The 144,179-nt window shown below is 39.3% G+C and overlaps 2 protein-coding genes across 8 annotated transcripts; both read right to left on the bottom strand.

The window, feature by feature from the left end:
* Positions 1-23,000: 23,000 nt before the first annotated feature.
* LOC134355420 (5'-3' exonuclease PLD3) lies at positions 23,001-70,551 on the bottom strand. 3 transcript variants are annotated; one of them, XM_063065309.1, is made up of 11 exons: positions 70,417-70,551; positions 46,847-46,924; positions 40,985-41,136; positions 37,387-37,570; positions 33,611-33,734; positions 32,619-32,746; positions 30,945-31,145; positions 27,903-28,042; positions 27,641-27,803; positions 25,743-25,839; positions 23,001-24,472 (listed from the first exon to the last, which is right to left on the bottom strand). In XM_063065309.1, the coding sequence occupies exons 1-11, from the start codon at positions 70,453-70,455 to the stop codon at positions 24,282-24,284; spliced, it is 1,497 nt and encodes a 498-aa protein (XP_062921379.1). In that variant the 5' UTR covers positions 70,456-70,551; the 3' UTR covers positions 23,001-24,281. The 3 variants fall into 3 exon arrangements, with proteins under 3 accessions (XP_062921379.1, XP_062921464.1, XP_062921537.1); XM_063065394.1 differs by lacking the exon at positions 70,417-70,551 and adding an exon at positions 69,647-69,716; XM_063065467.1 differs by lacking the exon at positions 30,945-31,145.
* A 219-nt stretch (positions 70,552-70,770) lies between these two features.
* On the bottom strand, positions 70,771-135,675 carry cep170ba (centrosomal protein 170Ba). 5 transcript variants are annotated; one of them, XM_063048318.1, is made up of 21 exons: positions 134,353-135,675; positions 133,280-133,408; positions 132,827-132,970; positions 126,130-126,219; positions 125,739-125,817; positions 119,373-119,431; positions 119,149-119,290; positions 110,053-110,166; positions 101,329-101,811; positions 100,204-101,000; positions 97,194-97,394; positions 96,024-96,144; positions 94,026-95,930; positions 86,926-87,037; positions 85,425-85,557; positions 84,707-84,745; positions 84,449-84,589; positions 79,525-79,613; positions 78,547-78,640; positions 76,971-77,022; positions 70,771-76,763 (listed from the first exon to the last, which is right to left on the bottom strand). In XM_063048318.1, exons 3-21 carry the CDS (start codon positions 132,929-132,931, stop codon positions 76,474-76,476), a joined length of 5,046 nt encoding a protein of 1,681 aa, XP_062904388.1. In that variant the 5' UTR covers positions 132,932-132,970; positions 133,280-133,408; positions 134,353-135,675; the 3' UTR covers positions 70,771-76,473. The 5 variants fall into 5 exon arrangements, with proteins under 5 accessions (XP_062904388.1, XP_062904361.1, XP_062904370.1 ...); XM_063048291.1 differs by having other exon boundaries at positions 86,926-87,142; positions 134,353-135,669; XM_063048300.1 differs by having other exon boundaries at positions 86,926-87,142; positions 134,599-135,669.
* Between the last annotated feature and the right edge of the window lie 8,504 nt (positions 135,676-144,179).

Here is a 144,179-nt window from a genome sequence, read left to right as displayed (position 1 = left end):
TCCATTAAGGGAATAACCACTTGGGAGAAAATCATACTCAAGTGATTACACAACTACTACTGCATGTGATTAATAAATTAATATGAATCTGAAAGCTGATACCCTTTCATAAATTCTGAAGGAAATCCATCAATATACAATAATAATTGTTCCCCTCTCCACAAAAGCTGACTGACCTGCTGAGTATTTCCACTGTTTTCTACTTTTCTATAGCTTTTTGATTAAACAGAGACAAAGCTGGATCAAGAAACTATTTTTTTTAAATATAGCAGCCAATTTCAATACAGAAAACTTTCACAAGAGGCAACATGATAATCTTTGCTTTTGCACATATTGGTTAGGAGAAGGAACTTTCTACCAATCTAATCTTTCCTTAAAACTGTTGTGTGGGGATGTATAACTCCCCGAGACACTAGATGGGCCTAGGTTTAGCATCTCTGAAAGTGCAGTTAGTTGTCAATGGGAAGGAGCATGAAGGAAGTGAAAAGACAAGAAGGAGGAAGGAGGACTTCAGAAGAGGGAGAGAAAGAGGAAGAAAATGTGAAAGGGGATAGGAAAACGAAAGAGGAAAGTGGAGTAAAAAAAAGGATTTGGAGATGACAGTGAAGAGGATGGAGTGACACAGACTATGGTAACTGGGGGGAACCAGAAGAGCGAGATGAAGGTGGAGAGAAAGATACAGATGTCCCAATTCACACTTGCCAGATGGAGGGAGGTACACCACAGAAAGAGGGGGAAAGAAGAAGGGAGGGTTTGCCAGTGGAGGAAAGGGGAGGCATTGGGACAAGGGAGGAGAGGAATGGGTGCAAGGACATCAAGGATGACAAGGGATGAGAAGGAAAGGGTAGAGGGGAATGGAGGTGGACACTACAGGATGGGAGTGCAGGGTGAGACACCATAGCAAGGGAGAACAGAACGAGAGTAGGAATAAAGATAAGAACATAGAAGATTGATCATGAGAGGAGCAGAGATGGAGGAAGAAAAACACCAAAAGGGGAAGGATGGAGACCACTTAAGAATGGAGACTGGGAAGGCAGGAGACAGAAGGGGAGGGAGACCAGGATGTGAATAAAATCAGGAGGGAAAAAAATGGTTGGCGCAGAAATGAGAGGGAGAAATGAGAAGGGATATCACACAAGGGGAAGAAGGTGCATTCATTAAACAGGTAAGCAGGCAACTGCGGAGTTGTCTGACCAGCGAGAAGGGAGGTGTGACGAAAGGCGAATGTAAAGATTTGGGGAGAAAAGTCAATACTAGCTTGTGACTGGGGGTGGGAAAGGATGGAGTGAGATCAGGAAAAGAGGGAAGGAGACTGTATGAGGGGAAGGAAAAGGAGAATAGAATGAGACCAGAAGAGGGAACAGTGGATGGAAGGAAGGGAAAGGGATGGCGAGGGAATGAGTTAGTGAAGGAGGAAAATAAATAGACTGATGCCAGGAGTGCAGAAAATATAGAAAATAGGTGCAGGAGTAGGCCATTCGGCCCTTCGAACCTGCACCGCCATTCAGTATGATCATGGCTGATCATCCAACTCAGAACCCTATACCTGCCTTCTCTCCATACCCCCTGATCCCTTCACCCACAAGGGCTATATCTAACTCCCTCTTAAATATAGCCAATGAACTGGCCTCAACTGTTTCCTGTGGCAGACAATTCCACAGATTCACCACTCTCTGTGTGAAGAAGTTTTTCCTCATCTCGGTCCTAAAAGGCTTCCCCTTTATCCTCAAACTGTGACCCCTCGTTCTGGACTTCCCCAACATCGGGAACAATCTTCCTGCATCTAGCCTGTCCAATCCCTTTAGGATTTTATACTTTTCAATAAGATCCCCCCTCAATCTTCTAAATTCCAGCGAGTATAAGCCTAGTCGATCCAGTCTTTCATCATATGAAAGTCCTGCCACCCAAGGAATCAATCTGGTGAACCTTCTTTGTACTCCCTCTATGGCAAGAATGTCTCTCCTCAGATTAGGGGATCAAAACTGCACACAATACTCCAGGTGTGGTCTCACCAAGGCCTTGTACAACTGCAGTAGTACCTCCCTGCTCCTGTACTCGAATCCTCTTGCTATGAATGCCAGCATACCATTTGCCTTTTTCACTGCCTGCTGTACCTGCATGCCCACTTTCAATGACTGGCGTATAATGACACCCAGGTCTCGTCGCACCTCCCCTTTTCCTAATCGGCCACCATTCAGATAATAATCTGTTTTCCTGTTTTTGCCACCAAAGTGGATAACCTCACATTTATCCACATTAAATTGCATCTGCCATGAATTTGCCCACTCACCTAACCTATCCAAGTCACCCTGCATCCTCCTCATAGCTAACACTGCCGCCCAGCTTCATGTCATCCGCAAACTTGGAGATGCTGCATTTAATTCCCTTGTCTAAGTCATTTATATTGCAAACAACTGGGGTCCCAGCACTGAGCCTTGCAGTACCCCACTAGTCACTGCGTGCCATTCTGACAAGGTCCCGTTTATTCCCACTCTTTGCTTCCTGTCTGCCAACCAACTCTCTATCCACATCAATACCATACCCCCAATACCGTGTGCTTTAAGTTTGCACACTAATCTCCTGTGTGGGATCTTATCAAAAGCCTTTTGAAAATCCAAATATACCATATCCACTGGTTCTCCCTTATCCACTTTACTAGTTACATCCTCAAAAAATTCTATGAGATTCGTCAGACATGATTTTCCTTTCACAAGTCCATGCTGACTTGGTCCGATGATTTCACCGCTTTCCAAATGTGTTGTTATCACATCTTTGATAACTGACTCTAGCATTTTCCCCACCACCAATGTTAGGCTAACTGGTCTATAATGCCCCCGTTTCTCTCTCTCTCCTTTTTCAAAAAGCGGGGTTACATTAGCCACCCTCCAATCCTCAGGAACTAGTCCAGAATCTAAAGAGTTTTGAAAAAATTATCACTAATGCATTCACTATTTCTTGGGCTACTTCCTTAAGCGCTCTGGGATGCAGACCATCTGGCCCTGGGGATTTATCTGCCTTTAATCCCTTCAATTTACCTAACACCACTTCCCTACTAACATGTATTTCCCTCAGTTCCTCCATCTCATCTGTCCCCGACTATTTCCGGAAGATTATTTATATCCTCCTTAATGAAGACAGAACCAAAGTAGTTATTCAATTGGTCTGCCATGTCCTTGTTCCCCATGATCAATTCACCTGTTTCTGACTGTAAGGGACCTACATTTGTCTTAACCAATCTTTTTTTCACATATCTATGAAAGCTTTTAGTTAGTTTTTATGTTCCCTGTCAGTTTTCTCTCATAATCTTTTTACCCTTTCCTAATTAAGCCCTTTGTCCTCCTCTGCTGGACTCTGAATTTCTCCCAGTCCTCAGGTGAGCCGCCTTTTCTAGCTAATTTATATGTTTCTTCTTTGGAATTGATATTATCCCTAATTTCCCTTGTCAGCCACGGGTGCACTACCTTCCCTGGTTTATTCTTTTGCTAAACTGGGATGAACAATTGTTATAGTTCATCCATGCGATCTTTAAATGCTTGCCATTGCATATCCACTGTCAACCCTTTAAGTATCATTTGCCAGTCTATCTTAGCTAATTCACATCTCATACCTTCAAAGTTACCCTTCTTTAAGTTCAAGACCTTTGTTTCTGAATTACCTATGTCACTCTCCATCTTAATGAAGAACTCCACCATATTATGGTCACTCTTACTCAAAGGGCCTCTCACAACAAGATTGCTAATTAACCCTTCCTCATTGCTCAATACCCAGTCTAGAATGGCCTGCTCTCTAGTTGGTTCCTCGACATGTTGGTCCAGAAAACCATCCCGCATACATTCCAAGAAATCCTCTTCCTCAGCACCCTTACCAATCTGGTTCACCCAGTCGATATGTAGATTGAAGTCACCCATTATAACTGCTGTTCCTTTATTGCACGCATTTCTAATTTCCTGTTTAATGCCATCCCCAACCTCACTACTACTGTTAGGTGGCCTGTACACAACTCCCACCAGTGTTTTCTGCCCCTTGGTGTTATGCAGCTCGACCCATATCGATTCCACATCCTCCTGGCTAATGTCCTTCCTTTCTATTGTGTTAATCTCCTCTCTAACCAGCAATGCTACCCCACCTCCTTTTCTTTCATGTCTATCCCTCCTGAATTTTGAATATCCCTGAATGTTGAGCTCCCATCCTTGGTCACTCTGGAGCCATGTCTCTGTGATCCCAACTATATCATATTCGTTAATAACAATCTGCACTTTTAATTCATCCACCTTGTTACCAATGCTCCTTGCATTGACACACAAAACCTTCAGGCTTGCTTTTACAACACTCTTAGCCCTTATACAATAATGCTGAAAAGTGGCCCTTGTTGATTTTTGCCCTGCATTTGCCGGCCTGCCACCTTTACTTTTCACCTTACTACTTTTTGCTTCTACCCTCATTTTACACCGCTCTGTCTCTCTGCACTTGTTCCTATCCCACTGTTGTGAACTAACCTTCTCTCTCCTAGTCTCTTTAGTTTGATTCCCACCCCTCAACCATTCTAGTTTAAAGTCACCTCAGTAACCCTCGCAAATCTCCCCACCAGGATATTGGTCCCCCTAAGATTCAAGTGTAACCCATCCTTTTTGTACAGGTCACACCTGTGCCAAAAGAGGTCCCAATGATGCCAAAAGAACATTCGGAGGGAAAGGAGGAAATGAGGGAGGAAAAGGGAAGTGGAAAGTAGAGAGAGTTGCCAACTATTCCATACTGACCAGGATATATTTAACCTATTGAATCATTATCAGTGCGGCATGCTCAATTTCTTACATAATGTTTAGAAATTGCCCGTCCATACATGGTGAATCAAATCTCCCTCTGCCAGAGATGAGAATGGTGGAGGATGAGTTGTGGCTAATTTCTGGCACTCGATGTCTATTTTTTCTCTCTGCTCTTCTGGTACTTAACTATTCCCTCGTCTCCTATTAACATTTTCCCCACACAGTCTCATCAGGCATTACGCATATCAATCTCTTCAGCCCCGCACTCAGGCTCCCCTCCCCCCCGTTTCATTTCCAACTTTTAGCAATTTGATGAAAAGTCCTCTAACCGTCGCTCTTTCAATCCCACAGACATTGTCTGACCCGCTGAAAGTTCCCACCATTTCGTTTTCCTTTCAGATTATTCAATATATATTATCTTGCTTTACAGTACCAGAATATTCTAGAAACACATCCTAATCCGCAACCTACCCTGCACCGAATGATTTAAATACTCGGCAACTAAATGCATTTGGCGTAATTATTGTGCCCCCGAAAGTGAGGTGTTTTTCTTCTGTTAGGCTAATGGCCGATCAAGATATTTTACAAGACAACACATCTCAGCGCGCGGCAGGGGCAGCGCATCCCTGCGTTACGTAATGACGTCACCGCGTACTCCCACGCTCCACGGTCAGAGGAGACTGGCGACTCTGCAGATGCTGGGATCTGGAGCGACGCGCAATTATCGGGGCGAGCAATATCTGTGGGAGCAAAGGAGTTGTAGGGCTGCACGGTTTGACCCGATATATTGGCATTTCCTTTCCTCCCTACAGGTGCAGCACGACGCGCCGAATTCCTCCATCAGACTGTCGCTATGGATCTCCTGTTGGTAACGGAATTGCTGTTCAACGATTGGGAAGCTGGGCGTGGAATAATTTTGCGCAGAGCATCCCGGCAAGGTGCTTTGCTGCAGTCTTGTATTGTGAAAAACACGAGAAAATCTACAGATGCTGGAAATCCAAGCAACGCACACAAGTTACTGGAGGAACTCAGCGGGTCAGGCAGCATCTATGGAAAAGAGTACAGTCGACGTTTCGGGTCGAGTGTCATAAGGAGCGGGGTGGGTTTATGGTGGACCCAAATGCAAGACACAGACACTTAAGTACTAGGAACAGGACAGGACTAGAGACTAGAGTTAGGAACGTGACTGAATACAGACTGGAGAGCCGGGTCAAGAACATGGACTTGGCCTAGGACATTGGCTAGGCAAGCGGGACCAGGACTAGGAACTGAGAACTAGGAGCCTGGGCTTGGACTCCGAGCCGGAAACCGGACAAGGACCCAGAACCTGGGTCTTGGGTCTTGACTCGGGCTCGAACACCGGAACTAGGCGAAGACATGACGTGGCTACAGGACTGGACATGGCTTGGGTTCCTTGAGGCAAGGACAGGATGAGGCTTGGGTTGCTCGCGGCGGGGACATGACGAGGCTTGGGTTCGGACTCCGAGCCAGAGACTGGACAAGGACCCAGAACCTGGGTCTTGACTCGGGCTCGGACTCTGGAACTAGGCGAAGACATGACATGGTCTTGGGAGACAGGAACCTTGGAACACAAAGCCAATAGCCTTGACTTGGTCTTGGGGAGGACAGGAACACAGAGCCTTGGTCTAGAGCACGGGAACACGGAGCATTGGACTTGAGAGACGGGAACATGGAACACAGAGCCGGCACCCCTCCTTGGGAACAGAACGTAGGGCTGGGACTCATACACAGAATACTGAACATGACGAGATGGTTCCCAACACTAGGTGGCGGCAAATGGCCGGACCTACCCAGCGAAGGCGTGGACACAGAGACAGTTCCAACTCAACGAAAGACAGTTCCTTATCTTGACACAGCAAGGCTCCGGTCTCTCTCCGCTGGGAGAACTTAACTAGTTTGGAGGCCGAGGCTCCAGACACTGGTTGCAGGGCAAGGGCTTCAGAAGGAAGGGGAAGGGAACAGTCCAGCCTCAGGGTAACCGCAAAGATGGCCTGGCTTACCCAACGAAGGCAAGGACAGGAAGGGACAGATCCAACTGCAGGGCAATGGCAAAGACGGCCTGACTTACCCCACAGAGGTAAAGACAGGATACTAACGAGACAAACCAACAACCACACTCGAACCCAGGGCCACTTGTATTCCCAGTCCCAAGACGAGCATCAGGTGCCTATGAATAAGCCTAACTTGAACAAAGGACAGCTGGAAGACCTGGAGTGCGGAGTCCACAGACCGGACCGTGAACCGGAACGCGGAGTTCACGGACCGGACCATTACACCGAGACTCTTCCGGGTTCTTATATTGTTATTGGTTTCATGCCTGAGACAGTCTGCTCACATATTTCCAGTATTTTATGGTTTGATTTCAAATGTTTAGCATCTGCTATATTTTGACTTTGTATTACAGAAGGACCAGCTGTTTAATAAAACATAATTTCCCATTGAGGGTAAGGTGAAAAAAAGCAAAGATGAATTTTAACCAACAGTGTAAAAGAGATAGCTTCTGATTACGAAGCCACAAAATTATGTTATTCCTCAACACCTTAACTTAGGCAAATACAAAAACAATTTGCTAGCAGTAGTTAACGTTCAATAATTCATTCTACATTTAAAATTTTAAGTTACATGAAGAGATTAAATAAACTCTGGTTATTTTCTCTGGAACTGAATAGAGTAAAGGGATAGTTAATAGAGGCAGATAAAAATATGAGGGGCTAAATGGAGTCACTAGGAAAAATTTATTTTCTATAGGTCACACTTGGAGTACTGTGTCCAATTCTGATCGCCTCACTATGGGAAGGATGTGGAAGCATTGGAAAAGGTACAGAGGAGATTTACCAGGATGCTGCCTGGTTTAGAGAGCGTGCATTATGATCAGAGACTAAGGGAGCTAGGGTTTTACTCTCTTTAGAGAAGGAGGATGAGAGGAGACATGATGGAGGTATATAAGATATTAAGAGAAATAGACAGAGTGGATAGCCAGCGCCTCTTCCCCAGGGCACCACTGCTCAATACAAGAGGACATGGCTTTAAGGTAAGGGGTGGGAAGTTCAAGGGGGATATTAGAGGCTTTTTTACTCATAGAGAGTGGTTTGTGCGTGGAATGCACTGCCTGAGTCAGTGGTGGAGGCAGATATACTAGTGAAATTTAAGTGACTACTAGAGTATCCATCTTATGGAGGAATTTAAGGTGGGGGGTTATATATAGGAGGCAGAGTTTAAGGGTCAGCACAACATTGTGGGCCGAAGGGCCTGTACTGTGCTGTACTGTTCTATGTTCTACAACAGAAGGGTTAATACCTGGGAAGCATGGGTTTAAAGTGATTGTTAGAAAGATTACAGGAAGATGAATTTGTTTCTACACATATAAACTCCTAAGGGTAGTAGGGGCAAAAATTCTCATCACATTTAATTGGTATGCACACAGTATGTATTTTGTCCATAGACAATTCTCTGAGGATTGAGGATGTGTCTTCAAGTGAGTGGATGGCTATGTATTTTAATTTTCACAAGATGTTGCCATTGTACTCCAGCTACCATGAGGACTTGACAGGTCTTGGACAAGTGACAAGAACGTCCAAGACAATTGGTTAGATTACACAGACTTAATACAGACATGCACGTGTAGGTTTTCACAAATAAAACTATGTGAGGCATAGAAAAACCATAACAACTCATTTATTGTACTCCAAACACTGAACACAAAGTGCGGTAACAGTACGTTACGTGATTATGTCATCATGTCAGACCAGCATCTTAGAGAGAAACCCCAACTCCAAATTGGTGGTTGTGAATTATGTACGTTTCCACCAATTACATTACCCTATACAGCAACCCACCCCACCCAGAATTCACTGAAACTAGCATTGTGAGCCTGTTCAGAGCTCGGACTAAGTTCCATGGGTGAAGGAACAGCAGATGCCTCTGAAATACATTCAGGTTTACCCTTCCTATCTATTATAAAAGTCTTTTCTCTCCATTCCAAACCACGGAATTGGCCATCATAAGAGGTCCTAAGGGGATGCTGGTGTACATCGTGGCAGACAAAAACAAACAAGGCAAAATGTAAGTCAACAGGAACCCAAGAGTGCTGTATACCATGATGAGAGGTAGGAATAAGTGAAAAGGAATTGAATTTACTGAGGAGGGTGGAATGCTGTTGAGAGGTCAACCAGGTGGTCGTGGCATCACGAAGAAAGTCACCTGGCACTCAGAACAGCTGCCTGTATACCAACTTAGCCACGGATGATGGCAGATCCTCTTTTGGAGCTGTTCTGAGCCCCAGCAGGACCACAGAAGATGATCATGCCAACACTCATCCATGAGGGAAGCCCTCATAACGGCCTTTAAGGAGTGGTGAAACTGCTCACATAGGCCATTGGACTGCGGGTGATGTATGTAGCCTTACACTGAGGTTCTGGGCTACCGCAGCCCAGAGGTCTGATTGAACTAGAGACCACAGTCAGAGAAGATATCAGATGGGATGCTAAACCGAGCAATCCAGTGACCAATGAATGCCCGAGTCACGTCTGGAGCTGTTGTTGTTGATGTTAGAGGGATAACACTGGCCACCTAGTGGTATAGTACACCACGGTAAGGGTTATGCTTGAAACTGTGGTGGTGGGAGGTGGGGGAGATGTCCAACAAGGTCCATATTGACATAGTCAAATTGCCATTCAGGTACCTCAATAGTACATGAACAATGGTACATGAACACAACGGTCAATTTTTTTCCCACTGGCACTTCATACAGGCTGAAGTCCAATCACATAATCCCTTCTAAGGCTATGCCACACAAACTTTAGTGCAACCAGTGTCTGTGAGGTCTTCCAGCCTGTATGCGAGAAGCCATGTGCGGAGTCAGAAGGAGTCCACCTCCGGTCTGTGGGCACTATGGGGTGAGAGTAACCGGTTGAGACATCACACAGGAGAGAAATCCCAGCTTTCCTGAACTTAATGTCAACCAACCACGAGCTCTGAACAGGCTCATAATGCTAGTTTAAGTGAATTCTGGTGGTGGGGGGTGGGGGTTGCTGTTTGGTAAGCCTGGACCTCTAAGTAGCTTGGTGGGCTGCCATGCTGACAAAGTCTATTGCAATGTGAAAGGTCTCAGTGGCTGGTTGTGAGAGGCAATCGGCCATGGCATTATTTTTCCCCTTCATATGCTGTATATCAGTTGTGAATTCTGATATGTGGGCCAGTTGACATTGCTGCTGTGCAGACCAAGGGTCTGATGTTTTGGCCATCACGTGCATGAGGAGTTTATAGTCAATGAACACTGTGAAATGGTGACCCTCCAGAAGAAAATGAAAATGGTGGACAGTCAGATAGAGACCAAGAAGCTTATGATCAAACATGCTGTATTTCCTTTCAGGGGGGAATGGAGCTGCCGGCTCAAGAAGGCAAGTGGCTGCCAAACGCTTCTGACCAACTGTTTGCGCACAACACCCACAACACAGATTGAAGCGTCAGTAGTAGAGGCTGTAGGTGTGTGGGTAGCAGGTGTGCCAGTATGGGAGGTGAGGACCTCAGTAAAATCACTGTCACTGAAGAGATCGTGATGAGAAAGCTGGAGGGCCTGAAGGTAGATGGGATGCATCCCAGGGTGCTGAGGGAACTGGCGGAGGTTATAGTATATGTGTTGGTAATTATTTACCAAAATTCTCTAGACTCTGGGCAGGTCCTGGCGAATTGGAAGACAGCAAATGTCACGCCACTTTTTAAAAAAGGATGTAGGCAAAAGACGGGCAACTATAGGCCAGTTAGTTTAACATCTGTAGTCAGAGAAATTGCTTGAAGCTGTCATTAAGGAAGAAATAGCGAAACATTTAGAAAGGAGTGGTTCCATTAGACAGACGCAGCGTGGATTCAGAAAGGGCAAGTCCTGTTTGAGAAACTTACTGGAGTTCTTTGAGGACATGATGAGTGCAGTGGATAGAGGGGAACAAGTGGATGTCTTGTACTTGGATTTCCAGAAGGTGTTTGATAAGGTGCCGCCCAAGAGACTTATAAATAAGATACGAATGCATAGAGTCAGAGGAGGTGTATTGGCATGGATAGTGGATTGGTTAACCGAAAGAAGGCAGAGAGTTGGTATAAATGGGTGTTTCTCCGGTTGGCAGTCTGTGGTAAGTGGGGTGCCGCAGGGGTCAGTACTGGGCCTGCAGCTGTTTACCATTTACATTGATGATTTGGAAGAGGGGACTGAGTGTAGCGTAGCAAAATTTGCTGACGACACGAAACTGAGTGGAAAAGCAAATTGTACAGAGGATGTGGAGAGTCTGCAGAGGGATATAGGTAGGTTAAGTGAGCAGGCCAAGGTCTGGCAGATGGAATACAAAGTTGGTACATATGAGATCATCCACTGTAGAAGGAATAATAGAAGAGCAAATTATTATTTAAAGATTGCAGCATGCTGTTGTGCAGAGGAACTTGGGAGTGCTTGCTCATGAATCGCAAAAAGTTGGTTTGCAGGTACAACAGGTTATTAAGAAGGCAAATGGAATGTTGGCCTTCATTGCTAGAGGGATTGAATTCAAGAGCAGGCAGGTCATGCTGCAACTATACAGGGTACTGGTGAGGCCGCACCTGGAGTACTGTGTGCAGTTCTGGTCTCCATACTTGTGGAAGGATATACTGGCTTTGGAGGCAGTGCAGAGGAGGTTCACCAGGTTGATTCCAGAGATGAAGGGGTTAACCTATGAGGAGAAATTGAGTCGCCTGGGACTATACTGTCTGGAATTCAGAAGAATGAGAGGGGATCTTATAGAAACATACAAAATTTTGAATGGAATAGGATAAGATAGACAACAGGAATTCTGCAGATGCTGGAAATTCAAGCAACACACATAAAAGTTGCTGGTGAACGCAGCAGGCCAGGCAGCATCTGTAGGAAGAGGTGCAGACGACGTTTCAGGCCGAGACCCTTCGTCAGGACTAACTGAAGGAAGAGTGAGTAAGGGATTTGAAAGTTGGAGGGGGAGGGGAGATCCAAAATGATAGGAGAAGACAAGAGGGGGAGGGATAGAGCCAAGAGCTGGACAGGTGATAGGCAAAAGGGGATACGAGAGGATCATGGGACAGGAGGTCCGGGAAGAAAGACAAGGGGGGGGGAACCCAGAGGATGGGCAAGAGGTATATTCAGAGGGACAGAGGGAGAAAAAGGAGAGTGAGAGAAAGAATGTGTGCATAAAAAAAAAGTAAGGGTACGAGGGGGAGGTGGGGCCTTAGCGGAAGTTAGAGAAGTCGATGTTCATGCCATCAGGTTGGAGGCTACCCAGACGGAGTATAAGGTGTTGTCCCTCCAACCTGAGTGTGGCTTCATCTTTACAGTAGAGGAGGCCGTGGATAGACATGTCAGAATGGGAATGGGATGTGGAATTAAAATGTGTGGCCACTGGGAGATCCCGCCTTCTCTGGCGGACAGAGCGCAGATGTTCAGCAAAGCGGTCTCCCAGTCTGCGTCGGGTCTCGCCAATATATAAAAGGCCACATCGGGAGCACCGGACGCAGTATATCACCCCAGTCGACTCACAGGTGAAGTGTTGCCTCACCTGGAAGGACTGTTTGGGGCCCTGAATGGTGGTAAGGGAGGAAGTGTAAGGGCATGTGTAGCACTTGTTCCGCTTACACGGATAAGTGCCAGGAGGGAGATCAGTGGGGAGGGATGGGGGGGGCGCGAATGGACAAGGGAGTTACGTAGGGAGCGATCCCTGTGGAATGCAGAGAGAGGGGGGGAGGGAAAGATGTGTTTAGTGGTGGGATCCCTTTGGAGGTGGCGGAAGTTATGGAGAATAATATGTTGGACCCGAAGGCTGGTGGGGTGGTAGGTGAGGACCAGGGGAACCCTATTCCTAGTGGGGTGGCGGGAGGATGGAGTGAGAGCAGATGTACGTGAAATGGGGGAGATGCATTTAAGAGCAGAGTTGATAGTGGAGGAAGGGAAGCCCCTTTCTTTAAAAAAGGAAGACATCTCCCTCGTCCTAGAATGAAAAGCCTCATCCTGAGAGCAGATGCGGCGGAGACGGAGGAATTGCGAGAAGGGGATGGCGTTTTTGCAAGAGACAGGGTGAGAAGAGGAATAGTCCAGATAGCTGTGAGAGTCAGAAGGCTTATAGTAGACATCAGTGGATAAGCTGTCTCCAGAGACAGAGACAGAAAGATCTAGAAAGGGGAGGGAGGTGTCGGAAATGGACCAGGTAAACTTGAGGGCAGGGTGAAATGAGGAGGCAAAGTTAATAAAGTCAACAAGTTCTGCATGCGTGCAGGAAGCAGCGCCAATGCAGTCGTCGATGTAGCGAAGGAAAAGTGGGGGACAGATACCAGAATAGGCACGGAACATAGATTGTTCCACAAACCCAACAAAAAGGCAGGCATAGCTAGGACCCATACGGGTGCCCATAGCTACACCTTTAGTTTGGAGGAAGTGGGAGGAGCCAAAGGAGAAATTATTAAGAGTAAGGACTAATTCCACTAGACGGAGCAGAGTGGTGGTAGAGGGGAACTGATTAGGTCTGGAATCCAAAAAGAAGTGTAGAGCTTTGAGACCTTCCTGATGGGGGATGGAAGTATATAAGGACTGGACATCCATGGTGAAAATAAAGCGGTGGGGGCCAGGGAACTTAAAATCATCGAAAAGTTTAAGAGCGTGAGAAGTAGGAAAGTTGTTTCGGTTGGTAGGTGAGACTAGAACTAGGGGACATTGCCTCGAGATTCAGTGGAGAAGATTTAGGATGGAGGTGAGGAGAAACTGTTTTTCCCCAGAGTGTGGTGAATCTGTGGAATTCTCTGCCCAGGGAAGCAGTTGAGGCTTCTTCACTAAATATATTTAAGATACAGTTAGATAGATTTTTACATAGTAGGGGAATTAAGAGTTATGGGGAAAAGGCAGGTAAATGGAGCTGAGTTTATGGACAGATCAGCCAAGATCTCATTGAATGGCGGGGCAGGCTCGATGGGTCAGATGACCTATTCCAGCTCCTATTCTTATGTAGTAGTGTCATGTTAGAAAGAGCTCATTTGGCATCATCAAATGCCCTGGTCACGTTCGTTGACCAGTCAAGCATATGATTAGGAGCATTGCCTTTAAGCACACTATACAGGAGAAGCATAAGTTCAGCAGCTCGCAGAATGAAGCTGTGATCGGAGTTCACCATACCCAAAAGCTCCAGCAGTTTTTCAGTAGTGTGGGATGGTGGGAAATCTATAATAGTGGCTATCTTTGATGGGAGGGATTTCGCACCTTCTGCGGAGATGTGATGACCGAGAAAGTCAACAGTTGACAACCCAAACTGGCATTTAGTGGGGTTAGTAATCAACCTGTGTTGCCTTAAGCACTTAAACACCTGAAAAGTGTGCGGAGATGAAATATGTGTTCGGCGTTGGAAGCACCGGTGACAAGTATGTCATCCAGGTAAACAAAAAGAAAATCTGAGTCTTTTTATGACAAAGGCCATCAGCAGTGCTGCATTTGTCAGCCCAAACAGAATGCGCAGAAACTTAAAAAGGTCAAACAGGGTTATCACAGCCATCTTGGGAATGTTTTCTGAGCACACAGGCACCTGATGGTAGCCCCTAACTGGACCGACTTTGGAAAACATTAAGTTTCCAGCTAAACATAGCAAAAAGGACTTGGATGTGTGAGACCAGGTAACGATCAGAGATGGTGACCTCATTAAGGCGTCGGTAATCACCACATGGGCGGGATCCAGCATCGGACTTAGGAACCAAATGTAGGGCCGAAGCCCAGGGGCTATTTGACCTACACACAATGCCAAGTCTTTCCATGTTGGCAAACTCAGTCTGCATGGTTGCCAGATTTTATGAGTCAGTCTACATACATGGGCATGGACTGGTGGGCCAGTTGTAGAAATGTGGTGCTCGACCTCATGTTTTGTGACTATAGTGGAGAATGCGGGCTTGGTGAGGTTTGGGAATTCAATAAGAGCATTCAAGTAAACTCACGTGCGGTGATGCATGTGCTTGACAGAGTTGTTGTGGGAAACTTACTGGGGGAGCAGGGTAACGACCCAAAGTCCTTAACATCCATAAGCCAGCAGTTCCTAAGATCAACTAATAGTCCTTGGGCAATCAGCAAAACTGTACCGAGCAGAGGTCTAGCCACTTTATCCGGGACAAAGTCCCATGTATAACAGCACCCACTGAAACAGAGCATCACCTGTCATGTCCTGCAAGTGTGGATCTTGCTGCTGTTGGTGGCCTCCAGCAAGGTTATGTTGCTCTTTGCCTTCTCATCAATAGGCGATATGGCAGCAGACTCACTTGAGCACCCGTGTCACACAGGAAGCATCGCCCTGGAAGGGTGTCTGTAATTAACAGTAGACAACCCTGGCAGCTGGAACCCATGATGTTCACAGACCGCTGATGTCCCGATGTGCTGGCATTGTTGAAGCTGCAAGGCAGTTGGCACTTCCTGGCATTCATACCAAAGCAAATGTGGTAAAAACACAGGCTCTGAGTCATCTGTTTCATGGTCACAGGCATCCTTATGTTGGGGGCCTTACTGACCAGGGTTATTGAGGAATGATGCCCCACTGCCTTGCTGAGTATAGACTATCAGCCATTTTAGCAAACTGCCCTTAGCCTTGCACGGACACATTAATGAGAACTATGCAAACTTGATCAGGCTTTTGCTGCATGAAGAGTTCTTTAAAAATAAAACAAGGATGGTGATTTCCCAGGAGAGATAGCATATGGTCCATTTGCTTAGCGTTGCTGAGGCCAGGCAAGGAGAGCAACTGTTTTACATGCTCTGACTCCGATGGTCCAAAAGTCTGTAAAAGGTGAGTTTTCAGTGATCGGTATTATTGTGCTCCAGCAGGTGTTCTAGTAGATTCACCACTCTTGCAGCCATGGAGTTGCCAAGTGACACTTCCATGTAGTAGAGTTCAGTGTTGTTGTCATTGATTTCCCGCAGCACAATTTGGGTCTTTGCTTATACAAACCAAGCTCGGTATTTTGCTCCCAGAACTCTGGCAGTTTCAAAGCGACTGCATTGGCTGACATCTGACCATAAGATATAGGAGCAGAATTAGGCCATTTGGCCCATTGAGTCTGCTCCACCATTTCATCATGGTTGATCCAATTTTCCTCTCAGTACTCAATTTGCTGCCTTCTCCCTGTATCGTTTCATGCCCTGACCAATCAAGAATCTACTGGGGATTCTCCAGGAGGCACTCATGGAGTGAGGTTGTCTTTGGCTTCACTCCATTACCGTTCCTTTTTTTTAAACTTATGATCTCCCTTACTTAATTAATTTTTACCTACACTAGAAGATTTATTTTATACTACTGATTTTTCCTTGAACTGTAACTGTGAAATCTGAAGAAATGAGCAAAGAAATAAGTACAAGATCCAAAGTGTGTGAAACTAAAGATGGGAAGGATTCCGACGGGAACGAAGGAAAAAGAAAAGGTGAACCTAAGCAAACGGAACTATCTTATGATATTTTGTTGAAGCTTTTAGATGAAAAATTTGAAGAACAACGTCAAAGTTTAACTGAAAAATTTGAACAACAATGTCAAAGATTTAAAGAAGACAAAGTCAATCACGGACTCTCTGAAATTGCTTGATTGTGAAGTTAAGCAACATCAAAGTAAAATTACTGAATTAGACATTGAATCTCAGAAGAGAGATTTGAAAATCGAGAATTTGGAGCAGAAATGATCTTCGACCACCAAACAACTGGAACATTTTAAATCCAAGATTATTGATCTTGAAAACCGATCTAGAAAACAGAACTTGCGTATAATTGGTCTCCCTGAGGATGTCGAGGAAGGAGACCCTTCAAAATTCTTCTCTCAAGTTCTAAAGGATGCGTTTAGTTCTGTATTCCCCGATGATCCTCCATTGCTCGACTGTGCCCACTACACATTGTGTCCGAAATCGTTGTCCTCCAAATTCGGACCGAGGCCAGTGATTCTCCGGTTCTATTATGTTAGTGTTAAAGAGCACCTTATCCGAATTGCCCACCAGCAAGGTATGATTAAATTTTGACAACATCAGTTTCGTTTAGTGGAATACTACAGTCCCGAAGTGATGAAGGCGCGGCTGGCTTTTAAACCTCTGATGTCGGAATGCTACCAAAAAGATCTCAGACCAGCCCTATTGTACCCTGCCTGTTTAAGAATTTCTCCTCCGGAGGGACTACGTCATGTCTTCCACTCCACAAGTGCGGCTCGAAGTTTTTTGGATGAACACCATCCAACTGCTATGGATACCATGCTTTAATTAATGTTCAGTGCTTGCAGCATTGGCTCTGTTTTCAGGTGCTTTTTTTTTAAAGCCTTCAATTACCGTATGAAGAAGGTCTTTTATAAGTTCAAGACTTTCGTCCTCGGTTAGTAGTATAGGTAGTTTTCACATCTCAATTAAAGTTCATTTTTCCTGCAGATGATTTTACTTTTCTTTAATTTGTTAATTTTTAATTATTTGATTTCTGACATCGTCATCAATGATTTGATGTAAATTTCGACTGTATGGAGGAACATTTTCTTTATTTTTGGCTTTGTATAATTAAAATGGCGGTCTGTTTCCTTTTTCTCATCATTTCTTTTGTTCTTTCTGACTACGCCATCTTCTTAGGTTTCTTCTTCCCATAATTCCTTTCTTTTTTTGAAGTGCCATTTTCAATTATTTATGTTTGTAATTGATTAATAATATGAATTGGCGCTTACTTTTTTTCGTTCATTTTAGAAATCACAATATGTAGATTATTATAGTACAGTGTTTAATTTTTTTTATTGGATTTCGGGGGGTTTTCTTTTTAACATATATCTTTGGAGTTGCCTTCTGGAGAAATGGGGTTAAATTTAGTATTAGTTCTTAGTTCTTTCTCTAGCCTTCTCTGGCTTAGTTTTGAGATTTCAGGGGTGGAAGGCGGGGCGTTCTTTTCTTTCTTTATTAATTTTTTCTACTGGGCTGATTCAGTACTACAATGATGTCTGCAGTGTCATGATTTCCGGTTCCACTCTGAATATTTATTCCTCTTCCAATTTCATGAGTTTACATTATGGTTAACTCTTCATATACCAAAGGGTTAACATTAAGTTATGGCTCAGATTATTAATTTTGTCTCTTGGAATACAAATGGTTCAAACCATCCAATAAAACGGAACAGGATTTTTGAAGTATTTCGAAGACTGAATGCTCACAATATTTTTGCACAAGAAACTCATGTGAGGAAAGAGGATAATCAACGTTTCTTTAGGTTTTGGAAAGAATAGCGGTACCAGTCAAACTACCAAGCCAAAGTGAAAGGAGTTTCAAATTTTATAGATTCCTCAATTACATTTACTCATCAAGATTATTTCAGATCCTAGTGGTAGATTTTTGTTCATTACTGGGTTACTTTTTAATAAAAAAATAGTTGCTATGGTTAATGTTTATGCGCCAAATGGGGATTATCCCAAATTTTTTAAGCACTTATTCACTCCTTTTCCTAACTTAAACAAGTATATGTTGATAATGGGGGATGATTTTAACTGCTGTTTAAATCCCCTGATGGATAGATCCATATCTAGTCAGGCTTTACCGAATAAGTTGGCTACTCTTATTAACTCTTTTATGATTGACTCTGGAATTTCAGAAATTTGGAGATTTCTACACCCTAAGGAGAAAGAGTTTTCATTCTTCTCACATGTTTATCATTCTTATTCTCGAATTGACTACTTTTTTATTGACTCTCATTTAATTCCATCTGTAATTGACTGCAATTATGACATTATCGCCATTTCTGATCATGCTTCATTGAAACTTTCTATTAAGTTAATGGATACTACTTCTACTAATAGGCAATGGCGATTTAACTCTAATTTGCTTCAAGACCCGGACTTTGTTAAGTTTATGAAGGAACAGATTGATTTCTTCTTTTCAACTAATATTATGGAAGAAATCTCCAATGGTAAAGTATGGCACGCTTTTAAAGCTTATATCCGCAGACAGATTATTTCTTATTCTAAACACAAAATAATCTGCAGATGCTGTGATCAAAGCAACACTTTCAGTACACTGGATGAACTCAGCAGGTCAGGCAGCATCAGTTAGAAATGATGAGTCGACGTTTCGGGTCAGAACCCTTCATCAGGACTGAAGAATGAAAGATGGGGAAGGATTTGAAGAATGCTTGTAGCTTCAGTTGAAAGACCAGTAATTTGAAAGACAAAGGGGTGGGGGAGGGGAAGCATTAACGTCATAGCCCTGAAAACAATGGGTAGACCTGACGCAGATTGGGGGACCGCTTTGTCGAGCACCTCCACTCCATCCGCCACAACAGACAGGATCTCCCAGTAGCCACCCACTTCAACTCTGCTTCCCATTCCCCTTCAGATATGTCCATACATGGCCTCCTCTACTGCCATGAGGAGGCTAAACTCAGGTTGGAGGAGCAACACCTCATATACTGTCTAGGTAGTCTCCAGCCCCTTGGTATGAACATAGAATTCTCCAACTTCCGGTAATTCCCTCCCCCTCCCTTCCTGTATCCCTATTTCACTCTGCCCCCTCCCCCATCTCCCTCATGGTTCCACCTCCTTCTTCTACTACCCATTGTTTTCAGGGCTATGACGTTAATGCTTCCCCTCCCCCACCCCTTTGTCTTTCAAATTACTGGTGTTTCAACTGAAGCTACAATCACTCTTCAAATCGTTCCCCATCTTTCTTTCTTCAGTCCTGACAAAGGGTTCCGGCCCGAAATGTTGACTCATCATTTCTGACTGATGCTGCCCAACCTGCTGAGTTCATCCTGTGTACTGAAAGTGTTCCTTATTCCTTATTCTGTTGGTTTGAAAAAACGTATTAAGAATGAAACACTTTTGTTGGTTGACAAAATTAAAGAAATATTCTATTGCTCCTAGTAAGGAGCTTTATAAACAGAGAATCGAACTTCAAATGGAACACAGCTTATTATTAACATCCTTGATTGAAAATCAATTAATGAAAACTAAAAGTGAGTTTTATATTCATAGGTGATAAATCGGGTAAATTATTAGCCAATCAATTGAAAACTACTTCGGTTAAATGTCAAATTATCAAAAGCTGCAAACATGATGACACTTTGACAGTTGATCATGATGAGATAAACAAAACTTTTCAAGAATTTTATACCTCTTTATACCATTCTGATTTTCCTCATGATCCCAACACCATGCATGACTTTTTAAGGAAATTGAACTTTCCGAAATTATCACCCAAAGATTGTTTAACATTAGAAACTCCTATTACAGATGAAGAAATAACAGCTGTTATTTCTTCAATGAATTCCGGCAAAGCACCTGGTCCAGATGGTTTTACAGGGGAATTTTTAAAGTTTCTTTCCTCTATTCTCTCTCCTTGGTTGTCTATAATATTTAAAGAAGCAATCAGATTAGGTAAGTTACCACAATCGTTTCATGGAGTTTCTATTTCTTTAATTCTTAAAAAGAATAAAGATCCAACTGATTGTGCATCATACGGACCGATATCTCTTTTTGAAAGTAGATTCAAAAATTTTTTCTAAAATATTACCAACTTGGTTAGATAAGGTACTACCTCAAATTATCTCTGTGGGCCAAACAGGATTTGTTAAAAATCGTTATTCATCTTTTAATATTAGGAGGTTAATGAATATTGTTTATACTCCTTTACTTCGCACTCAGAAATGTGTTATTCCATTAGATGCTGTGAAAGCTTTTAACAGAGTTGAATGGCCATATTTATTTAGTGTGTTTGAGAAATTTAATTTTAGTCCGATATTTATATCTTGGATTAAATTGATATATCAAACCCCTATAGCTTCGGTTTGTACTAACAATCAAAGATCTCCCTTTTTTCGTTTATCTTGGGGTACTAGGCAGGGATGCCCTCTTAGTCCATTATTATTTGATATTGCCCTTGAACCTTTAGCAATTGCTATCAAAGACTCACCTAACATTTTTGGTATTACCCATGGAAATGAAATACGCAAGTTATTATATGCAGATGATTTGTTATTATATATCTCTAATCCTGGGAAATCTATTCTCATTATTTTATCTTTGCTGGCTCAGTTTAGCAATTTTTCTGGTTATAAATTGAACCTTAATAAGAGTGAACTATTTCCCCTAAATATGCAGATTCCTATTTATGGATGTTTACCATTTAAAATGGTTACTGACTCTTTTACATATTTAGGGGTTAAAATTATGAAAAAAGCATAAAGATTTATTCAAGGCTAATTTTTTACCTTTAATTGATCAGATTAAACTTTTGTTTACTAAATGGTCACCAGTGTCTCTGTCGTTGATCGGTCGGATCAATGCTATCAAGATGATTATTTTGCCTAAATTTTTATATGTATTTCAAGCGGTGCCAATTTTCATTCAAAATCCTTTTTTGATAATGTTGATTCCAAAATTTCCTCATATATATGGCAGAACAAAAATCCTAGGTGAGGTAAAAAAACATTTACAGAAATCTAAAAAGGAGGGGGCTGGCTTTAGCTTTGCTGAATTTTAGATTTTACTATTGGCAATTAACATTTGATATTTAAAATTTTGGTTATGGGACTTGAACGTAACTTCAAGTCCACATTGGGTAAATCTTGAATGTAATTCTTTACAAGGGTTTTCATTGGGTTCTATTTTAGGGACTTTGCTTCCCTTTACTCTTTCTAAATTGTATAAATAAATGGATAACCCAATAATTAAACATACTTTACGTATGTGGTTTCAATTTTGAAAATGTTTTGGGTTGAATCAATTTATTTTAGCAAGTCCTATTATATCTAATTTCTTTTTTCAACCCTCTATCGATCAAGCATATCTGGCTTGGAAACTTAAAGGTATAGTACGATTTTGTGATCTATTTTTGAATAATTGTTTCATGTCCTTTGAACAATTATCTAATAAATATAATTTGCCTAGATCTCACTTTTTTAGATATTTACAGGTTAGAAATTTTTAAAATACTGTTTCTCCTACCTTCCTGAATTTATATTCAATGGATATTTTGGAAAAAAATTTTAGATTTAAATCCCTTTCAGAAAGGTGTAATAACAATTATTTATAATACAATTATGAAAATATGTCCAGACGTCTCTAATAAAGTTAAGACTGATTGGGAAAGGGAACTTAAGATTATTGTACAATTGAAAAATGGGAACAAATCCCTCAATTAGTTAATTCATCCTCTATATGTGCTAAACATACATTGACACAGTTTAAAGTAGTGCAAAGGGCTCATATGTCTGAGGATAAACTATCTCGTTATTATTCTCATATAAATCCTATATGCGATAGATGTCACTCCGAGATAGCTTCTTTAACTCATGTTTTGGTCATGTCCTTTGTTGAAAAGATATTTTCGATACTATCTCAACTGTTTTGAATATTGATTTACAACCTCACCTATTACTGCCATTTTTGGGTTACCAATCATAGAATCAAGTCATTTAACCTCTTCAGCTCGTCGGATGATTACATTTCTTACATTAATGGCCGGAAGATCCATTTTGCTGAATTGGAAAGAGATTAATCCTTCCACCACATTTCATTGGTTCTCTCAAACTATGTTGTGTTTAAATTTGGAAAACATTAGAAATGTTGTTCATGATCCCTCTATTAAATTCGAAAAGACGGAGGCCATTTATTCAATATTTTCATATGATGTAATTTGACCTTTTCCAAACTTATTCTATTTCTTTGTAATATATGTTGAGAGGAACGGAGTCAATGACACTAATGGTTCTTTTTTTTATGATTTTACATAACAGCCCATGTCTTTTTTTTCTTAGTTTAGTTGATTAACACTGTATAGGTTAGTTTTTTTGGGGGGGGGGGCGCAATATATATATATTTTTTCCTTTTTCATGATTTTTAAAGATTTTTTTTGTTTTATATTGTTCTTCTGTATCCTGTATGATTGGGAGATTTAACGCTCATGTGTCAACTGGGCTGATATTTAACTATGTTAACTACAACAATGTATTCCCAATAACTTTGTATCAATATTATAGTACGTTTATTATTATGAAACTAATAAAAAGATTGAAAAAGAAAGAAAGAAGAATCTGTCAACCTCTGCCTTACATACACACAAAAATTTGGCCCCACAGCTGCCTGTGGCATGTTTAATAACTCTGGAATGGTCCTAGACCATCTGGGTCACCAATGTAGGTTTCCCCAAATAAAACAAAGTGAGATGTTTTAAGAAAACATGTAACAACTTATTTATTGTACTCCAACACTGAATACAAAGCACAGTAACAGTACTTTATGTAACTAGGTCATCACATCAGACCAGCATCTTAAAGTGAACACCAACTCAATGTCGGTGGTTGTGAAATATGTACATTTCCACCAATTACATTACCCTACACATGCGCGTGTACATACACACACACACACACACAAATATAAGATCACAATCTGCTCTACCACTGATCACATACATACATACATACACAAACAAGAGAAAATCTGCAGATGCTGGAAATCAATCAACACACATAAAATGCTGGAGGAACTCAGCAGGCCAGGCAGCGTCTATGGAAAAAGGTACAGTCGATGTTTTGAGCTGAGACCCTTTGGCAGTGCTGGAGAAAAAAAGAGCGCAAGATCCTTAGATGCTGTCTGGCCTGCTGTGTTTCTCCAGCATTTTGTGTGTGTTACATACATGCATACACAGCAGGATACACATTCACACTTCACGCCTTCACCACCACACCTTGATGATAGAAACACACACATGGACTCAATCTTGTCCACGTCCATTTCATCAGCACATTTTCCTTGTACTTCCTCTAATCCCCACCTACTTCAGTCCTCCTTCCTTCAGTTCTCCCCTACAGTCTCACTAGATGTCACCTAGATGTTCCATGTCTTAGCAGTCCTCCTTATGCACTCATCTTTCCTCTTGATCTACCACTCTTTTACTCAACTCCAATTGCAATTCCTCCTCACCATTGCCTGTCCAAACTCTCCAAATGTAAGCAACTTCCTCTTTCAAAGTATGGAACTACCCACCAACTACTGCCACACACCTGTTCTGCAGATCATTCCCCAACTATCCAATTACCTTTCCCCAAACTGCAACCCCATCCCACCCCTTCATCTCAGCAGTCTCATCACACAGACTGGTCCCTAAGCTGGAAACTCCAGATCAAGCCCAGAAAGCCTTGAAAGTTACCCACCCAATCCTGGCCAAGATTGGCAGATCTTTCTTTCCCAGGGTCCAACATGTAATTTCTTCACACGTAAAAGTAGATGTATCCTGCAATGGAATGAAAGAATCCCACTCAGCTCACATAATTATTTACCATTTACCAAGAGCCCAATGATTCAGGAAGCCTCTATCTCTTTCACTACTCTTCGACAGAGTGAGCGTTTGCCTCTTACTCTCCTTCAGTTCACAACCTCTGAATTGAAGGGGAGCATAGAAAACAAAAGCCTTCTGAGTTTAAAAGATCCTGTTTGTGTTTTACCCCAAATGTACAGTACCCACAAACCATAATTTTAATCCATTAGTTTAATACAAAAGATCATCTTCCAAATCATCCAAGGTGATGGAATAGTTGGAATTCCAGTCTCTTTGAAATAGGCTCTTTAACTGATAATGAATTGTATTATCAGCCTCTTCTTCGTATCCTGAAGTCTGATTTATCAGCAGACCAACTCCAGTTGTAGTATTGAAGTAGTCATAAGACCAATTTGAAGTACCTGGAAGACAATACTTTTGATGAAAACAATATATTTGCAGCAAAGCAGAAATACCCTCCCTCCAAAATCTGAGCAATATGTCTGAAAATGATTTGGTGTAGAATCTTCATTTGCAAACCTAAAAATATTCTTTTATTTTATACTATTTAATATGTTTGACAATAATTTCTATAACATATCAAGGAACCCAACAGCAAGTCTCAGTTCTGACCTGCAATCAGTCAAATGGTCCAATTTCACTAGTACTCAATTAACTAACTGGATGTCGGATGTAGTGCTATATAGTAATTAGATCAAATGGATACAGTTGATAACAAATAAAATATTCTTGCACAGATTAAAATGCAGACAATATGAACATATTTTAGGGAAGAAGCATATCAGATAAAAGGAGTATAAAAGATGTCATTAAAACATCAATGACAATATATGCACTCTTGGTTATTTGATAATTAGAAAGTGTATTAATGGGAATAGTCAAGGTGTTAAAGGAATACAAAATAATACAGAAAAGAAGTATTTATTGAGCTGCCTCAGCCATCTGAAAGCAAGGCAGTTCAGCAATGAGTGGCATATTTCTTGATCTCTGAAAACCTCTGTCTACAAGTCCAAAACCAGGAACATAATTAAGTATCCATACTTTACCTGGCTGGGTGCAACTACAGCACTCAAGGTGCACTGTTCTATTTCCCTTACCGTCACTAGTAGAGTCTGCACTTTTTCTATCACTGGCACACTTTGTCTGCAATGTTTCCCTCTGTAAGATTTATTCCAGCAAGTCACCCAGCCTATCACAGCTGCACTTTCCTCTTCTATCGCCTCCATCACCAGGTTCAAAGCATCAATGTTAAAGAAACACCATCAACTCCAAAACAGATATGGTGCATTTTTATTGGACATACACCACCATCTAATACATAGTGATATCCATTAAGAGTGCCCTTTTATTATCCTAATTATAGTGATTTGAGGAGAGGCTGAATGTTTACTTTTGTAGTTGTGTTTCTTGGGGAGACTTAAAGTATCTGTTGAATTTGAAGTGTTACTGAATGTTTAGTGTCATAGTTTTTGTAACTTAGGGTGGTTTAGCTGAGTACTTCTTTGACTTAGATGTTGGTGGAATGTTTTGCTGCTTGTCTGTAAATAAATGTTAGTGTACTTACTTGTAATCAGTGTCTTCTGCTCCACTGACTGGATCCTCAAATCTGTTTCCACATTACAATTGTTGACTTAGAACACTAATGCATTGAAACAATGATAAACCTCTTACCTATATATGCAATATTTTCTGTTACAAAGTACTTGGCATGGCTCACTCTTGCATAAGGAATCTTGCTAAACTTCCCCAAAGGAACAATGAAGATTTTCTACAAAATAGTAATGTTTATATTACTACTAATCAACAAGAATTCACATTATGTATAAGAAAAATCAAAGCCTAGTATAATACACACAAAAAGCTGGAGGAACTCAGCAGGTCAGACAGCATCTATGGAAATAAATAAAGTCGATGTTTTGGGCTGAGATCTTCATCAGCACTGGAAAGGAAGGGGGAAGATGCCAGAAGAAGAAAGTGAGGGCAAAGGGAAGGAGGACAAGCTAGAAGGTGATAGGTGAAGCCAGATGGGAGAGGGGAATGAGGTAAGAAGCTGGGAAGTGATATGTGGAAAAGGCAAAGGGCTGGAGAAGAAGGAATCTGATAGGAGAGGAAAGGAGAAGGGGCACCCGGGGGGGGGGGTGATAGACAGACAAGGAGAAGAGGTAAGATACTAGAGTGGAGAATTGAAAAAGATGGAAGGGGAGGGAAAAATTGCTGGAGGTTGGAGTCATCCATGTTCATACCATCTGGTTGGAGACTACCTAGGTGGAATATGAGGCGTTTCTCTTCCACCCGGAGAGCGGCTTCATCATGGCAGAAGAGGAAACCATGGACTGACATGTTGGAACAAGAATGGAGATAGGAATTTAAATGGTTGGCCGCTGGGAAATTCTGTTTTTTGCAGATAGAGCAGAGGTACTCATCAAATTGGTCCCCCAATCTATGTTGGGTCTCACCAGTGTAGAGGGAGCTGCTCCGGGAGCACCAGACGCATTAGACAATCCCAAAAGATTCACAGGTGAAGTGTTGCCTCACCTGGAAGGACTGTCTGGGGCCTTGAATGGAGGTGAGGGAGAAAGTGAATGTGCCGCTCTGCTTGTTCGGTAAGTGCCAGCAGGGAGAACAGTGGGGAGGGACAAGTGGACAAGGGAGTCATAGAGGAGCAATCCCTGCAGAAAGCGGTGAGTTGGGTGGAGGTAAAGATGTATTTGATGGTAGGGTGCTGTTGAAGATGGCAGATGTTGAGGAGAATGATGTGTTGGACGTGGAGGCTCATGGGGTGGTAGGTGAGAACAAGAGGAACTCTATCACTGTTAAGGGGCAGAAAGAAGGGATGAGCATGGCTGTCCAGGAAACTGAGGAGATGCAGGAGACAGCAGAATTAATTGCGCAGAAAGGAAACCCTGTTCTTTGAAGGAGGAGGACTTCTCAGATGTCCTGAAAAGAAAAGCCTCATCCTGGGAGCAGATGTGGTGGAGATGAAGGAACTGAGAAAGGGGTATGGCAGTTTTACAGGAGACAGGGACAGGGTGGAAAGAGGTATAGTCAAGTTAGCCATGGGAATTGGTAGATATATAAAGATTTTGGTAGGCAGTTTGTTTCCAGAGATAGAGTCAGAGAGATCGAAAAAGGGAGAAAGTTGTCAGAAATGGAGCAATAAATTTATGGGCAGGGTGGAAGTTGGTGGGAAGGTTGATGAAATTGATGAGCTCAGCATGGGTGCCAATGAAGCACCAATGCAGTCATCAATGTAGTGCAGAAAGAGCCTGGGAGCATTATCAGGGAAGGCTTGGAACATGGAATAGTTAAAGCCCAGTATACCTTTAGGAACTCCATAGAATTTAAAGACCCTAAGAATGATGAGAAATTAATTCTAAATATTCCTCACAGCAACATGCTAAATATTTTACTGACTGTTTCAAAGTATGAGTAATTTATACAAACTGAGATTACTCCACATACATTTCTGTATTTATCCTTACATTAATAAATTAACCTAGAATTAATAAAATCCAGATAGTCTTTGATGCAACTAGTAACTTTTTAAAGGAAAGAAATAAGTTAGTCACCACATCAAAATGGACTTTCTTGACGTTCCTTAGAGCCTGCAGAGACTGAAGGTAAGCCAGCATGGATTTATCTGAATGTTTCCAGTAACCAACCAACAACTGGATGTGAACACGACGTTCAATTGCTGCTTTCCTCAGTGAGTCATCAATAAGTGGCCAGTATCTAGGCAACAAAATGAGATTTACAATCATATATAGGACTGTAATTATGTAAATACCATAATCACGTATTCCTGATGTATTAGTAATCCATTTCACTTACAACACATGTCGCAGAAAACGTGATGTTGGAAAATATTCCATGACGGAAATATACAGAAACTTCCTTGCAGCATTAATGCCACTGAGTATAGCATCAATGTCAGTAGTCCGGCCTTTTGGACACAGCCTTGGAGGAGAACTCTAGATAAATCAATAAGTTAGTACTTGAAATGTTTTCTTTAATGCCAGTTCTTATGCAGTGACTGATAATTTGTACTTAGAAATAACATCTCTGCTTTCTTGACAATATGAACATATGCAGCTCCAGTAGTGGTAGTAATATAAATAACCATCCTTGACATGTTTTAAGTACAGCTCCTTGAATGAACCAATCCAAATGAGAAACATTAAATTGCTTCACCTAATTCATCTGCAGGATGACACTAATATTACCATTGTCCTCCATATTTCTCAACTCCACAAATGATGTCTGAGTTGCTGAGTAGTTCCAACATTTTCTGTTGTTTCTGCAATAGCTCCAGGTTGTAAAACCTCAAACTACTACAACTAATTGATTTTATCTAATTTAAATTAGCCACTCAACAAATTGAGGCCTCCATATCAAAATATCACAAAGAATTGCAAAGAATTTGCAGCACAGAACAACAATAAAATCCAACCAAATCTGTGCTTGCTTAGGCTGACTCTCTCTATAATTGCCTCTTCTCTCTGTTCCTAGGTTCCTGGGTATAGATTCAGCCTATTTGGCAAGAAGGTTGACTCTGTGGTTAAGAAGGCATACGGTGCATTGGCCTTCATCAACCATGGGATGGAGTTTAAGAGCTGAGAGGTAATGTTACAGCTATTTAGGACCCTGGTTAGACCCCACTTGGAGTACTGCACTCAGTTCTGGTCACCTCACTACAGGAAGGATGTGGAAACTATAAAAAGCTTGCAGAGGAGACTTACAAGGATGTTGCCTGGATTGGGGAGCATGCCTTATGAGAACAGGTTGAGTGAACTCAGCCTTTTCTCCTTAGAGTGATGGAGGACGAGGGGTGAAATGATAGAGGTGTATAAGATGGGAGGCATTGATCATGTGGATAGTCAGAGCCTTTTTCCCAGGGCTGAAATGGCCAACACAAGAGGACACAGTTTTAAGGTTCTTTGAAGTAGGTACAGAGGAGATGTCAGGGGTAAGTTTTTTTTAAGTAGAGAGTGGTAAGTGTGTGGAATGGGCTGCCAGCAACGGTGCTGGAGGTGGATACGATAGGGTCTTTTAAGAGACACCTGGATAGGTATATGGAGCTTAGAAAAATAGAGGGCTATGGGTAACCCTAGATAATTCCTAAAGTAAGTATATGTTCGGCACAGCATTATGGGCCGAAGGGCCTGTATTGTGTTGTAGGTTTTCTATGTTTCTATGTTTTCTAAGTCACTGACTGAATTTATGGATCTCAAATCTATTGCTTGGAAACATATCTCCTTGGGATATCTGTGAAGATGTAAACAAGGGAAGTATCCAGCTTTCTAATTGTTTCTTCTGATTTTGAATCTAAAGTTTGTGCTCAATTCTTTTTCCAAAGATTTCACTGACAGAAAGATTCACTAAATTATTTTCAGTTTAAGTCTTAATAGTTTTCTCCTACAATTTAAAAAAGTGAGTAAACTTAACAGGTCTAAGAAGGTTTAAGCATTTGTGAGAAGCTTGACACAGTGTGTCCACGTTTCTTACTTGTCTAAATCACCAATTCTAATTCGTCAGCATTATTTCTCAATTTGAAGGAAAGTCCTGCTCTTTACAACAGAAGCTGCAAGAACAAAATTCTATATAGATAAAATTCTATATAGATAAAATTTCTACCATGTCCCTATCAGAGCATCCCAAAGCATTCTGTAGTCAATAAAGTACTTCGAAAATGTGGGAAATGCAGTCAGTGTTTTCGGCAAGTTCCCACAAAAAAATGTTCTTAATCAAGTTTTTTTTCAAGCAATATTGAAGGAAGGGTTAATTTTGGCCAGAACAGTTAGAAAGTTCTGTCCTTTATATAAAAAAAAATTCTATGGGACTGATAAATCTACTTCTAAGAGCAGATACAGGTGTTACATATTATCCAAAAGGCTAAGGTGCAATACTCCCTCAGTACTCGGCTGGAGTAACACCCTAGTTTTTGGTCCTCGCCAAACTAGGGATATTTCAAATCCTATCCATGCAATCCTCTAATCACAGATAATATGGAAAAGTAACATACATCAAAGTTGCTGGTGAACGCAGCAGGCCAAGCAGCATCTATAGGAAGAGGCGCAGTCGATGTTTCAGGCCGAGACCCTTCGTCAGATAATCGACAGATAATATGGAAAAGTATCTGTTTTCCTTGTTTCTGTCTGCTCCAGTCACTCATATGCATACTTTGAAACAAAACCCTGCACAAACAGTATGCTTGCTACATTTTTCCATTGATGCCTTTCAGTCTCAGAAGCAACACTTTACTCCCTTCCTTCCATTAGTACTTCTATTTATAACTTCTCAGCTGCAGCAGGCAGGATAGCACTGAAGCTATTATTAAGCACGATTTCTGAACTGAGCAATACTCACAAGATGAAGCCCAGAGAAGTGAAAGGAGAAAAAGCATTGAGGTAGTCTTAGCTGCACAGTAGTCATGAGACTCCATGAGCCTGTATTTTAAAACTGACGTAATCCAAACACCAACTGAGAAAAGGGAGTGACAATTTTACAGGGGACAGGGTAGCAAGAGATATAGTCAAGATAGCCATGGGAATCAGTAGGTTTATAAAAAATATCAGAAGACAGTTTGCCTGCAGAGATGGAGAGAGGAAGATCAAGAAAGGGGAGAGAGGTGTTAGGAATGGAACAAGTGAACCTAAGGGTAGGGGATGTTGGAGGCAAATATTTACTGCATTCATCATAAATGTGCACTAAGGTCTGAGCCTCGTAAATCTCTGACCAGATGAAAAATCTGCCTTCAAATATTTTGGCAAGACCAATACCAGATCACCATGAGTGTTGAGCTTCCACTTTACAGGCTGTTTTGCCCATCACCTCATATGTCCTTTTAGAAAAGTAATATTTATTTCAACTCACTGAGAAGTACGCCTTTGCAGTAGTTCCATTTAGTTTTACATCAAGAGGTGTTTCCTTGTTAAAGTTTGTGGAATAAGAAGATGGCCATGGCATGGGGATAGTGGCATTTGGCAGTCCAAGACTCCAATAAGCTTCAAATATTTTGGCGAAATCATTGGCAAGGCAACTGCAATTGTAAATCACAGCACCCAGCTCCTTAACCTGGAAAAAGTACATCAAATCAAAAGATGGATTTCCCATATAATTGTAGATTTAATTTTTTGGAAATATCGTAGTAATGTGTACATGATGTTCTAAGCCTGTGATCTGCTTTACATTAGAAGTCCAGAATGAATGTCAGTCAGATTGAGGGATTTCCTTAAGTTTTGAAATCTTATGTGATATACTGTGCCACTAGTAAAATGAACTGCTAATACACAGTACTAACACAATTGTGTACCTGCTGTATATTACTGAGAACAAGTTCACTAGTTTGGCATAACCAAATAAATCAATTGCCAAGGCTATTAAAAACAATTTCAAAATGCTTTCAAAACACTGAAGATTACATTTCATTACTACTTATCATTGAAAAATTCTAAGTGATGTCTTATAGGTACCGAACAATTTAAATAATTTATTGAATCTGGGCCAGTTTCAATTGAAATTCATTTTGATCCAGTGGACTTTTCCTATGAAGTCTTTAGCAGGATATGAGGATGTTCGACTGGTCGTTTTCAACTAAGCATACAGTTGGAAAACGACCAGTTGAATATCCTCATACCCTGCTAAATACTTCATAGAAAAAGTCCACTGGATCAAAATGAATTTCAACTGAAACTAATTTTCAATCCTACAAGAACTCTACAAGAGATCCTACAAGGAGGACTACTTAACTTTGTTCACAATATGGATTCCACTAGATAACATCAGAGCTTGACCGAATTGTACTACAATCAAAATTGCTGCTAAATTGTAATAGAACCACTTGGTTTAAATTGTTTTAACAATAATTCTGTATATGACACCAGAAATATTTTAATAATTAATGGAATTAATGATATTGGACATTTCCAGAGGCAAGAAATTGAATTTCACCCTCTTTTTGGTACACTTAACATGTATTATGCATTGTGCTAGAGACTAGTTTGATTCCCTTCAAAAGTTTGGGAAATTGGCCGATAAAAAGAGATGCTTCAGTGCTTTGTACTCAGGAGTACTCAAACACTGTAGTACTGATCACAGGCACAGTCGTTATTTTGTAAAGGAACTCACTCCACAACAGCCACAGACAACTCCATAAAAGGCTGCCATGGAGCTGAGGGAAAACATGGGTAGGAGTGGTCTATAGCACCCACGCATGGATTAAGTATCAAGATGTAGGAGGCTCCACAACATGGAGAGCTGCTGGACAATCAAAGGAATGATCTGCACCATGTAATGCAGATAGTGTAAACAGTATGTGAACAGCTAGGAAGGAATGAGAGATGAGGACTGAATCCTGCACATCTCTAGTTAAAATATTTTAGTCAAATGTAATCATGTCTACCTCAAGATAATTAACTTTTACACAGCACATGCTCAGGTATACAAGTAACAGAATCTGTTAAAGAGCTTAAGTACCAATTATTCTCAGAGAATGTTGTTGGAGACAATTATCAGTGGGAGGGCTTTACAATGAATAATTATGTTTACCTGAGTTAATGCTCTCCAATCCATATTAGCACTCCCAATATATAGATGTTTCTTATCAACAATCCAGAGCTTTGAATGAAGAACACCATGCATTATTTTTTGAAAATTCACATTCCTGATTTGAATTCCTGTAATTGAAAATACCTTTCTCAAATGTGGAGCATTATATTTAATGTGATTTTATTTAAACAGTACCAAACAGAAACAGGACCATAAGATATAGTAAAAAAAAAGATACAGTAAAATGTGTCTTTAAGTTAAGCTTCTGTTTTAGTTACAAACAGAAAAGACTCAGCAAGTTAAGTAGTGCAGAAAAAGAATCAGAAGTTGCATTTCATTCATCTGTCAGTTTATTGTTGTTCTTTATTTACGAGGGGTGATTGATAAGTTCATGGCCTAAGGTAGAAGGAGTCAATTTTAGAAAACCTAGCGCATTCATTTTTCAACATAGTCCCCTCCTACATGTACACACCTAGTCAAGCGGTCGTGGAGCATATGGATCCCTTCTTTGTAGAAGTGGTCCACAGCAGGTGTGATTGATAAGTTTGTGGCCTAAGGTAGAAGGAGATGAGTTATACGACTCTCGTTACATGCATGTGCAGTTCAATGCTTTGAGTGAAAATGCAGAAAGTTTGAAGTTAATAACTTCAATCTTGTATTGCTCTATATGACTCTAAGCAAATTGCCTAAATTTTCTAGCATATTATACTGCGAAGTATGTTTTCTAAGAATCATCTGCTAAAATCCAGTGTTGCAAACCAGGACTTCCACCCGAAAACATGGGTCGGACCCAGCAACACACTGATACAAGAATTAAGGACCTAAGTTATGGTTCCTTTTTCCTCTTTGGCCAATGTCTGTTTCTATGCCGGATTCCAGTATTCTTCTGCACGGATTCTAAGAGTGCTGTCTTCTCTACCACATCTCTAATAAGCCTTCATTGACAGATCCCGTTGAGGTGACACAGGATGACAAGCGTTCATGGTCCTCACCTTTCTCTTTCAAGATTTTAAGGTCACTTGACTCTTGATGTGGGAATTTCAATATGCTCGATGCCACACGCACATTGACTCTCCTTAAAGGCAATTTCCCCAGCTCATCAAGTATGATTTCACCCTATGGCAGTATATGTTTAAAAACAAAAGAGGACAATAAGGATTAGTCATTCATTTCCTTTCTTTTAACAGATTACACGTGCAAGAATACAAATCAGAAATGTGGCAGAGAAGAACATGGCATAGAGACGTAATTAATTGCATTAGGTCAGGATCAAGCGACAGAAATTCATCTCATTAATGGAACACCTCAGAGTGTCTTTGACATTTCTTCCATAATAACCCTCAATTTCATCTACAGCAAATGAGGGTTATAGAACACACAGCTAATGCTACCTAGTGGTGGAATTATCTTACTGTCATTTGTAGAATTTTTAGCATATTAATATGAAAACACATTGGACAAAAAATTCTTCTGTGATATGCAATTTTTTGTGATCTCCATAAAGGAATTTCATCTAAAGCCCATTTACTATGAACAATAGGGCTTTCAGTGAGTTCAAAGGTTAAAACATTTACCCAGCATCCTTCACATATATGATGCATATACAATGAGAGGCTGCCAACATGTCTAGGGAAGACAAACAACATGCGACACAAGCTTTCACATCACAAGTGCAAAACTCATTTGTGCACCTGAGGCTTGGTAGTTTAATGGGACCAACATAGAACATAGAAACTTATGGCACCTTACAGGCCCTTCATCTCACAATGTTGTGCCGACCATGTAACCTACTCTAGAGACTGCCTAGAGTTTCCCTAGCACATCGCCCTTTATTTTCCTGAGCTCCATGGACCTATCTAAGAGGCTCTTAAAAGACCCTATTGCACCCGCTTCCACCACCGGCAGTGTATTCCACACACCCACCAATCATTGTGTGTAAAACTTCCCCTGACATCCTCTCAGTGCCTATTTCCAAGCACCTTAAAAATATGCCCCCTCATGTTAACCATTACAGCCCTGGGAAAAAAGTCCCTGACTATCCACGTGATCAATGCTCCTCATTGTCTTATACACCTCTATCAGGTCACTTCTCATCCTCCATCACTCGAAGGAGAAAGGGCAAAGTACATTCAACCTACTCTCATAAAGTATGCCCTCCAATCCAGGCAACATCCTTGCAAATATCCTCTGCACTCTCTCTACAGTATCCACATCCTTCCTGTAGTGAGGTGACCAGAACTGAACACAGTATTCCAAGTGGGGCCTAACTAAGGTCTTATACAGTTGTAACATTACCTCAGGGTTCCTGAACTCAAACCCATGGTTGTTGAATACCAACACACCATACGCCTTCTTAACAACACTGTCAACCTGCGCAGCAGTTTTGCGTGTCCTAACAACATGGACCACAAGATCTCTCAGATCCTCCACACTGCCAAGAGTCTTAACATTTATATTATATTCTGTCTTCAAACTGCACCTACCAAAGTAAACCACTTCACACTTATCTGAGTTGAAGTCCATCTGCCACTTCTCAGCCCAGTTCTGCATCCTATCAATGTCTCGCTGTAACCTCTGACAACCCTCCAGACTATCCACAACACCCCCAACCTTTGTGTCATCAGAAAACTTACTAACCCACCCTTCTACTTCCTCATCCAGGTCATTTATAAAAATCACAAAGAGGAGGGGTCCCAGAACAGATCCCTGCGAACACCACCGGTCACTGACCTCCATGCAGAATATGAACCATCTACAGCCAGCCTTGCTTTGAATGAGGCATGAGAAATCTAAGACATCAATTGTCTGCCAGATGGGTTATCTTTAATAACTTTTCTCTTTAGAATTTTTCAGCCTATTTTGCACATTCATCTCGCTGCTGATGTCATTTGGGACCCTTCTTCAAAAACCTGACTGCTCTTCACAACACTTTATGTTTCTCAGGCCATGGTCTGATCATGATGGACCCATCTCACTACTCATTCCCTGATGCAAAATATACTTGATGCAGTCAGCTCATTAATTTCCCTCCAATGTGCTTGGTCTTGACACCCATTGTCCTTTTATTAATGTCCTGGCCTCAAGGCTTCTTAACATCTTTACACTCATTACCCCAAAATTCTAATCCCAGCAACTCAATCAATGTCCTCACACTTGATACTACTTACCTCAACTCTCGGCCGTTTATGTCCTTTCCTCAGGTTCCTAATTCTCCCCTTGATGCCCTACACCCATTCCACTCCTGAAATTTTGATAGCTGCCTCCCCGTTGCCTCCCACGATCCACAGCCTGGCCAAATTGTTCTGCCAGCTTTGTAATGGGGAATCTTTTACCCACTTCTCGATTAGAGAGGAAAAAGAAACACTTGCTGCCTTTATCAAGATTATACCCAAGTCATCTTTGCACCTTTAACACCATGGCCTAGAAATTAGACTGCACGGTGCAATAATTTTGTGCACTGCATGCTCAGATTCAACTCTAATCACAAAAATATTGTGAACTTACTGCAGGTCTCATGAAGTTCACAGCTTAAGGCATAGAGAAGCCTAGATTTATCCAGCAGTTGGAAACCTTCATCTGGATATTGCAGCCCTTTCATGCAGAAGCAGGACCTCACAGCATCACCATTATGGAAAGTGTTCTATCTGATCAGATCCTCAGCTCTGGAACTAGTAATAGGTAGGCTTGATATAATACTCAACCGTTATAGAAGCGCTTTCTCATTGTTTCCAAACCCAACCACCATCAGGATCCTCACCCCTCCCAGCCAATCGTGAGCTAACACATCCTTTCGCTTCCCTCCCAACCAACTGCAGATCAGATGCTTGATCTAAACCAGCATCCAGTCTGATTCTTCACCAATCAGACACTCAAACTGCTTCTCACATCAGTGTGATTCTTTCAATCTTTGCAAATTCACAGCATCCTATTGCAACCTCCCCTCCCAAACTTCAAGATCTAGACCACCACTGGTCCTTTCTGCCCCATGATCCAAACTCCCTAGCTCCATCTCCCTACTTCCCAGATGGAGAATTTAACTATGTCCTTGTCCATATATCACCTACGATCCTACTTGCAATAACCTCTGTTAGTTTATCAGAGTGCTCAGTAAAGTTAGAATTTAACAACTCCATGCAAGCTGATTTTCATGAACTCATGTTTCCCCAACTGAATTGATTTTTCTCCCTGAAAATAGTCTCCATTTGCCCCACCACTGAAGTTAAGATTGCCCGTATTGTAATTTATTATTTTTTCCTCGTAATCCATTTTAAGCAGGGTCCTCCATTTCTTTAGTGCCATTGACACATCCAAGGATCATTGTGAGATTATGGTCAGAGTTCACATTATCTCTGATTTTTCTCTGACATGTTGAGTTTGAGTAAAAGCCAATCTGATGCTAGCTTAACATAATATTACATTTTAACAGTCAAACACTAGAGGACATATTTTAAAGTAGCAGGTGGAGTTTAGAGGAAATTTATGATATAATGTTTTAACATAGAATTGTAGGTATCTAGATTGCATTGCCAGGGGAAATGATGGAAGCAGATATGATTGTAACATTTAAGAGACATTTAGACAGGCACATGAACTGGCAGGGGAATGGAGGGATATAGGCCACATGCAAGACAATGGGATTAGTTTCAATTGAAATCAGGACAAAGGGTGTATTCCTGTGCTGTACTGCTCCAGAATCCAAAGCACAAAAACACAATGTCATACAGTGAATACAGTCAAGCACAAGGAAAACACGGACAGTTTTACTTACATATTTGGAGGTAGGATCAGTCACATTTATATCACTCCCAGTAAGCGTCCAATAGAAAGAGGCAATGTCAAGGCTACTGTTTGCCATATTTATCAGGTTCATCCAGGAGTTGTATATTGATTGATATCCTGTAGCATTTTCAGCATAGACCAACCCATCAGGGACTGTCTCAATAAGAACAAACCTAAAAGAATGATGAGATTTGCAGATTAATTCTCTGTGCCATTGAATGGCGTCATCTAGAACTGGAGTTACCAAGCAGTGGGAAGGTGGAAGTGAGGCACCACTGAATGGTGCACAAGAAAAAGTAACTGAAGATGGATTTTACTTTTATATTTCACTTTGACCACTTAAACAAATCTTCAAACACCAATAGAAATTGGTTATGCAAGATAGTAAAGGTGAATGAACAAAATATATGCAGAGACTACATTATACAAAGCCTCAATCCCTATAGCATACACTACTGTGTGGTTTCAGTGCCCAGCAACCACCCAATCTGAGCTCTGATGTTTTCTCCAATTGTAGATATCACCACCCAACTGTATCTACGAGGGTAGACATCCAATCAAGGACAGATAATGTGGAGAACACATCAACTATCAGCGATAAGCAGCAAAGGACTGCTTAGCAGTAATGTGACCCACTATGATGTTGCACAGAAATGAGACTGGAGTCAGTGAGTCTGCCAGTCACAGGCATTTGGAATCTACAGCACGAACAAGTGGAGTTAGGCACCTTCAATGCTGGACAAATTTTGATCCGCTGCTTATGGTGAGAATAACATTTAAGCCCCCAGAGATGTGAATGTTGAGAAAGCCTTACACTACAGCAGAGGAATCGTAGTTTAAGACATAGTAAGCAAGATGCTTCAAGGAAACCTATGTCCTATAGATTTGTGGTTCAAGACTGTAAGCATGCACCATGTCGACGGCCCACATAACTTTATAAACCTCTAAGGTTACCCTTCAGTTTCCGATGAATCAATAAATAAGGTCCTAGCCTACATGTTCCTTAAATGGTTTGGACTTCTTAGAAATTGACAGATTTCTATACTTGCATGATGGAGAGCATTCAGACTGGTTGCATCACAGCCTGCTATAGAGGCACCAATGCACAGGATTAAAGATGCTGCTAAGGTTTGTAGGTGCATCCAGCTCCATAATGGGCACAACCCTCCCCATCAATGAGGACATCTTCACGACACGGTGCCTTGAGAAGGTGACATCCATCACTAACGCTCCTTCCCATGTGGGGCACACCATCTTCTCATTACTACCGTCAGAGAGAAGGTAGACTGAACATCCACATTTAATGATTCAGCAACTGCTTCTTACTCTCCACTGTCTGACATCTGAACAGTCTACAAACCCATGAACACTACCTTAAAACTCTTTTTGCTTTGCAATATTTATTTATTTTTGTAATTTGTACAGATTTTATCTCTACACTGTACTGGTCCCACAGAAGAACAAATTTCACATCATATAAGTTAGTAATAATAAGTCTGATTCTGAAATAATCAGAGTAGCTTTAAGGGATTTTCAGAGATCTGTTTTTTCTGTATTAGCCCAATGTTGTCAGAAACTAAGTTCATCTAACTTGGGATGTTTGTTTAAAGTTTACAGGTGTATGACGCCCAACGTACGAATGTTCCAAATCTGCTGATTGTTGGGTGTGGCAAACTCATACAGATTAAAAATAGAACACACAATAATTAAGTGACATGGACAAATATGTGTCAGATACAAACAATAGGAAGTTGCATGATTTCAGGCAGGAAATAATGAAATATTAAAAAAATTTGCAGGTGCAGATTTGAAAACTTTTAAGACCATAAGACAAAGGAACAGAAGTTAGCCATTCAGCCCATATTTTATCATGAGCTGATCCATTCTCCCATTTAGTCCCACTCCCCTGCCCTCTCACAATAACCTTTGATGCCCTGGCTACTCAGATACCTATCAATCTCTGCCTTAAATGCACCCAATGACTTGGCCTCCACTGCTGCCCGTGGCAACAAATTCCATAGGTTCACCACCCTCTGACTAAAAAAATTCTTCGCATTTCTGTTCTGAATGGGCACCCTTCAATCCTTAAGTCATGCCCTCTCGTACTAGACTCCCCCATCATGGGAAACAACTTTGCCACATCCATGCTGTCCATGCCTTTCAACATCCGAAATGCTTCTATAAGGTCTCCCCTCATTCTTCTAAACTCCAAGGAATACAGTCCAAGAGCGGACAAACGTTCCTCATATGTTAAACCTCTCATTCTCTGAATCATTCTAGTGAATCTTCTCTGTACCCTCTCCAACGTCAGCACATCCTTTCTTAAATAAGGAGACCAAAACTGCCCACAGTACTCCAAGTGAGGTCTCACCAGTGCCTTATAGAGCCTCAACATCACATCCCTGCTCTTATACTCTATTCCTCTAGAAATGAATGCCAACATTGCATTCGCCTTCTTCACCACCACTCAACATAGAACATAGAACATAGAATAGTACAGCACAGTACAGGCCCTTCAGCCCACAATGTTGTGCTGACCCTCAAACCCTGCCTCCCATGTAAACCCCCACCTTAAATTCCTCCTGGAGGTTAACCTTAAGGGTATCCTGTACGAGGACTCCCAAGTCCTGTTGCATCTCAGAACTCTGAATTCTTTCCCCATTGAAACAATAGTCTGAAAATTCAAAAGAGAAAGAGTCATAAAAAGTAAAAGCAATTCCAGGCTTCTGGGATGATATTAGGTGAAAAATCTGCAGGTGAATGTCATAAAAAAGTTTTGAAAAATTAGTATTTCTTCAGTACAGCAGGAACATTCAAGGTAAGATATACTGGAGATTTCAAAATGATAAGATAAACAGTATATACTTGTTTTCATTGACTGTAGAATCTCGAAAGAATTAGAAAAGATATAACTCATTTAGAAATGAATGATAAAACTATATATATTTTCACATGGTTAACTAAATAATATTTGTGGGTGTTTAAAAAAGGCGAACACAGAGATCAATTTCTCTGATACTTGTCTCTGCAGCTGACTTAAACAATGGGCTGAAGATTTGCTTGGTGACCTAATATGGCAAGAATATGTTTATTTTCCTCCCAGGATCCTTGAGGGGAGGGAGTGTGGAGTACAATTCAAACAGTCACATAACAACAATGTCACAAGAATGGGGCACAGTAGTGAGTAAGAGTTATGGAGTGGGGAGAATATGAGCTCTCCTGTCTTGAGTTGTCATTCAGCAGACTCTGAGAACATGCGACGAGGCATGTTCCTGTTCAGACTCACTGACTTCCAAAATTAGCCACACCTTTCTGCACTGTGTCCTAATTGGAAAAGGACTCGAAAAAGTGGTCACTTCAACAATATTTAAAGGACAATTGGATATATCTGAATAAATAAGGAAAACAACAAGGAAGGAGCAGTAATGAAATTAGAGTTGATGGAACAAGTTGAGGTATTTTAATCTAAAAAAAACACTTGACCCAATTTTTTTTTAAATCACTGGAATTTCAGTGATAAGTAATAAAATTAAATTCACAACTGATCATTGAAGTGTCAGACAGGATTGGTTATATAAGCATCTCACCTGCAAGGATCATCACAGGTTGTGGTATGCTGATTTTTCCAATATTTGTCTTTATTGGAAGGAAGCTCTGCTGATTTGCACACCATTTGGACAACTGCAAAGTTCAGCAAGCAAAGGATCATAAGCAACAGGAAGGCAACAAACCCAAGCTCCTGAAAATACAATTGAGCACAAAGAAGTATATTTTAAAATCAAGTAGATCTATGCAAAAAAACAGCAAATCACAATACATATTTTTTGTGCTTTCCCTTGTTTATTTGCCTTCTAATATTGATCTTAATATTAATGTCAATCTCTAATTTAAATATAATTGCAGCCAAATATTTATAAATGTCATTAAGTTGGTTTATTTGTGAGATGGAATGAGAATAAATGCAAAAAGAAAATTCAAACAAATATATTTGTTGATTGAAAATCATAGTTATTACTAAATTTGTCCTCATAATTTTCATACACTAAACTATTATGGGATATAATTAGTATTCCCAATTTTTAATGTTTATCCTTTTTTGAAGCAGATATTTGAGAGAGCTCACCAGAGGTATCATAATTACAGATGACTAAATCAGTATAAATCAACTTTAATATCAAATTAGTTTCCAAAACATTTACGGATATTATTAATCAAAGTTATCTATTTGCTCATGTTTTCCAAAAAGTGTATCACTGAAAACAATTATCAGCATGAAGAAGAATGGCCATGATTCTCTGAGCCATTTATTAAAAGGTTTTTACTGTAATAACATCATTCCGAAGGGGTGTAAAATATAGAGCGAAGGCAGATGTGCTAGAAGGTATTTCTATTACAGACAATTGGAAACTGACCAATGTGCTACTCTCAACCAATGGCATTTTTAAAAAAATCCTGTTTGCAATTTTGGATTGTTGGAGCTTGCTAATCACAAATTTTCTAGTGTATTTCCTTCCATTGTCATAATAGCTACTTTTTAAACTAGCTTTAAAGTGTGCAAATAATTTTATTGTAAGCTTGTGAAAAATGCTGTACAAATACAAACTTATGATATTTTACTTTATGTGGTCAAAATGTAAAATGGCAAACTTGAACACTAAGCAATTCTTCACAGAATAAGACATTCCATTTCCTCAAGGAATATTAGATCTGATTCTGTGATCTTTTCCAAGAACCATAGGGTATTTGAGCTTTGAATGAAATTACAAGACCAGGTCATAAATCTTCATTGTCGTGGCTATCCCTCGAGGTCGAGGATGATGGTCTTCGTTCTGTTGATCTACTTATGGGCTCTCAAGTGGCTTATGAGTCCAATCTTGGCTTTGAAAGTTCTTCCACATTCAGGACAGGTAGTTCCAGATGGCAGATCGGGCTTTGATTGTTGCTGCCTCTCTTTCCATTTTCTTCTCTTTTCTTCTAATTCTGCACATCTGTTGGCTTCGAAAGTTGCTGTTCCTTCTCGGATGATGGCTTGCCAGAGTTTCCTGTCCTTGGCATTGGTTTCCCAATTGTTGATGTCAATGTGACATTTCTTCATGTTGGCTTTGAAGACGTCTTTGAATCTCTTCTGTTGCCCGCCTCTTTTACGTTTGCCACCTTTAAACTGGGAGTAGAAGATTTGTTTCGGCAGACGTATTTTTATTAGCACACAATAAAAATACTGGTTATTGTGAAATGTTTAATCTGGTCTGTTCTAAAAATCTTACATTTAATTGAGTCTTCCAGGTACCAGTAAAATAGGCGTGCTTTTAATTAACAGCAGCACCATATTTTAGAATGATAATTCCAATACAGCTGAGGAACTCAAGTTTGTAAATACATTCTTTCAAATGATATTTATGACCTGGTAGACGGCAGATACCAGGTCATAAATATCATTTCAAGGAATATATTTACAAACTTGAGTTCCTCAGCTGTATTGGAATTATCATTCTAAAATATGGTGCTGCTGCCAATTAAAAGCACACCTACTTTACTGGTACCTGGAAGACTCGATTAAATGTGAGATTTTTAGAACAGATCAGATTAAACACTTCACAATAGCCAGTATTTTTATTGTGTGCTAATCTTCCGAGGAGTCCTAAATACAAACTTGAGTAAAATAATGAAACCAGTTGCCCAATTTTTATTATGTTCTAAAATCATAAATATTTTACTAAAGGCAGGTGCAAAAACCCCCCATAGCAAACAGTAATCAACTATTGCAAAGCTAATTACTGGGAAATAAAATTAAAACATTGGCTGCACTTAGCACAAACAATCAGTATTATTACAACTCTCAAACAAAAAGATAGCTTGAGAAAAATATCAGAAGTTAAATTACAGAGAATCTGAAAGAGGAAGCAAGGCCTTCTCAAACCAGTTCATTTCTAATTACTGTTGTCATGAGATACACTTAGTCCAATCAATACTATTGTATGAAGATACGCTGTAAAGGACATGCCACAGTTCTCATGTCTCCTCCTCTGCACTTTGTTCCTCCCTTATCTTTTGTCTATGTTCTCTCAACTGCTAACATTCGTTTTACCCTATTATCCCTCTCCTTCACGCTCCCTGCATCTTTACAAGCTTCTTTCACCTCCTTTTCAGTTCTGTTTCTGATTTCAAATATACTTCCAATTTTGTATGGCAAAATAGTGAAATCTGTGAGAAAAATAGAGACAAGTTAAAAGGAAAGAATCAAATCTGATTTAAAATAGGGTTGAAATATTTGTGACATTTTTGCCATGAAATAGTTAAGGTCATAAGATATAGAAACAGAATTAGGCCAGTTGGCCCATTGAGTATGCTCTGTCCCTCTCAATCGAATTCTTCTACCTTCTCCCCTTTGATGCCCTTACTAATCAAGAACTATATAACCAATGATTTGGCCTCCACAGATTTGCTATCCTCTGGTCAAGGAAATTCTTCCTTTTCTTCGTTCTAGAGGGATGCCCTTAGATTCTGAGGCTGTGCCCTCTGGCCTTATACTCTTCCACTATTGAAAACATATTCTCCACGTTCACTCTATTTATGCCTTTGAGTATTTGGTAGGTTTTAATGAGAACCCCCTTCATTCTTCTAACTTCCACCGAGTACAGGCCCAGAGCCATTAAAAGCTACTCATACATTAACTTCTTCATTCCTGGGATCATTCTTGTAAACTTCCTCTGGACCATCTCCAATGCCAGCACATCTTTTCTTCGGTATGAGACCCAAAACTGCTCACAATACTCCAATTATGGTCTGACCAATGCCTTATAAAGCATTACATCCTTGCTTTTATATTCTTGTCCTTTTGGACTAATGTTTGCCTTTCTTATCACTGACTCAATCTGCATATAAACCTTTCAGGAATCCAGCACTAGGACTGCCAAGTTCCTTTACACCTCTGGTTTTCGAAATTGGTCCACCAAGATAATAGTCTACACTTTTATCCCTTGTACCACAATGCATAACCATACACTTCCCTACACTACATTCCATCCCTAACACTTCTTTTCCCATTCTTGTAAATTGTCCAAGTCCTTCTGCAGACTCTCTGCTTCCCCAACACTCTCTGCCTCTCACCTATCTTTGTATCATCTGCAAAACTTAGCCACAAAGCCATCAATCACGTCATCCAAATCGTTAATATATAAACTGAAAGCCTGATTTTCCTAATCTACCTGTATATTGAAATCCCCCAAGACCACTTTCACATTTCTTCCCTTCCATTGTAACTTGTATGCCACATCCAGGCTAGTATTCCAAGTCCTGTATATAATTCCCATTTTTTAAAAATCAGACGAGCCACTCAAGCCCACTGCCCACCTGTCTGTCTTTGCAATAGGATGTGTAGCTCCCAGCTGTGATGCCCTCAATATCATTCCTGTCAATGTCTAGCTGTGCTATATGCTCATCTACCTTATTTTGCATTCGATGTGCATTCAAATATATTGTAACACCTTCAGTCCTGTATTTACCACCCTTTTCAATTTTGCCTTCATGTTATCTGAAGGTAAATTTTTATTCCTTTCAGATCTTTTTGTCTTTTTTTTAAAATTCTGGAGACTTCCATAACCACTCCAGCCCTCTCCTTCCCTTTTACTTAATTCATACTTTTCTAATCTGTTGAACCCACCACCTTTACTACTTAGTTTAAAGCCCTATCCATAGCCTTAGTTATGCAATTTGCCATGGCCCTGGTCCTAGCTAGGCTCAGGTAGAGCCTGCCCCATTGGAACAGCTCCCTTCTTCCCCTGTACTGGTGCCAATCTCTCACCAATTCAAACCCACTTCATCCACATCAATCCTTGAGACATGCATTTAGTGCTCTGATCTTATTAAACATGTACTAGTTTGTACATGGCTCAAGTAACAATCCAGAGATTAATACCTTTTTGATTTCATTTTATTTTAGTCCCTATCTGCTCAAATACTCTCAGCAGAACTTCTTCCTCTGGCCTTCCTACATCATTGGTACCCACATGGACCATGCCAACTAGGTTTTTCATCTCCCACTCCAAATTCCTCTGCAGGTCAGGTGAAATGTCCTGAACCTGGGCACCAGGCAGGAGACATAGCCTTTGGATTTCTAGATTCTTGTGACTATTCCCCTAACTATGTTATGCCTAATTACGTTTCTCTTTTGTCCTCCCTCTTGAATGTGCGCCCCCCCCCCACCGAATGACGTTGCTACAGTTTGGTTGCTCATCCTTCCTACAGTCTCTATTCCCATCTGCACAGGAAGCAAGAAACCCATCCCTATTGGACAAGCTGAAGGGCTGAGGCTCCTCCAGCACTACTTCTTAGATTCCCTCTACCTGCCCCACTTACAGGCAAACTCTCTTGTACCTGGGCACAGACCAAATCTGAAATAGATGTGACTTCCTCTTGAAACATAGAGCCTAGATAGCTCTCCCCCTCTCTGATGCATCGCAGGGTTTGAAGCTCGGATTCCAAGCCGCTAGCTTTGAGCCTGAATCCCTCAAGCAACTAACACTTGCTGCAGACGTGGTCACCAGGAACCACATTTGAAGTTCACTAGCTCCCACATCATGCAGCTGCAACACATCACCTAATCCTGCATCTCTACGTCATTCAATTGGTTGCAATTTGGTGTCCCTTTATTTTACTCAGGGGTTCCGAGCTTGGGGGCCACGGACCCCTCAGTTAATGGTAAGGCTCCATGGCATAAAAAGGTTGGGAAGCCCTGAATTAACTACTATAAAAATAACTTTACCTGTTCTTACCTGCTTCTCAACTTTGCCTCCTTGCTGGAGACTCTCAAGCCAAAGCCTCAGATTCCCATTCCTACACTCGCCCACTTCCACAATGGCCGCTCTGCTGTACCCCACCTTCCTTTTATTGGCTGAGTTGCCACACACTTAGAAAATCACACTCATTAAAAAGAACCACTATCTCCTCCCCTTTGCTGCTCTAAATGGAGAAAAAAACAAGCTCCCAAACGTAGATTCAGCATCCTTATCACAGCCCTTTCCAATGACTATAAAACCTATCAAAAGTTAGTCATTGTTCTAAGCTGACTGAAGAAATTATATCACATAAGTATATACAATTATACAAAAAACATTAATACACCTTCTAGAATTGCTTTGTGAAGAATGATGCTGTAAAAAAGCATGTTTTTAAAAATTTTACTGAATCCTTTTTTAGCCAAAGTAGTTAATAAAAGATAGAATGACCATCTTCAAATTTTGCTGTTGCAAATAAGAAAGAAATATCCCTAGGGGATGATGCCAAGTGAAATAAATTTCTGTAGTTCTGATGCTCAGGTACAAGCTTCACCTAAAGGATGTGTCATATAATTTGCAAACTAACACATGCCAAGTATATTTAATTCTTGAATTATTTCATTTGCCAGGCTCTTACACGACTAAGAGCACCTTTGACTTTGCATTGTTATTTACCCATTTGTTGATGTCTTTCCTGTGGCATTTGTCTTTCAACATATGCTGCAGTTGATATAGGTTTCCGAAAGGCTTCATCTGTGGGGAGATAAAAGGGACACATACTTTGACACTGCACTGTTGTGTTATGTTTACAGCTTTCCAAGATGATTGAGGTCAGAGTAAACTGCTGTCATCATAAGTAAAGAATTAGATATATCACAACTCAAGTTATTCACTGATGTTTTGTCAGGTGGCCATATGGAAGGACACTACACTTCTGTAACACTAGGTGGCAGATGCTAACAATAAAATAAATCAAACATTAAACAACCGGCAATTTCCATTATATGAAGATCAACATGTGATACATGAATTAGTCAGCTGATATTTCCACAACTGGTAAAACTAGTATGTATCCTTTTGCCTGTTAGTTCAAAGTCACAATTAAAGATATTGTTAATTTGTTATAAACATAATTTTGTTGATTGGAAAAAAAGTTACTGAAAAAGGTAATTTGTTTAAAAGGCTTTTTGTAAAGCTTTTCAATCTTTTTGTTTTAAATGTCTCAAAGAGCAGAACTTGGTGTAAAACAGTGAAATATATTTAGAGGGAAGGAATTATTCCCTGATCTCCCGCACCTTTGCCTCCTGAGGACAAAATATTAGCGGGAACAGGGGATATAGAGGTATGTCCTGCATGAGTGACACCCTAATTTTGTTAGAAAAGTAGGGATGGAGACGGTGGAAGATATGCCTTAATCTTCCAATTCTTCCTAGATACAGGGAAAGTGCCATATGATTGGAAAATGTCATATGAAACACACCTGCTTCAGAAAACATACAAGAACATGTGAAAACTATAAGATGTCAACTTAAAACTGGAGGTGAGTAAGGACTGAGAAACAATAATCTGGAACAAATTAACAGGCACTTAGAGAGGTCTGAGTTAATTACAGAGAGCTGGCATGGATTTCTGCTTGATCATCCCAGATCTGCAGCTACTAGAAATCTGAAATAAACACAGAACATGCAGGATCTCAGGTAACATGGGAGGAGAAAAGTGGTAATGATTCAAGTAGAAACTGCTCCTCAGAAGTAGGAAAGAGGGAGAACAAGTTGGTCTTAAGCTGTAGAGACGGTGGGAAGGGGCAGACAGGGGAAAGAAATTGAAATGACTTCATTTCTTATACCTTTCACATACATGAGGAGTAAAAATCTTTATGTTACGTCTCCATCTAAATGTGCAATGTGCAATCATAATCATTTATAATAATTTATAATAAATAGAACAGTCAATTTAGTATAGAGTACACTCAAATCAGCATGAGTTCATCAGTCTGATGGCCTGGTGGAAGAAGCTGTCCCAGAGCCTGTTGGTCCTGGCTTTTATGCTGCGGTACCGATTCCTGGATGGTAGCAGCTGGAATAGATTGCATTTAGGATGGCTTGAGTCCCCAGTGATCCTACGGGCCCTTTTTACACACATGTCCTTGTAAATATTCTGAATCATGGGAAGTTCACAACTACAGATGCGCTGGGCTGTCCGCACCATTCTCTGCAGAGTCCTATGGTTAAGGGAGGTACAGTTCCCATACCAGGCAGTGATGCAGCCAGTCAGTATGCTCTCAATTGCACCCCTGTAGAAAGTCCTCAGGATTTGGGGGAGATCAGGATTGCCCAGTTTGCAGAGCTGTCTCATTAAGGGTTAAAAAAAAGGGCAGTTACAGAAAGAACACAGAGTGAGAAAACACTATCCACCTTACAGGGGAGATTCTGAGATATTACATTGAAATTAGTAAACTGGTTTAAAATTGTCACATCTACTGAGGTACAGTGCAAAGCTTGCCTTGCATATTGTCCATACAGATCATCTCACTACGATAGTGAATTGAGGTAGTACTATGGGGGGTGATTGATAGGTTCGTGGCCTAAGGTAGAAGGAGATGAGTTATTAACTTCCAACTTTCTGCATAATCACTCAAAGAGTTGAACTGCACGTGCATGTGACGAGAGCTGTAGAACTCATTTCCTTCTACCCTAGGCCACAAACTTATCAATTACCGCTGCTGTGGACCACTTCTGGAGGTCCAAGACGCCGATTTCTACAAAGAAGGGATCTGTATGCTCCATGACCGCTGGACTAAGTGTGTACATGTAGGAGGGGACTATGTTGAAAAATTAATGTGCTATGTTTTCTAAAATTGACTCCTTCTACCTTCCAGTCAGAGGGCCAGAGAAAGAGGACAACTGAATGTAATTTTGTTCCTGTTTAGTGCATGGATTAATAAATACAAACTTCAATAAATTCAAGAGCATTAAATAGCAAAAGTAACACCATTTTGAAGGCAGTGAGTGGAGTGGTTTTGTGCATTAGACTTCCTTGAAAGTTCAAGCTGAGTGCATGGCAAGCCTACAGTCAATTTTCATTCTGAATATTGACACAGAAACTTATATTGATTAAGTTCAGGAGAACTCAGAAAATTCAGCTTTATTAGGATGGAAATGAGTGTAGAATATCCTTGCGTATTACTGGTTGATTATAAGGGCGAGTCACAGCTGAGTCCGGACAGCACTCAAATAGGAGCCATTAAATTTTGAATTTAATGCTGCAATTTAAAAGAACATTGTTCAGCAATTTAATAAGCCTGGCAGGCGGCTGAAAGTTTTAATCAGTAGGCCCCCCATAAATGGCTGTAAAGGTCCACACAGGGGTGGAGGAGATTGTGGCAAGTTTAGAGGCAGATGAGAAGAATTGCGAAGCCTGGTTGTTTTGAGGAGGGAGAAATAGAAAGGATGAAGCAAACCCGAGACGGCTATTGACCTGTTGAAGTGTAGCAAAAACGTCCGAACTGAAAAAATGTGTTGAGGAACGGTGAGTGAAAAAAATTGCAGCACAGCACATGCAGAGACAGTCAAGTTTTACAAAAGGAGAGCAGCACATGTTCTTTGGAAGGGAAGACACAATCAAGTTTTTAAAAAGTCAGAAAATAGAAGAATTTGCAGGTTCATAAAAAGTGAGTAACATGTGATAATAATCATAAAAAGTAGAAATGGCTGGCTAAGTCAGAAAAATTGTCACATTTGATTACACAACAGATGATTGGATCTACCTGTGTGGCAAAGGAACTCTGGAGTGGCCTGTCACAGGGCTGACTGAAGAGTTCAAATGTGCCAAGGTGAGGTTTAAGATGACTCTCTTGGAATCTTGTGACAGAGTTGTCCAGGATACTGCACCCAGGACCTTAACCAGGTAGAAAGTGACTTCCAGCAGAGTCAGTAAATCAGGAAAAGGCAGAACTCTGGTTTGCAGGCATAGTGGGCCAGTGCAATGTGGAAGATGAGGCCTTGGCACAAGCTCAAATAGGCCCATTTGGCAAAAGGCGACAAAACAGAAGCAAAGGCAAGCTATGGTGGGGGAGGAAGTATGGCGACAGGAGGAGCAGATGAGGAGTGCTAGAGTAGTGTCTCGGGCAAAAGGGGGACAGTGGACAAGGTGAGAAAACATTGAGAAAAGAAAATTCAGCTGGAAAGACTTATGGGAAAAGGAAGGAAGAAAGATTAGCTTCCTTATAAGAGCTGTTTATGATGTTCTCCCAATGCCCAAAAATCTGAACCAATAAACTGAAGCTCGGTGAAGACCCAGCTTGTCCACTCTGTGGAAGAACAGCAAACTTCAAGCACATCCTCTCATCTTGCAAAATAAGCCTCACTCAAAGAAGATACACATGGAGGCAAAACCAGGTCATCAGATGTTTGGCATCCATTGTGGAGAAGCAAAGGCTGAATAACAACTCTAAGCCCCATATGACTGGAAGAACCACCATCCCCTTGGTCCGGCAAGGACAGACAGAGCCACCCTCAGTGACATGGTTGTTGTCAGCCTGCTCGTGACTGGAACATGGCTGTCGGCCTTGACAAAAGGCTAATATTTCCCCCCCGAGATAGCTACTACAACTCTCAGACCAGACTTGGTCTTGTGATCCAGCAGTCTGAAAACTGTGGTAATCTGAGAGCTCACAGTGGGTGCGTGATTGGCTGAGACATCTGCAACTTGATTGGAGATCCATCCGCAGTTTGCATGCCACATTCTCTGCAACAAAGCCAACTGAAAGCAAATTAAGAAAGTTACTGGATGATGCCACAACAGTCTCATGCCGAACACCATGAACCGTTGCCCAAAGGATGACAAACAGGCGTTGGTGACAACCTCTGTGCCTCTGGTCGGGAGGCATATGGGACCAAGGAAGGACCCATGTTGCTCAGAGGAAGTGTGAAAGTGATGAAAGCAGTGGTCTGACTACAACAGTTTTTGTAAGCAATGCATCTGAGAAAGCTTTTGATATGTTAATCAGACAGTTACTTGCAAAATGTGGCTTGGTTTTAAGCTGTAAGAGAGTTCAAGGAGCTTCAGGAAAGTTGCAAGCATTTAGCTTTTGCGAGAACCAGAATCTACTCTACATGCATTAAGGTTATTGCATGAACTTCAAGTGGGAGACAAAGAGCTGTTTGTAAAAGCAAATGCAACGTCCAAAGCCCAGCTGGATGAATGGACAACCAGAAAGAAAGGAGTCAGCGGAGATATGAAAAAAGATTTGCCACATAACGCTGTGGATGAGGAAACCAGGAGGAGCGATCAGATGATAATAGGAGCAACAGAGAGATTAAGAGAATACTTCCGTGAACTAAAAGCACTTTTCCAAGATCAAGATGCACAAATTAGGAGAAGAAAGGTGGCTACCACTATCAGAATCATTTACTGTGATCTCTAAGTCAAGTCTTACAAACACCACGGAGGAGGCCCCAGAACCTGAGATTATTTCACAGCCAAAATTCTCACCAGCCAGGCAGAGTGACTCCCCTGGTCAGGAAAGATGTTATCCCACAAGAATAAGAAAGGCTTCAGAATGATTAAAGCTTCAGGCCTGAATGGGACAATTTAAAATTCTCTATACTGCGGATGTCTGTATACTGTATATTAGGTGTACTATATAAAATACTGTGTTTTATGAGAAATGCATTCTCTATTGAATTGGAGTTTATAGCTAAGCAGGGAGGAGTGTTGTATATTTAGTATTTCAGTAATATTTGAGTAATCTTCATCAAAGTTGCTGGTGAACGCAGCAGGCCAGGCAGCATCTCTAGCAAGAGGTACAGTCGACGTTTCGGGTCGAGACCCTTCGTCAGGACTAACTGAAAGAAGAGCTAGTAAGAGATTTGAAAGTGAGGGGGGAGGGGGAGATCCGAAGTGATAGGAGACGACAGGAGGGGGTTTGAGTAATCTCGTATGTATATAGTTGATTAAACATTCTTGTTGCTTTGAATAATTAATTACATGTTATATGTTTAAATACGTGAATTGCATGCGTCCTCATGCTACCATGTGATATGTATTAGAATCAGAATCGTATGCCAGTTTATTATCAGCAGCATATGATGCGAAATTTATAAACTTAGCAGCAGCAGTTCAATGTAATACATAAAATAACAGAGAAAAATAATAACAATAATGATAAATAAAATAAAAACAATAATTATAATAATAAATAGACAAGTAAAACAATTACATGCATTGAATAGATTTTTAAAAATGTGCAAAAAGAGAGATACTGTATATTTTTTTAAAAAGTGAGGTCGTGTCCAAAGATTCAATGTCCATTCAGGAATTAGCTGGCAGAGGGGAAGAACCTTCTGTATCTCCTACCTGATTGTAACAGCGAGAAAAGGGCATGCCTGGGTGCTGGAGGCCCTTAATAAAGGGCACTGCCTTTCTGAGACACCGCTCCCTGAAGATGTCCTGGGTACTTTGCAGGCTAGTTCCCAAGATGGAGCTGACTAGATTTACAACCTTCTGCAGCTTCTTTCGGTCCTGTGCAGTAGACCCTCCATACCAGACAGTGATGCAGCCTGTCAGAATGCTCTCCATGGTACAACTATAAAAGTTTTTGAGTATATTTGTTGACATGCCAAATCGTTTCAAACTCCTAATAAAGTATAGCCGCTGTCTTGCCTTCTTTATAGCTACATCGATATGTTGGGACGAGGTTAGATCCTCAGAGATCTTGACACCCAGGAACTTGAAGCTGCTCACTCTCTCCACTTCTGATCCCTCCATGAGGATTGGTACGTGTTCCTTCGTCTTACCCTTCCAGAAGTCCACAATCAGCTCTTTTGTCTTACTGACGTTGAGTGCCAGGTTGTTGCTGCGACACCATTCCACTTGTTGGCACATCTCACTCCTGTACGCCCTCTCGTCACCGCCTGAGATTCTACCAACAATGGTTGTATCATCAGCAAATTTATAGACGGCATTTCAGCTATGCCTAGCCATACAGTCGTGTGTATACAAAGAGTAGAGCAGTGAGCTAAGCACACACCCCTGAGGCGCACCACTGTTGATAGTCAGCGAAGAGGATATGTTATCACCAATCGCACAGATTGTGGTCTTCTGGTTAGGAAGTCGAGAATCCAATTGCAGAGAGAGGTACAGAGGCCCAGGTTCTGCAACTTCTCAATCAGGATTGTGTTAATGATGGTATTAAATGTTGAGCTATAGTTGATGAACAGCATCCTGACGTAGGTGTTTGTGTTGTCCAGGTGGTCTAAAGCCGTGTGAAGAGCCATTGAGATTTGGTCTGCCATTGACCTATTGTAACGATAGGCAAATTGCAATGGGTCCAGGTCCTTGCTGAGGCAGGAGTTCAGTCTAGTCATGACCAACCTCTCAAGGCATTTCATCACTGTCGATGTGAGTGCTACCGGGCGATAGTCGTTAAGGCAGCCCACATTATTCTTCTTAGGCACTGGTATAATTGTTACCTTTTTGAAGCAAGTGGGAACTTCCGCCCACAGTAGTGAGAGGTTGAAAATGTCCTTGAATACTCCTGCTAGTTGGTTAGCGCAGGTGTTCAGAGCCTTACCGGGTACTCCATCAGGACCTTCTGCTTAGCAAGGGTACACTCTCTTTAAAGACAGCCTAACAGTGGCCTCTGAGACAGAGATCACAGGGTCATCAGGTGCAACAGGGATGCTGCACGTGCCTCGCTTTAAGTAAACCTGAGGTTTGATCACATTTTGGACTTCCTTTGAATTAGTTTAATGTTTTGAAGGTACAAAATATAGTAAGGTGATAGTTGGTGTGGAAACTTCATTACAATATGTGTTTATATATAGGAAGGAAGGATATATAAGGATAGGAAGGTAGGCAGAGGGGGAGGCGTGGCTTTATTGGTAAGAAATGATATTAAATCATTAGAAGGAGGTGATATAGGATCGGAAGGTGCAGAATCTTTATGGGGTGAGCTAAGGAATAGCAGGGGTAAAAGGACCCTGATGACAGTTATTTATAGGCCTCCAAACAGCTGCAGGGATGTGGACTACAAATTACAACTGGAAATAGAAAAGGCTTGTCAGAAGGGCAGTGTTATGATAATTGTGGGGGATTTTAACATGCGAGTAGATTGGAAAAATCAGGTCGGCACTGGATCTCAAGAGAGAGAATTTGTAGAATGTCCGCGAGATGGCTTTTTAGAACAGCTTGTTGTTGAGCCCTCTAGGGGATCGGCTGTACTGGATTGGGTATTGTGTAATGAACTGGAGGTGATTGGAGAGATTGAGGTGAAGGAACCCTTAGGAAGCAGTGATCATAACATGATTGAGTTCACTGTGAAATTAGAAAAAGAGAAGCCGAAATCTGATGTGTCGGTGTTTCAGTGGAGTAAAGGAAACTACAGTGGCATGAGAGAGGAACTGGCCAAAGTTGACTGGGAAGAGACACTGGCAGGAAAGACGGCAGAGCAGCAGTGGCTGGAGTTTATGCGAGAAATGAGGAATGTGCAAGACAGGTATATTCCAAAAAAGAAGAAATTTTCGAGTGGAAAAAGGATGCAACCGTGGTTGACAAGGGAAGTCAAAGCCAAAGTTAAAGCTAAGGAGAGAGCATACAAGGAAGCAAAAATTAGTGGGAAGACAGAGGAAGTCTTTAAAACCTTACAAAAGGAAACTAAGAAGGTCATTAAGAGAGAAAAGATTAACTATGAAAGGAAACTAGCAAATAACATCCAAGAGGATACTAAAAGCTTTTTCAAGTATATAAAGAGTAAAAGACAGGTGAGAGTAGATATAGGACCGATAGAAAATGATACTGGAGAAATTCTGGGAGATGAGGAGATGGCAGAGGAACTGAACAAGTATTTTGCATCAGTCTTCATTGAGGAAGACAGCAGTATACCGGACACTCAAGGGTGGCAGAGAAGAGAAGTGTGCGCAGTCACAATTACGACAGAGAAAGTACTCAGGAAGCTGAATAGGCTAAAGGTCAATAAATCTCCTGGACCAGATGGAATGCACCCTCGTGTTCTAAAGGAAGTAGCTGTGGAGATTGCGGAGGCATTAGCGATGATCTTTCAAAAGTCGATAGATTCTGGCATGGTTCCGGAGGACTGGAAGATTGCAAATGTCACCCCGCTATTTAAGAAGGGGGCAAGGAAGCAAAAAGGAAATTATAGACCTGTTACCTTGATATCGGTGGTTGGGAAGTTATTGGAGTCGATTGTCAAGGATGAGGATACAGAGTACCTGGAGGCATATGACAAGATAGGCAGAACTCATCATGGATTCCTTAAAGGAAAATCCTGCCTGACAAACCTATTACAATTTTTTGAGGAAATTACCAGTAGGCTAGACAAGGGAGATGCAGTGGATGTTGTATATTTGGATTTTCAGAAGGCGTTTGACAAGGTGCCACACATGAGGCTGCTTAACAAGATATGAGCCCATGGAATTACAGGAAAGTTACATACATGGATAGAGCGTTGGCTGATTGGCAGGAAACAGAGAGTGGGAATAAAGGGATCCTATTCTGGTTGGCTGCCGGTTACCAGTGGTGTTCCACAGGGATCAGTGTTGGGGCCGCTTCTTTTTACATTGTACATCAACGATTTGGATTATGGAATAGATGGCTTTGTGGCTAAGTTTGCTGACGATACGAAGATAGCTGGAGGGGCCGGTAGTGCTGAGGAAACGGAGAGTCTGCAGAGAAACTTGGATAGATTGGAAGAATGGGCAGAGAAGTGGCAAATGAAGTACAATGTTGGAAAGTGTATGGTTATGCACTTTGGCAGAAAAAATAAACGGGCAGACTATTATTTAAATGGGGAAAGAATTCAAAGTTCTGAGATGCAATGGGACTTGGGAGTCCTCGTACAGGATTCCCTTAAAGTTAACCTCCAGGTTGAGTCGGTAGTGAAGAAGGCGAATGCAATGTTGGCATTCATTTCTAGAGGAATAGAGTATAGGAGCAGGGATGTGATGTTGAGGCTCTATAAGGCGCTGGCGAGACCTCACTTGGAGTACTGTGGGCAGTTTTGGTCTCCTTATTTAAGAAAGGATGTGCTGACGTTGGAGAGGATACAGAGAAGATTCACTAGAATGATTCTGGGAATGAGAGGGTTAACATATGAGGAACGTTTGTCCACTCTTGGACTGTATTCCTGGAGTTTAGAAGAATGAGGGGAGACCTCATAGAAACATTTCGAATGTTAAAAGGCATGGACAGAGTGGATGTGGCAAAGTTGTTTCCCATGATGGGGGAGTCTAGTACGAGAGGGCATGACTTCAGGATTGAAGGGCACCCTTTCAGAACAGAAATACGAAAAAAATTTTTTAGTCAGAGGGTGGTGAATCTATGGAATTTGTTGCCACGGGCAGCAGTGGAGGCCAAGTCATTGGGTGTATTTAAGGCAGAGATTGATAGGTATCTGAGTAGCCAGGGCATCAAAGGTTATGGTGAGAAGGCGGGGCAGTGGGACTAAATAGGATAAAATGGATCAGCTCATGATAAAATGGCAGAGCAGACTCGATGGGCCGAATGGCCTACTTCTGCTCCTTTGTCTTATGGTCTATACGCAGTCACACCTAGCGGAAATTGTGTCAAGATTACAAAATTTATTGCAGGAATTATAGAAACATACTGCACAAAACAGACCCTTTCAGCTCCCTTCATCCGTGCTGAACATTATACTTACATACACTAATTCTATTTTCCTGTAATATGCCAAGGTTCCTCTTCTCTTTTCCTATACTATTCAAGTGTCCTTTAAAGATTGGAGCCTTTTTCCTTTTTTAAAGAAAGGGGCTTCCCTTCCTCCACTATCAACTCTGCTCTCAAACGCATCTCCCCCATAAAATCACTACTTTAAAGATTGGATCTGCCTTTATCACCTCCTCTGGCAGCTCATTCCTAATATTCACCAACCTGAGTTCTTCTTTAAAACTTTCCCCTCTGATTGCTTAGCCCATGGGTAGTGTATTGCATGCAGTTAAGGCTGACACACCACAGCAAGGTTGGGTAGCAAGAGGGAGAGTGCAGGTGATTATTACTAGGATGCCTATGAAGACAAGCATACTGAGTGTTTTCACTACTTTATCCGCTGATGTCTCCATTTTCAGGAAGCTTTGGGCTTGCACCCTAAGATCCCTTTCTACATCAACACACCTAAGTTCCTTTCAATTTCTATATTCCAACAGAATTTGCCTTCCCGAGCTGTTAGCTGATGCACCTTGGGAAGGTAAACCAGGGATGGCTTGAAGCTGTAATGATTGATTAGTAACAACTAATCTCCACCTTTGTATGCGTATGACTCCACCCATTGGAATTATTAAAATCTGAATCTCTCTTCTGTCAGCAGGTCCCTTTCCATCCATTATTTCTAAAAAGAGAGAGACTCATTACACTTACTAGGGACTCTAATCAAAAATTCTGGTGGAACTGTAAAGAGATTTACTCTTGTTTCATTAAAGTTTTCTAATAAATATGAAATTCATCTCTTGGTTACTTGTAATCAAACATTGGTTTACTTGTTTTTTCTCTCTATATCCATTTTGAATTAAATTTAAACCTGAGAAATAATATCTAATAACATTTATCTTGAAATTAACTGGAAACATAATGGAGAATCAGGGGTGGAATATGAAGGTTAAAGGTTAGTCAGAAGGCAAGTTATTCCTGTTTATGCTATAATAATGATGCCAACTCTAGTAAGAGATTTCCACAAACCATTTGCTAAATTAACATAGAAATTTAGTGCAGTTCATTTCTATTACAGACCGAAGGGTTAAGTAAACATACATTTCTGCTTTTAGTCTTTTTCTAGGATTTATCTCTTGCCAATTATCTCTCCAATTCTTTTGTAGATTTGTGTCCGCGTGCTCCTTGTAGTCACTTAATACTTCATCACTATAACCAATATTCAACAAACTTACGTAGGCTGATCACCTGTGAGAAGACATCATGGTGCTCAACAGATAAATATAAAAGACATAAAATTACTCCAAGAAGAAAGAATGATTGATTGGTCTGACGAAAGTACCAAGGTAATTCTGGAAGTTATTTTTGGCACAGTTACATCTAGATCCTAGCACCTTAAGGGGATGAGGTAGGGCAATCATCATTTCAGAACAAGAACCAAAACAGCTTAATGTTATTTTAATTATCTGCGTGTGATACAATGGGAAGTTCCTTGCTAACAAATACTAACAGTCTCAAACAGAATCAGCTTCAATTAGCTGTTTAAATGGCAGCAGAGTCCTAAACTCTGCCAAATGCAAAAGTGCCAGACTTGTTGAATGACAGATGGAATCTCATCTCTGAATGCACTCCATTGCTGGATGCCAGTACTAGAGTTCAATTTTGTCAAGTTTCCCAGGGGAATCTTATTGAGTCCCCTCAGCTCTTCAAGATCAGAAGCCCCATTGATTTCTTAAATAAGAGGATAAAGTGCATTTTAAATGATTTTAGTTTATAATTAGAGTCACGTTTTAAGATGTTGTTAATTATTTACTTTTCTTGTTTTAAATGTCTCTTAAGATACACTAATAACTTGCCTGAGGTAGAGGCAGGACTTTGACCCCATCAAAGGCCTCGAGGACACTTCAAGATATTCATTGCAACTTTTGACCGTTCTTCTGTACCAAGTACAGGTGTAAGGTATCAGCCCCAGGGTACTGAAGACCTGTGTGAGCCAGCTGTCTGGTATTTTGCAACACCTTTACAATCAGAGTTTGAGTCAGGAAAAGATACTGGTGCTATGGAAGACTTCCTGCTTTGTTCCTGTATGCAAGAAGGTGACTCCATTTGAACTTAATGACTACAGACCATTTGCCCTCACATCTCATGGGATGAAGGTGCTGGAGAAGCTGGTCCTGACTTACTTTGAACGGCAGGTGGGATCTTCGTTGGACCCTCTACAGTTTGCCTACTAACTTCATGTGGGAGTGGATGATGCCATCATCTACCTTGCAGAGGGCTCACTCCCAGCTGGATGATGTTGGTAGCATTGTGAGAATCATATTTTTTGCTTTCTCTAGTGCCTTCAAAACAATCCAGCCACTTCTTCTGAGCGAGAAGCTACAAAAGATGGGTATAGACAATTCCACCATCTCCTGGATTACTGACTACCTGACAGATAGACCCCAGTTTGTACGGCTGGGTGGTTCTCTGTCTGAGATGGTGGTGAGTGGCACTGGAGCTCCACAAGGGACTGTCCTGTCTCCGTTTCTGTTCACACTGAACACCTCAGTCTTTCAGTACAAATCTGAGTCTTGTCACTTGCAGAAGTTCTCTGATGACTCTGCGATGGTCAGGTGTATCAGGGATGGGCAGGAGTCGGAGTACAGAGGACTGGAGGGCATGTTTGTGGAGTGGTGCAGGAGGAATCACTTGCTCATGAATGTGGCCAAAACCAGGGAGATGGTGATTGATTTTAGGAGGAAGAGGACTGTGACAAGTCCTGGATACATTCTGGGAGAAGATGTTGCTGTGGTGGAGGAGTACAAATAATTGGGTGTTCACCTCTACAACAGACTTGACTGAAAAACCAACACCAGGGCTGTTTACAGGAAGGGGATGAGCAAACTCTATTTTCTAAGGAAGCTGAGATTCTTCCATGTGTGCAGCAGGATGTTGAAGATCTTTTACCAGTCTATTGTAGCGAGTGTAGTCTTCTTTGTGGTTTTATGTTAGGTGAGCAGCATTGGTGCTGGTGATGGAAAAAGACTAAATAAACTCATCAAAAAGGCTGGATCCATCCCAGCTACAACCCGGAGAGAGGAGGGCACTAAACAGACTGTTATCCGTTATGGACAATCAGACCCATCCTCTCCATGACCTACTGAATAAGAGGTGAGCATCCTTTCAAAGAGACTCATTCAGCTCTGCTGTCACAAGGATCAGTACAGAAAATCTTCCGTACCGAATGCAATAAGCATATACAATAGTTCATCTCTGTGCAACAGGAAAACACACATCATAGTACAATGGTCTCTGTTTTATTATTTTTGTACATTATTGCACCTTGGTAAATTATTTTTCTGTATATTATTCTGTACTTTATTATTAGTTAACTATTATATTTATTATTGCTAAGTGTGTTTTTAAATGCTGCTGCCATAACAAAGTAATTTCCCACTCAAGATCAACAAAGTACCTATTCTTATTATTATTTGCCCGAAAAAAGTAACTTCAGTAAAAACATTAGAGCACTATGGTTAAAAAAGGAAAATGTTTCCAATCAACCCAGGAAAGATGATGCTTCACTATTAAATAGCATCAATTCACAGCATCGTCAGCTCACTAACTTTACCCCAACTATCAAGCTCTCACTTACACTGACCCTGTCTTATTCTCAGCGACTGCCCCAGATTTGACCACTCATCTGGACACTGGGGCTTATTTATAATGGCCAATTAACCTAGCAGCAAGCACATCTTTGGCATGTGGAAGCAAATCAGAACATTCAGAAAAAACTCAGTCAGAAGGGAAGAACAAATTCAGTGCAGACAGCAGTGAGAGTCCAGAATAAACCTGGGTCGCTGGAATTGTTATGAAATTGCTCTACTAGTCATGCCATTGTGCAGCCCCTTTTAGTGTTTTTATTTTTTTTATAATTAAGTAATAGTACTGATGAGAATTAAATTTTGACCAATATGAGGTACTAATATGAATAAGACATGCTATTTTCGATACCTTATACAAGATGAGGAAGTTGGAATTTACAAATAGGTAATTGTTTGGGCTATTGAAAACATCAGATTGGCTTAAAACATCAAATTACATAAAACAATTAGTATAATTATTTAGAAGAAAAGCAATGTCTGAGCCCGGAAAATAAAATTTATAGTACTTCATTTCTAATTTCTTACAACAAGTAAATAAACTACACTGTTAAGGATGGTAGAACTGCTGATGTCACATCTTTAGATTGACTGCAGAAAGTAGACCTAGAACTATTTGTTAATATATACAAGTTTGAGATTGCAAGGAAATCTTTGAAGTAGATATGAAGAAACATTGTTGTGCATTGTTAACACCTGGAAGTCACTCCTAAAGATTAATTGACACCAGGTTAAGGGCTTACTTACAGAAATAGCCAATTTTCTTCTAATTGTGGTTTTAAGGATAAGATTAAATGAGATGGACGACCTTGATTCAAGACGATTTGAAAACTGCAAAACCTAAGTATTAAATAAGGGAAAATCCAAGCAACACACACAAAACACTGGAGGAACTCAGTGGCCAGGCAGCGTCTAGGAAAAGAGTATAGCTGATGTTTTGGGCTGAAACCCTTCAGCAGGACCTGAAACCTAAATACTATATAGTCTTGTATCAATATAAATCTCAGCCTCACATGCTTCCAACATTACTTTCAAACCTTTTCTTTGCAGCTGCTGGTACTTCCTTATTATGTCTTTACTTTTCATTATTTATTCCAGCTGTTCAGACTTTTTATGGTTTGTGGTAGAAGGATGAAGCTCTTTAGAAAACATTGGTATTTGTTCCATATTATAATGGCAACTTACTGGAAGAGTATTTTATTCCAAAGTTACACTACTTCCTCATTTTGTATAAGACATTAAGTTTATTGCACAACTGCCTGATTAAGCAGCATCCAACTACCTAATAAAAGGAGCTATATTTACATGAGAAATTCGTGGAGTCTGCAAAGCAAAATATATTGCAAAGCATTTCTTGCTATATTTTTAAATATTGTATGCCAAGCAACAAAATAGGTGAACAAATCAACAGAACAAAAATATTCACCACGGGAGGCTGTGGAGGCCAAGTCATTCGGTATATTTAAATCAGATGTTGATAGGTTCTTGATAGTCAGGGCTTCAAAAGTTACAGGGAAAAAGCAGGAGAATAGTGTTGAGAGGGAAAATCAATTCCCCTCTCAACCCCTTTCAATACTAATCAATAAGTTTCAAAGCTTTGGCCTCAATAACTCCATGTGAAATTGGATCCTCGATTTCTTCACTTGCAAACTTCGGTCAGTTTGGATTGGCAATAACATTTTGTTCACAATCTCCATCAGCAGAGGTGCACGACAAAGCTGTGAGCTTAGCCCCCTGCTCTATCTGCTTTACACTTATGACCGTGTGGCTGAGCACAGCTCCAATGCCATATTTAAGATGCTGACGACACCACTGTTTCTGGCCGAATCAAAGGCAGCGATGAATCAGCACATGGGAGGGAGATTGAAAATCTGGCTGAGTGGTGCCACGACAACAACAACCTCGTACTCAACGTTAGCAAGACCAAGGAGCTGATTATTAACTTCAGGAAGAGGAAGTCAGAAGTCCATGAGCCAGTCCTCAGAAGCGGAAAGGGTCAGCAACCTTACATTTCTCAGTGTTATCATTTCAGAGGACCTGTCCTGGGTCCAGTATGTTAGTGCAATTACGAAGAAAACACAACAATGCTTCTACTTCCTTAGGAGCTTGTAAAGATTTGGCATGACATCTAAGACTTTGACAAACTTCTATAGATGTCTATAGATAATCTAATCTAATTTAATCTGATCTAGATGTGTTGTGGGGAGTACATTGACTGGCTGCATCACAGCCTGGTATGGGAACACCAATGCCCTCAAACAGAAAATCCTACTAAAAGTAGTAGATATGGCCCAGTCCATCACCACCATCTTTCCACCATCAAGCACATCTACACTGAAACTGCTGTCGCAGGAAACCAGCATCCATCATCAGAGACCTCCACCACCCAGGTCATGTTCTCTTCTCACTGCTGCCCTCAGGAATGTGGTACAAGAGTCTCAGGACTCACACCACTAGATTCAGCAACAATTATTACCCCCCAACCATCAGGCTCCTGAACCAGAAGGGATAGCTTCACTCGCCCCATCACTGAACTATTCCCACAACCAATGGACTCACTTTGAAAGACTTCTCATCTCATGTTCTTGATATTTCTTACTTACTTATTTTTTTCTTTTTTTTGTATTTGCAGTTTATCTTTTGCACACTGCTTGTCCACCCTTTTGGCGAAGTCTTTCATTGATTCTATTATGGTTTTTGGGTTTACTGAGTTTGCCCACAAGCAAATGAATCTGTGGGTTGCATATGGTGACGTACACAATGACCATATAAAGTATAAACCCACTCTTGGAAGCTTTCATGTTTTATTATTTTACGACTTCATTTGGCTTTTTTGACACTGATCAACGGAAATTGACTCTTTTGTGTCAAAGTGAAAACAGATATCTACAAATTGATCTAAATTAATTACAAGTATAAAACACAAATTGATTGATTCACTCCCTCCAAGTCAGTGTTTAGTAGATGCACCTTTGGCAGCAATTACAGCCTTAAGTCTGTGTGGATAGGTTTCTATCAGCTTTGCACATCTGAATAATTTTTCCCCATTCTTCTTTACAAAACTGCTCAAGCTCCGTCAGATTGCATGGAGATCATGAGTGAGGAGCCCTTTTCACGTCCAGCCACAAATTCTCAATTGGATTGAGGTCTGGTCTCTGACTTGACCATTCCAGGACATTACTTCGTTGTTTTTAACCATTCCTGTGTAGCTTTGGCTTGTGCTTGGGGTCATTGTCTTGCTGGAAAACAAATCTTCTCCCAAGTTGCAGTTCTCTTGCAGGATGCATTAGGTTTTCCTCCAGGATTTCCCTGTATTTTGCTGCATTCATTTTACCCTCTACCTTAACAAGCCTTCCAGGGCCTGCTACAGTGAAGTATCCCCACAGCATGATACAGCTACCACCATGCTTCACAGTAGGGATGGTGCGTTTTTGATTATGTGTGATGGTTGGTTTATGCTAAACATAGTGTTTAGTCTGTTGGCCAAAAACTGAATTTTGGTTTCATCAGACCACAGAACCTTCTTCCAGCTGACCTCAGAGTCTTCCACATGCCTTCTGGTAAATTCCACTCAAGATTTGGAGATTTTTTCCAATGGTGGCTTTCTCTTTGCCACTCTCCCATAAAGCTGTGACTGGTGAAGCACCCGGGCTATAGTTGTTGTATGCGCAGTCTCTCCCAGCTCAGCCATTGAAGCTTGTAACTCCTCCAGAGTTGTCATAGGTGTCTTGGTGGTCTCCCTCACTAGTCCCCTTCTTGCATGGTCACTCCAGGTGATTTTACAGCTGCACCATATTCTTTCCATTTCTTGAAGACTGACTTCCAAGGGATATTCAGTGACTTGGAAATTATCTTGTATCCATCTCCTGATTTGTGCTTTTCAATGACCTGTTCACGGAGTTACTTGGTGTGTTCTTTTGTCTTCATGGTGTAGTTTTTGCCAGGATACTGACTCACCAGCAGTTGGACCTTCCAGATACAGGTGCATTTTTACTACAGTCAATTGAAACACCTTGATTGCACATGGCGATCTTCATTTAACTAATTATGTGACTTCTCAAATGAATTGTCTGCACCAGTGATGATTTGAATGTGTCATATTGAAGGGAGTGTGATCAACTATTTTGTGTTTTCTAATTGTAATTAATTTAGTTCACTTTGTAAAGATCTGTTTTCATTTTGACATGAGTCACCTTCTGTTGATCAGTGTCAAAAAAAGCCAAATTAGATCCACTGTGATTTAATGTTGAAAAGCAATAAAACATAAAAACATCCAGGGGGGATGAATAGGCATTGTATATACTTGGATAATATATTTACTTTGAACAAGCTATGATTGAATGATGGAGCAGACTCGATGACTGAGTGACCAAATGGAGGGATGTCCTGATGAAGGGTCTCAGCCCAAAGCATCAACTGTTTATTTTCCATTGATGCTGCCTGACCTGCTGAATTCCTCCAGCTTTTTGTGTGTGTTGCTTTGGATTTCCAGCATCTGCAAAATCTCTTACATTCTGCTCCTTTGTCTTTTTTCAAACATTACATAGAAAGCACATTGCATGGAGAAACATACAGGAACCTACAAACGTGTACATCAGTTTCATACAGGTTCTCTGGCTTTTGCACACTGTGTTTTAGTCATGTGTTTAAGTGAGTAAATATCCCACCATTTAGCATGGGTATAGACAGCTATGGCACAAAATTTGACAGATCACCCCAAAAGAAAACTAACCTTTGCAACAATGTGCCAGATGGTGCTCTTAGCATGGTGTTTCGCAATGAAAATTGCTGCTGGAAGTTGTGGGATTGATCAGAAATTGAAACATTAATGATTTTCCTCTTTTTTAAAACCTTAGGATACTGAGGCCTATTACAGGACCCCTGCAGCTGAGATTGGCCAGCTCAACAAAGGACAGAAAATAGTAGGCAGCCAAACTCCTACATACGAACAATGAGAGGATGCATAGAAATAGGGGTAAATTGCTCATTGATGTTGCTTTATATATTGAGATCCCCTCATCTCATCGGTAACTCCACTAAAATATTCCTACAAAAGATACATGGCATTTTGCTCTTTTAGGAAGAAAAGCAAATATACCAAGAAAATTCTGAAAATTAAACAGAACATATTTTTTAGCTTTAAGTTTACATTTTTAGCGTGTATCCACACACAGTGGGAGCAATTTAAATGAAAACATCTCACATGATAAAGTAATAAAATAAGCAATGAATCAGTGTTTATACTAACCAAAATAGACCAAATACTAACATGAATGGATTTGTGCCAACAATCACCAAGTAGAAAAAGAGGAATTGAGATTGAAGTTTCACATCTGTTTATTGTTAGTCTGCTGCAGAGAAAGGGATTTGAGCAGCTTCTCTGTTATTTCCAGTTTCTGTTGTGTGAAGTAGTGTTACTACTTTCATTGACAAACGAACTTGCTACACAATAGTCAACTGATTGTACTAACAAAATTAAATCCTCACTACAGTTCAGCACTGTGTCTATCAATTCTAAGCTGTGAATAGTGAGATTTTGCTATTTATTCAATATTGTATCTAATACAAATTATTTTGATGTTTCTGATCACATGTAAAATTGATAGTACATTATAGCATGCAGTAGCATATCAGAATAATTTCACTAGCTTTTTTCCTCAGCACAGTACAATTTTGTACTCTCCTTTTGAGAATGTGGAGATATTCACTAGGATGCCAGTTTTGTTGATAGAAAGTCACTTTTCCATACTTTAAGCTAGTGGGTAATATTCTCTTTACATTAGAGACAAGGCATTGACAACCTACAGCACTCTCGGAGGGAGGGACGGGACGGAGGGAACTTGGTCCAGTCCTGCCATCTGCACCCCTCAGTAATTATTGGAAAGATGAGAATGTTACTGTTCTTGAACTTTGGCTGTTCTTGCCAACTGTCACATGTAACCTATTTAGCTAATGGAGCATGGTTGATGAGTTTAGCCTCAGTTTATTCTTGTTTAGTATCAGACTTCAATGTTCATATTCCTGCCATGAGTAAAGGCATACAGCAGTTTCACTTACTTCCTGAACTGTGATTTTGTAAGTGATTGAACCTGTACATAAACAGCCACCAGTTTGAATTGCTTTTATAAAATGCCCTTTATAGAATTAATATGGCTCGATCTCATACAACAGTGGTTAAAAAAGAGAAGTGATTAAAACTATGGTTTTACATCTGGTCAAAACATTTAAATATTTTAACAGACTTTCAAGATGGTACTATACTGAATTCCACTATCTTAAGAAAATTGCAGAACAGCTGAATACATTTGCAAAATTAAAATCAAAAACATTTTTTCAGCAAGATATTGGGATCCAGATACTTTTTAATTAAGTATTTGTAATATATGATTTTAAAACACAATAGTCAGTTGGGGGGAAAATATTAGCCACTAAAGAATTACCGAGAGCAAGTCTTACAATGGTGGCAAGCCAATAATTTCATATAATTAGATATTAAATTGTATCGTGTTCAGAGATGCCAAATGACATATAGGAATCTCAGCTAAAAATAAAGCTACTCTCAATATATAACATCTAGTTTAACTATTTTCTGAAATTTCCAAACTTTTATTTTAGCATATTGTTTACATCCTCTTTCCCACTCTGCAAAGTTACTGTGATAAACAGAACCATATAAATTCTGCTATAATAATTTAGTTTAAAAAAACAGAATTATGTTTGGAAGGAAGGGGATATACAGGAATTTAAATGCTATTTTTCATGCTATCCATCAATTGGGTTTCAAAATTGCTTGTAATGACATTTTTCATTGGTTTACATTTACCAATGAGCTATGGTTTGGATAGTTTTTTTTAAATGCAGGGGTTTAATAAAAGACAGACTGAGAAAAGTCTGAGAAAATTCTGCTTAGACATTCTCTCCTTTATATAAATTACAAATGCTACAGTTCACTGTAAGAAAACTCAGTCACTAATTATAATTAGTTTGTAATCAGATGCTTATGCATTAAGATGTGGATACCAAATTATTGGAAAATTTAAATGCACAGTACATGATCAGATGCCATAGCATTACTGTTACCGAGTTATTCTGCACTGCAAGCTGCAGTCAGATTCCGGACTGCGGTTAAGATGAAGTAAAGGATTTCCTTAATCAATAAGTTGCTACGGTTAGATCACGTTTCTCCATAGGTACAAATATACACGATAATTCTTCTAAAAATCCTTCAGTAATTAAATAACTGATAGCAGATCATCACCATAAAACCATAAGACGTAGGAGCAGTATTAGGCCATTCAGCCCAAGTCTGCACTGCCATTCCATCATGGCTGATCCAGGATCCTACTCAGCCCCGTACACCTGCCTTCTTGCCATATCCTTTGATACCCTGATCGATCAGGAAACGATCAACTTCCACCTTAAATATATCCACAGACCCGGCCTCTTTGCAGAAATTCACCACTCTCTGGCTAAAAACAACTCCACTTTACCTCTGTTCTAAAAGGTCACCCCTCAGTTTTGAGGCTGTGCCCTTTAATTCTGGATACTTCCACCACGGGAACATCCTCTCCACATCTACCCTATCTAGTCCTTTCAACATTCGGTAGGTTTCAATGAGATCCCCGCGCATTCTTCCTAATTCCAGTATCACATCTAGTATGCATGAGTTAATAATCAACCTTAAAGAACAGGACATGGTTGCAGAATTAATTACCAAGAATGGCACCTCAAATTCAATTACTACAGCTGAGGTAACAAATCAAATTACCTTTTAATCAAAATATTAATTTTATGCTGCTATAAATATGTAAATGATATTGGACACACATGCACTTTGTCTATGCCATCCCTTACTGATATAGGGCTGACTGCATCCCTTTAGAAGTAATGGTCAGAGAATATAGTTATGGAACACTATGGCACAGAAACAGGCCCTTTGGCCCACCTAGTCTGTACTAAACTATTATTCTGCCTAGTCCCAGCAATCCACCCCTGGACCATAGCCCTCCATACCCCTCCCATCCTTGTACCTAACCAAATTTCTCTTAAACGTTGAATTCAAATCCACATCCACCACTTCCTCTGGCAGCTCGTTGAACAATCTCACCACACTCTGAGTGAAGAAGCTTCCCCTCATGTTCCCCTTAAATATTTCACCCTTAACTCCTGACCTCTAGTTTTAGTCTCACCCAACCTCAGTGGAAAAAACACACTGCATTTACCCTATCTACACCTCTCATAATTTGTATACCATATGTCATGGTAGAATGCCAATGCATTACAACATGCCACACAGAATTCTTCTCTGAATCCATTTGATCTTCAAAGCTATTATAAATGAACGTGGTTAATGGGAGTGAGCATATTAATTTCAAGTATTTCAGATTTTAGTCATTTTAGCACTTGTAATTATTTTGTGTTAACATTTTGGGTCATGAGAAGCATGATAGTCCACAAAGAATTTGATATTGAATTTGAATGCCAAAAACTCCAAGTTATTTTATCCCACAAACTCAAAATTATTCTTTCTTAGTGTAATGAACCCTTATGATTTAATCTCTTCACGTGTCTGAACAAATAAAAAAGCACTGATCTTGTTGGCAGAAAATTCATGACATCTTCACACTTGATATTGGTTATGCTGTATTAAAATGAGCAACATAGCCATACATACATCACCTATACCCAATGAAATGTAATTTATCTTGAATCACAAACAATTTAAGATATTGCACTAAAAATGTTATCATGCAATATCAGAAAATTAACCAATACCTCAATTTGCCAGTTAAGAAATACTTTGCATTAAAAATGACCTCTCATAAATATCCTCCACTTTGAAACCACATACATATCTAAATCATATTGGCTTTGCATTTGAAGCCATTAATTGAAATGCTGTTAGATCAAATGCATAGCTTTAATTCTGCCTCATATGATCTACTGCACATAGCAAAGATACAGTTATACAAAGGAACTGAAAATAACAACAGCAGTCCAAAAATACACATTAGTGCATCTGTAGATTTCAAATGTATGTTTGGGTTCTTGTTTGACTACATTATTCACTTTTTACAAATTCACTTATTGGAAGCTACTGTCCTTGTTCCACAACATTCTCTGCAGCTCAGTAGCATTTTAAATCACTTACCCAATGTTTAAACAAGCTTGTTGATTTACAAGCTGCACTCTATAGAACAAGGTCACACGCTCAATTTGTGGCAAATTAGTTAAACTCAGGTGTTCAAACCTCAACAATTTGCCGGTTGAGAGAAAAAAAATGCCTAATCTGCCAGGCTTCCAGGTGTTAATCAGTACTGTTTACCTGGTGAGTATGTAGACATTAGGTAAGGTTTGAATGAGGATAATGAATGGTAAATTCCAATTGTAAGACAATGCCTTGTTGGAAGTATAAAAGGGCAACATCAGTTTAAACATTTGGAGGAAAATGTTTGAATCAGTAAGTACGCAATTGTCATTTGAATGCTTTTCACCATTGCGTTAATAAATTGGCCCTGATTACAAAGGTTGAAGTAGAAGACCACTGCATTGTCCATTATCTGACCTTGTACACAAGAATTAAAGGAGCAGCTCACTTCAATGATTAGATTTTGTGTATATTCAAAGGAATTCATTATAAGATCATCTGAACTCATTCAGTAACTAAGGCACTGAAATTATATTAATTTAATTTTCATTAAGGACTAAGATTGGGAAGAGGGCTTACATCCATTTAATGCATTTGATGCCAAGGACCACCTTTTGTTTTAGTCTTTACAATTGTGCAAAATCAACTATTAAGAAAGAATTCAAAAACACACAAAAACAAAATTCATGGTTACTACTTTAAGAAAACTGCTTAAGTCAGGAATAACTTCAGTGCAGTATTGGATAACAGAAAAGCAGCACGTGTGAACTTACCACCATAGAGAAGCCGATCGTTTCGCTGGCTGTTTTCATCTACAGATACTGACAGTTCAGTCCATAATAAACATCTGCTGTGACGTGATGAAACCTTTATTCAAACAGCTAAATTTCTTTTAGTTCCTCTTTAAGTTATGCACTTCTTTTTTAATGTAATTTGGTTTTGGGCTGCAATGTTATCACCAAATTCCACCTCATTTCATTTGCACAAAGAGAAAGAGGTGATAAAGCTGATAAGGCAAAGCAGGCCAATCAATTCAAAGGAAATTTGGGATGGATAACACTCAGATCTTCAAAACAGAAAAATAAAAAGGAAGAACACATTTTCATTATCTTTTTGGTATATTTTTATTAAATGGTTCCTGTTCATAACCAGAATGTGATTGGTTATGAATAAACATAAGCACCAGATGCTTAAAACTTAAAAAAGCACTCAGCAAGCTTTTTACAATTCATATACATTAAAAAAATTTGTGTTGTTATTTTAAAACTTACATCAACTGTAGTAAATTTATTTGATCAGTTTCTCCTGAGAAGTCTGAATTTGTTTCCTCTTCTGGTGCTACTTCAAGTCAGACCATAAAATTATCAGAATGTTTTTTCAATGGCAGACCATTAAACAATAAGACTTGGGTCTGAATGTTGATTGCCCCAAAACCAGGTACAATGCATAATAGATCAGGCGCCATTTGGTGTAATACAGCAAGTCAGCTCTATACTGGCCTGCTAATTATGACTGAAACACGAGGAAATCTGCAGATGCTGGAAACTCAAGCAACACACACAAAAAATGTTGGTGAACGCAGCAGGCCAGGCAGCATTTTTTTTATGTGTGTTGCTAATTATGACTGATGTTTTCATTCATTAGCTGCACAACACCAAACGGTAATTCAATATTGCAGGATGACGAATGTCATAACTTGCATTTTCAGGCTTACTAACTAATCAATGTAGTATCCAGCATAACTTGTGGCAAATCATCTAGTGTATTGCAATTCAGTTCAAATAACCAAACAATACTTCTAACTTTTGAACATTTGCACTATTAAACCATTTCTTATTTTAAGGGACATTAATAAAAATAAACTCCTCAACATAACATTCATGTTGAAATCCAACTTGAATCTGAATTTCTGAGTAACACAAAATACTGGACGAGTCTGAAATAGTCTAAATGCATTTAAAATATTATTACTGAAAATATCACATGAAATGTTGAACAAGTCATTGAAGTTTGATATGAATCTGTTTCCTAATTTGTTTAGAAAACATACTTTCATCTTGAAACATAAAATTGTCAGCTTTCTCACAAAATAACAATGAACCAATTACCTTTTTTAGATATACAACAATGCACAAGGAAGCTATTTGGCCCATCAGTTTGAGTCCTATTCCCATTACTTCCTTGTACCCCCTACAACAGTCTCTCTCACAATTGGTCATCAACTCCCTTTTGATTATCTTTACCATCAACTTATGTTAAGGGAGTATGGCACAGCAGCTAATTAACCTACCAGCACGTATTTGGAATGTATTAGGAAACCAACACACCAGGGGAAAAATAAGCGAACTCTGCACAGACAATAGTGATGTCAAGGTCACTGGAGCTGCATGCAGCAAGAGACACCAAAGTGGCAAGTGGAATTCCATTCCCAAAAGTGCAAAGTCATGTCTGTAGAGAGGGCAAACATTGCAAGGAAACATCTGATAAATGTTTGGATACCAAACGTAATGGAAAATAGGGATCTTGAGGAAGCAAGGTATGTCGGTAAGCTGGGATATGGATACTTATCTGTATCAGTCAAAGCACTGAATACAAGATCAGAAAGGTAATGCTGAAATTGTACTGTACCCAGCAAAAGAGAACCAGCAATAGTACAGGAAGAATTTGTTAGCACTGTGAGGGCTGGAGAATTGTTTCTTTATGGATGAAAAATGAAAATTATGAGAGGCATGGACGTGGTGAACAGAAGGATCCATTTCCATTAGCCAAAAGATCAGTAACTGATGGGGATATATCTAAATTAATTTGATCAGATTTAAAGTTATTTTGCTCAACAAGTGAACCTACTGCCTGAAGGAATAGTGGATTCTTATATTTATACAGTACTTGGTAAAGCATTTGAAAAAAACACAACATGCAGAGCTATGAGTGAGATTTCTGGTTGGCATGCATACAACAGTCCAAAAACTCAAATTCTGTGCTGTAAATTTCTCTGATTATTTAACTCCCTGGGATGCCAGCTGCTAAACTTTAAGGAGAAGGAAATCTTATGAATAAAATACTCTGCCATTTTAAGCATACTTTTGTTAATTTTCCTCTGTCTGATCCAGACAGACATGTGGAAAAGGATACCATTACAATTTAAGAGTGTCAGTAAATGCAAAGCAGTCAAAGTCTCAATTTGGTACTGAGCAGTATGATACCTTGAGCTGACATGTCAATTTTTTTATGGTTACTAAATACTTCATCTTGCAGCCTAGTTAGTTTAGCAATTTAACAGTTGTTCACATGGATTTTCAAAACACAAACATTTCACTGCTATGTAGAATGGTTTATTGTAGTTACATTCTATGGAAAAATTAAATAGAATTTAAAAATTATACTACTGTGCAAAACAATTTAACAATCAAATGCTTTCATTTCAACAAAATTTACACATGATATTCATTATAAGGCAACAAAATAAATTACTGCTTTGAAACTGGCCAAAAATGGAAGAAAGCCGAGTATATTCAGCTTTATACAATTGTGCAAAAGTGAAATATACAATAAATGGAAAGCTGGAGTGTGTACAGAAATACAATATTCCAAAAATGGCATGATCCAGTTGGAAATTAAAAGCTGCACAGTTGGTATTTCTCATTTAAATAGAATCTGTTACAAGTAAAATAATAAATGTGCCACTCAAGAAAAAGTACAGTTTCAGCAGGCTAGCAACAAGTGCTTAAGACATTTTAGCACAGGACATTACTTATGAACAGTGTACAACAATATTGAAGGAATTACATATTTCTACATTTACAAAAATTTAGTGTAAGCATACTACGTCTGATTATTAAATTAACTAATCATTTAAGATATCAGCTTCTAATTCAGAATCTTCCAAACTGCTTGGCAAAATTTGTTATTTGTCAACAATTAAAATAGCAAAGTCCCCATAAAATTTAACTTATGAACATACAAGAGCCACTACCTAAGCAACATACAATAACATGTTCATATACTGCTGTAAGAAACCTGCAATTCTGCTATTGATTTAGTTCTCAGTGAAAAGAGGTGACAATATTTCTCCTCCATAAAACCAGTGTACTTGCTGAGAGCAATCAGTCAAATCAGGACTAAAGCTAAAGGTTGAAGCATACTTCCTTTCTAAAAACAGAATTATTTGCAGCAAATAAATAGAAAAGGAACTGAAGTTTGGATAATATAGCTTCACTATTCTGTAACCATTTAAAATTATAATCTGCAAGTGGAAGACAATTACTAGTCAACTCCACAAACAAAAAAAAAGTACTTCTTGTATTCAAATTCTCACACAGATACCTACAGTACACACTACATAAAAGGCAGATGCAGACCAAAAGCTGCACTCCAGGAAGAAATGCAGGGGATTTGATATCACACGTGGAGGTGCTGTGCACATTAAACATTAGTCATTGTTAATTGTTTGCTGCCATGCCACCAGCTTTTGTTTTTATGGTGAGTAGTTAAACATATGCTGAAACAACATATGCAGCTTAGAAACAGGAACAGGCAGGCACATGCACGTAACGGACAAAGTATACAGATACCCTTCTAAGAAGGTCACAACCTTGTTGTGGTTTGGAGGGTTGTGGAGAGCTATGTTGGCTGGAGTCAGAGCTCTTGGTAGGGACACTCATGCCAAACAGGGTCAAAGGGTGGAGGCCAGACAAAGTGCGGTCCACCAGTGCTCTCGTTTTGGGGGTTCATCTCCCGTCGAACAACCCTGACTGGTCAGACACAATTGTTACAGAAACAGCAATGAAGGATCTTTCTACATCTGTGTGCGACGGTGTTCCTGAGTCTCCACCTGGGACTTGCAAGGTTGACTGCAGTGAAAACTGAGAGGAAGCTATTGGTATGATGAAGAAAGTCCTGAACACTGGCAAGACCAAAAGATGGCCAAGGACAGACAGAAATGGAGGACCTTCATTGCTGCCCTAAATGCCAATGGCATAACGGGCAGTTAGTATACAGATGCCACAATTATATTCATCCATTGTGTTGTGTACTATAGGTAGCCTCACACCGTCATTTGTTCATTAACTAACATCATAGGAAATGATAAAATGAAGGTGGATAATTATTGTGAGAACTGATCCATAAACCTTTGGAAGTTGTATTAAACCAACTGATGTGAAAGAGTGAATTTAAAGAAAATGCAGGTGAGAAGCTAAGATCTTTGGTTTTGGTTTTGTGTTAGATGGGTTAATCTGCAGTAAGGAGGTCAAACTTCATAAGAACCAAGTCTCTGAAATAAATACCACAATTACAAAGATAGGGATATGCTATTTTATCATTCCAGTTATCACAGAACATTGTTGCTGTTATTTATGCAATATATTGGTAGTACAGTGTGGCATATAAAGATATTAGTACTGAATTAATATTTTAATGCCTTTGTCCTGGGCATGTTTCATATTTGTACCGTTTATGATCATATGATCAATTTTAATGATTTTTGCTTGGTTTATCAGCTCTAGAGCTTGTGTATTAAGTTTCTGAAGCTCATCAGCACAAATGTAGGCATCATTAATGCTTCTGTCAATAAAGAACAGGAGAAATATTTTCTATTAATGAAACTTCTCAAAAATCAGCATCATTTTTAGTCATTTGCCTTATCTGACACTTTGACAGCTCTAATATTACTATTCTAAACCTTCATGCAAGCTATCCAAACTACAAATATCACATAGGCAAATTCTTCCCTATGAAAAAGTTCTGTGATCATTGGCGTGTTAGATCAGTAGAGAAGGCATGCCATGCGCTGGTGGAATTAGCTATAATTATGGGGAAGTTCATGGATGGGTGTGTGCATTCCCAGCTGAAAGGGGATAATATGGAAGGCAAAGGTAAGCATGTTAAAAGAACAGTTTGAGAAAAAAAAACTCAGTTTAAGCACATATAACTGAAAATAGTTCCAAATGCAATACTTTCCTAGTTAAACCTTTAACATTTTAAAGTATGAGTTATGTTTGTGCGTTATTATTTTCTGGTTGGGAAGTCCCAATTTTGCTCTTGCAGAATTTACTGGCTGAGGAGGTTGTGTTAGTTTGAATTGGTTATAATTTAAATTAGAAAACTGTCTGGAAGCTTTAGAACTGTCGTATTATTGAGGTGATGTGTATGGGTTTCCTCCCACAAAATTAAAGGCTGCTCAACATCATCAAGGATTAGAAAAACCTTATGTATTCATGCATAGTAGTGATGTGCTGAAATTATACCACATACTTGATCTGAATACAGATATTTAACTATTACGTGTTAACAAGAAAATAAAGATTAGGTTAGAGCACAATGATTGATTTCTCCCTCACAAAATAATTAACCAATATTGAAAACACCACTGTGTGTTAAGTATCAGTCTGTCCATATCGTATCATGTTATAAAAAAGCAAAAGAATACTAAGAATGTAATAACTTGCTAAATATGGAGCCATTGTTCAATCATTAAGTTTGTGCTGAACTTGACATGCAAAACGGAACTTGTGGAACTAGAATGTTCTTCAGTGCACGGCAGTTACATACTGTAATATTCAAATGGCACACCTTCGTCAAGAACTCAAATATTTGTTTTCGACTTCAGTCACATTCCATTTTGCATGTATGCTGAATTCACGTTGCCACAGTGTTATGCAGCCTAGCTAAGTTTTTTTTTGCTAATTTCCATTTTTTTCCAAAAAGCTCTTTCTGTGCAATATATCAGTCACAATATTATTCTATACAGTTTTTTTTTCCACAATCACCCTCACATTGCAACAATGACAATACACACCAGCGCAATAATGGCCAAAACAAAACATGCTCTTTCAAAGCATTGTAATGGCATCTTCTATATTTGGTTCTACCATGGTATACTGAGTATTACACTCAGTGTCAGAGTCAATGCTGTCTGGGTCAGATGACATCTGAGGTGGTTTGGAGCCCTGCTGGGCGTATGCCATCGGTATCTGCATTGGTGATTTAGGCAAATCTTTTGAGGAGATCATTGTATTAACAGTCCTTTCTTTCATCTTCATAGCTGAAGCAGAACTTGGTGGCACTTGATTAGCAGTCAAGGCATCCAGAGATCCATCGGGGTCTATGATTGTATTGATTACTGTGAAATAAGAGATATATTAGTAGGTCCGTCCTTCTTGTAAAATACTGGGAAAGGAATTTGCATGTGTGAATCAATACAATTATATCTATGACAATGTTTGAAATAACTTTCCTGCATGTATCTTTCCACATGTGAAAATTGATAAAGAAGATCAGTTAGAATAGCAAACAGTCCATTGCATAGAGCTTCAATTAATTTACTAACCATCTAATTGTTTCTGAACTCTTCTCAAGTCTTTAAAAATAGAAGAGATTTCCTAGAATAGAAAAGAGTCAAGTTAACAATCAGAAGATAATTTGTTAATAAAAAAGATTTCACAATGATATAATTGTATTAAGGTTTGGGTAATAACATTATTTTTAGAAGATTGTTCATTGTTATAAGTACAAAAGATTCTGCAAATGCTGGAAATCCAAAAGTAACAAACTCGAAATGCTGGAGAAATGCACCAGGTCAGGCAGCATCCATGGAAAGGAATAAAAAGTTGACAATTCAGGTGCAAGACACTTCATCACAAATTCCTCCAGCATTTTGTATGTGTCATTGTTATAAACGTATTTATTTACTGACATATACAGACAATTTTTTTTTAGGCATCCGTTCGTCTCATGAGACCATGGATTTGAGCCTTTGAAGGTTTCCAGGGGCGCAGACCTGCGCAAGGTTGTATGGAAGACCAGCAGTTGCCCATGCTGCAAGTCTCCACGCCACCGATGTTGTCCAAGGGAAGGGCATTAGGACCCATACAGCTTGGCACCGGTGTCGTCACAGAGCAATGTGTGGTTAAGTGCCTTGCTCAAGGACACACACGCTACCTCAGCCAAGGTCGAACTAGTGACCTTCAAGTCACTAGACAAACGCCTTAACCACTTGGCCACATGCCAACACACAGACAATATATAATATCAGAATATCATTGTATGAATAACTATTATTAACTTGTACTGTTTCTCTGCTCTTCAATGTTCAAAGTAAATTAATTACCAAAGTACATACATGTCACCATATACACCCCTGATATTTATTTTATTGTGGGCATACACAGTAAATCCAAGAAACACAATAGAATCAATACAGGTCAGACAAACAATGTGCAAAAGGCAACAAACTGTGTAAATACAAAGAAAAATAAATAAATGAATAAGCAAGCAATAAATATCGAGAACTTGAGATGAAGAGTCCTTCAAAGCAAGTTTATAGGTTGTGGGAATAGGTCAGTGATGGGGCAAGTGAAGTTATCCCCTCTGGTTCAAGAGCATGATGGCTGAGGGCTAATAACTGTTCCTGAACCTGGTGTTATGGGTCCTGAGTGTCCTGACCCATCTTCCTGATGACAGCAAATTTTCTAATTGTTTAGCAACTTTTGCCTTTTTCAATGTATTCATACCTACATTCAATTAATACTAGCTTTTCACTATGCAATATTAAGATATCCTTGATGGGTCATTGACTAAAATAGCAAAAGAATGAATTTCACAATGCAGAATAGTTTGAATGATGCGTAGTAGGAGTATTAGACAAGGAAACAGAGCTTGTGGGTGGGAGATGCTAGTTGAGAAAATGATCTATTTCAACTATGATGGCATTCTGACATTCACTATTTAGCTCAAATAAATAGGAAATAAAAGAGAATAAAACCTCACCACAAAATGAGGTTGGAACCTGGGATATAATGAGGCTAGCATCACTGACAGGAAGCAAGACCCTGCTTCAGCCATTCCTTTTAAGTAGTTCAAAAGTGTTGAAAAGAAATAAGCAATATTTTAGACAGAAAGGTTACCCTGTTTGATGTTTTGAGAATTGGTACTTCATTTTCAGAGTTTATTTTGGCCTCAATCTCTTCCCAATTTCTGTCTTTATTTTGGAACAGAATTCTAAAAAGAAAAACAAATACTTTTTTAGAAAAGTATCATTTAAAAGATTTAAGACTGACATTAAATATATCAATACACTATTAAAACTTCACCAACCACACTTGCACAATAGCTCCAAGGTATGTCAGTTCTAAAAATTATGTCATAATGTAAAGAAATTTAAACATTTTTTTTCCTGAAATGGCATAAAATCAGAATTTCAGACAAGATCTCCCTGTCAATGACTGCAATGACAAAACAAACAATGGGTTTACCTCTACACTATTACCCATATTACGTTGCAACAGATGTCAGATTTCACAACCCAAAATTATAAATTATGTAAAGAAAATGAGAACATTTGTCAGCTTTCATTTGGCCAGTGAGGATTTCCTGAGGGAATGATTAAAATCTGACAGCTTGCATGTTTATCTGTGTTCTGAGTATCATAAAACACTACAATAGCTTCAACTAAGACAGAGTTCAACTGAGTTTTTGTTCTTTAGGAGTTGTCCCAAATAAGCAGCTACCCTGATTAACCAATGGCCCAATTAACCGAAATCCAGTGTCTATGTTTTAGGAGCTATCGTATCATAGCCTTGTTATCAACTATGAAAAATAACTGATGGACAACCAGTGGTTACTGCTTTGTAGATGTCTCCCTTTTCACAATTTCCCTTAACATCTTAGATGTATGCAGGAAAAAAATAACATACTAGTGAACCATACAGGCAGTAGAGTAATGAATATTTCACCCAGGTGTATCTCAATATTGCCTACAAAAGAATTATGTTTTGACATCTCAACATGCAGTCGTTTGGACTATGATAATCCAGAAGCAAATAAATGAATATGTTAATATTGATTTCATAAATTATACATCAAAATGCTACAGATTTGCTCACTTTATTTTTGCTGCAGTCTGTTCCATATTTTCTCGTATAAACTGTGACAGCTGGGAAACTGAATTCCACATCAGATTATCCAGAATGACCTAAAATGGAACACATGTTTGTAACATTTTTGCCGTAAAAATTAAATATTCAATAATATTCAAATAATTGAAAGAGAAAATATTGCAGTTATCATGAATCCTACAGTAGCTTTGGCTTGAGATGGATTTTGTTTTCCTGGAATAGCTAATAGAAAGCGCAGTGCAACTTATAAAATATCTAACAAAATGGTATAAATACAGATTTAACTGTAAATGAAAAGCCTTGGCTGTAACTGAATGTATGCAAATAACTTAAAAGAATGGCCCCAGCTTTCCAATAAGAGATATATAAAACACTTAGTATTGACCACGATGAAAGCTCCCACAAAGATTGAGTAATCTGTTATGAGAACTCCGTTGTGACTGTTGCAAAAGTTTTAAGATCCCCAGGGTATTTTACAGCGGGATTACTTTTATGTACCTTAAATCTATGGCAGTTGAATTAATTAATTTTGATACAGTTGAAGAAAGCTACAAAGGCTGGCGTAGAGGTGAATTACTAATAAAAGTGAATTTCCATTTTAATTTAACTGACTTTGAAATCTGTTACCAGTCTCATAAGATTTTACCATCATTATCTCTACAAAATCTGGGCTTAGTATGTATACTGTTTCTTTAGATGTTTTTCAAACTTGATATATCCTCTGGGGGATGTGAGTTGGAGGAACTCTAGTACATTATAGTAAGTTAGTTCCAAATTATGTAAATAATTTGAGAACCTCTGTGCAGCATGATATATCCCAAAAGCTTTGCCAAGCCAGATTACTGAAGAGTAACCCTTTATGCAATGCAAAGACCAACACAACTGGTAAATGCAATGTTTATTTTTCTCATCAACAAACCTTTGGGGTGTATGTGTCAATGAATAATGCCAAGGTTTCATCTGGAACTCAGAAGACCATCAGCTATACAATAATTTTCAAGTGGCACATACAACTAGAGCACTTCCTTGGTCAGAGTGGAATGATTACTTCCTCATCTCTTTACTCCTTCACATCACTCCACAACAAACAGCAACACTGCAGCACAAGAAAACTGAATACTTAAAATTCATCTGATTCTGCCAAATTGCCCAACAAAAACATCTGGAAACTCTAAAGAATTTTTTTGGAAGATCATGGAACTAACTCAAGTTCTCCAAGTTGTCCGAAAGTAGTTAACTTTTTTTAAAAAAAATATAGTTTTGTGGATTTATCCACCAGTCACAAATTTAAGTTCTCTTTTTACATCCTTCTTAATTCTTCCACTAGATAATTGTTAAAGCAATATTGGTTCTTTCAGAACTATATATTCACAACACTTCTCAGTTTGATAAAGGTGGCATTAAATAGTTCGTCTTCAAAATACAAGACGTTTTAATTTTTTGGATAAGCAGTTTGAAAATAAATTATTTCAGGCTTATTTTGTTTCTTTAATTGCTGTAATAAAACTAACCAGTTTAGGTTTGAAAAAATATTTTAAGATTTGGGAATGCAACTTCTGACTTGAAGAAAATTAAAATTTAGACATTTAAATCAGAATAGTTGAAGCATACTGCATACATAAGCAAATTCTATGACATAAGCTTCCTTGTAATTTGAGGGAATTAAAACAAATGTACAAATAACTAATTCTATATAAAAATGCAGAATTAGATAGGAAACAATTCTTATGTAATTAATGACATTCCACAACATTAATCACATCTTTGACATTAGTAATTAGAAATGTAACATAAGATATTAGTGTTATTAACATTGGGTGCAGCTTGAATAAAGTTACCTCATTGGAAAGTGATCGCATTTTCGGCGATGTTGCTTACATAATTCTCTGCCATGTAAAATAAAACCACACGCAACAATAACCTGGTCATGACTACAATTATGTCATGTTATACACTTCAGAATTTTAGGTCTCAAATGGCTTAAAGGAAATAGCCATCCAAGTCAATTTGCAACCCAAGGATATGCCACTGCAGATGGACACTGCCTATACAATTATTATGGAGACCTCAAAGAATCAAAATAATAAGTTATTTTATCAGAAAAGTAATAATCTTATTATAGTGAAAACTGACCAGCTTGTGATGAAGAGAGGAAGTCCTATAGGTTTTAAATCACAAGCTGCTGGCCATTTTTGCCATTCTGAACTTGTCACAATTCCGTATTAATTCTTTAACAAAATTTTAAGATTGGTAACTATCAGAGCAGGTAGCTTTTAAAGATATAACTCCCATTCAAACTCACATCCAGAAAGTTCCAATATACTCATTTCTTCAGGTTGCAAATTGTTTTACAGTTATTTCTAATTATTTCAGCTTCTTTTACTTTTTAATTTCACCCCTTTTGCCTTTGCTAGTTTTTTTAATGTACCCAATGATACTGAATTCATGCATTGTAAATTTCCCAATCCTTGAATTTCATTGCATCTGGAGATAGACACTGAGTTCTGTTGTTCATCAAGATCCTAGTATACCCTGTATGATTGTCAGCTCATGCTCCAAGCAAGTTTCATAGTTGTTTTATAAGACTTTCGATTCTGAGCGGAGTTCAAGGCTAATATCTAACCTAGGTATTGAAGCCCACTCTGTCTGCTTGCCATAGATGTTCCAAGTGACAGAAATCTGAATACCCTTAATCATGGCAATCATTAGCTCACAAATGGTAGCTGTACCTAATTTGAGATTTATTGAAATGTGACTACCATTGGTACAGAAAATGTTGTAAAGTAAAATGCTAGCAGCTAACCATACTACACCTGGCTTAGTGCACATAACAGAGATATTTCGGTCCTTAGCCCAGTAATTAAACTTAATATGTGTTAAATTACATATTCCATATTTAATTTTGTGGTATGAAATTAGTGCTGTTTTAATGGACCAATAGTTTGGTAACTGTTTTAGTGCAGTTACATTGATGTCCGTTTTATTATTACATAGCTATAACATCTATATCTATGGCTTTCAAATGCCATCATTTCTAATGACAAGGACATGACCATTGATGTTGTCTATAAAGTCATCAAAATGCATTTCATAATGCACCATGTTAAAACTCATGGGAGAAAAAGTGAAAACTAGCAACATGGATTCAGAGTTAGTACTGGATATTGTTATAATTGGCTGTTTTTCAGACTGAAGGGAGTTATAGTGATCTCCTGGGGATCTCTGCCATTCTTAATATATATTATTAACTTAGAATTGGAGAGAAAAATTATACCGTTTCAAATTTTTGGGATAATATATAGCATGGAAATTACAGAACAGGTACCAAGAGACCCAAGACAATGAAATATGCAGAACACTAGAAGACTTTCAAAGCAGAAAAGCATAATGTGATATATTTTGCTCTGGTTACTGTCTGCAATGAGGAGGGACAATACCAAGCAAGTGGTACATTATCAAAAAGTATGCAACAACAAAACCCAAGCATAATTGTACTCAAATTTTGAAGGTGGCTAGACAGATAACAAAGCAGTTAAGTAAGTATGTTTGTTTTATTTGTTTACATTCCTGGCAAGGCAACCATTAATATCCATCCTTAATTGTCTTTAAACTGAGTGCCTTTTAGATGGCAATGAAGGAAGTGAGGAGGATAGTCTTATATAAAGAACAGTAATAATCAGCTGGTAAAATGGGCAGAACAATAGCAGATAGAATTTAATCCCAGCAAGTGTGAGGTGATATTTTCTGGAAAGTCTAAGTAAAAACTGAATGTTAGGACCCTAGGGTGTATTAAAGAATAGAGGGACCTGAGCATAAAAATTCACAGGACAGCAAATAGATATGGTGCTGAAGCCAACATGTGGAATGTTGGCCTTCATTAGCTAGGGCAAAGAATATAAAAGCATGCAGGCCTTTATTAAACTTTGACTAAGTCACACTTGAAAATATTCTGTGCAGATCTAATCACCGCACTACAGGAAGATTGTGATTGCATCAGAGAGGGAATAGTGCAGATTAACCAGGATACTGCCTGGAATGGGATATTTTAGTTGAGGAGAGATAGATAGGCAGAATTTGTTTTCCTTGGAGTTGAAAAGGCTGAAGACACAACCTGATGGAGGCATACAATATTATGAAGAATGGATGAATGATGTAAACAAAATAATATTTGGAAATCTTTTCTCATCAACACAGACAGTGTTTTCAACCCAAAGTCTAAAGTTAAGGAAGGTGGTTCATCACCATCTTGACATAAATTGGAAATGGAGCATAAGCCAGTATCATCTACATCTCATGTAAGAATTACAAATGAAACTTTTTCCAATGACTAAAGAATGAATAAGCAGAGGGTATCAGTTTAAGGTACTATAATCTCAAAAGGACCCTACAGAACATGAAACGTTATCTTTTTTCCCTCAACAGTATTCAGAATCAGGAAAGGACTACAGAATGATAAGAATATTCCATTGTAAAATTAACCAGTATTAAAAAAAAAGATAAATTAAATATTTTGAGGAAAGGAAATCGACGGGATATATGGGAAGAACCAATTACTCTGTAAAAGAGTGGTTGCAGATCTAATGGATTGAATGGTCATGTTCTGCACTGCATCATTCTGATTCTATGATACAATTCTGTACTAATTAAATCAGTCTTTTAGATGCTTGAAGCGTGACTATTCTCTTTCATAATTATCTGCCTATCTCAATAAAATGTGTTGTTGATGGTTTATAAAGCAATTCCACACAAAACATCTTGCAATGACACATTGACATCATTAACAATATACATAAATTTACAGTCTTACAAATTTATCAGTCACTACAACAGTTGATATAAAATGATGCACCAACACAGTTGAAAATAAAAGCAACTCATGGTATTTCTTAAATATAAAGAAAGCATTGACAACCTCTTCTCTGTTCCAGGTTCTTCTTTTTGAATCTGGATCTTTGCTATCATTCATATTTTGATCCAAATCTTTTCTAATTCCCGAAGATTCTGGAGGAACCTTCTGGAAGTTCAGACTTGCTTCAGGAATGTGCTGCACCAACTAAAAAAATGTGTAAAGTGTATTTAAAATCGTGGTTTAACAATGTGTTTTTTTCAGTGATTAAGCAAATATGAAATCACATCTTTTAAAATGAAAGATGGAAACTAAATGATGCACCTGTGAGTTACGGGATGTCTTTGATGATGACTTTGAAATCTGGGTCAATGAAAAAGGAAGTGAGATATAACAACATATTATTTAATTGTAACTACTCTCAAATATTTGCAATAAATAGATTTGAATGAAATGGAGTTGTTTCAAAAGCTTGCCTTGTCCAAGTAAACAGATTGACAATAAAGGAGATGTAAGATTGTTGTAATGGAAAAGTTTCAACAGTTAAAGAAAAAGATACATTTTTAAATAAAGTTATCAATCTGGTTGCACACAATCAGGAATAATATGAAACACACTCATCACATCCCCCTTTCCAAATTCCACACAAGTACTAAAAATATGTATTATTCCTGCAAATAAACAATAATGATCAAAGTATTTCTAATCCAGATGTCTTTCTAGAATGCAGGCTCAACTTATCTGCATTACTAATTGGCTTTCAATTTAGAAAAAAAACAGGACTTCCACAGTGTCTATTTGTGGTATCTGTACTTGTTTGCTTCTTTATGATTAAATTTAAAGACTCTGTTAAGTCAAAAAAATAACTTTAAAGGGAAGTAAAACTGATCATTTCTAATATTTAAACCGAATCAGCTTTCTGATCTTCACTTTCCTATCATCAACTTAAAATGAATTAGTGACTATTATCCCTGAATATATTTTAATATTTTAATAACCTTTACAAGATCACACTGGAAGTTTCTTAAACTTGTGACCTTACCTCTTCCCTGGCTGAAATTGTAGAGCTAAGGGTAGATGTAGGTGGTAATGAACTTAAAGAATCTCCATCTCCTGCCACATCATGAATCTCTCTAGCAAGGATTGCCAGATCTTTAGCTAAATCTTGGCTGAGTCTGAAACATAGATTGATATTCATCACTTACAAAAGGTTTAAGTAGATACATGTGAGACTCAATTAAAACTATTAGGAATAAAAACAAATTACATTGAAACAAGTATACTTTCATAATCTGCTAATATAGATTTTAAATGTGTCAAAGTAACTCTTACATGATAATAAGTTAACTCTTGAGTGTACTCATATCACAACCATTTTCAACCAGTTGCCAGGGAGAATATTCCCTTGAACTGAGTTCCAATATTAATACCATTACATTCAATAGCACTTTTGCCAGTCAAAGAATTGAGCCTAGTTTCATGTGACTTGCAAATCCGACTTGAGTATAATGGATTTGCTTTTAGTAATGTAAGCAGTGGGAGCTGGCTCTCAATGTTCCTTTTGCAGAATTCAGCCACATGATGAACATAATATCACTCTAACAGCTAGGACTTCACTCAGTTGTTCTAAAACTTGTAATGTTCCAGCACAACTGAAATCTGGAAACACTAGAACAGATCTTATGTCCATGTGTTTCTGTATTAAAACTGTTACTTGTATGTCTGTAGTAGGTTTGAGATTCAAGGAAAATGGATACAGAGACAAGCTTTATGATAATAGGCATGGTGATTGACCTAACTTGTTCAACCTTCCTCTGTAACTTAGGAGATGAAACCCAGGCAACATTTTAGTAAATCTCCTCTGTACTCTATCAATTTTATTGACATCTTTCCTATAATTTGGTGACCAGAACTGTACACAATACTCCAAATTTGGCCTTACCAATGCCTTATACAATTTCAACATTACATCCCAACTCCTATACTCAATGTTCTGATTAATAAAGGCCAGCATACCAAAAGCTTTCTTCACCCCCCTACCCACATGAGATTCACCTTCAGGGAACTATGCACCATTATTCCTAGATCCCTCTGTTCTACTGCATTCTTCAATGCCCTACCATTTACCATGTATGTCCTATTTTGATTAGACCTACCAAAATGTAGCACCTCACCTTTTTCAGCATTAAACTCCATCTGCCATCTTTCAGCCACTGTTCTAACTGGCCTAAATCTCTCTGAAAGCTTTGAAAACCTACTTCATTATCCACAATGCCACCTATCTTAGTATCATCTGCATACTTACTAATCCAATTTACCACTCCATCATCCAGATGATTAATATATATGACAAACAAATTTAACAGATGGATTAACAGCAACAACATGGACAAGCTGTAGGCAGATAACAAGCCTATGATTTTTACTTCAAATGGTGTATGGTACTATGTAGGGCAAAAGAGAGAGAAATATATATCTAAATGGTGTACATAACCACAGATTTAGGTTTTAGGATCAATCGCATAAAGCAAAATTCACAATACCTTGCAATTTCTGCACTGTGGGTAGTCCAGTTTTCATAAGGATCATCAACATCGTTCATATTTTGTCTTGTTCTTCCTGAATGGGAAGACTGGGCTCTGTTGCTGTGGGTAGCTGTTGAGGCATGCAAGCGGTTGTGTTTAGGAGAAGTGTGATTTGAGTTATACTCCTCCTCTGAAGTAGAAGTGTAATCTGATGTTTGCTGTCTCCATCTTGAGTCTTGTAAAATAATTAGTTTTAAACAAAGAGAAAGGTGGTAAAAGAACAAAGGCAAAAGATAGAACAACCCAAGATTTTAAATGACATTCACAATTCTTACAAATGGAGATTATTCAGAAGTTTAGAGCAGAGGTTGTGATGGTATTGGTTCACTGTTTGCAAAGCCCTGAACTTAGAAGGAGATGTTAAATCCTACCTGATATATACTTTGTATGTATCTATGGGTACCTTCATTAAATGGAGGTTATACTGTACTGACCTAGTCTTCAGGGACTAGCTTACTTCCCTGTCTAGCTGCCAATACCCACTATTTGAGTGGTGGGTTTCCTCTCCCTACCAAGGAGGAGACACTTCCAGCTAATGAAGTAATTTAAACACAGCTTATTTTATTTTTAAATTATACATGTTTAAATTTAGACAAATACTTTTTAAACACATATTTAAAACCCATAGAGCATTTCTGATTTATAAAAGATTTATAAATTACAAAAGATTTATGAACTACAAAGGATTTCTAAACACAGTTAAATTTTTTACGAACTAAGAGTGAGTTGTCTGTCGCAGAAAGCCAAGGTTGAGGGATGAATTCTAGATTTTCACTCTTTCATTCTCCTGGTCATTCCTAGCAATCCCTAGTGCTTTCTAACATTTATATTGTTTTGCTGCTGGTTGACATTATTTGCCTGTGATGTTTTTCAGATACCTTTGTTGGGACAAAGTAATTCACACAGATGGTCTAAATGCTTCTAAAGAGAGCTCCCAGACACCCAAAATTAAATGTTGTGAAGGCTGACTCTATGTGTGTACAGATATCCCAACTATTGACTGATTGATCAGCTATGCCTGTGACCCATATTTGAAGTGCTAAGTGACAAAATCAGTCTGCTCTGCAAGCTACCTTGAACTGATTCACGATGGTGCAGATAACTTAGCTAGTGTTGCCTGGTTTGATGGAGGCTAATTAGCATAAACTCATTGTCTTACGTTGATTAAACATGGGCCTACATTACCTCAGTGTTTACTTGTTTACTACAGCTACATCCACACTATGCCGGATAATTTTGAAAACGCCAGTTTCGAGTAAAAGCGACAGGCGTCCACACTAAGTGCTTTTCAAAATATCTCCGTCCACATTAGGTGGATATTTGGGCGAATCTCCTCCTACTGGGCATGCACAGGACACACAGAAAACAAGCGAAGAGGAATCGGTATACATAGTGCGCGTTTGTCCAGTTACAGAGTAGAAAAATTTAAAAGGAATTGCTCTTGGCTCTCGCGCAAGAGGACTTAAAACTTAAAAAAAATCAAATACTAGAGCGTATGGAGGCAACCGACAGCGAGTTCACGGACAGTATGACCCAGCTGACGATGAACATTGAAAAACTCACTAACTCTGTTGCATTAATAAAGCACCTTGTTAAATGTATAAAACGTCTGCATCAGTGTTATCTTGTATTTCCATACAATGTTACATTAGGCTGTTACTCATCTGTTGTCAGAGAAGTACTTGCATAAATAGGTGAACCACCTTCATACAAGCAAGGACAGAAAACAGGGCGAAGTGAATATACTTATTTATTCAGTAAGCTATGGGTCAAAGTATTTGGTGAGTACATTTCTAACCCTTCTGGCTTCAGTCTAGTCTGTCTGTTCTGAAATTGTTAGGTGGTGGCATTCAAGAAAACAACGAACATCTGTTCTGGCACGTCATGACAGCGTTTTTAAATAGTCAAAAAAACTCACACAATTTAACTCTCACACCGTTCACACCGACCGCGCGTTATAACAGCTTGTGCAGTACCGAGCAGAAGCAGAAAAAAGCATTGTTGTTGTGGTGTTGTCATGACAATATTTTTAAATCTCTCCGTTTACCCCGTACACACTACGCCGGATATTTGGTGTTTTCAGATTTATTCACTCTGGAGAGTGTTTTCGAAAATCTCCGTTTTCGGGGGCTGAAAACGTCGGCCCAGTGTGGACAGGAGGGCAAAACGAAGAGAAAAAGCTTCGTTTTCAAAATTATCCGGCGTAGTGTGGACGTACCCTACAAGTAGCTGAGCAAGGAACATTGGTTAGAAGTTTAACTTTGTCACAAACAAAGACTTTGTCAGAGACTCCTGGATAGGTACATAGAGCTTAGAAAAATAGAGGGCTATGGGTAACCCTAGGTAATTTCTAAAGTAAGTACATGTTCAGCACAGCATTGTGGGCTGAAGGGCCTGTATTGTGCTGTACGTTTTCTATGTTTCTATGTTCTAAACAACTCTGACACTTTGGAAAGGTCATACTGCAGTGCTAGAAAGCTGAGGTTAGCAATAAGCCTTTTGAACCCTGGGAAGTGAATTTACATACATCAGATGTGGGCATTTTTTTAAACAATTACGCCTCTATTTAAAAACATTTTCCCATTTAGAAAAATGACATTAGCAATGCTGTTTCAACAATCTCAATAATGTGAAGAATTCCTCGGCTTTGGAAAGGAAACTCTTGTATAGTTTCTGTTATTTCTAAGCATGGAAATAGCAAACTACAACCAGTGATGGCCCAAAGAGACCCAAGTTTAGGTATCAATTGTACACAGCTGAAGTACAAAGAGAGTAAAAAGCACTAATAGAATATTGCAATTTTAACAATACAACAAGGAAGCAAAAGTGAATAAATTTGCTACACAAAGCTCTGAGGAATGCATCTCAGAAAAGTTATATTAGCATTGGAAGGAATGTATCATCAGAATGTCGCCAGGTTATCAAGAGCGTGCTATAGAAAGATTACATAAATTAGTTTATACTCTTTAGAATTTATGGAGTGATTCGATTAGGGTTTTAAGGATTTTGAAAGAAACTGATAGAGTAGATAGGCTGAGTAGCTGAAACCCCTATTCCTGGAGAGTCAGGCTAGAATGAGGGAACACATCTTTACACAACAAATTACCAAAAATTGCAGATATGTAATCTTTGATCTGAAATATTAACTTTTTCTTGCCTGACCAGCTGAGAGCTTCTGACATAACTCTGAAGGCAGAGCAAAATCATTAAAGGTAGGAAACATCTCTTCAAGTACAAAAAAAAATGTGAAACTACTTCCCACTGGAAACAACACATGCTAGCAATGGCAGGTGGCTGTTTTCTACTAAGAAGTTATGTTTGAATTTTCATCCATAATGCAACCAGGCAGTGCATTCCAAACCCTAACTGTTTGTTGTACAAAAAAAAATCTCCTTATGTCATCTCAGGTTGTTTTGCCAATTATTTTAAATCTGTGTCATCTTTAAGTGGCACCATTGAACTTCCTCTAAACTAACACTGCCTTAAACAGGACAACTTCAGCTTTTTTATTGCATTCGGAATGTTAAATTCTGACCTGTTGAGCCAATCTACTTCTTCTGTTTTACCATCTCTTTTACAATCGCACCTTTCTTAAACTGGGACTTAATACTTCAGATGAGGCACAGCCTATACGTTTTTAAAAAATGATCACAGTTAACTTTCTTGCTAAAGTCCCAGCTCTGTTGTGTTTTATTAAACACATCTATCACTTACTTTATACACAAACACTCCCAGACATCAAAATCAATACTAATGCTATTAGGACATACACTTAAGCATAATAATCATACTCGATAGCCACAGATTGATTGGTATTATTAGGGGTTTAAATGCTATGTGGTAAATACCGTAGTGCTGCTACTGTAGGGTGCCACGGTAGTGTAGCAGTTAGCACAATGTTATTATAGATCAGGGCAACAGAGTTTGGAGCTCAAACCCAGCATCCTTTGAAAGGAGTCTCTATATGTCCTCCCTGTGGAATGTATGGATTTTCCCTAGGTGCTCCACTTTCCTCTCACAGTCCAAAGATATACCAGGTAAGTCAACTAGTCATTGTAAATTGTCCCATGATTGGGTCAGGGTTAAATCGAGGTTGCCGGGGGTTGATGGGGGGCACAGCACCAAGTGCCAGAAGGGCCTATTTCACGCTACATCTCTAAATTAAAAAAAATATTAATGTGAATATAATGTTCTAAACATCTAACTAGCAATCTAGGCCAGCAAAGTGAACACTTAAGTCAGTCATAAATATATGAACTTTTGAAGCACAAAACCCAAGTTTTAATCTCCATCTGTAAGAACTTGATTATAAAATAGCTAGAGAACTTATCAGAGATTAGTACATGAAAAATAAAACATAACTTCATCATGTTGAAAAATAAAACATAACCTTATAAGTATTTCATTATGAGTTCTTTTAAGTAAGAGAATACCATGACTTGCCACCAAAGTATGTTATTAAACCCAGTGATGATTAATCTGATTTTGTTAGTATTTCAGAGTTAATAAGATTAGACCTTAAAATATGAAATAAAAACTTAAGCCTTAACAAGACATAAGTTAATGTTAGAGCTTTTACTGTTCACTAGTTTATTAACTTTATTCAAAGAATACTGTAAAGATGGATGCAATTACTGAGCAAAGCTTATATAATATTTTCATATAATATTGATGAGGCTCAAGAATAGTATTAAATCATAGAAAATACTTTTGAAATTGAATACTTTGGAATATTCTCATTAGGCTCATCTGTTCTACACTTAATTCGGGATTTGGGAAATTTCTTAAACAATCTTTTACAAAAGCTTCTAAGTTGTACTGTAGAATTATTATAAGTTTTGTTTACGTCTTCGAAATGTCACTCTTCCTGTTAACAAATATTTAATAACATTCCTCTTGCAGCCCAAGATGCAAATGATAACTTTCCACATAACCTAGCTGTACAATCCAGTCCTACCCCCATAGTGTAATAGCACACCGAAACCATTTCACAGCCTACCACTGAGCCTGAACTGACTTAAAGACTACCTCAAAGTCCAGATTAGGAGATCAGGCATGATGCAGCTGGAGGAAAGTATATATTCTTTTGGAAACTAAATGCAGTTCAAGGATATGGAAGTGCAAATTAATTTTAGGGTATTTTTGCTGACTTTCAATAAGATAATAGCAGGAAAAGCTTCGTATTTTAGTTTTATGAAGAAAATTGGACTGTCTTTAATAATGATGGACTCCACGGGCGAAGATAGACAGAAGGTAAATTTTTTTCAGAGGTGAATATTGCACTATCAAATAAAAGACACTTGTTGTCTACCTTCACCCTCACATAGTTGGTCATTAAATACAGGCACATTTTCTTCATAAAACTAAAATACTAAGTGGGATTAAAACCCTGATGATGATCTAAGAACACGTGAAAAAACTCTCCATTTTACACACTGTTTCTGTCACCGGTCATGAGGGCTCTGTTAATTGATCTTGTGATGGGTCAACAGAACAACTACCATCCATATTCTCCCAAGGCAAAGGAACACATTTGTCCCTTTGTCTTTGGAGAATACAGATGGTGGAAATGACATGACATATTTTGTTTTCTATTGCAGAGGACATTAAAGATGAAGGTGAGTGAAATCTGCAAAGTAAAAGGCTGTTGTGAATGTTAACTTTGGGAACCATTTGTTTGGGAGTTGGAGAGCAGGACTTTACATTTTTCCATATATGCAAAAGTAATTGGAATTTTAATGGGATGGAGAAATGTGGATATTGAGGATTCCAGCATAGTGGGAAATGAAAGAATGTTTATATGGAGACAGATGCTTAGATTGGATAGGAATGTGAATTCAGAGAGCCAACATGAGGATTACAAGGAGAAAAATTAAAAGATGTTGAGAAATAAGATGGAAGGAGTTTATCTACTTTATCAACTTTAGTTGCATGGATAAATATTGTAAATTCTTTAAAACAAAACACCACTGGACAGGATCACCACAACAACTTGACATATACATCGTCAACATGATAACACTGCCCAAAGGACTTCACTAAAGTGTTATCGATTTTTTTTAAATCAGGGAGTTTCAATAGATAATGTGGTATAAATTATGTCCAGATGGCAAGTAAAGAAATAAAGAGCCAAGGTAATAAGTGACTGTTGGCAGTAGTACACAGGATACTTTGAAGCAGCTAATTATAGAACATAAGCAAAAAACATGGAAAAGCTGGAGGCTATGAGAAAGCCACTGAAATTTCCTTGGGAAATCATATACACTGGACAGATCAAACTGGTATACATTGTCCTGAGGACAAGTTCATAGAATTCAAGTTAGTGGCTTTGAGTAGTAGCTTGAGGAAGCATTAAGAAATAGTGAGGCAGTATTAATTAAGTATCTCATAGTTAAGTGAATATCCAGGAAAGCATGATCACACCACAGTAGGACTTCAAATTCAATCTGAAACCAGTGTCCTGAACTTAAAGTCAGTCAATGGTGCTAGACGTGGCTAGAGTGGACAGAAGATAGTTCAAAGATTGGCAGTGACAAATATTCAAAGAGATACTTCATAAACCTCAGCAGAGATGTACCTCAATAAGAATGGCAGACTCTATGAGAAGGAAACACTATCCACGGCTAACTACAGAGTTAATCTTTGCAACAATTTGAAAGAAAAGATATACAAGGCAATGGAAAATAGTGGATGGCCAGAGTATTTTTTTAAAGAAACCAGCAAATTATATAAAATTGAATTGTAAAAAAGAAACAGAAGATTAAAAGTAAATATTGCTACCTCAGAGGATGAGACTGAAGTATTAATATTGGAAATATAGAAATGGGAAATACAGATAACTGTAAAGGAGCATAATTGAGCAATAGGAAAGACTGAAATGGGAATTAAAAACAGATGTCAAGGGTCTAGAAAAATAAAAACAAGAGTTTGACTCCGAAGGAAATGTCAGGGAAAACATCTGGAAACTTACAGGGTTTCCAAGCATAGTTAAATGTTCACTTATGATTAGCTTTCCAAAGAAAGAATGTACTTTTGATATTCTTTTAGTGTATACTCACTAGAAACTGATTTTGTACCATTACCACGGACTCTTGTTTGTTTTGCTGTGCTTGCAGTAACTTTTTTGGCTGCTGCTTTAGCATCAGCACTGACGGACTTGCGACTAGTAGCAGTTACATCTACGCTTCTTGCACTAAAACTGCTTCTCAGCACTGTAGTTTCCGTGTCACTATTTACAGTGAGTGAACCTGTGCGTTTCCGGGGCAAAGCTAGCATATCAAGCCGTGATAATTTTTTATCAGTTGGTTGCTTTGAAGATGTAGAGCTTGTCGTGGACAGTTCTGAAGCCAATGAAACTTTGTCCACATCAGCACTCTCATTATCTGAAGCATCTCCAAGGCGAGCACGGCGCAGCAAGGATGCCCTGGTTGGCCTGGGTGTTGAAAGGCTGTTTGAACGGGTTAGTGTTGTTTGTACTGAAGACTTCGCTGATTTATTCAAGTCCTCCCTTGTGCGCAGAGAACCATAAAACTTTTTACGCAGTTGAGGTTTACTGGTCTGAGAATGCTCCTGGTCAGAAGAGTGTGCATCGGTTATCGGTAAATATGGAAGGCTAGAAGACCTCTCGTCATCTGTGAAGTCTGTGGAGCCACGCGATCCTGTGCTGCGTTTCAGTTGGAAACGGCGACTGTAGTCTGGTTTATTGGTTGGATCCAGAAGCTGGCCTCTGCGTTTCTCAGATAGTCGTTCCCGAGCGTTGGCTTGGTGTGGATGGTCTTGAACTGATGCAGCTGCTTTCCCTTTGGGTGCACTACTGAGCTTCTTCTGTTTCTGTGCAGAACTAGTGGTATTTTTACTTTTCAAACTTACGGAACTTGTTGTATCATTATCTGATTCTCCAGAGTAGGAATCACCTTGGACATATGAACTACTTTCTTGTTGACTAATATGGATATCCTGAGACTGGAGTCTTGCTTCTAAGGCTGCCATTGCAGCTTCTGTATCTTTCAGAATGAGATGTGTGTCCTCTGTGCATTCTGTCCTGTGGGAGGCTCTTCCATGATCTTTAACTGACAAACGGCTTGAAATATTAGGAATTTTATATGTTGCAGTATCAATACTTGGTCTGTCTTTAGTAAAACTTTCTTGTCTGATAACAGATACACGAGAATCTTTCGTTGAAGTCTTTTTTCTTTCCTGGGAGGGGCTTCTATTGTTTATTTGAGTTGTTTTACTTGTGGAGTTGATTGCATCTGTGCTTTCCACAGCAGCCTTGCTAGTATCTGGGGCCGTTGACCATCTTGTAGAGGATGAAATACTGCATGATTTTGAGCTAAACTCTTGTTCTTTCATCTTTCTCTCAAAGCTCGCTAATGTCATTTTGGCCACTGAAGTTTGTTTAGCGGAGCTTTCCGATTTTTTTTCTTTCGTGCTACTATAGGAAGATTTCAGCTCATGCTCTGAGAAACATTTAGTGCCACTTTTAGAGTCTAAATGCTCTTTGGCTGCACTTTGTGTGTATGCATCAGTCATCTGTGATCTACCTTCAGATATGTCAGATGTTCCCTGATCATTCCACGTATGCTCTGGGTGTAATTTTCTGGTAACCCGGGAAATTCTATACTTCCTACTCTTCCCTTTTGTAATATGGGAAGAATCGTCAGACTTATCATCATCACTCAGACTGTCAGGGTCTAAGTCTTTGTCTTCACAAATGAACAATTTTTCCTGAGTCTGTGGAAAGGAGCGCTGTTCCATTTCTAATTTCTTTATTGATTCAGAGCTAGGAGGAGAACGTGGCTGAAGGTAATCTTTTGATTTTGAAGTATCAAGTTTTTCACTGGGTGGCAACTGTGGGAGAGTCCGACGTTTTCGAGATGACTGACTAGTTGTTGACGCTGCATCTGAATCTATAGATTCAACACTCTTGCCATAAATTCCAATATCAACTATAGCTGCATCTTCTATGAAAAATATAAAAACGGAGAGAAGGTCAGAACAAATTAAACTTACAGGTAATTTTGCAAATGTAAGAAAGATATCACTTCAATACTCACTTCCCTGTTGAAGGTCATGGATTCCACTAATTGGCACAGAACCATTATAGCCATCAGCAAGACTTGCCCACCTTGAGACCCACTTCTGCTTTCCATGGGCTATGGGGCCAACAGGACGTATCTAGAATTCACACCAAGAGAATACAAAATATTATTTGTGCATAGATTTGTACGTTAAATTCTCATCATGACTGGCCCAGAATTTCCCAAAAATTGTTATCCAGCAATGTAGCTTCTCCTTATCTTTAGATGTGCCTGGCATTACACACAGGACCCAATTCCACACCAAACCAGGCAAGCGTTTAACCAGAAAACAAGGTTACAGATTCTGGAGGAATAATATTGTTCCTCTCCTGTTAGCCCAAAGCACCCCATTGAAGTGCTGATTTAAATGTATGCTGAATTTATCACCATTGGTAAAATTGCAGTGCCTCACAAGATGAGGGCATCCCCCATGTCCTCACAACTCACCAGCGGGCTAGGTCTTTTCTGAGGACAGTTAAGAGTCAACTTCACCCCTGCAATCATCTCTATGATCCTGCTGAGAGTTTTTCTTCACTAAATGATAATAGTGAACCAGATGGGTTTAACAGAAATTTTCTCACAATCATGCTAACACTTACATTATTAATCCAAGCTTCCGGATTACAAGTTCAGAAATACAAATCCTGTGCTAAGATTCCAATTAAATTCTTCAGTGGTAATGGTCAAGAAATAATTGTTACCCAAAGAATCCCACAGCCAGGCAAACCAGCAAGTGATAATAGTAGTATGAAGGAATGCCACAAAAAACACAGTAAATGTATAATTAAATTTTATTTTATGCATCTTGAACTGGTACGCTTTATTTTAATGGCTGGATACTCAAAAACTAGATGTAGGCAACTCCCACGTTACAGGGTGGCATTCCTAATTCCTAGGAAACCATCCATATTGCATTGTTCTAACACAAAGCTATATTATCTGCATGAAAAGTATCAAGAAATATGAGGTCGATAGCTTTCCCCTACATTAATTCCGTGAGAATTGTTATCCCGTATCATGGTACTTTTTGACAATGATTTGGGAATTCTGTAAGGGTGAATTTCTGTGACCCAAACTGGTATGACACAAGGGGTCAAGTTCAAGTACCTGAATTATAATAATAGTTATTATTTTATGAACCATTACCTGTGGCAGAGTATCAGAGCCAGTAATGGCTGTAGTGCGATTTGCCTGTAATGTAGGTGCTTGCTGGTAAATAGTGCTAGTATTTTGATAACGCATATTATCCTCATCCCTTTGTGTAGGAGAATCTGTGCCACCGATTACAGGTCTATAAATTTCAGAATTAATTCCAGTAAAGTCAGGTGATTCAAAAACACCAAAAACCTGGTTAAAGATAAATAAGAGTTAGTAAGCTATAGCTTTTCAAATAAGCAAAGCACTAATATATTAAACACAGAGACAAGTCAATTAATGGGAACAATAGTTGAATACTTGCTGTTAGGTGATTAAGTCAATTATTTGGCTTTACTTTATGAAGCCATCTTACCTATCGTGTAAAGGTATCTGTTCCTGTGGTAAACTAATTTGTATATACTGAGTGATCTGTTTTTAATTGTCTGATTACCCAAAAAATTACCATTCATACACACCTACTGATAAAGGAATCTAAATATTAATAATGGCGAGCCAAAAGGCAGGGAGGAGAGGCTGATTATTTTAGTTCACTGAACTGCACACACATGGCTCTACAGATGGGTGATGATGAGCAAATGGTCCAATTTTCTGAATCTTTTAAAACCTGTGCAGTTGTCAGCAAAACAAGACATCCCTTGAAACTACTTAACAACTATTGGATTATTAAAAGCAACATGATCAAGAATGTGCTGAAAGGGTTTTAAATTTGTAAATCTGAATTTCTGATCTTAGCTCTGCTATTAAGCTCCATGATCTTGGAAGGCAGGAAGGGTAGAATTTTAAATAATTAGCCACTCATAATGAGCAAGTTTGTAGAAAAGGCTTGAGATGGTCTTTAGCCAGAAGGTACATGAGAAAGGAAAAGCATAAAAGATAATAAATGTCTCTATTTGCCTCCAAAGTATAGGTCTAAACTGATCTGAAAATCAATGAAAATCCTGTCAAGCACCACCGATGAGCTACCTGGTGATGGTAGAAGTCCCTACCCCCATCATATTCTGACTCCAGACACACAACAGTCTGCACCAACTTCAACAATATTTCTCAGATCCATCAACTCCTCCACCAAAATGGACAAAGTGACAGGAAACACCAGGTACTGAAATCTGGTGTAACAATCAGCTGAAGGAATTCAGCAGGATTAGCAACATCTGTGAGGGGGAGAAAGGAACTGTTGATGTCTTAGGTCAAAACCCTGTATCAATACTGAAAGAGGTGAGGTGAGATGGCCAGAATAAAGAGGGAAAAGTGAGTGATAAGACAGGAGCTGAGGTGATTATGGGACCATAGAACAGTACAGCATTCGACAGGCCATTCGCTAACAATTGTTGTGCTGATCTTGATACTGTATCTATTAAGTGTCCTCTTCCTGTGTATCATCCATATCCCTTCATTCTTTTCATATTTATATGTATATCCAAAAGCCTCAAACTCCACCAAACTGCCTCATTTCGCTACTACCTGATAACCCATTTCAGACACCTACCCTTCTCAGCATAAAAAAACTTACTCACATGTCACCTTCAAACTTCCTCGCTCTAACCTTAAAAGCTTGTCCTCTGGTGTTTGATATTTTGATGCTAGGAAAAGATTCTGATTGGCTACCCTATATATAACTCTCATAATTTTAAAAAACCTCAATCAGGTCTCCCCTCAGTCTCTTGATGCTCTAGCGAGGACAACCCAAGTTTGTCCAAACTTCTCTTATATTTCCTATCATCCAATCCAGGTAGTATCTTGGTAAACTGCTCCATAACTTTCCTATCCTGTGAAAACTGGAGTGGCAATACTCCAAGTGCAGTCTGAGTTTTATACAGCTTTAGTGTGACTTTCCTTACTTTTATTCCCAACACCTCTATCAACATGGCAAGCACAATACATGTCTTCTCTACTACTTTATCCATTTGTGTAGCTATAGTAAACTCCTGACTTGGGACACAATGCTATTAAGGGGCTTACCATATAATGTATACTTTCTCTGTTCATTTGATTGTTACCTATATCTGTAACTGATCTATATCCCACTGTATTCTTCGACAGTCATTTACACTGTCCACAACTCTACCAATCTTGGTTTCATCCACAAACAAGCGAATCCACTCATCTACATTTTCATCCAAATCATTGATATATATCACAAACAACAAAGGTTTCAACAATGATCCTTGTTGAACACCTCCAGTCACGGACCTCCAGACAGAATAATAGCCTTTCACCCCTACTGGACAAACATAGAAGAGGACTGAGGAAGCGTGTAAAATAGCAGAGAGGTTAGGCCAGGTAGGAGATAGGAGCTGGGTTACAGTTCAGAGACAGCGAGAGAGGGAGAGCAAAGAGGGGGAAGGAAGGATGTGGTGTGAAGATTGGAGCCTTTTGCTGGAAGAGATAGGCAAGAACGCAAAGGGCTATCAGTGCTGGGTTCTTTTCTTAATATTAGTCAACTCGCCTTTCCAATGTTAGTTCTGATGCAGGGCTTCAACCCAAAACATCAAGATGCTGCTTCACCTGCTGAGTTCCTCCAGTAGATTGCTTGTTGAAACAAAGTGTGAGCATGGGAAGCTTATCCTGTCATCCAAGCAGCATATCACATCATCCAAGCAGCATATCACATTGGGTTGACTTATTCGTTGACTAATAGGTCAAAATTCTGCTATATCTACCTAACACCAGAGAAGAAATGACTTCAAGGAGGGCTGCAATTCCAGCATGTAACCCACCTAATATGGAGATATACACTAAGTGTGACATTCCCAACACTGCCCACCTGCAAAGGTAGAGCAACAAAATGAATTCAAGTTATTCACAGGTAAGACAGATAAACCATAGCAAATAGCTACCAACAAGGTTACTTGGTGAGCCTTCAAAGTAGATTATCATTAGTCGAAAATAATTAGATCATCACTGGTGTAAGAATTATGGAATTAAATATTAATAGAAAATGTCAGAAGATTTGTATTTTCTTTGAATATAGTACTTAACTTGCATATTTGCTTCTTACCTGATCAATCATCTTCCGAGCCTCTTCAACCTCTTTGTCTTGTGTATCTGTTTCAATAGTATATGTGCCAGTGTCACTTAAACTATCTTGATCACCCTGTCTGGAGTTTGGCTTTGGTGAATCAGCTGGCTTCGAGGATGCCTTTGTTGGAGGTGTTAATGGTGATACCAATGTTTCTGGTGAAGGAGGTGACACTGGCATACGTGCAACTGCCACAGGAAAAGGATCTGGAGGTTTATCCACTTTAACACTTCTTGCAGTTTCTTTCAACAGCTCAGCAGCAAACTCTTGGCTGAGTTTACTCTTTCGTCCCACACTCCCAAAACTCCGAAGTGAACCTTTGCAGCTAGAAGCAGAGGTGCTAAATCGTTCTTCAGTCTTTTCCCTCTTTAGTGAATTAGACCTTTGGGGAAGTGATGAACTAGTAGCAGGCTTGCTCATTTGCACTAAAGAGTGTGCTTGCTGTACTGAAACTTTCTCACTGGTTGAGGTGCCCTTACGCTTTTCTAGTTTAGCTCTAAGAGCAATGTAAGAATCATTGTGCATGGCATTTGCGTTTTGAGTAAAAGAGTGTGCTCTACGTTTACGAGGATTATCATCATCGAAGAATTCAATAACAAAAGCTTGTTGACCCATGGGCATATCTTGTTGGTCATGTTGGAGTTCATACATTTTACCATCACTGTAAATCTGTATTTGCCTTGGAGGTGAATCCAGGGATGAGTCTCCCTTTTCCTGTTGTTTAGAAGCAATTTGATTTTCCGAATCACTTTGAGTACCATCTTCATGTCTACAACCTATTAAGCGAGGAAGAAAAATTAATATTCCAGATAAAATTACAAACTAATTTAATACATTAGCATCTTCTTTCTAATCTGCTGGAAATTTCAGCAGGTGGGACAACATCCGTAGAACAAGAGAAAAAATAACATTGGAAATTGAAGACCTTTGATCCAATATTTTCTGTATCTGTTACGAAAAACTGTACTCAAAGTTGGTCTGGATGGTGCTGTATATTTATAGTAATCAGAAAAGCCTTCTGAAAAAGAATATTATTTCATGGTTAAACATTATCATCGATTTTAAGCTCCTACGAGGCTTCAATAATCAGAAGAAAAACAATACCTTTTAGTGTCTTTATATGAACCTGTTGATCACTCTTGATGCTGTAAATATCCCTCGGTGTCTGCCTTTTCAGCAACAAGCTTGGGTCATTCTGAACCAGCCAGTCAACCACTTTATTCTCTGCTGACAGTGCATCACCTTGCACAGGGACTTTTTCTACCTGTTGAGCCTTTTTTTGTCTCAAAGGAAATTTGGTTACATGATCCTTTATTTTTATTTTGCCTGGTGTGCAATCATCAAACTCAATAGTAAAGGAAGCATGACTATGAACTCGTGGAGACGGAATTGTATCAGTGTCCTTTGTTGGAATTTCATGAACTTCACTGTCCGGAGACTTGGATGGCTGTTGAAATTCTTTTGTTGGAATTTCAAAGTAGCTGGGCTCCCTTCGAAATGAATAGACAGATTTATCTCCAAAATCTTTATAATCTGGAAGATTTCCATTAATTTCCTGTTCACTTCGTGGGATTTCTTTGGAATTATCTATGGAGAAGAATGCACATAAATTAATTTTTTTGGATGTGTCAGCTTTTAGAATCAGTGCTTCCCATCTCTCAAGGACTGCTGTACTGTACCTTTTTCCTGGATCTTACAGCTCCATTGCCATTGGCACAGCTGTCTAATATCGCTCTGTCACTATTCTGTCACCAGAAGTATTTTATGAAGCACCTTTAAACACAGTAAGTCAAGACCATAAGATATAGGAGCAGAATTAGGTAACTTGGCCCATCGAGTCTGCTCCACCATTTCATCATGGCTGATACATTTCCTTCTCAGCCCCAATCTCCTGCCTTCTCCCGTATCCCTTCATGTCCTTCTCTGGCTTCTCTGGCTCAAGAAATTCCTCATCTCTGTTCTAAAAGGACGTCCATTAGCATTCATTTCAAGAGGACTAGAATACAAGAGCAAGGATGTGATGCTGAAGCTTTATGAAGCACTAGTGAGGCCTCACCTTGAGTATTGTGAACATTTTGGGCCCCTCATCTTAGAAAAGATGTGCTGGCGTTGGAGAGGGTCCAGAGAAGGTTCACAAGGATGATTCCAGGAATGAAAGGGTTATCATACGAGGAACATTTGATGGTTCTGGGTCTGTACTCACTGGAATTCAGAAGGATGCGGGGGTGGGGGGGAATCTCATTGAAATCTTTCAAATGTTGAAAGACCTAGACAGAGTAGATGTGGAAAGTATATTTACCATGGTGGGAGAGTCTAGGATAAGAGGGATAGAGGGGTGCCCTTTCAAAACAGAGATGCGGAAAAATTTCTTTAGCCAAAGGGTGGTGAATTTGTGGAATTGGTTGCCACATGCAACTGTGGAGGCCAGGTCGTTGGTTGTATTGAAGGCAGAGATTGACAGGTTCTTGATTGGACATGGCATCAAAGAATATGGGGAGAAGGCCAGGAACTGGGGTTTAGGAGGAGATAGAAAAAAAGGATTAGCCATGATTGAATGGCGAAGCAGATTCAATGGCCCAGATGGCCTAATTCTGCTCCTATGTCTTATGGTCGCCCTATTCTGAGGTTATGCCCTCTGGTCTTAAGCCTCCCCTACCAAAGGAAACATCCTCTCCACATCCACTCTATCGAGACCTTTCAACATTCAATAGGTTTCAATAAGGTCAGCCCTCATTCTTCTGAATTCCAGTGAGTAGAGGTCCAGAGCTATAAAACACTCTTGATATGACAAGCCTTTCAATCTCGGAATCATTTTTAATGAACTTCCTCTGAATCTTCTCCAATGTCAGTACATCCTTTTGTAGACAAGAGGCCCAAAACTGCTCACAATACTCCAAGTGTGGCCACAACTGTGCCCTACAAAGCCTCAACATTACATCCTTACTTTTATATTCTAGTCCTCTTGAAATGAGTGCTAACATTGCATTTGCCTTCCTCACCACTGTCTCAACCTGCAAATTAACCTTTAGGGAATCCTGCACAAGGACACCAAGTCCTATAGCACCTCAGATTTTTGTATTTTCTCTCCATTTAGAAAATAGTCTACCCTTTTATTTCTTCTACCAAAGTGCATGACCATACAGTTCCTGAAAATGTATTCCATTTGCTGCTTCTTTGCCCATTCTCCTTATCTAAGTCCTTCTATAGCCTACTTCCTCAACACAACCTTCCCTCCACCTTTCTTCATATATCATCCACAAACTCAGCCACAAACCCATCAATTCCATCATCCAAATCATTGACATATAACATAAAAAGAAGCAGTCCCAACACAGACCTCTGTGGAGCACCAATTGTCACCAAGGCTCCTGTCATTTTCACTCTTTGCCTCCTGCCGATCAGCTAATGCTCAATTCATGCTAGTATCTTTTCTGGAATACTATTGGCACTTAACCTGTTAAGCAGCCTCATGTGTGGCACCTTGTCAAGGGCCTTCTGAAAATCCAAGTACACAACATCCACCCATTCTACTTTGTCTATCCTGCTTGTTATTTCTTCAAAGATTTTTCAGGCAAAAATATTTCACAAGTGCAAACAAAAGCTGACACCACAACACAAAAAAATTATTTTGGGGTTGATGAGGTAGGTTTGAAGGACTAATTAGAGGTATAAAAGGAGGACAGAGAGGTTTAAGGAGGGAATAGAGGGAAACTGGATCCTCTGTTGCAATGTAAGATATAGGAGCAGAAGTTGGCAATAACAATCCTACCAACACATTCTGACATGGTTTGTGGAAATTATCCTGTATCATCATCGAATAAGTAAGAATAAAATCAATTAAAGATTTTCCACCAATTTGGACAATGGAGACTATTTTCTCTTTAAAAGGTTAGCTTTATTAGTCACATGTTCTTACATATTGAGAAATGTGTTCTTTGTGTCAGCAACCAACATAGTTCAATGGTGCGTTGAGGGCAGCCCACAATTGTGTCTATGCTTCTGGCACTAACACAGCATGCCTGCAATTTACTAACCCTAACCTGTATGCTTTGGAATGTTGGAGGAAACTGAAGCACCTGGAAGAAACCCTTGGAGTCATAGGGAGAACTTACAAATGCCTTGCAGTCAACAATGGGAATTGATCTGTGATTGCTGTCTCTTTCGAGTGTTATGCTAACCACTACACTATAATGTCGCCTAAGAAGAAAAAATAAAGATGGATAAAGAAGGATAATGAACTATTGACATCCACATATAATCATGAACTGGCATTTGAGTGCAAGAGGGATTCCAATTTTGTGGGACATATAGGCACTAATCTGAAAGCCAGCAACACTTTTAAGAGAGTCTAAAAATTGGGATTTCATTCAGAATTCAATACCAAGTATTTTGAAATGGAAGAGTACTTACAAGGCCAGCTAATAAAAGAGGAGGAAAGATAGCAGAAGAGATGGTAATTAATCAAAATGGGTTCAAGAGAAAGAGAGATAGGACGTGGGTAGAATGTGCATGGGAAAGGAAGCTGATGAAATGCACTGTTTCAGGAGAAGAATATGGAGTGTCTGCAGTAAGAGGAAAAGATAAAGCTGTAGAAGTTGGTAAATAATTAGTTTGTATCTTAGAAACAAAAATAATTCATGAGCTTCTTCTTGCACTTTTTTGAGACACAACTGAGAAGTCAAGACAGTGCTTAATGAGATTCCCACCACACATCGAATGTTATTCAAAAATACTTTACCTTTTAGTGTTACATTAACTATGATGCAAATTCAACATCACAGGCTGCATATTATTTCACTAAGACATTGTCTAATCATGTTAATGAGAAATATGACAATGCAACAGAATTCTAGAAGACAGACCTTAAGACCATAAGACATAGCAACAAATTAGGCCATTTGGCCCATTGAGTCTGCTCCATCATTCTATCATGGCTGAGTTATTATCCCTTTCAATCCCATTGTCCTGCCTTCTAATGTAATCATCCACATCCTGAATAATCAAGAACCAATCAACCTCTGCTTTACATATACTCAATAACTTGGCCTCCACAGCCGCCTATAGCGATAAATTCCACAGATTCATCACTCTCTAGCTAAAGAAAATTCCCCTCATCTTTGTTATAAATGGACGTTCCTCTACTCTGAGGCTGTGCTCTCTGGTCCTAGTCTTCCCCTGCAACTATAAGAAACATCCTCTCCGCATCCACTAGGTTTTTCAATGTTTGATAGGTTTCTATGAGATCACCTATTATTCTTCTAAACTCCAGCAAGTACAGGCCCAGAGTCATCAAACTCTCCTCATTTGTTAAACCTTTCTTGACTGGTATTATTCTCGTGAACCACCTCTGGTCTCTCCAATGCCAGCACATCTTTTCTAAGAATAAGGGCACAAAACTGCACACGATACGCCAAGTACGATCTGACAATGCCTTCTAAAGCCTCAGCATTACATCCTTGCTTTTACATTCTAGTCTTTTCAACATGAATGTTAACATTGCATTTGCCTTCCTTACCACCGACTCAAGCTGCAACCTTTAGGGAATCCTGCAAGAGACTTGCAAGTCCCTTTACACATGATTTTTCAAAATTTTCTCCCCATTTAAAAAAAATAGTCTACACCTTTATTCCTTCAACCAAAGTTCATGACCATACACTTCCTTACACTATATTCTTCCAATTGGTCTGAGTCATTTTCAGGCTCCCTGCTTCCTCAAAACTACCTGTTCCTCCACCTATCTTTATACTGTCCGCAAACTTGACCACAAAGCCTTCAATTCTGTCATCCAAGTCATTGAATATAACGTGAAAAAAGCTGACCCAATTCCAACCCCTGTGGAACACCACTAGTCACCGGCAGCCAATCAGAAAGGCCCTCTTTATTTCCACTCTTTGTCTCCTGCCAGTCAACAAAATTTCTATTATGCTACTATCTTTCCTGTAATATCATGGGCTTATATCTGTTAAGCAGCCTCATGTGTGGCACTTTGTCAAAGGCCTTCTGAAAATTCAAGTTAACAACATCCACTGACACTCGTTAGTGTCTCCTGCCTGTTATTTCCTTAAAGAATTCCAATATATTTGTGAGGCAAGATTTCCTGTTAAGGAAACCATGCTGACTTTGGCCTATGCTATCATGCACTTTCAAGTACCCCAAAACCTCATCCTTAATAATGAACTCTCACATCTTCCCAACTAACTGGCCTATAATTTTCTGCATTTTGTCTCCCTCCCTTCTTAAAGAGTGGAGTGAGATTTGTAATTTTCCAGTCCTCTGGAACTATTCCAGAATCTAATGATTCTTGAAAGTAAAAGAAGAAACTAACATTAAATATGTCTGGAGGACAAAGGCCAGTTAATTTGTAACTACCAGATTCAGTTACCAAGTTATATCCTGATAAAGTCAGGAATCAGCCTTTGTGTGGAGTTTATTCTATTCTTGACAGTGTTCTTGCTTCAACAGCTTCAGTAACAAAACCAACAGCCACATCATTTCATGACCTCAGTGTGATGTGAGATCACACTATTGCATTAAATAACTGTTGTTTTCATTTTAATTTTCCAAGGGAAAAAAATCTACAACTGATGACTGGGAAAATCACTGATAAGTTGAACAGAATTTAGCACTTAATTAATTGAGCATTTTGCTACTACTAATTCATCTACAAAAGTCACTGACCATCAGTTACATACAATATTTACACATCATGCTGATGACTGCAGAATATGTCCAAGGAAATAACCAACATTTTTATGTAAGCTATTAAACATCATTTGGACATTTGTGGTTGCCTACATTTGGTCATTGGACATCCATGGTTTGGATGCATTTAAGAATAGATTTAATAAGTACAAAAGGATATGCTGAAAAGTCTAGATGAAATGGTATGGCAGAAGACTTGTGTGTCTCTTTACTAGAATACACTGTGATTAACATTAACATTTCTGGCAAGTATTTTAAAATATCTAACCATAAATACCATCAAAAGTATAAAATATTTGTAGAATAAGCCTAATTAAAACAATTGTTTTGGATATAGTGAATTTCATTCAAGAAATTTCCTTACTACATGTTCCAAAAATAATTATGTGCTCACAGAAGTAAAAATCCAAGTTTGAAATACAAGGAACTATATTATAATGAAAGAAAAACAGGTTTCTCTGCTGTCCTCATTCTATCAAAGGCATTTTTTAGTTCTTCATTCCATTCCGCTTTTGATTTTCCCTCTCACTTAGTTTACTCATCTCCAATGAAGATCATCACCTGAAATGCTAATTCTGTTTCTCTCTCAATCTCTAGTGAGGTATTTCTAACATTTTCGGGTTTATTTCAGAATTGTCAGGGATGGTCTAAATAAGATGTGATATATTCAAAAAGAATTGTATATTGGTCAATGTAATTATGATACATATTATTAGCACAAATAACTGAAGATCTTGGCAAGATTTCCCTTTATTCTACCTTTGAGCCATACAAAAGCAGACAAGAAGGTCGGGTAGACAAGTAATAGATGCTTTGTACAAGTTGCAACAAAGATTGTTAGGTGCCCATCAAAAGCGTTCTAACTGGCTGCAATTAGATTCATTGAATTACATTAAGTAATTGCATTAAGTTTCCTGGATAGTTTTCAGAAAGTAGCCAGGAAATCAGGAAGGATTCATAGTACTACCTCGGTTTAGTAATGGTGCTCCTCTCTGAGTCAGAGGCCATGGATTAAATCACAATCTAGGAAAGTGAATTCAAAATTAGGTTGACATTTAAGTGCAATGCTAATTATAACCTGATGCTTTGGTGTGATGCTAATTGCAGTGCTATTTTTTTTAAGATAATTCAGCACAGGCTAGGCATGAAACTCAACAGAAGCACCTTCTCTTCTGCATATGGCTGTTGCCTTCTTAAAATGGAATCTGGCCAAATTAGTTACATTCTCCAAACCCCAAGACTAAATCTTCAATTTTGAAATTAAAATAATTTACGCAAATTTGTAAACAAAACCTGAAGTAAAATCCTTTGTACTCAGAACCAGGCAAGAGTGCTTCAATATAACTAACACATTGAAGCATGGGGTATATGTTTAGCATTTACAGTATTTGTACAACTAAAGATGACCATAAATCTATTTACTGTATACTTGTTTACCTGTTACAACTCAAAAGGACATAACAAGGATATTCTTCGGAGAGAGGATTTCTCAAACTGTTGGCTCTACAACACTTAGGTTAAATTATAACTTTAAGTAGATTTATTTTATTTAGTATTAACAATATTCATTATATTTTCTAAACAGGCAGAGAAAAGAAAGAGGCACCCTTTAGAGATTAAATAATAATAAAGGAAAAATAAAACTGGACATCTTACTTGTTCCTTCTGGATGGCACATGTAGCACATAATTTCTACCAGACTTGGGATGCAAAACTGATGTTTAAAATTGCAGTCTGTAGATAGTATCAGAGTCTCTCTAAACTGTAATAATCTACAAATCCAATACTGGTACTACTTTTGCCTTTGGAGTTTTGGACTAGTTGCTGCTGGCAAGTAGTAAAATCAGAATCAGAATCAGGTTTATTATCACCGGCATGTGACGTGAAATTTATTAACTTGGCAGCAGCAGTTCTCTGCAATACATAATCTGACAGAGAGAAAAATAATAATAATAATAATAAAAAAATAAAAATAAACCCCCTTTCTTTCTCCCTAGGCTTCCCGTCCCATGATCTTCTCCCTTCTCCAGCCTTGTATACCTTTTGCCAATCGACTTTCCAGCTCTTAGCTCCCTCCCTTCCCCTCCCGTCTTCTCCTATCACTTTGGATCTCCCCCTCCCACTTTCAAATCTCTTACTATCTCTTCTTTCAGTTAGTCCTGACGAAGGGTCTCGGCCCGAAACGTCGACTGTACCTCTTCCTATAGATGCTGCCTGACCTGCTGCGTTCACCAGCATTTCTTGGGGAAAGGAATTTATTTTGTTGATTATGCATGGTTAAATGCCATTTACCTGCCTTGCAATTTATTTCACTAGGTTAAAAAATCAATGAAGAAACATATGAAAATAAGCATACTTTTATAGCACTTTTGATTTCTCTAGAAGAAACTCCTGAAATGAATATCTCTAACTGATTGCATCTGAAACAGTGCCTCTTTCACCTCAGACAGTTGAAGAAGTTTGGCATGAGTCCCCGAATCCTAAGGACTTTCTACAGGGGCACAATTGAGAGCATCCTGACTGGCTGCATCACTGCCTGGTATGGGAGCTGCACTTCCCTCATCGCAGGACTCTGCAGAGAGTAGTGCGGACAGCCCAATGTATCTGCGGATGTGAACTTCCCACTATTCAGGACATTTACAGTGACAGGTGCGTAAAAAAGGGCCCAAAGGATTATTGGGGACCTGAGTCACCCCAACCACAAACTGTTCCAGCTGCCACCATCCAGGAAACAGTACCACAATATTAAAGCCAGAACCAACAGGCTCCGAGACAGCTTCTTCCACCAGGCCATCAGATCGTGTCATATGCTGACACAATTATATTTCTAAGTTATCTTGACTGTTCTGTTGTATATCTTACTATTTATTCTAAATTACTATTTTGCACATTCAGACAGAGACATAACGTAAAGAATTTTACTCCTCATGTATGTGAAGGATGTAAGAAATAAAGTCAATTCAGTTCCAATCAGACTGCTGAGTGAATCTGGCTATAACATCATAAGGGTTTGCGGACTTATTCCTATTCACATGGTAAACTGTGCTGCTTCTAAAATCCAACTAAGATTACATTGACAAATAAATATGGCAAATCAGTTGGTTAATTTTATAAACTGACAAATACCTTTCATGGAATCAGTTTTCTTCAGTTCACCTCTTTCTCCTTTGTTATCCACATCATCATCTCCCCACCACGATGGTTGGCCATACAGAGGAGTGGGTCTAATTGTGCCACCATCTAAGGAAAGAATGAATAAAATATAAGCAAAATGTACCAATCATCAGAGAAGGCAATCGAGTTACATTTTCGGTCAGCAACCACTGGAATTGAAAAAGTGATAAACAATTGTGTTTCAGTTTAGTTGGGGGATGAGAAACAAAGGGAATATCTGTGACTGAGTGGAAACCAAGAGAGAAGTCACCTGCTCTATCTTAATTTCCATCCGAATAAAAACATTCATTTTGTCCTCTCTGCATCTTAAAATATTCTCACTTTTTCTGTTCTGATGAAGTTTATTGACCCGAAACATTAATTCCATACCTCTTGCCACAAATGAAATAATGGAAGCATTTTCAGAGTTCCACAGGTCAGATTTCCACCACTGCAATTTTTTTGCATTTCAACAAAGGACAAATTCATAAAATTGTCTCAAGGGAATTAGTACTGAAATAAAGAAAATTATTTAATGCAAAATTTAGAAGAATTTTGGTGCTCACTCCCCAAAAAAACTGAAACTAGTGTTATCAAATTCGATAACTTTTCCTTCCCTTCATATCCTCAATAATAGTCATGTTTTGTTCAAAATTTATCAAAACATTAAGGGAGACAGACAAAAAATAGATAAATGGAGTTTTGATGTACACAGCTCTGACAAATTAACTAGTACAACTGAAGGGTTAATAGCCTACTTACCTTTACAGATTTGTGCTATGCTTTAACCTCACTGCTTCTGTTATCTTGATTCGAGTTTATGTCTATTCCTCTTGGTTACAAATTCTTGTTCAATTATCAATTATTTCATGTGTAAAATTGCTTTCTTCTCAGCAACCATATCAAAGTTCTATTTTCTAACTCTCATTGATAATCCAGCCATACATGGAGTTGAAAGCATATTCATCTTCTACACCATCATTACTTTTCACTTTCTTCCTAATTCATTGCTATGTTAGTTACTTAATCAGGCCATTCCAAAATATGTAATTCAAAATCCCTTTAAGCACATGATTCAGGTGTGGCCAACTTTTCATCCCTTTGATGCCAAGAATGAGATAATAGTTTCTACAAAGTTATTTTCTTTTTGCAATAAAGTTTTTGTCTGCTGCTTGTTTCTTCACTTCTTTTTACCATTTTTACATTACCTTAAGAGTACAAAAAAATCTTGCATGATTTGCTTTTATAAGTATTATATCTTATTAACATGTAAGAGTTGATTCAATGATGTAGAGGTATCACATATCATTAAGTTTAATGACTCATATATCGATACTATATACAAATTAGCTAGTTTCTTACAGATATTCCCATTGTTTTGTTCCTACGTCTATTTGTAAATGGAAATGAGTCCATACACAACTAAACTTTTGATTTTCTTCTATCTCTCAGAGAGTGAAATATTCTCAAACCTTTTTCCTTCCCGCTGTCCAAAGTGATCTCGTAATATTGAGTTGGACAAAACCAGCAATGATGCAAAACATGTTGTGACATGCACCACGCTGATGCAATTTACACGAAACATCTTCCATTAAACACCAACTGTTAAGTGTTAGTTTAAAAATTCAACCCCATGCTTTAGAACGATTACCTTTCAAATGCAAGTCAACAATACTGCATGTCTAATTTGTTTTAAAAAAGTAATGCAAATTAAGGTATATTTTACAAAAAATGCTCCTAGAATATTTTAATACAAATAATATTTTTGTACAAGATCTTTTTAAGTTATCCCAAATGCAATATATTTGCCAAGTAATCATTCAAAAAACAAAAATACTCCTGACCAAAGAATAAATGTAATATGAAAAAGTCAGAAATCAAAGATTTATGCAGCAAAAATATAACATGAAATGTATTCTACGCTCAAAATGAAGATTTGGAATTTGTATTTCAGCCAGTCATCTACTAGATACACTGAGGTAACTCAGTGTATCGAGTGAATGGTGGCTGAATTCCCACAAGAAAATGAATCTCAGGGTAGCATATGGTGACATACATGTACTTTGAAATTAAATTTACTTTCAACTCATCATTTTTTTGTCAAATTCTCATCCAAATCCATAATCTCTGCTAACTAAAATGGAGTAAGTATATGCAAACTCCACTACCTCATATTCCACTATAGGTCAGACACAACACTGACTTAGAAATGTGTCCTCAAACTCCCTGAAAGAACTCTTAAGCATAACTTCACTGCACACATTAGAATAGTTAAAGACAGAATTTGCTACTTTCTCAAATTAATTTAGGATGGAAAGGAAACACTGTCCTTCTGAATCATGGTCACAACTTGTCCATGAATAACTAAAAATGCCATTGGCCAAGAGATAAGAAACGAAGAGCAGTAATTAAGAATTCATTCTCCAACTAGACCAAGGATTCCGAATTTCTTTATGTTTATGCCATGGACCAATGCCATTAAGTAGGGGGTCCGTAGACCCCAGGTTGGAAACCATCGAACTGGACAGATGTGTGCAGTAGGATCCACTGCAGGTCAAATTAGGACCAAAGCTTTTCTTGTTATATGTTAATCTGAAACCTAAATTGAAACAAAATTGACAATATGCTTAATAGTTAGCAGGATTGTTGAAGACTTTAGACAGACTTTAGAAGCAATAGACAGATTGGTAAAATTGGTTGATATGTGGAACTATATTTAGTACTGGCATAGGCTAACAGACATAGGCTATACATTTCAGATCTCCCCCTCCCACTTCCAAATCTCTTACTATCTCTTCTTTCAGTTAATCCTGACGAAGGGTCTCGGCCCGAAACATCGACTGTACCTCTTCCTATAGATGCTGCCTGGCCTGCTGCGTTCACCAGCATTTTATGTGTGTGTTGCTAGGCTATAAGGCAGTCATTCTAAAATTGTATAAAACACCCATGTTCACAGTGGAGAGAACACACATAGCAGCTTCATGAGGATGCTATCAGCACTGGAGAATTTTAAATATGAGGAAATAATGGATTGACTGTAAAGATTTCCCTTGGACAAAAGTAACTGAATGTTAATTTAGTTGAATCATACAAGAGACCTATGTACAGTGTATAGGTACGACCTGTTTTCCTTGGAAGTCAACAGATTTAAATCAAACACCACAAGGAGCAGAGAGGAACTGAAAAATATCTTCATAAGTAAACTATGAAGCAGTTTACACAGTTACAGAGCATAAACAGAATATAATAACAAACTGAATGGGACTTCTTTGACCTCTGGAGATAATATGGGCCAAATGGCTACCTCTGCAAATTTCTATTGTTATATATAAATATTTTTTAGAGTTAACACAGGCATAGATGTCCTTTTCTTGTGACCCAAGATTGATCCATGATTTAAAATGCCAATCTCATGTTTTCTATGCAAAAATCATTCAACCCCATCAGCACAATAAATAGACCAACCTCAGAACACACTCCAGGCCAAAATCACAGAATTGAAAGCCTAACTGCATTCAGCCATCTACAAAGGGTAGGCCTGTCATTCACGTCTCCAGAAATAGGCCAACTTATTCCCATCTCTGTCATAGCAAGGAATTACTCAGGAAAAAGAGATCAAAGCATGTTCTTAATGCCTACTTAAAAAACTAATACTCCTACTGTCTGAGCCTTACATATGAAGCACAGTGACCAAAATATACTAACAAATAATTACTGAAGTCAGTTTTAACTGTGTAGTTTTAAACTCATTCACAAATTAAACAAGGCAGACCAGTTTAGTGAGTTTCTTCAATCAGTTTTAAGTTGCAAAAGACACCTGTTGAAGCTTTAGTAGAAAATCTATCACAATTTTCTCACTCTCACATAATGCAGCACATCACCTCAGGTGAGAGGCTTCCCAAAGGAATGTAGCTAATCTAATGCACAAACTGGAAACTATTCAACCTACACTGCTTCCACTCAGAATCCAAGTCACTCCCACATCAGTATTATGCTTAGGCATGCACGTGCAAAAGCACTGTCTGCACATAGGCCAAGCTCAAATGCATTAGCAACTTGTTCACCAAAACATAATAGAAAATGAGACCTATAGTATACCCACAAAACAGGTCCTCTATCAGTATAATGTCCCGAGTTTCCCATCAAGCAATGGCAGAAGAATTTTAAGATATTTACTGAAACTACATAAAGTATTCAACAGAAAAAGCTTATACAGGTTGACCACCTTGAATCCGGGAATCAGTAATCTGGTTGCACCACTGATTCAGGCATAATTTTTGCCAGCCTAATTTCAAATTTCCTTTGTCGCCGCGCCAATTCATCTGCATTGTTTTGGTGGCGCTATTAGCAGAATTAGCTGTTTGCAAGATCTTTAAAAGAAGCAAGTCATTCCCTTGTGTATTCTGCATTTATTTTTGTAACCTGTGCTTATCTTGCCCCAGTCATGTCTTCATTGAATAAAGGAAGTGCTTTTCACGTAAAGCGCAAACATAATACATTAACTATACAAGATAAGGTGGAAGTTCTAGAAAAAACTCGTCAGTGGTGTTTATGTGAAACACATATGCAACTTGCATAACATTGGCTCTTCCACAGTTTCTGATATAAAGAAACAAAAAGAAAAGTTGCTCCAGTTCTTTGCTGATAGTGAATCAAAAATACCAGATGTGCATAAGGAAAACAATGAAAGATGGAAGGAGTTCACAACTAGATAAAGTTCTCATAAAGTGATTTAAACTCCATGCCAGCAAAGATGTAGAATGGTCGGGAGAGATGGTGAAGAAACAAGTGAAATAATTTCATAAAGAATGAGGAATGGATTATGAATGTGATTATTGTGAAGGTGGCTTCAGCATTTCAAACAACGGCATGGCATAACATTTTGTGCAATGTATGGTGAAAAACAGTCAGCAGAGAAGGAAACAGCTGCTGAGTTTATTGATGAGTTACTCACTCTTCCTTCAGTTAGTCCTGACGAAGGGTCTCTGCCTGAAACGTCGACTGTACCTCTTCCTAGAGATGCTGCCTGGCCTACTGCGTTCACCAGCAACATTGATGTGTGTTGCTTGAATTTCCAGCATCTGCAGAATTCCTGTTGTTTGGTTGTTATTGATGAGTTTGCTAAGTTAAGTTTCTGATGAAAATTTAAGTCCTGAGCAGTTCTACAATGCGGACAAAATCGCCTACTAACCTAACCACCTGTGATTTGTCAAAATCATTAATCCAGCACTGCACAGGTCCCAATCATTCCGGATTTTCGGTGGTCAACCTGTACCATACAGGAAAATTAATTTCTTTCCATTAAAATGGTCTGAATATAATTCAGAGTTACATCTGTATTCTCTATAATTACTAGCTGAAATATTTAAATCAGTTCTATATTTAATTCACAGTAATATAATTTATGCAACAGGCAGCTTCATTGATTGCTTGAAATATTAAATGAAAATCATATAGTACAATACAACTGAACTTGGTATTTAGTTGGTAATTTAACTTTACGAGAAAATCTACCTGGTTTAGAGGCACTAAATGCACTGTGCAATCGCACACTGTATTGTCTCCAATTTCATTTCATGGACTTCCAACGGAATAAATTTTGGAACTATCATGAATATCTACTCTACTAAATCTTAAGATTCCTTCTATGTTTTGTAACCAACAAAGTACTTGTGAAGTATAGTCACTGCTGTAATGCATGCAGGAAATACAATTTCCCATTTGCACAACATCCCAGAACAACACCATAATAATCAAATAACCTTTTCTTTTAAAATACAATGCAAATTTATGATAATGTTAAACTGCCCAGAGTAGAGCTGGCTGGATAACTTTCCCCATCAATTAAGCTTAGTGAGCAAAAAATAAGCTGCTGGAGGAATTCAGCCAGTCAGGCAGCATCTGTAGAGGAAAATGGACTGCTGACATTTCAGGTTGAGACCCTTGCATAGTATGGGAATTAAGAGTTATGGGGTGCATAGTAGAGGAATTAAGGGCCATGAGGAAAAGGCAGGTGGGTGGAGATGAGGCCTTGGCTAGCACAGATCCCTTCTCATTCTCCTAAATTCTATTAAATATGGTTCAGTTGATCCAATCACTTCCTTTAGGACAGTTCTACCATCCCAGTCTAGTGAACCTTTTCCCCAGACTCTCTATGGCAAACATAGCCTTTCTTAGAAAAGGAGACCAAAACTGTATGTGACACTTACTCCAATAATAATCTTAATAAAGTTCTGCATGATTGCAGCAACAGGTTTTACTATTACTAAAAGTATAACAGGGACAGATTGAAATCAACAGATTAAAAAACCTATTCACAAAAAAAGTTAAGTTTAAAGAAATGAGAGGCAGCACTGCATATCACGGGGCAACAAAATTTTTGCGTGTGCCACCTCGGGCATTTGTGCCATAGGTTCGTCAGAGTGACAATAAATTGCAACATATCTCTTAATCTACATTTTGTTGCTTTAGTTTATATTCTGGAATTGATTCAGCTACAGTAGAATTCCTTTATAGCCAATGAAACAGCCACAGAGATTAATATGGTAATATTACTACTATCACAATGTCAGGAAGTATTATTAAAACTGAATTGTTAGCGTATTTGTGTAAGCTAGGAACTCTGTAGCTAAAATAAAATATTCTTTGATATAAATTGACTATATTATGTATTTCAGAGGCACTTAAAGATGCAGCACTTAATCTGTGAAAATTCAACTTACAAGAACACAAATAGAAGCTAGGCCTATACCATCAATCAACAGAATCATAACTGATACTCTATCTCATACATTTTCCCAGCCAATCCCCATATCCATTGGATCAGTGTCCAAAAATCTGCTAAACAGTCTCAAGAATTCAGCATTCACAAATTATTTAAGTAGGCAAATCCAAAAGAATCATAATTCTTTGATTGAATTAACTCATTCTTAATTTACTCGTCTCTTACTCTGCATTTCCTAGTTCTAAATTGCCCAGCCAGAGGAATCTCAACATCTAACCTCTCGATCTCTCTCAAAATTTTACGAGATCAATTCCCCTTCTTCTAAATTTCCACTTTTCAAACTCAACCTCCCCCAACCCAGAAACCCATCTAGTCAATCTGCAATACAACACCTCCAAGGCAAATACACTGGTACCTTGCTTACCACCCAGGGGGTGTCCTTAAAGACAGAAGGGCAAATGGTGCAGGTACTAAGAATGGTCATTATTTATAGGGAAATGCATTGCCGATAGTGTTGTTATCCTGGGTACCTGCTACAAATCCTTGCCCTCTGTTGTTACATTCCTGTATCTATGAAACATGATCTCATTGACCCACAACTTGGTGGGAGTGACAGCAGGGCTCCATGCCAGTTCCTGACACCACAAAGAGTAGTCTGAACAGATGTCTTCTTGGTAGCATATACCTATGAGTATTTAGACTGCAATACCATGAGTGCATTAATGAATCTGCAATAAGTAGTTCACCAGTGTATACCTTTCTTGGGTCCAGAGACCAAAGTGCCCATGCTTTTCCATTAACACACATCAAAGCTGCTGGTGAATGCAGCAGGCCAAGCAGCATCTCTAGGAAGAGGTACAGTTGACGAAGATAAAGCCACACTCAGGTTGGAGGAACAACACCTTATATTCTGTCTGGGTAGCCTCTAACCTGATGGCATGAACATTGACTTCTCTAACTTCTGCTAATGCCCCACCTCCCCCTCGTACCCCATCTATTATTTATTTATATACACACATTCTTTCTCTCTCTCTCTCCTTTTTCTCCCTCTGTCCCTCTCACTATACCCCTTGCCCATCCTCTGGGTTTTCCCCCCTCCCCCTTTTCTTTCTTCCCGGACCTCCTGTCCTATGATCCTCTCGTATCACTTTTGCCAATCAACTGTCCAGCTCTTGGCTCCATCCCTCCCCCTCCCATCTTCTCCTATCATTTTGGATCTCCCCCTCCCCCTCTCAAATCTCTTACTGGCTCTTCTTTCAGTTAGTCCTGACGAAGGGTCTCGGCCCGAAACGTCGACTGTACCTCTTCCTAGAGATGCTGCCTGGCCTGCTGCGTTCACCAGCAACTTCGACGGGTGTTGCTTGAATTTCCAGCATCTGCAGAATTCCTCGTGTTTATGCTTTTCCATTAGTTGTCCCAAAGCTGTATAGCATTGCCACAAGTATGACTTATATTTGTACAGCAATGTCTTTGCATTAAAGACCATCATGCTAAATTGACTTAATATTATCTGCTTGCTTACCTCCAAGTAACTGCAGAGCAAATTCATATTTTATTTTTTCTTTTTCATGGATATGAATATACATTCTGAATTAATTCTCTTGATACAGTACTCAGCGTTGATATAATGCAACTAAGGTGGAGCACTGAAGAGTGGGAGGAGAACTCACACCAGCAGTAGCCTGCGCAATTGCCAGGGAATCAGGGAAATTCTGAACAGGCCATATTGAGGAGTTATGGAACTGAGGTCATATGGAATCCAAAATGGGAATAATATCCATATTTCCTGATTACTACATAAAGACATGCTCATAATTCATCCAGATTCAGCTACAGAAAAGCAAAACTAGTACCCCAAATGCAGTAAAGTGATGACAAGCATCTTCTGCAGTAGCGAAGTAAAGCCTTTTGGCTGCTGACCTACCCCTCTTTTTTGACACATATGGAGATGTAAAGAGCCAGCATTCTTAAAGTATTGAGAGATGTTCTTGTTCTCTGTACATTTATTCTGCACCACTGCACAGTGAATTGGTAATATAGCTGCTACATGAACATAAATTGAGCTTGTAGGCCAAGCTAAAGCTGCAGTGCAGGTTACTAGAATTACCATTACAAAACGTAAATAACAAATCTCAATTCTACCTTAACGATAACAGGCATTGCAAGTAAACCTCATGATCCTTTCCTATAGAAAACATTTTGAAATTGAGTGGATTACAACATCTCATCTATTTCAATCCACCCAAAGTTTTAAAGCAATAAATGTAATATTGTTATATTAACAACTAGTACAGAAGGGAGGAGTGACATCTATTACATTGCCAAAGAATAACAAATACGCACACCTTTCTTTTCAGTCTTTTCAAGATTTTGCCTTGGCGACTCCAATTTTGTACTTGAGTGGTCCTGCACGATATCAGATGGTTCCACTTTCTTATCTTCTGCTGCTTTCACGTGTATCTGAAACTGACTGGTGTATTTCTCATGCTATCAAGGCACAAAAGAAAAAAAGATGAGTTTGCATTTTTTTCCTTCTTTTTGATTTTTATGATGGCTGAGTTCTACTTACCTTTAGGGCTTCTTCAGGAACTCTGTGAGTACTTTTTTCCAACATATACATGTTAGAATGTGAAATTTGTTAAGGAAGAAAAATTATAAAAATACTTCAAGAAAGAGCCAATCTAGCTCCTTTTGCTCTTGCAATTTAATTAAACACATCTCCAAATCTTGGAAACAAGTACTTTCCTAAAAGGTTTATTCAAAATTGACACTGCTGCTCACTTCACCAAGTACGCAGTCCCTAAGGTTTGCCTTCTCATGGAATAATACTTTTTAGAGCATAAGACATAGTAGTAGAATTAGGTCATTTGGCCCATTGAGTCAGTCATGGCTAATCCCTTTTATCCCTTCCTTAGCCCAATTCCCTGGCCTTCTCCCCATAACCTTTGATGCCATGACCAATCAAGAACCTATCAATCTCCACCTTAAATACACCCAATGACCTGGCCTCCACAGCTGCCTGTGGTAACAAATTCCACAAATTCACCACCCTCTGGTTAAAGAAATTTCTCCGCATCAGTTTTAAATTGACGCCCCTCTAACCTGAGGCTGTGCCCTCTTCTCCTGTGTTACGAGAATATACATAAAGTTAAGATGTTTGCTGGCCTGTGTTAGCATCAGTGACATCAGCAAGTGGTCTGCCACCTGCCCTCAGGGGAAGGAGAGATAAGGAACAATGGAGCAGCGTCTGGAGATGTGTAATGAAGGGACGTGGGAGAGAGAGCTGTCTGGAGCGGCTCCCCCTTTGAACCCTGAACTGTTTGAAGTGGTGGACAGGCGATACCCCAGCAGGGGGATAAAAAGGGACAGGTTCGCTAAGGCGACACACGCCACCCGAGGTAACGAGACCCTGGAAGCGGTGCGCCTCTCACGAGTGGGTGAGAAGTACCAGACAACGACCAGGGTGGAAAGGTACGATCAGCGGGAACCCTGTGTGTCCGCCCTTGCCTGGGTGCCGGGTTCACTGCAGAGGATCAACTGCATCTGGAGGAGGGGTCACAGTTGGTGACCTCAGGTGACATCACCAAGGACCCGCCCAAAAGTTGCTTGTGAGCAATCTCGCCGGTCTGTGAGTGAAGCCGTTCTCAATGATCAGTTGTTCCTGTTCTATCTCTCTCTTCCCTCAAGTTGTCCATCGCCATGGCAACGATTACTGCGAACTGAACTACTAACTGGACTGAACTTTGAGTCACTTTGAAATTTGGTCATTTACTCCTAGACAACGATAGAGCTTGATTGATGCTGTTATCTTAATTCTGTGCACATGTGTGTTTATCATCGCTGAACTGTTGCATTTATTATCCTTTCGATTACTGTGTTGCTTGTTTCTTTAATAAAACTTTCTTAGTTCTAGTACTCCAGACTCCAACTGAGTGATCTATTTCTGCTGGTTTGGCAACCCAGTTACGGGGTACGTAACACCTGGTCTCCCCCACCATGGAAAACATACTTTTCACATCTACTCTGTTTAGGCCTTTCAGCATTTGAAAGGTTTCAATGAGATCCCCCCCTCATCCTTCTAAATTCCAGCAAGTACAGACCCATCGAATGTTCCTCGTATGATAACCCTTTAATTCCCAGAATCATCCTTGTGAACCTCCTCTAAACCCTCTCCAACACCAGCACGTCTTTTCTTAGATAAGAAGCCCAAAGCTCTTCACAATACTCAAGGTGAGGCTTCACTGGTGCCTTATAAAGCCTCAGCATCACATCCCAGCTCTTATATTCTAGACCTCTTGAAATGAATGCTCACATTGCATATCCCTTTGCATGTCAGATTTTTGGATTTTCTCCCCGTATAGAAAGTAGTCTGCACATTTATTTCTTCTGCCAAAACACATGACCATGCATTTTCCAACATTGTACTTCATTTGCCACTTTCTTTTCCACTCTCCTAATCTGTCTAAGTCCTTCTGAAGCCTTCACGTTTCTTCAACACCACCCACCCCTCCACTAATCTTCGTATCATTAGCAAACTTGGCAACAAAGCTATCTATTCTGTCACCTAAATCATTGATATATAGCATAAAAAGAAGTGGCTCAAACACAGACCCCTGTGGAACACCACTTGTCACTGGCAGCCAACTCGAAAAGGATCCTTCTATTTCCAGTTGCTGCCTCCTACCAATCAGTCTAACCATGCCAGTAATACCATGGGCTCTTAACTTGGTAAGCAGCTTCATTTCTGGCACCTTACCAAAGGCCTCCTGAAAATCCAAATATACAACATTCACTGCATTACTTTTATCTATTTTATGTGTAATCCCCTCAAAGAAGTCCAATAGGTTCATCAGGCAAGATTTTCCCTTCAGGAAACCATGTTGATTTTGTTCTATATTGTCCTGTGTCATCAAGTACTCCATAAACTCATCCTTAACAATTGACTCCAACACCTTCCCAACCACTGAAGTTGGGCTAACTAGTTTATAATTTCCTTTCTGCTGCCTCCCTCCTTTCTTAAAGAGTGGAGTTACATTTGCAGTTTTCCACTCCTGTGGTACCACGGCACAGTCCAATGATTCTTGAGAGATCATTACTAATGGCTCCATAATCTCCATTGCTACCTCATTCAGAACCCTCGGATGGGTCTGGGTGACTTATGTACCCTTAGGTCTTCCAGTTTTTTGAACACCTTCTCTGTAATAGTAACTGCACCACTTCCGATCCCTCTGATACAATGTGCAACCTGGGACATTCAGCTCCCAACTACTACCATTCTTCAGCCACAATTCAGTGATGGCCACCACATCATAGTGTAAAAAGATCATCCACCTTATTTCATATAATCTGCGCACTGATATAACAGTTTGAGTACTGTATTTGCTACCCTTCTTGATTCTGCATCCCTAATGCACTGATAATCACCCTGTTGGCTGCAATTCTGTCTTATCATCTGCCTGCCTTTCCTGACCATCTGACTGCACATTATCTTTGCTGTTTTACCATCCATCCAATCCTGAGTCCCTTCACTCTGGTTCCCATCCCCCTGGCAATTTAGTTTAAACACTCCTCAACAGCTCCAACAAACCTGTTTGCAAGGATATTGGTACCCCTCGGGTTCAGATGCAACCTGTCCCTTTTGTACAAGTTATAACTCCCCCAGAAGAGATCCCAATGATCCAAGAACATGAAGCCCTGGACTAATTTCTCAGCCTTGCATTTATCTGCCAAATCATCCTGTTTCTACCTTCACTGGCACGTGGCATAGGTAGAAATCCATAAATCACTATCCTGGAGATCCCACTCTTCAGCTTTCTGCTTAGTTCTCTAAATTCTCTCTTCAGGATCTCTTTGCTTTTCCTTCCTATGTCATTGGTACCAATATGGCACAACAGCACTATACTTTCTTATAAGATTGTGTAGATTAAGCTTGTCACCAAAAACTTCGCTAAATTTCTATGGATGCTCAGAAGATGGTATGAAACTCCAATGCCCAGGAACAGAAAAGGCTACAGAAAGTGGTGGATGCCATCCAGTTCATCACAGCAAAGTCCTCTTTACTAATGAGTACATTTACGTGGAACGCTGCTATAAAAAGCAGCATCCATCATCGAAGACCTCCACCATCCAGGCCATGCCCACTTCTCACTGCTACCATCAGGCAGGAGATATATTCTAGTCCCACACCACTGGATTCAGGAACAGTTATTACCCTATAACTATCAAACTCCTGAATTGGGATTGATAACTTCAATCACCTCTACTCTACAATGATTCTACAACCTACAAACTCACTTTCAAGGACACTACAACCCATGTTCTCGGCACTTTTATTATTTGCAGTTTGTCTTCTTTTGCACATTGGTTACTTGTCAGTCTTAGTTTGATAATGTGTATTTGTTCATAAAATTCTACTGTATTTCTTTTTTCCCTGCAAAAAAGTGAATCTCAAGATAGTATATGGTACCATACACACACTTTGATAATAAATTTACTTTGAACTTTCATTTGAAAGTGCAATATCAAAACAATGGCGCCAGCGAACAATGCTTCAAAAGGTGACACCCTCAAGATGGGTCACAAAGTGATTCTTTTCACTTCTTTTTATTTCAGATGTGGTTCTGCAACTACTAGAGCCCACAATCAACATTCTGGCAATGTGATTTCAGGCTGATCAGGCGATCTGGCATTTTTCTGTCTCCAAGAGTGTTCCACAAGGCTGCGACCACAGCATACAGCAAAGAGGCCAGGAAACCAGGAGCCCACGATCAACTCCATCTCTTGCCGATTAAAGCGCCAAAGAAGACTGAAATCATTGAGTGGAGTAGAAGGTGAGAAAGTGTTCAGCGCCATCTACAGCCTCTCACTCGCTGCTGCCAGACCCCAAGGTGTCTGCGTATAACAATCTCTTGCTCTCTCATTCGCTGCTCACGGAGGAAGGTCCTCGTGTTCGAGTGATCTCCCTCTCCCTCGACGCTGTCAGTGGATTATGCTAGATCAAGGTGTAATTGATGTGGATTGTAGGTTTGCACTCTAATTCTGGTTTATGATGTGTTCTAGTTTTGGTGGCTCTTTTTTTGTTATTACTCTTGGGCGATTTTTGAATCAGGGTGGCTTGCATATAATGAACACTGAGCTGAATATTTGATTTTGTTTTTGCTCCTTCTTTTGTTGTCATTTGTATGCTTTGTTTTGCGTGTGGTGGGGTGGGGGGGTTTGATGTTTGATGTTTTTCTTTGAACAGGTTAGTTCCACGGTTCTTTGTTTTGTGACTGTGGGAAAGACAAATTTTAGTGTTGTATTATGCATATATACTTTGATAATAAATGTACTTTGAATCCTTGAACCTAGTTGGCACTCTGGAATACAACCACATTATAACATGGGCTGAAAATGGCAGATCCGGAATTTAATGCAGACATGTGTGAGGTTTTGCTCTTTGGTAGGACTAACCGGGATATGTCTAACACAGTGAATGGTAGGGCACTGAGGAGTGTATGAGAACAAAGGGATCTGGTTATACAGGTCCATAATTCATTGGAAGTGGTGTCACAGATAGATAGGGTTGAAAGAAAACTTTTGGCACGTTGGCCTTCATGAATCAAAATATTGAGTTAAGGAGATGATGTTATGTTGAAGTTGTACAAGACATTGGTGAGGCCTAATTTGGAGTATTGTGTGCAGTTTTGGTCACCTTCCTACAGGAAACACGTTTGAAAGAGCACAGAGAAAATTTATGTTGCTGGGTCTGAGAGAAGAAGACTGAGAAGAGATTTGATGCTGGTATACAAAATTATGAGGGGCATAGATAGGGTAAGTGCAAGCAAGCTTTTTCCACTGAGATTGGGTGGGACTACAACCAGAGGTCATGGGTTAAGGGAAAAAGATGAGAAGTTTAGGGGAAACAAGAGGAGAAACTTCTTCACTCAGAGTGTCATCAGAGTGTGGAATGAGCTGCCAGCACAAGTGGTTCATGTGAGCTCGGTTTCAACATTTAATAGAGTTTTGGATAGGTTCGTGAATAGTCAGGGTATGGAAGGCTATGGTCCCAGTGCAGGTCGATAGGGAGTAGGCAGTTTAAATTATTTCGACATGGACTAGATGGGCCAAAGGACCGGTTTCTATGCTGACTTCGCTTTGACTCTAATATTGTCCACTTCAGTCTGCTGTTGAAGAAGTATTCATGTAAGGTATAAAATTACTGCTTTTTTTTTCACTTTCCTGTAAACAAAGATTATCTCATTGGAAATCTGTTACATTAAAAGGCATTTCCATGAGTACTTCTTAAAGCTACATGCATGATGGTTTCGAAAACCTGTACCACAACATTATACACCTCAGTAGTCTATCCTCACAATCTCAAACCTTCAAATTGTCAGACATTTGCGGTACATGCTCATTAACACTTAAGATTACTATTCCCAGGTTAAGTGTTCTCATTCCATGATATTGACCATTTCTCCCCATGAAATAACCTCACTGAATACATGAAGTCTTTTCAAAAATATACAGAAGACCATTACCTTTTTCGCATAATTTTATATTCACATTTAGAAAACTTGCTGATTGCTGTTGTAAAGACAAAGAATATGTCATATAGTCCACCTCATCCTTCATACAAGGCATGTAATCTTTATTCATTTGCACCCCAATGCTCTGAATATGCCTTACTTTTGCATTGTTATTACAGTCAAGAGACTGCTTATGGACTTTGATACTCAAGCTGCATTCAGAATTGATCTGGCGAGGTAACAATTCACATTCAGCTTCCACGTTTGACAGAAGGCAAGCTTCTCCTTTCTTATGCATAACAGAACAAAATTGCACTCACTTCTACAGGATTAATCTCACCACAGCACTGTACATCAAAACTTCCACACTGGCAACTATAAATCCAATAAGAGCTTCAAAGGTGGATTAGATTAAGAAAGGATATCATATCCAAATCGAACGGTGTCATTCACTTTTAGTGTTACGTAAATTTGGTCAGGAATCCTTACATCATTTACAAATGTCTGCAAAGAGAAATTTAAGTACAATATTACAAGTGCACGAGAAGTGTTCAAATGCAAAGGAAAGGTTAAGACACTTCTTTCAATATGGCTAAAAATTAACAGTAACTTTAGTAAATAATTAATGTCTCAGTTTTTAAAAAGGCAGAATTTCAAACCAAAACTGTATCATGGAACCTTTTGATTGAAGAGCACATGCTTACCATGATTTGAATTTCATCTTAGTAAAATTAAATATTTTTCTGAGCCAGTGAACTGTATTAACATGAAAATACTTATGGTGTAAAACAATGACTCTATTGTTTTCCTACATACCCCATTTAGACTTCCAAGGTCCTTTACCCGATGCTCATCTGCTGCTGTGTCATAGTTGATTACTGCATGCTGCTTGTCTACACTGCGAGACTGGGAGAACATGTATAATGAATTTTAGGCGGTCAGAGGGAAATAGCTATTTCCAGTATTGTGCTAATTGGTTCCAATTTAGCACGTTTCTTATTGTATTATAAGTAACTCATAACACATAGGACAGTAATGGCATCATATAAACATCGACATACACAAATTGCTGGAGGAACTCAGCAGGCCAGGCAACATCTATGGAAAAGAGTACAGTTGACGTTTTGGGCCAAGACCCTTTATCAAGATTGGTCTCGGCCCGAAATGTCGACTATCCTCTTTCCATATATGCTGCCTGTCCTGCTGAGTTCCTCCAGCATTTTGAGTGTGTTGCTTGCATTTCCAGCATCTGAAGATTTTCTCTTGTTTGTATAGGTACATTGAATTTCATATCTATATTAAACAGATTCTACTTAACAGCAAAAGCCACTCTAGGCTGGATGCTAGTAACATTTAAAACAATGATTCTGAAGTCATGAAAGGCTCCACATAAATGTAAGTTTCTTTTCCCTTTATTCAACCAATATGTTTCAATCAAACAACAGGAATTCTGCAGATGCTGGAAATTCAAGCAACACACATCAAAGTTGCTGGTGAACGCAGCAGGCCAGGCAGCATCTGTAGGAAGAGGTGCAGTCGACGTTTCAGGCCGAGACCCTTCGTCAGGACTAACTGAAGGAAGAGTGAGTAAGAGATTTGAAAGTTGGAGGGGGAGGGGGAGATCCAAAATGATAGGAGAAGACAAGAGGGGGAGGGATAGAGCCAAGAGCTGGACAGGTGATAGGCAAAAGGGGATACGAGAGGATCATGGGACAGGAGGTCCGGGAAGAAAGACAAAGTGGGGGGGGGACCCAGAGGATGGGCAAGAGGTATATTCAGAGGGACAGAGGGAGAAAAAGGAGAGTGAGAGAAAGAATGTGTGCATAAAAATGAGTAACAGATGGGGTACGAGGGGGAGGTGGGGCCTTAGCGGATACGAGGGGGAGGTGGGGCCTTAGCTGATATGGCCTCCTCTACTGTAAAGATGAAGCCGGCCTCCTCTACTGTAAAGATGAAGCCACACTCAGGTTGGAGGAACAACACCTTATATTCCGTCTGGGTAGCCTCCAACCTGATGGCATGAACATCGACTTCTCTAACTTCCGCTAAGGCCCCACCTCCCCCTCGTACCCCATCTGTTACTCATTTTTATGCACACATTCTTTCTCTCACTCTCCTTTTTCTCCCTCTGTCCCTCTGAATATACCTCTTGCCCATCCTCTGGGTCCCCCCCCCCTGTCTTTCTTCCCGGACCTCCTGTCCCATGATCCTCTCGTATCCCCTTTTGCCTATCACCTGTCCAGCTCTTGGCTCCATCCCTCCCCCTCTTGTCTTCTCCTATCATTTTGGATCTCCCCCTCCCCCTCCAACTTTCAAATCCCTTACTCACTCTTCCTTCAGTTAGTCCTGACGAAGGGTCTCGGCCTGAAACGTCGACTGCACCTCTTCCTACAGATGCTGCCTGGCCTGCTGCGTTCACCAGCAACTTTGATGTGTGTTGTTTCAATCAAAGTTGGGGGGTGGGTGATGTGACAAAGCAAGCAAGGATACAATGAGGAAAAAAAGGAAAAAGGCAAGGGAAAGCTGACACAGATGGAAAGAGAAATCAGATTGGGAGAATAGAGACAATGAATGGTTAAAAAGGAGGGAGAGACTAAGAAAACTTAATTAGGGCAGGAAACAGCAGCTGGCAGATGAAACAAGGAAAGAAAAGGAAGAATACAGAAACACACAATGAATGGGATAAGGAAGGTAGTTGTGGAGGTGAAAATTCTTTTACAGTTCAACTATTCCAGGATTTCAGAAAGAATACAAGTAAAAACCAGAACAATAAAAAAACAGTCAAATTAGTTTATGGTGACAGGCTAAATGATGGCCATTTCAGGCCTTCCTTCAATATGCAGTTTCATGAAGTTATCCAAAATTCTATGCTTTTCCAGCTTTAACTGTCTCTGAACCCTACTGGGGATGAAAGTTTCATACATTTGATATTCGTAGTATTTTCTATTGATTTCTATTACCACTAAATATTTTCCACTTACAGATGCTATAGGGACCTATTTAAAATTAATAGTCATGTTGTTGTTTGCTCTGTTGATTTTATAATTATTAAAGAGTTTTGCATTGAAAGAGAGAAAACACTGAAAACACTCAGCAGTTCAGGAAGCATCTGTGGAAAAAGAAATGCATCAAAAAATATTTGAGATCAAAAACCCTTCAATCTACATTATTTCATTCTACAGGTGTCATCTGGTTGCTAAGAATCTGCAGCATTTTCTATTTTTATTTAAGATTCTCAAAATAAAAAGACTTGATTTTCCAAATCCGGGCGATTTGCTACCTAGATGGTGAGAAATTACTAAAACACTGCACTGCATCTCCTCCCACTGAACATCAACAACCACTAGCATTTCATGCACAACTTAAAAATAATATGTTCAAGGGACAATGTGTAAAACTAAAGCATTTAATTCGAATTACATGAAAAATTATCAAAGGTGAAATAAATTGGCATCAATTGCTTTCTGGAAATATAATTTCTCTTTCATTGGTTGTGAGTACAACTAGCAAGACTAGCATTTAATTCTCAACCAGACTTGGGCAAGCATGGTGCCTTTTTTGAACTACCTCAGTCCTAACAGTGAAGACGCACTCCAGTACTGCCATGGAGGGAGCAACCTATTCTTGTAGGATAGGCAGACATACCGAATTCCATAGAACTGGACCACAGCAGAATAAGATATTTTATGTCATTTCATTATCATATTCAATTCAATATTAAAGAGCACATCCTCTAGCTTAGAATGAAGAGCAGTGGTAAGCATTCACAGCTTTTATTTGTGATAGTACACAAATTCATTGTGAAGCAACAAATAAGGTTTGCATGGTTTTGTTGAATATATACCAAGTAGCAGCAAAGAGCAATAGAATCTGGAACCTACACTGTCAAAGTGAGGGCTAAAATGAAATATGTCCAACAAGTTGGTTGCTCTACTTGGCCCCAAGCCAGCCTGGAAGAGCAATTTCATCATTACCATTTTATTTCTTACACCAACCATTCTTGTGAGATTGTTGTTTGGAGCTGTTGAGCAACTCCCATTAGAAATTTAATCCAGACTGCTCAAACCCGTTTTTTTTTGGACTTTCCTGACAAGGAGAAGCATTAGCTTTTAATCGCACTGGTTCAGGCTGAATTTTATTTTAAGTTCCTTAAAAGAATAATTCTTTGTGCTAAAATGTACCCCAAAGTGACAGCTACATTTAAATCGCACATTTTATAAATAGGTCTAACATGCTAAATACTAGTTTAAACATCTTTTTTAATGCTTAAATAAAAGATGTCAAGGTCTCCAGCTTTTCCCAGCACCTTAATCTGCTTTAGGTTCCTTCCACTGGTAATGTTTGGTATGTTAATATATTAATTTTACTGTAATAACCAGTAGTTTAAGACTGACTGAATTTATTTATTAAGAAGGAAGTGCAATTAAATATTCAAAGTTACAGAACCACCTCAGGATAATGACTGTATACATTGATGTCAATCATTAACATTGAATTGATTCAATTCCTAACAACATACTGACTATCCTTCATTCCAGCTGGATCGAAATATTAAAAATATGAAAAAGTTGCAGTCAAATCTAGACCTTGTACAGATAAATAAATTTAAGACAGCTAAAGAAGACCAATTGAAAAAATATTTTGGTACAGTTTCCAAGATATAACACAAATAACCTTTCCGAAACATTAGGAACAGAGTAATTAGTTGGAGAAAACAACTGAATAAAATCCATACTAGTAAGGAAATACGACAGTGCTGCAGTTAACAAAACGTTATGACCCCGGTTCAAATCTGCCAGTGCCTTTAAGGAGTTTATATGTTCTCCCAGTGACTGTGTGGGTTTCCTGCAGGTATTCCAGTTTCTTCCCACATTCCAAAGATGTACAGGTTAGGGTTAGTTGTTCAATGGGTTTAATTGGACTACTCAGACTCATTGGGCCACAAGGCCTGTTACCATGCTAAAAAAGTTCCCTCATCCCAGTAACTGATATAAGACCAAGCAAGAACATCCCACACACAGCACTCACATCCATCAACATCTTCATGTAAGCACACATGTACTCAAAGTACACACAAGCCGTGGACATTGAGGAAAGAATCAAGGCTTGCAGCATTGTCCGGACCAGATGAAAAAATGGGCTGAGTAATTGCAGATGGAATTTAATGCAGACAAAGGTGAGGTGTTGCACTTTGGGAGGACAATCCAGGGTAGGACTTGCACAATGAATGTGCACTGTCGGGCACTGAGGAGTGTGGTGGAACAGGGGGATTTAGAAGTAAAGATACATAATTCATTGAAAGTGGAGGTACAATTAGTTAAGGTTGTAAACAGGCCCTTGTAAATCAAAGTACTGAGTACAGGAATTGGGTGTTAGTTTGAAGTTGTAGAATCAGAATCAGGTTTAATATTTATTTATCCATATACAGTGTGGGGTAGGCCCTTCTAGCCCTTCAAGCTGCACTGCCCAGCAACCCCTGATTTAACCCCAGCCTGATCACAAAACTATTTACAAGGACCAATTAACTTACCACCAGGTATGTCTTTGGACTGTGGGAGAAAACCAGAGCACCCGGTGGAAACCCATGCGGTCATGCGGAGAACATGCCAACTTCTTACAGACAGCAGTGGGAATTGAACCTGGGTCACTGGTACTGTAAAGCATTGTGTTAACCACTATGCTACTGTACACATTGTGAAATATGTTTTGCGGCAGCAGTACACTGCAATACATAATTTTAAAATCTATGATATACCTGTATATACACTCATAAACACATTTACACATACATACATAAACACACATATACATAATTTTGTTCTCACTCCTTATGGATGGTATGTATGTGTATTTTTCCCTCAATCTCGAGTCCTCTACCAGAGGCCTGGGAGCTTGAGGGTTCGACGCAGTATCCTTGCTGTTCCTAGTAGTGTGCTCTTCTGGACCAATATCTCAGGTGTCGTTCCCAGGGTTTGTTGGAGCCACTCTCCCAGTCCAGGTGTCACAGCTCCAAGTGCTCCTATCACCACTCGGATTACTCTGGCTTTAACTGTCCACATCCTTTCTATCTGCTCTTTCAAGCCTTGGTATTTCTCCAGCTTCTCATATTCTTTCTTTCTGATGTTACTGTCATTCTGGATTGCCACATCTTTTACTATTGCTTTCTTCTGTTCCTTCTCCAGTATTACTATGTCTGGTTGGTTGGCCAGTAACAGCTTATCAGTCCATATTTGGAAGTCCCAGCATATTTACCTCTGTCCTTCTACACAACCTTCTTGTGTGTTTCCCATTTGGACTTGGGAGTGTTCAACCCATACTCGATGCATATGTTCCTGTACACAATTGGTCTCACCGTCTTTTTTTTGCTCTCTTTTTGCACTACATATATAAATAATAAGTAAGTGGTACAAAAAGAGAGCAAAAAAACCATTGATGAGTATTCTGTGCAGTTTTAGTCACCTATCTACAGGAAAGATATCAATAAGATTGAAAGAATATAGAGAAAGTTTACAGGGATGTTACTGGAACTACCGGACTTGAGTTATAGGGGAAGACTGAAGAGGTTAGGACTTTATTCCCTGGACTGCAGGAGAATGAGGGGAGATTTGTTAGAGATTTACAACATTTGGGGGGGGGGAACCACAGATAGGCTTAATGTAAGCAGGGTTACATAATCTTCACTCGGTAAGCAGTGCGAGTGTGGAACAAGTTGATAGTGGCAGATTCAATTTCAACATTTAGGAGAAGTTTAGATAAATATATGGACACAATATATGGTCCATCGTGCAAATGCGTATGGTCCAGGTGCAAATCGATGGGAGTAACAGGCTAAATGGCCTAAATGGGCTTGTTTCTGTGCTGTAGTACTTTATGAAAATCATTATAATGCTTTTGACCAAATCCTGCATTATGTATGAGAATGCAAGGACCAAACATCATTATATTAGCACAAAAACCTAAAACTATAATTTTACTTTTCCTTAACTACAGATCTCAGTCAGGTATGCAAAGATAACTCAGCACTGATTTCTCATTACCTGACATTTCTGTCAGCAAAAACAACCAAAAGTTATAAATGAACTAAAGGCACAGTGAAAATATTTCCAAAATTCTTTATTCTCAACTGAAAAGGAAAGGTTTAAGACTAGCAAAATTCAAGAAAATTATGAGCCAGAACTGTAATTTTCATGTATGTGGAACAACTGGATGAAGTGCTAAATTAAATCTTTTCCTAAGGTAATAACATAAAGGAAAACAAAAGAGCGCAAGGCCAAGGATTAGAACACACCTCTTTGTACCACTGGCTAACATCTGGGAATAAGTCTCTATCGAGATGTACTCTTGCCAGTGAGTGGTACAGGAATATCCAGGAATGAGTTAACAGCAAAAAAAAACAATAACCTTACAGTCCCAATGAGAATACAATCTTCCACTGCTTTCCTGTTGTATATTTGTTCTCTCTCTATAGATAATTTATTTGTGAATAGGTCAACTCACAGTTAAAATTAGTTACCTGAAGCATTAGTTCACAATCTTCTCGCCCAACAAAAATCATTTCTTTCGGGAGTCGGTGGCGAGAGCCACAGCTGCTCACCAGGAACCACGAAGTAACACTCATTCTTGGTGTTTTGGCACCTAATTTCCACAATTCAACATGCTAAAACAAGTACAACAGATTTGATTAATAAGTTGTAGTATTTTTTCTCTTAAAATTTATTTTAAAATAAAAATTGGAGTAAAGGGGGAGAAAAAATGTTATTTTTGTGTAATGCAAGATTGATCAATAATTAAAACAATGATTTTTTAATTAATATTTCACTAAGTACTATAAACTAAATTCAATCATTAAAAATCAATCTTCACAAGTCCTCTAAGCTCTCATATTATTTAGTCAAATATGATATTAACAAGTGAAACACATACAATTATAACAAGATGGAAAGATTTGATATCTGGGAATAATTACATGCACACAATTCTCTTCCAGGGTCTTGAAATACTTAAGAGCATAGAGCTGATTATTGTCTTGAAACTAATCTTGGATATCCAGTCAGTCATGCAGTATTTTCCAGTTTGGTTGCTTAGGAAGGCAAGGCTGAAGGAAAGAAAGAAGACAATTTTCAGCACGTTTTGTAACAAAGATAATGTAATGAACACTGAGTACTGGTGACTCCTATTTTAACTATTGCACTGAAATCATACAGCGCATTCAAACCACGAAAGTAGGTCGCCCTCTCCAGTTTCCACCCATCTTTTTCTGTTATTCGCCACATGTCACCAAAATAAAACCAGCAAAAGCAGACAGAAAACTGCAAATCCACCAAATTTGCTAAGGCTCCTCGAAAAAATTCGCGACACGAATTGCATGTTATATTGGTAAAACAAACTATTTTTAAGCTACAGTTTTAAAGATAATAGCGGGACCGAAATTTAAACTGCACAAAAATTGGAAGCTGCCTCGCTGAATGAAAACATTAACCGAAACAATATCGAAGGGAACCCACGTCTCTGTGAACCTGCAAAATCTATGATCCTCCACAATTTATATAATCCTAGCGCAATTAGTATTTCTCTTCATTCATTTAGGAAATCTGGGCTGTTTCAAAAATGAAAAGGGAAAACATCCAAGCCTTCCTCTTTGATCGTCGCCTTTTCCTCACGACCATCTGTCATTAAATATTAAAACAATATGATCTACGAGCAGAACAATGAACTAGGCTCCAGACAACTAGGATTAGAATGAAACATCTGAATGGAAATCCCTCACTGAAAGATGTGACGATTCGGAAAGGCCGAGAGCTCGCCACCACCCAGCCCAGCCTATGACAGGTGATGGCCAACGCGAGGCCGATGCCGCGCCTCCCGCCCCGGGCCCGCAGCCTCTCCGATCGGCCGCTTCCCCGACTCGGCAGCCGCCGCCCGCCCTGGTACCGGCGGCGACAACGCGACTGTCTGCCGCGCTAGGCCGAACCTGCCCGGAGAATCGGCTGCTCCCGCCTGGAGGCACAACCGCAGTCCAGCAGCGAGAGCCACTCTCACCTTCAGTCGGAGACAGCGCCGAGCTCTACCGGGAAGCTCAGGTGCCGCGCCGCCGCCGCCGCCTCATCTCCCGGCTGCCTTGCTCCCTTCCCACCCCCGCCGCCAACACCAGGTTCCTGACGTCAGCCGCCACCTGACAACGCTCTCTCTATCTGGGACTGGGAGAGGGAAGGTGACCGGCCTGGGCTCCACCACAGTACACGGAGCTTCCTCTCTGGAGAAAGCTTGAACCAAATCTAACTTTACCTGGCATGCAAGGTGAACCGACACAACGCCGTAGAACGTGGTCTGTCCAATATTTGGAGCGCATCGATCAAATTGCATGGAAAATTCTATTATCCTGCCTGTACACTTAGACTTTACCCTTCAATCTGTACTTTATTACGCTGGAAGATATCGCTACGCCCCTATACAGTTTTATGGATATTACTCTGGCTACTTTTCTTCAGTTCAGCAACCAAAATTTGCATTAGTAATAAAAGAACAGCCAAAGACACTGTTTGCCAGCAGACTTAACTGGGGGACGAATTATAAACGTTTATCTTTCCAAGACTGTGGATAAAGTCAACATGAGGAGTTGAAGATTATGCCTAAAAGCACTGAAGTAAGTGCAAATACGGGGAATCCGGGACCGAACTGGAAAAGCGAGATCTATCGGCACATAAGAAGATAATAGGTTGAGCGTTCTGTTGTTAACTCCCTGATGTTAAGAAGAGTTGTGCAAATATTGCATTTAACCATTTTATCAGCGTTCGAAACAGGAGAATAAATTTCTGCAATCGCATTTCGTGTTTCCATGCACATGTCTGAGTTGTGCCTCATCTCCGCTATAACTATTTACCAATTTGAACTCAAATAATCTAAGTATGTCTAACAACGTGAAAATTTAACTAATATTTTTGTTACATGGATTATTGCTAATAGTAAACACAAGAGATTCTTCAGATGCTGGGAATTTTGAGCAACGCAAACAAAACGCTGAAGGAATTTAGCAAATCAGCCTGCATCGATGGAGGGGAATAAAAGTCGACGCTTCTGACCGCTACCTTTACCAGGACTGGGAAGGAAGGGGGTGTGGTAAACCATGTATATATGTTGTAACTCGGTTAACTGTCTGGACGCACCCCTCTGCTGACTGCCCCTGTGGCTCCTCCCACAGAATCCTGTATAAAGGTGTTCGTCTTGCCCCTCCCCCTCAGTCCGGGGGCAGACACTCACTGTGGGGGTCGTATTGTACAGCGAATAAAAGCCTTTCAGTATTTTACCAAACCTCAGTCTTTTGGAGTAATTGAAGGTGCTTCAGGGGGCAGACGCTAGAATAAGGCGGGGCGGGGAGCAGAAGGAGTACAAGCTGGTAGGTGATAGGTGAAACCAAGTGAGGGGAGGGTAGAGGGATGAAGTAAGACGCTGGGAGATGATAGGTGAAAGAAATAAATAGCTGAAGGAGGGGGAATCTGACAAGAGGACAGTGGACATTTAACAAGGGGAGGTGATGAGAACGTAAGAAGGTGTGAGAAGCTAACCAGGCTGGGGAATAGAAACAGAGAAGCGGGAAGCGGGAAGGGGAGAGATTACCGGAAGGTAGAGAAATCGATGTTCATGCAATGAGGTTGGAAGCTACCCAGATATGAGCTGTTCTTCCACCAACCTGAGTTTGGTCTCATCGTGGAAGTAGAGGAGTCCATAGACAGACACGGGAATGGGAAGTCGAATCGAAATGGGTGCCCACTGGGAGATTCTGCCTTTTGCGAAGCACAGAGCAGAGGCGCTCGATTAATAAATAGTTCTAGTGTACGTACATTATTTCAGACGATAGGTGTTTAATATAAAATATTATCAGCTCTTTGATTTCTAACATTACGGAACTATTTAAATAACAATTCGTACTTAATTTTAAAAATATTAGATCAGCCCTATTACGGAGTCCAGTCGCCGGTGTGAAATCCCATAACAAGGTGGGAAGTGGAGCGTGTTCCCACCCTGCAAACGGGACGGGGATATGCGCCTGTGCTCTTACAGTTTAGCGTGCTCTAAAGCAGTCAAACTTTAGATTTCTGGCACTCCTGTGTGAAAGAGCCAAATATACATATAATAATGACTTCCGTATTTTCTCTCATAATCGTACAGAACAGAGGTACCTCTGTTGAACCTTCTTTGTCTTATTTTAGACTGAACATTTGTCTTAAAATAAATCCTACCCTGAAATTAAATTTCCAAAAATTGTAGCGTACGTTATTCACTTGAGGTCACAACTTCAGAAAATTAGATGTGTGGCGAAGAATATGACCTCAAACACATACAAATTAAATTTGCGCTATAGACCTGCATATTATAAAATAGATGGGGAGCGAGGAGTGTGAGGTTGATACAGGGAAATGTACTTCCCGAAGTAAATAGAAACAAAGCCGAATTAAACAATGTATAATAAAATATTATTCATTTAAGAGACGCAGTACAATGATAAATAACCCCAATGTACAGTAAAATAACAACCATGCACGTAAAAATGCCTTAAAGCACGGGAGTTGTTTTTTTAAAAAAACTGCTTGTTAGTGGTAGTTTAGGACTTACTGGTTTGTTTGGGTAGCCACAGTTTCCTGTGGTGATGTCATGAAGTTTCACCTGGTAATGTATTAAAAAGGGAGAGTCATGTGTTACTGGAGAAGTGCGAGGTGTCTCATTCAGTGCCTAATTGCAGCACTCTTTCGAGAACACCACGTGGGAAGCAGAATCTCTAAAGCCAACATGTTTGATTTAAGTGACTTGAATCCCTGAACAGTCCCTGAACTGTTTTAATTTACTGTGAGTTAAAATATTTAGTTCAGATACTTTGAGACAAAAATGTTCAAACTGTTTTTGTGGGTAAATTAGTGTGACAGGAGAGGGAGAATATCTGAATTTTCCCAATCAGTCAATCTAACACCTCTTTTGGGGTAAGTGTTAGAATCAATAATGGAACTTGATACTGCAGTCACAAACATTCCAATTTATGATTTACAGAAAAAAGTTGAGTTTGGGATAATGAACAATAAATGCACTTTTTGATATTTTATAGAAAGCAGCACAAGGTATGCTGCAGGTATTTCATCTATTATTTAGTCTATTCTAAATATTTTCATCTATAAACTCTTCCAAATAATTTTGGAAAAATGAGCTGAGTACAAGCAGGCAAGGTGAAAACTATCTTAAGCTAAGGAATTAGCTCATATCACCTCAGTTTGAAGAGAGTTAGTTTGGAACAAACTTTGAAGAGAATACATAAATGTAATTAATAAAATTAGACAACTAATTGTGGAGAGAAAATTTAACTGCTGAATGTGAGCTATTAGATTTTTCAGATAGTGAGGAAAAGAATAAATATTTACTGAAAGTATATATTAATGATTTGGATGAGAATGTACGTGGCATGATTTGCAAGTCTGCAAGTGACACCAAAATTGGTGGTGTAGCAGTGAAGAATGTTGTCTAAGATTACAACGGGATCCGGATCAATTGGGGAAAGTGGGCAAAGGAATTTATTTCAGAAAAGAGTGAAGTTATGCATTTTTGAAATTTAAACAGAACAAGACATATACAGTGAACAAGAGGACCCTCGGGGAGAGTTGTGGAGCATAATCACCTGGAACTTTGATGTGTGTTGATACAAGTACGTAGTTCACTGAAGTTTTGACACAGGTTGGCAAAATAGTGGCGGCAGTTTGCAAGCATGTTTGCCTTTGTTACATGGAATACTGACTACAAGAGTTGGGAAGCCATGTTACATAGAAACATAGAAAATAAGTGCAGGAGTAGGCCATTCGGCCCTTCAAGCCTGCACTGCCATTCAGTATGATCATGGCTGATCATCCAACTCAGAACCCTGTACCTGCCTTCTCTCCATACCCCCGAACCCTTTAGCCACAAGGGCCATATCTAACTCCCTCTTAAATATAGCCAATGAACTAGCCTCAACTGTTTCCTGTGGCAGACAATTCCACAGATTCACCACTCTCTGTGTGAAGTAGTTTTTCCTCATCTCGGTCCTAAAAGACTTCCCCTGTATCCTTAAACTGTGACCCCTCATTCTGGACTTCCCCAACATCGGGAACAATCTTCCTGCATCTAGCCTGTCCAATCCCTTTAGAATTTTATACGTTTCAATAAGATCCCCCTCAATCTTCTAAATTCCAGCAAGTATATAAGCCTAGTCGATCCAGTCTTTCTTATAGTTACAGTTGTGTAGAACATTGAAAAGACTGCCCCTGGAATATTGGGTGCAGTTATGGTTTCCGTAATGTAGTTGGATAAGAGAGGGTACAGAAAAGATTTGCAAAGGTGTTACAGAGACAGGATGGCTTGAGTTTAGAAGGAGAGATTGGATATGCAAGGACTGTTTTCCCTGAAGCAAAGAGGCCAAGGTTTAAACATTCATAAGGCATACAATAATCGCATAACCACCTCATCTCTTGCTAACCACCGCTCTGATTGACTTTGCTCGAAGCATGTTATAGTTTTTGAAAAGCAATGTGACACTTCTGCATTTGGCGTATCATGAGAAATCTGGACTGAAGAAATCATGTTGTTTCTGGGCCTGGCCCACACATTATTGCCATTCGCTACCGTAGTACAGTGTTAGCTAGTATGATTCCCTTAGTCTAATCATACAGTGATGCAGTTCCTGTGACCTATTTCCTGTGAAATAGGGTATGGTGTTCAATGGGGTAAGGTTCAAAATCTGCCCTTTCAAGAGGTCTTGACTGCAATTGAAGGCTCCTTGAACATTTGAAGAGAATGTACTTTGATAAAGTGAATAAGAACTTGGCTTGTTTTCAATCACATTGTGAAAACTTTCAGAAACGGAAAACACTTCAAACATGTTTGTCAGCACTTCATAACAAAACAGTGATGGTTTGCTTGCTTCATGCAACTTTTCATTGCTCATTGTTAAATCTGAAAAGCCACATACAATTGGAGAAGAACTGATTCTGCCAACAGTAAGGGAGGTTCTGAGCACAGTTTTGCATAAGTTAACAAATTAAATAATTAAAGTGATTCCACTAAGCGGTGACTCTGTTCAAAGACAAATAGATGCAATGTCTGAGAATGCGGAAGACACATTGTGCAACATATTTAGGACAACAGAATTTGCTCTGGTGTTGGATAAGTCAACTTTGACAAGAAATGAATCTTTGTTTCTTGGTTATGTTCACTTCATAAAAGATGGTTCAAAAGTTGTTATTTGCAAGGTGGTAATAGGGATAAGCTCCTACTACCTATTAAATACTTCCAATAGCATGCATCTCAAATAGCCTCTGACAACCAAGTCCAGCTCCTGACCTTCATGTGTGGATTAGCTACTAAGCCCGGCAGAACCGTTACTACTGACAGAGGGGGCAAAGGCACATTACTGGCACTTTAAAACCAGTCACTTTGGACAGACGGAGCTCCCCAGCTGTGGTTGACAGCTTCCCTAGGAGAAGGAAATCTCTGATCTCAAACCTCCACTGCCTTGTGGCAGCGGGGAAGCCTTTGGGAGTAAACCCTGAATAATACGGAAGTTCAATACTGACTGGCAACTCCTGCAATGCATCTGGTGCCAAATTGTAGTGGATCTCCACAGTTCATTTTGGAGTCATCAGCTGTGTGGAGAGGAGAAGCCTGCTACATGGGCAACAGCTTGCTCTCCATATCGTATTGCCCTGGCTTGTGTATCACATAGACGGCTGGGACACAACATCCATAGTCGACCCTGACAAACAGAGGGGTTCAATTTGCAGGGGGACTAGAAAAAGATACAAATAGGGACGTCAATATTTTGGGCTTAATGAAATTATTTCCTTGAAACTGAAGATTAATTTGAATCTTATCAAAGTCAGATCAGTCATCTCCACATTTCTAAGTTAACCCTATTTAAGTGCAACATAGGCTATCACAAACTTTTCTAATTTCTGAACCTCTGAGCTGGAAGAGAAAGAAAGAATATCAGATGATGATCTTCAAGTATAATGTGTCCACCTGGGTGAGCTACATAAAGACATGTCAGAGAAGTTTCAGGATCATCACTTGGTCCAAATTCCAAATTGGGTAATAAATCCATTCATGAACACTTGTAATAAGGAATTAGCTGGAAGGATGGAGGAAGAACTGATCTCACTACAAAATGACTGATCTGAAGCCAAGGATTAAAAAAAAAATCATGTCAGGATTTTCAGTTCCAGAAAGAAATTTCTGAACACCAACCTGCACTGTAGAAAAAAGTCAAGATGTTCTTTATTGCCTTTCCAGCATCATATTCAGTGGAGCGCAGTTTCAGTGCAGTTGCCCAACTTCTTTCGAAGCAACAAAACAGCATGCAAGTTACTGAACGAGGAGATTTGAGACTCCTTCTGAGTGACAATCAGCCTGGTGTTGAGAAGCTGGTATCACTGCACCAAACCCACCATCTCATTGAAAGGTGACGAAGCGATGGACTGAGTAGTTGGTCTACTAATGTACACTCTAAAATTGTTGCTGAAAGTTTTTGCTGTAATTAAAGAAATAATTTTTGCAACTATTTATCACTGCATTGAATTTGCAGTTTCTATTTTCTTTCACTGTGCATTGTAAATCAAAATTCTCTATAGTTTTTACGTAATGGCCAGAAAGGAGAGTGGTCTGGGAGCCAAGGGGGCAGTAATTCAAAAACTTGAGAACCAATTTTAGAGGGCTATGGATAAAATGTAGGCCAACATGGTCAACTGAAGGGCCCACTCCCTTGCTGTAACTCATTCTAAGTGATGATTATGAGTTGTAGTAGGTGTTACATTTTAGTGTCAATTTTGCAACATATATATTTTGTTTTACATTGCAATTTTTAAATTCATTCTCTGACCATACATTACAAATTTTAATTTTAGATAGCTGGTTATTAATTGGTTTCCAAATCACTGTATATGCTAAAAGTATTCTTTCAACAGCTAGGCCTGGGATTTTGGAATTTCCGTGGGACCAGTGAGCTCGTTAAACGCTAATGCAGTTCTATGAGCAATAGGGCAGCATATCAGCAAAATGCTATTGCAGCGCCAGCAACCTGCGTTCTATTCCTGTTGCTGCCTGTAAGGAGTCTGTATGTTCTCCCTGTGACTGCATGGGTTTCCTCCAGGTGCTCTGGTTTCCTCCCACATTCCAAAGACGTACGAGTGACTAGGTTAATTGGTCACGAAGGTGTAATTGGGCAGGGTGAACTTGTTGGACCGGAAGGGCCTGTTTGTTGCCCTGGTGTAAATTAAGAATACTAAAAACATTCTCTTCTAAGAAACGTTATATCAAATATCTGTTTGTCTGTATGTTATCAATCATTTTGACTTATCGCTAACTAATAAACATCTAAGAGTCTTTTTTACTGAAACGGAGACATCTCTTTCTCCCTTATTGGAGGGAGGGAGGGAGGGAGAGGGAGAGAGAGAGAGAGAGAGAGAGAGAGACTGTGATATGTCGAATGCTGAGTGAACAATATAGTCTTTGCAGTACTGCGAGTCTGTGTCTTTACTGTTGCTTTTGCTCACGCTTGAGTGCTCGCTGACAGGTGCCGATGCTTTTTTTTGCCGGTGGAGGAAGAGGGGATTGTGCTTGCTGCCGCTTACGCGCGGGAGGGAGGGGAGCTGGGGGAGACTTTGGGATTCTAATATTTAACTGTCGTTCATTCTTTGGGGCACTCCTCTTTTCGTGGATGGTTGCAAAGAAAAAGCATTTCAGGATGTATATTGTATACATTTCTCTGACATTAAATGTACCTTTGAAACCTTTAAAATAGTATAAACAATTTAGTAGTTAACAACCCTTTAAAATGAGGATTAGTAGTAATATCATTAGCTTTCTCCGTCTTCTGTGCTTGTAAAAGAGAAGTTGAATTAATGTTTAACAGATTAAATTATCAATGTCCGGTTTGAGATTGGATAAATATGACATCACCACTGAATATGTTTTCAATTCATGCTACACTGAATACATATATAATGGAGCATTTAACCTGTGTAGGAATAAGTAAATTTGAGATTGTAGGGACAATGCAATAGACATAACACATCCTAATGTACAGTATAATCTTCACAAAATCAAAACACTGCAGATGTTGGTTATTCTGGATTCCCAGATGGTCTGCTGCCTCCCGGTGTCAAGGTCAGGGTCATCTCAGATTGAGTCTTTAGCATTCTTAAATGGGAGGGTGAGGAACCAGAGGTTGTGGTCCATGTAGATACCAATGATTTAGATAGGATGAGTGGCAAGGTTCTACAAAATGAGTTCAGGGAGTTATGTGCTAACTTAAAGGTTAGAACCTCCAGAGTTGTGATCTCAGGATTGCTACCCATGCCACGTGGTAGTGAGGCCAGAAACAGGAAGATCATACAGTTGAACACGTGGCTAAGGAGTTAGGGAAGGAGGGAGGGCATAGGATTTTTGTATCATTGGCCACTCTTCCAGGGAAAGTGGGACCTGTACGGAAGAGACAGTTGGCACCTGAACTGGAGGGGTCTAATATCCCAGTGGGAAAGTTTGCTAGCGCGGCACTGGGGGAAGGGGGGGGTTTAAACTAGAGTTTCAGGGGAATGGGAACTAGAGTGCCTGAACAGATAGTGGAAAGGTTGTGAATACAGATGTTTATAAGACTTCAGACAAAGTCAGGAATCAAAAGGTTGAGCATGGTGCAAATAATGTCCTGAGCTGCATATGTTTCAATGCAAGAAGTATCGTAGGAAAGGTAGGTGAGCTCAGGGCATGGAATTATGATATGTAGTTACTGTATCAGTGAGACTTAGTTACAGGAGGGGCAGGACTGGCAGCTGTATATTCCAGGGTTCTGTTGTTTTAGATGTGACAGAGTAGGAAGGATTAAAAGAGGAAGGGTGGCCTCACTAGTCAGGGAATTATCATGACAGTGCTCAGTCAGGACAGACTGGAGAACTCATCTAGTGCGTCTTTATGGGTGGAACTGAGGAATAAGAAAGATATGACCCCATTAATGGGGTTATATTATAAACCACCCAACAGTCTGTGGGATTTAGAGGAACAAATCTGTAGAGATTCGCAGACTGTTGCAAGAAACATAGGTTGTGAAAGTAGCAACATACAGAAATTGCTGGAGGAATTCATCAGGCCAGGCAGCATCTAGGAAAAGAGTACAGGCTATGTTTTGGGCTGAAATGTCGACTATACTCTTTTCCTAGATGCTACCTGGCCTGCTGAGTTCCTCCAGCACTTTGTGTGTGTTGCTCAGATTTCCAGCATCTGCAGATTTTCTCTTGTTTGAGATTGTTATAGTAGGTGATTTTATCTTTCTACATATTGATTGGGACTTCCATACTGCCAAAGGACTAGATGCAACAGAGTTTGTCAAATGTGTTCAGGAGTGTTTCCTTAATCAGGTCATAGAAGTCCCAATGAGAGTGTGTGCAATACTTGATCTCCTAATAGGGAATGAGACAGGGTAGGTGACAGAAGTTTGTGTAGGGGAACATTTTACATCTAGTGATCATAATATCATTAGTTTCAAAGTAAATATGGAAAAAGATAGGTCTGCTATATAGGTTGAGATTCTAAATTGGAGAAAACCCTATTTTGATGGTATAGGAAAGGCTCTGACAAGCTGTTTTCTGGCAAAGGTGTACTTGGGAGGCCTTCAAAAGTGTAATTTTGGGAGTACAAAGTTTATATGAGCCTGTCAGACTAAAAGGTAAAGATAACATGCTTATGGAACTTTGGGTTTTGAGGCTCTGGTTAAGAAAAAAAAGGTGCTTAGTAGGTATAGGCAGGTAGGAACAAATGAGGTGCTTATGGAGTATAATAAATGCAAGAGAACACTTAAGAAAGAA

This window comes from Mobula hypostoma, chromosome 1 (assembly GCF_963921235.1).
Source record: "Mobula hypostoma chromosome 1, sMobHyp1.1, whole genome shotgun sequence".
NCBI classification, from domain to species: Eukaryota; Metazoa; Chordata; class Chondrichthyes; order Myliobatiformes; family Myliobatidae; genus Mobula; species Mobula hypostoma.
Note: the sequence above shows the minus strand (reverse complement) of the source record. Positions and strands in the feature narration are given on the sequence as shown.

What these genes read in the sequence shown, in the direction of transcription:
- cep170ba (XM_063048291.1), bottom strand. Translation starts at nt 132,931, where the DNA reads ATGAGTGTTACTTCGTGGTTCCTGGTGAGCAGCTGTGGCTCTCGCCAC. An exon ending in CTCGGAAGATGATTGATCAG is followed by an intron (nt 97,395 to 100,203) that starts GTAAGAAGCAAA and finishes ATCTTTAACCAG; the next exon opens with GTTTTTGGTGTTTTTGAATC. An exon ending in CAATTTCAGCCAGGGAAGAG is followed by an intron (nt 84,746 to 85,424) that starts GTAAGGTCACAA and finishes TCATTGACCCAG; the next exon opens with ATTTCAAAGTCATCATCAAA.
- LOC134355420 (XM_063065309.1), bottom strand. Translation starts at nt 70,455, where the DNA reads ATGAAAACAGCCAGCGAAACGATCGGCTTCTCTATGGTG. An exon ending in GGAAAGACATCAACAAATGG is followed by an intron (nt 41,137 to 46,846) that starts GTAAATAACAAT and finishes TTGTATTTTCAG; the next exon opens with GAGCTTGGGTTTGTTGCCTT. An exon ending in ATTGGAGAGCATTAACTCAG is followed by an intron (nt 31,146 to 32,618) that starts GTAAACATAATT and finishes TACTTTTTCCAG; the next exon opens with GTTAAGGAGCTGGGTGCTGT.